Source organism: Salminus brasiliensis, chromosome 19 (genome assembly GCF_030463535.1).
Source record: "Salminus brasiliensis chromosome 19, fSalBra1.hap2, whole genome shotgun sequence".
NCBI classification, from domain to species: domain Eukaryota; kingdom Metazoa; phylum Chordata; class Actinopteri; order Characiformes; family Bryconidae; genus Salminus; species Salminus brasiliensis.
The window spans coordinates 5,318,555-5,440,468 of NC_132896.1; the positions used below are offsets into that span (position 1 = coordinate 5,318,555).

A 121,914-nucleotide genomic window follows, 5' to 3' on the forward strand; every position below is an offset into this window, starting at 1 on the left:
TAGTTGTTACTTTCACATCCAACACCTTACTAATCTTTTTGTAGCCCATTCCAGCTTTGTGAAGGTCAACAATTCTGACTCTGAGGTCCTGTGACAGCTCTTTGGTTTTACCCATGTTGGAGACTTGAAATCTGTGTGATCTGTCTGATTCTGTGGACAGGTGTTTTTCACACAAGTGATTAGTGAGAACAGGTGGCTTCAGGTCAGGTAACAAGTTGATTGGGAGTGTCTAACTGGTCTGTAAAAGCCAGAACTGCTAATGAATACTAAGGGATCAAATACTTATTTCACTCCATGAAATACAAATCAATTAATATATATTCCTTAGATTTATTTTCTGGATTTTCTTTTTAATATTCTGTCTCTCCATGTAAGAATACATCTACCATTAAAAGTATAGAATGATCATGTCTTTATTAGTGGGCCAACGAAGAAAATCAGCAAGGGATCAAATACTTCTTGGACTCACTGTATATATATATATATATATATATGTGTGTGTGTGTGTGTTTTCACGAGGTGTCAATTTTTTCACACAACTGTATATTGTAAAAGAATATTACATTTAGTAACTAGACAAAAGCAGAATCACAGATGACGAAGAAAGGCAGAGGCCTGTGTTCTCGCCCACTTCTGCAAAGGAACTACTGTCTCTGGACCACCTCCTTACTCATCACTTGGGCCAGGTGCTGGAGGGCTGGAAGAACTGGCCAAGAACAGCTTATTTAGCTCTGAGAGAAAGAAGCTGAGTCACTGTAACAGACAGGGCGAGGGACAGGGGGAGGGACAGGGCGAGAGAAAGTGCAGGACAGACAGTCAGAGAAAGAGAGAGCAAGAGAAAGACACATACTGAGGCTGTGAGATAGAGATGCTGCGAGTGAATGTGGTGCTGATGCTGCTGTGGTCAGCATGCTCACGCAGGCAGAATACAATCCTGCTCTCTTTGCACCAAATACCAATATCTATTCTTACCCATCTTACACAACCCCCTAAAAACTGCACTCCAGAGGACCGAGCCAGAATCCGAATCTTCTATTAATCCCTAAAACTGTAGCCGTATTCACTAGTTAACATCTAGCAAACGTGAGCTAGAGTAATTAGCATCAACCTAACATCAGCTAGAGTAGCTGACCTTCGATAACCGTCTGCTAAAGTCATTTACTTTTAACTAAAATCTCTGTAGAGTAGTTAAAGATCTAGCCAACATCAGCTAGAGTAGTTAACATCTAGCTAACGTCAACCAAAGTAGTTCAAATCTATCTATATCCTGCTAACATTAGTTATACAGTAGGTAATACATAGCCAACGACAGCCAGACTAGTTATCTAGCTAACATTGGCTAGAGCAGCTAACACATACCACAAATCAGCTAGAGTAGTCCATACCTAGCTAACGTCAGCTAGAGTAGTTGACAACCAACTAACGTCTCCTAAAGTCATTTACAGCTAGCTAAAATCAACTACAGAGTAGTTCAAAATCTAGCTAAAATCTAGCTGATGTGTTCAAACCTAGCTATACAGCAGTTCATTACTAGTTACCGTCAGCTAAAGTAGTTATCTAGCTAACGTCAGCTAGAGTAGCTAACATCTACCTATATATAATCAGCTAGAGTAGCTAACATCTACCTATATATAATCAGCTAGAGCAGCTAACATCTACCTATATATAATCAGCTAGAGCAGCTAACATCTACCTATATATAATCAGCTAGAGCAGCTAACATCTACCTATATATAATCAGCTAGAGCAGCTAACATCTACCTATATATAATCAGCTAGAGTAGCTAACATCTACCTATATATAATCAGCTAGAGCAGCTAACATCTACCTATATATAATCAGCTAGAGCAGCTAACATCTACCTATATATAATCAGCTAGAGCAGCTAACATCTACCTATATATAATCAGCTAGAGCAGCTAACATCTACCTATATATAATCAGCTAGAGCAGCTAACATCTACCTATATATAATCAGCTAGAGCAGCTAACATCTACCTATATATAATCAGCTAGAGTAGCTAACATCTACCTATATATAATCAGCTAGAGCAGCTAACATCTACCTATATATAATCAGCTAGAGCAGCTAACATCTACCTATATATAATCAGCTAGAGCAGCTAACATCTACCTATATATAATCAGCTAGAGTAGCTAACATCTACCTATATATAATCAGCTAGAGCAGCTAACATCTACCTATATATAATCAGCTAGAGCAGCTAACATCTACCTATATATAATCAGCTAGAGCAGCTAACATCTACCTATATATAATCAGCTAGAGCAGCTAACATCTACCTATATATAATCAGCTAGAGTAGCTAACATCAATCTAACATGAGCTATATAGTAGCTAATATCTAGGTAACGTCAGCTAGAACAGTTAGCATCTACCTAAAATTAGCTAGAGTGTCTAACCTCAGCTATATAATAGTTAATATCTAGGTAACATCAACTAGAGCAGCCAACATCTACCTGCAATCAGCTAGCATAGCCAACATCTAGCTATCACAAGCTATATAGTAGTTAATACCTAGCTAAGAGTGGTTAACATCTAGCTGACATCAACCAAAGTAGTTAAAACCTAGCTATACCTAGATACAGTTTCTAGATACCTAGATACAGTTAACATCTAGCTAACATCAGCTAGAGCAGTTATCCAGACATTAGCTAGAGCAGCTAACATCAATCTAACATAAGCTATATAGTAGTTAACATCTAGGTAACATCAGCTAGAGTCGTTGAAATCACGCCATCGTCAGCTAGAGTAAAGTCGATCATCAGTTAGAGCAATTAACATCTAACGAACATCCAAAGCAGAGCAGAACTTGAAGTTTGGCTTGCACATTTTCTTTATCTTCCCGGAATGAAATTTAACCCAGGTATTAAATTCAGTATTCAAATACTGGTACTACAAACGGTTAACCAAATATCCAGCACTCGTGCATGTCCATGGACAAAAGAAGTTAATTTTGGACAGCACACAGGTCCTAAACCATCAACTACATTTGGAGTATAACTATAAACAGGCCTTTTTACCTTTGACTGCTATGTTACTTAGCAACCTAGGTCTACTGTTAAGAAACTACTATGGGAAAATGCCTGCATATATGAGGAAACACTGTCGGCTGCATTTCTGTTGCTTAGTAACAAAGAGACACTTTCTTGCAATGCATTCTGGTCCACATTTATTTAATGTAGTGAACCATGCTGTTTACTAGAAATTACCAGTGTCCACAAATCAGAACTGCACATCAGAAATGCACATTACAACTCAGACGCTCAGAAAAATTCAGGAGAAAAAAAAAAAAAAAATGTAAATAGAGATCCAATAAGGTCACAGTCGTGGTCTATCTACCATGGGTCACAGCTTTCTACGCTACGCAGATTTACTTCTGGTAACTTCTATGAAAAGTACAGCATATGGATCCAACTTAAAGCAGCATCATGCAATATTTTTACTATAAAATAACAGATTCTAAATCAGTGTGAAACTCCTCTGACTGTAACAGGGAGAATAGCATCTCTGTCGTTGCTACTTCAGGCTAACAACACTGCTAACTGCACTACGTAACTTTGGTGAAGTGAGCGGGACAGTGCTTGCGAGAACTGTGTAATGCTGGGTAAGTTGAGCCCTATTCCTTTAAAGTCCTGTATTATTACTCAACAGCCTCAGTCCACATGCTTCTTTACATTTCTGTGATGGTTCTTTATCTCTCAGCTCGTCCAGAAGTGCATGTGAAGTGTATCCCTCTTTAAGAATGGCTCAAAGTGCGAATTACACTTCCTGGCTGTAGGGGGAGCACAGGAGCAAGAAATGCCAATTCTCCATAATGCTGCTTTAAGAAGAAAATGAGGCAAATGAAGTAGTGTAAAGTGCCTGAATGCTGCTCACAGCAGCACCTGAACGTCAGGCAGCCTCAGGGCAGCTATGAGGTCATGAAAGCACCAACCCAACGAGAAGATCAAAGAGAGTTAACCTGATGTCCGCTTCATTTAGCACTGTTAAATCACTTTAACCGCTGACAGAAGTCTGTGAGCTGTGGTCATTCAGTGGTTTCCCACTTAACAGGTGTTCCAGTCAGGATGAGAGGCTGCGCAGACTGCTGTTAGTGAGCGTGTGCGTGTGTGTGTGTGTGTGTGTTTGAGAGGCCCCTCAAGTTCATTCTCATTACGCTACTAACAAAATGATGGCTAGATCCGGCGGCTCAGCAGATGGCTCACGGTGACTCACACTGTCTCTGCTTAGGACACACACACACACACACACACACACACACACACACACACACACACACACAAAAAGTGCCTTTCAATTAACTTTACACCACAGCCCCTTACAGTACGCTCCTGCTATGCATGCAGAGGTGTTTCGGGAGAGCCTCTGGGAGTTTGTCCTGCATTGAGAGGCGCTGAATCAGACAGAAGGCAGACAGAGCAGCGCATGTCAGCTAGCCCCCAGTCTCGCCTGCTTTAGCGCCAACATTGCTGTAAATCACAGGAGAACACAGGAGGACACACAACAGCTCAAGACATTAAGAGACCAAAGAGTCGAGAGAGGAGAATTAATGTCAAAAACCTGAGAGAAGGCGTTACTGAGAGGGGAGGGATGGAGAGCTTCTGGCATCCAGTAATCCCACCACCTCCTCGCTAGGCCCTATTCCACCCACAATGCTCCAGACTGTCTACAACAACCCATCACAAACGATTCCATAACTGTTAATGGTGAGCCATTAACTCTTATTAGGAGCGTTGCAAATCATAATGTTCATAATTAGATTAGATACCATAAAATTTCCATTATAGCAAAAAGAGGGAGGCTCCATATAATGTATTTTTTTACTTTTTAAATGTACAAAAAAAATATATTTTTAACTAAATCTACATCATATTCAGTATATATACACACAATATAATACACTAGACCAATGTCTGTAATGCCAGAAATGAAGCCAAAACGGTCGGCCCTGTTGTCAAATTTGCAACCAGAGACCAGAGGTGGAGCCAAAACCACCTACTCATTTGATAGACCTTCTCCCAGAGTGCTGTTTCTTTCTCACACTGCTCATTGCTCAACATCAGACTTACCAGAAAAACTGCAAAGACTTTTGTACAGAGCGTCTGTTAATACGACCAACAGCACAACACCATGCTATCCATCCTGCATTTTTCCACAATCTGAAAACTGGATTCCAGATGGGTGCCAACTCTCTCTAGTAAAGTAGGAAAAAGTGCTGAGGGTATCCGTGTGCTGCTGAGTGGTGCGGGACAGAAATCCCCAGAGATAGAGTCGAAGATGTGCTCAGATAGCATTGAGTTCGCTCAGGGGAAGACGCTTACATAAGAGCGATAATCAGAACAGGACGTAATGAACCAGCCCTTTAACACAGACGGGGGGGGGGGGGGGGGGGGGTCAGCTCAGGTGTTGATTACAGGAACAGTGTCTGTGGTGCCCTGGTGTTTGAGATCGTCCACTAGCTTTCTGGACAACTCACGAACTGTTTTTGCACAGCATCTACAGTCTGCACTGCATTATCCCCTTGTCATCAATCTAAGCCCAAGCATCCTCCTAGTACACAGCCTGAGCACACACAGAGCATGCTTTGTGCTCTGGACGATGGGCTGTCCCCTGGGCTGTCCCCTGGGCTGTCCCCTGGGATCAACACAAGATGCGGCTGACATTTTGTTTCCATAAAGAACCCACTTAAGTGCTCATCAAACCATCGAGCGCAAAAGCACTGCTGTCAGTGTCCCACTGATAGAGGGGTACTCACTGGGGACTCAGAGTCACCACTCAAGTCCTTGACCATGTCTCACCCAGACAATTACACTTGACCTACAAGTGTAATGGTGCTACAGTGTAGAAAAAGCTCCTAAATGCTGTGTGGAGTTGGGCCTTACTACTGCAATCCTGGCTTAGGTCCCACCAGCACTGTGATAATAGTGCAACAGGGGATCAGCGTCAGTCCACAGGCTCACAAGGATCTTCCTTTTGTCATCTCGGCTTGTTTCAGAGCCCTGCACAATTCTGCTTTTACACAAAAACATACACTATATGTCCAAATGTTTGTGGACACCCCTTCTAATGAATGCATTCAGATACTTTGTGTGCATTTGCACATCTGTATCAGCAGTGGGTGCAACTCACACACAGCTTGTCCAGTCTGTGTAGAGAAGTACTGCTAACAGAATAGGACTTTCTGGAGCAAATGACATGAACCCATTAGCACCATGCTGCCTAATGCCAGGCATGGGATAGAGGGGTATAAAGCCCCCCAGCATTGAGCTGTGAAGCAGTGGAAGAACTGTGTTCTCTAGAATGATAAATGGTGGTCCAGCCAATAATTTTGGGATGAGGATGGGGAGGTGATCCTCCAATATCCTGATCTCACTAACACTCTCGTCAGAAAGCCTTCATCCCTGAATAGTAGAGACAGTTACTCCAGCTAAAGCAGGATACTTTTTTATTTTAATACCCTTGATTTGGGGGAAAAAGCATTCATGAGCGGATGTCCCAATACTTTTGTCCATGTAGTGTACGCAGGATTGTCCTGTGAATGTGAACAGTACCATATTCTTTTCTTACTGTGTGTGTGTGTGTGTACCTGTATCGTGGCCCTCAGAAGACTCCTCCAATAACACACTGTTCATGCAGTTAATCTCCCACTCCTGCACTTCAGTGCTCCACAGGGCTGGAATTAGGACAGAGTACTGGGAGCTGGAACACACACACACACACACACACACACACACACACACACACACACACACACACACACACACACACACACACACACACACACACACACACACACACACGGCACAGCGTAACTTTTGGGAAACAGAACTGCTGACATCTGAAAACATTCTGATAGCGGCTGAGTCAACCACGTCAAAACGTTTAAAGCGGCAGCATTAATCATGCCACCCATCAGCGGCACAAAAACCAAAACAAAGACTTCACCGCCCTCCCTCTGCTCCTAGAGGTGGAGGGCAACAGCTCCAAAAACGCCCCTTAAGAATGGGGGGGGAGCCTGCTGCCAGTGCTGAATGCCCTCAGTGAGCGTTATGTAAGAAGCAGGCAGAGTGAAAAAGAGGCAGAGGGTGCCCTGAAGTGGCCCTGTCACTGAAAAGTAGAAAACAAACGAGCTGTCAAGTCAGGACAGAGGCCAGCGGGTCAGCGCGTGAATGGGACAGGGCCTATTGAGAAAGAGGAGGGGAGGTGCAAGAGAGAGAGAGTGAGAGACAGAGGCAGACAGCAAGGACACCTCAGTGGCGGCAAGATCGCTCACACAGGCTGTTCTGACAGGTGATAGACAGCCACTTCGCTGCAGGCAGGACCAGGCCAGCTGGCTGTGACATTAGCTGGGCCTCCAGAGTGAAAGGACTGCATGATACTCAATTTGCACAATTTTCTCCAAATGAGTTGTTAGGTAATCTCCCTCATTGGAGGCCTCCCCCACACCCCAGTCTTTAGAGGAAATGTTTTATTCACTCAATATTTCTGCATATGTGAATACTGGATCGGTCAAGAAAATGAAAACGGACGGGATTATGCGGTTTCTGACACGGCATCATAAACATGGACTAAAATATTGTTTAGCTAAAACCAATAATAGCCACACTGAAGCCTGAATATGGTCAGTATGTTTGTCCATGTTTCATAAATAACACTGTGCTATACAGAGCCAGAAACTGCATAAGATAAGATAATCCTTTATTAGTCCCACAGTGGGGGAATTCTCAGTGTCACAGCAGAAAGGGATAGCAAGACACTCAGATGCAAAAATGTAGATAAATAAATATTTTACACTATAAGTAAGTCTTTTATAGGTTACAGTCAAGTGTGTGATAATTTAGGCATGCAACAGAATCTGGTAACAGAATCCTTTTACTCGAGTAACTGTAGGGAAACGTTCGTAAGGAGTTTAGTTTATTTCCTTTTTTAATTGTAAATCAGGTTTACATTCAGAATTTTTTTGACGGTGCCAAGCAATGAAAATATACAATATAAAAGTCATATGTTGTCACCATCACGTTAAAAACCTTGTATCTCCATAATCATCACTTTGCTTCTGACAGATTTTCCTCAACATTGTATCAAAATCACATGATGAAATGGCCAATAGAAATTCTCCAAAACAACTTGGAATAAAATCATTGACTTTCACTGAAAGTTTTTGTTCCGTCTCCTGTAAACTTGCGGTTTTGGAGGCGTCAAAGTTTTTGTGCGACAGTGATGATATACTGGGATATCTTAAGAAGCAAGTGAACAGTCTGTTCAAGCGTAAGAAGAGAGACACTCTGATAACAACCAAACTGTGAGGTTCTAGACAACTGGGTCAGAACCATCAGGCAGGTCTTGTTGGGTGTTCCTAGTATAAAGTGGTCAGTACCTATCAAAAGTGCTCCAATGAAGGACAGCAAGTGAAACGCCAACAGACTCATGGGCACCAAAGGCTCGCAGATGCTTATAGAGGCCGAACCTCACAACCTGCATGACTTCAAAGGATTTGCTGCCAACGTCTTGGTGCCAGATACCACAGGACACCTTCAGAGGTCTAATGGAGTCTGTGCCTCAAAGGGCTAGAACTGTTTTAATTGAACATGGGGGATCTAGACAATCTTAGAGTCTGAATGGCTTTAACGTTATGGCTGATTGGTGTATATTCGAGTTCAGTTATGCAAATGTGTCACAATCCTACATTTTTCATTAAGCCAGTGGTTCTATATAGAACCAATACAACGCATTAACCTATTTGAGGGCATTAATGGTTCTTTGCCTTGAAAAATATTTCTTCTAAGGTTGTGGATGGTTCTTTATATATTCAAAACAAATAAATAAAAAGTGAGTTCTATGTGGTAGCAAAACAAGTTGCAGTATTGTTATGAGTAAAAACAGTCTTTATCAATGATATCTAGAACCCTCTATGGAAATGTTGTATTAGGGTTGGTATTCATTAATTAAACAAAAAAAAAACAAACAAAAAAAACAAAAAACTAATTTAAACCACTGGTAAGTGGGAGTTTTTACAATGTCTAGGTTCCAGCTACATTAATCACATCTCCCCAAAAAAAGAAGAAAAAAAAATAGGTAGGACCACATGATGTTCTCAAAAGGTCCGACATCAGAACAGTTTCTGTTGTGGTTTCTTTCTTTTTCTATCCTTTCTTTCTTCGTCCCTCTCGTAGTTTTCCAGATAATGAAGAGATCTGGTCTCAGACGGCTCAATTCTCGGACTACCGAAAGCCTCTGAGACTGTGGAACAGAGGGGAGCACTTAGGCATGACCTGCCTGGCACGGAGGCTGTGCCAGCAGAGCAACGTGAAGCCTTTTTCTGATGTGTAGAGCCTTTGTGGAGGCTGGCATCTGCATGTCAATGCCACATACTCCCAAGTCGAAACCAGCAAATGACTTTATTTGCCCTTACAATCGGGTAAAGGGCTCAACAAAGCTCATAGCGTGCTACATGGACGCGGTCATGTTCTCCCAGCACAGTATCCGAACCAGCGCCACCAGATATCCATCTGATTAGAAGCTGAGGAGCTTTCACATGGGAAGCAGACCATATAAACAGTGTGGATGAATGACTGAAGTTTCTATATGGACCATGCCATAGTAAGCGGTACAATGGTGAAGAGCTTGGCACCGCTGCCATGGTAACCCCCCCCTCTGCAGGATGAATCAAAGTAGTCTGCTGAAAGGACTCGACAAATTCACAAAAACATGAGGGACTTTAAACATGTGGGTTTAGCACCCTCATGTCAGTCAGTGCAGTCAGAGTCTCCAGAGCTAGTTTGACCGTTTCTTCAGATCACTGCTCGATGAAATCATGGCCAGGTTGCCATAGCGAGAAATATAATCAACAAAAGACTTTCATGTTGACCCTGAAATGAACGCCTCCCTTTTGTGTTTGATGTTTGAGTTGAACAGATGCCAAGACAGAAATTTGATAAGCTTTCTTTTCCCCAGCCCCTTTAAAGAAACGTCCCTTTCTCACAAGCACTCCCTGCACTATTGGCCATAACTAGCCGTACTGGTTTCCTTTTTTTCCTTAAAGAGCAGATCGGATTTCACAATATGGCTGCATAATTTAATTGTTGAATTTAATCAAAATTGAACTCGAAAACAGCCCATTTATGTACCATTTAATGACCAGTGGAGACACATCCAGAGTTTTATATGTAATGCTTACGAAAAAATTGTACCAAATAAAAAAAAAAAAAAAAAAAGAATTGTCCCATAACACCCGGCATGTACCAAAATACATCATGCAGTTTAGTATATTCATAACCATTTTATGAAATACTTTACTTTTAGCTTTTAGAAGTTCCTCTACAAAAGGATCATTGTGCACCAAACCACTCTGACTGACTTTGGTGGCATCTTAACCATTAGTAGAATTACCCTTCAATACGAGATGTCTCTAATAAATATCGCTCAGTAACAAGGATCTAATCCTCAGTGTAAAATAAATAACTAAAAATAAAATAATGGTGATGGAAAAGAAACAGGTGATGCAATTTGCAGACGTCACATCACGTATGTTGCTAATGTAAAACAAACAAACAAAAAAAGTTACACTAAATTATTGTACATCAGAAATAATGTACAGCTATAAAGCAAGGGAGTGGTTAGCTATGGTTCAGACTAATGTTTCGTGGTGCTCCCATGTCTGTGTTACCTTCTGGCTCTTTCTCACTTTCTCTCATTAGGCTGTTAAATAAAAGCAAGCTCTGTCAGGGTCGTTAGCCACACTCATGATCATGTTCACGTTCTCTGTTCTCCAAAGTCCAATCAGAACAAACTCTTTTCTGAGTTATCCGTGTCTGACCAGCTGCACACTACATTCGACTACGCTGAAGTTTGAATGGATTTTCAACAAATTAACACCACCAAAATCATTACTTCCATTATCCTTACCATCACTACCATGATTATATTAATTATGTTATATTATGATTATATCAGCACACCTGAGCAGAAAAACAGTCTTGGTGGTACAGTGATGATTTATCAATAATTTATAAATAGTTCAGTAGTTATAAATAGTTGTAAGTCTTGGTTCCCCCCAAGGTTTCTTCTTGCCCCAGCTCGGAGGGAGTTTTTCCTTGCCACTGTGGCGTTTGGCTCCTCACTGGGTTTTTTTTATATGCTTTTTATGTTTTGTTGATCTTTGGTTTTATTTAAATACATTTGATTTGATTCAGACTGAGACACTCACACATCCACAGGCACACGCAGCAGCAAAGGAAGCACCATCGCCTCCTCCGTCATATTCATCAGACGAGGCTCCAGCAGCTGCAGGATGGTGAGCCCAGCACGAAACACTGCCAGCAGGCCTAGAGAGAGTTAGATTCACAAAACTGAAACTATAACTACAACTCTGACCATAAAAAAAGCTCCAACAACCAAAACAGCCTCTTTCTTTCATTTAGATAACCTCTCAATGTTCTGGCTACTACAAGGCTCACAGACCATGGGATGGAGGTTAAGGTTATAAGTATTACTGAAATATATCCCAGCCATCGCACAGTTCATTCAAGGTTTCCAATATGTCCCAGGTCTCATATTTGCTCTCTCACACTGCCTTTGCCCATAATTCAATATGACTATTTACAGTAAATGGCCAGTTACAGAACAACGACTATATCCATCACCCTTATTAAATTCTACTGACATCTGCTCTGTCTATGTTTTAAGATTCAAGCATATCTGCCAGACTGCATTTCAGCTGCTCAGGTCATAAAAATCAATGTGTGGGTCAGCATGACATTTGGCAAGCACAGCTAGAGGAGGTCACTGCTACTGAGCCAAGTTAAACTCAAGCTTTAATAATAATAATAATAATAATAATAAGATTGAACTGCAGAGCGAGTTTGTTATTCGACAGATACTTGCCTCTTAAGTGACAAGCAAATGAATCAGTTTAATTCCACTCAAAGGAACACTGATTTAAACACTGATTCAGTTAAATAAAGCAAGTTCAGTTGCTTGTTAGACCATGAAACAATGTTTTTAGGCTGAATTGGCAACCATTTGCTCTACAGTTTAACACTGGCTTAAATAGCTGCTTTACAAAAAAAAGACAATGGCAGTAAACCTGAGTTGGGATTAAGTTTGAATACCCTGAGCTACAGACAAGTCCTCAAACTGTTAGAACATGTAGTGAATGGGGCACAGGATAGTCCGTTCTGGCTCTGTGCTGGGCTGTAGCATGAAGCAGCATTCATACCATGGAGCAGGAAGAGATCCCAGATAGCCAGAACTGAGTCCCAGCAAGGCAGAGAGGTGAAGAGGGTCAGGAACCACTGCATGACGAAATGGAGAGACGATACACCAAGTTTCTCCTGCAGAGAGAGAAGGGGAAAGACAAGCGAGAATGTGAGAACGTGTCTGAACAGCACTGTGCCGAGGTCCAGCACAGTTATTCATTTTAGTGACCAATAAACAGAAATTGGGTTCATTTATATCGGTCTCCATTTGTTATAGTTTGCCTTACAAAAGTAATAAAGTAATGGTTTCATTAATCCTGATGCCTTAAGTCACTCCCAGATGGTCAGGTACATGGTTTATTAATTCAGCAATGGTATCAGATCGGTATCGGGTATTGGCCGATATGCAAGATTCATGTATCGGTATCTGTATCGGAACAGAAAAACATGGATTGGTGCATCCCTAATATTCATAATATTCTAATATGACCGTGTGCCCTTATTCAGATTCAGTAAAAGCAGGAGCTGAAACGAGATCAGAACTTGTACTGATATTTAATGCAACATAAAAGAAAGAGTTGAAGGAAATCTGACTTAAGGATTACAGGCTCAATCATTACATTTAAAGCTGCTCCAACAACAGCCACCAGAGCAAACCTGTGCACTACAGCAGACCTTTGCTTCTTAAGTGCAGGCTTAACCTTGCGAGGGTCAAACAGCCATGATGACACACATTCAGGCTATTCAGGGCCATTATATTCCTGTAATTACCAGGTGCTGGAAAAGCTGTGGTTTCCGGTGCTTCAGTAACTGCTGAAAAACCAGAGCCTGATGCTGGATCCTGGGGAGTAAATGCATGCAAGACACGTTAACATAAAAACAGCTGCGATTGAGGCACATTCATTTACTAATTAACAACATTTTACAGAGCATTGATGAGCCCAGAGCATAGGTTTAGTGACTTACTTCTTGAGTGATGAGTCAAATAGTTCGGTCAGGTATTTGGGTTTCTCAAGCAGAACCACTAAAGCCCAAAAAGCATCCTCCTCCCCCAGAAGCATGAGGAAAACTGCAGCAATGTACGACATTCCTGATGAGGGACAAATAGCCAGCATAAAAAAAAGCCAGTCTGCAGAGCTAAATAGGACAGAGCAGCACTACAAGGTGAGATTACTGGTAAATAAGAGAGGGACTCTTTAGGCACCTCACCATTAAAATTACTGCCTACCTGGAGACAACTGTTCACACCACACGTAGCTCTCTACTGCCATCTTGTGAGCAAATAAGTACAAATAACTACAGCAGCCAGATCTGAGATCACTCTTGTCTCCATAACAGCAGACGTCACTTTTAAAGATTGAAGAGACCCTTACGCACAGGTTAAGTTAATGGACCCTCCACCCACTACCTGCTCTGTTGGTGGTCAGTCCTGTGGTTGCCTGAGCATTGAAGAACAGGGTGAAAGGAGGCTAACAAAGTATGCAGAGAAACAGATGGACTACAGTCTGGAATTATAGACCCACAGAGTGCTCCTATATGGTAAGTGGAGCAGATATAATGGGCAAACTAGGGGTGGTCATAATATTCTGGTATAACTGCTAACATTTATTAAAATCAGTGAACGCAGTTAATAGACAAATATCATTGGAACCAGTCCGCAAGCCAGTTATATCAGGGCCAGCACGAAGTGTTTTAAGTGAGAAATTCTTCTCAGAGATGCTATAGTTTTTTTTTTTTTTTTTTATGTATTTTAATTTAATAATAATTCTTTAAAACAGTTCAGGTCAACCTCTAAAATGATCAAATTACAGCTGAAAGAGTTAAATTACCGAAATGAATAGAATTTAAAGGAAATGAATATGGAGACTGTTCTTAAAGTGCTGTCAGCTTCCACATAAGGAAAATTTTTAGTAAAGGTACTAGATTGAGCTCCATTAGATCAGCACAGCCTAAAGCTAGCTGACGTTTGGTATTGGGCCTGGTGACCTTAGGCTCACGTGCCAGTGATTTTTTATGGAGATTTTTTGGATAGTGAATCTGTTCGGAACAATGTGTTAAAATGTGCAGGCAATTTGTTCTCTAATATAAAATCTATACTAAACATAAATCCAGAGTCTTCAGTGGCTCTCTCACCTTGGCTGTAGCCGATTTGAGGGTTATATTTGGCGTATGCAGTGAGCACTCGGAAAAGCTTGGCCTGGCCCTCGATGGCTTCAGGGCTGTCTCCCATCAGTGACCGGTGTGTTGGAAAAGATCTCTCTACAAAGACACACAAGATTAGAGGTAGGGCTGGGTGACATGGTAAAAAAATACTAGATCATGATATTTAAAGACATTGTTTACCTTTTACGTTCCCATTAGCGCTAAAATGCTCATGTAAAATCCTTAATGCTTTTAATGGAGATTACAATATGGATTTAGATCATGTTAAAATCCTTTCAGATGTACACTTCAGATTTCCTCCTCATTTAACACACCTGATTTAACTCATCAGCTAATAACCTGTACGAGTTTACTTCAGATGGAAAGTGCTAATCTCGACAGAGATGTGCTGAGTCGAGCTGAACAAACGTAGCGACTTGATTTAGATTATGGAAATACAAATTCTGGATTCAGTTTTGGGCTCATCAGCAGGAAAACAGTGCCCCTCTGTGGAAATGTGGGGAATTTCACTCAAACTGGAAATTTTAAACCAAAACACCCCAATCTCTGCCAGACCACACCCTTCCTATTACAGTGATTACATTAGCAGCCTAAGCTAAGAGGAACCAGATGATCCTCAACTGCTGAGATGTGGACAGATGTAACAGAGTGGTCTGAACATGGTAACTGCAGTTCCTCAGTGTTTTCAGAGGGTTATACACTACACCATACATCCAAATGTTTGTGGACACCCCTTCTAATAAATGCGTTCAGCTGTAGAGAAGTACTACCAATGGAATAGGACTCCTTGGAGCCGATAAGCAAGAATCTATTGGCAGAGGGGTATAAAGAGGGGTATAAAGCCCCCCCCAACATTGAGCTGTGGAGCAGTGAAAGAGCTTCTGGAATGATGGATGGTGCTCCATCCAATACTACTGAGAGGGGCTGGGGAGTTAGGGATGAAGTATGGTGGAGATCATCATCATCATCATCATCATCAACAACAGCTTGACCTCATCAATTGCTGAATGCAATTAAATCCTAACAGCAATGTTCCTCCAAAATCTAGCAGAAAGCCTTCTTCACTTCTTCAGTTTCGTCAGCCACGTTAACTGTGGAGACTTACGCAGGTCCAGCGCGATCTGTCTGAACAGAGCCACGTCCACACTGGAGATGGCCGGAGCCTGTGAATCGGGTGTCTGGCCTGAACCCAGGTCATTCTCTTTGTCACTCAGTGTGGTGATGGCTGAGATGATGCTGTACTCGCTCACCCCAAGATCCACCAAACGCTTCCGGATCTCAGTCAAACACACCTAAGATGAGACACACACACACACACACACACACACACACACACACACACACATTAGTCTAAAGAATATATATAGTCTAAAGGAGAAATGGATTTAATATTTTTTTTAAGTGTTTTCTAAAAGTTTATGTAACGGAATCAGCAGATATGAACTATACTATGAACTATAGTTATACTTACACTATAATACCATTCAATAGCCCAGTGCTCTGCAGTTAGAACACAAGGCTATTAAAGACAGGGTTGTGAGTTCGATGCCTGGGCTTGGCAAGCCACCCCAGTTCCTTAAGCAAGGCCCTTCACCCTCTCTGCTCCCCTAGCGCCACAGCGATGGCTGCCCACTGCTCCGGGCATGTGTGCTTACTGTCAAGATCTGTGTTAGCTCTCTAGTGTGTTGTGTGTGTGTGTGTGTGTTTACTGCACAAATGGGTTATAGGCAGAGATATATCTTCAAAACTGTAACTTTTAGTTTACAAGTGCTTAAAAGATTTTATTCCAAGCCATTTTGGAGCATTTCTATTGGCCCATTCATCCTAAATTGACATTTATGTTATTTTGGATGAGGTAGGTGGGTTTAGGCCAACATTCTGGCAGTCCAGCTCTAAATTAAGCAGATAAATTGCTTAGTTTTGTTTTGAGGAACATTTATTTTAAAATTATTATTATTACTCTTAGTTACTGCAGTCGAGGCAGTGATAACTGTAGGAAACTCTACAACATGAAGGTCCACCATTATATAGATCACTAATAAACACATAAAAATCTTCAGCTTGCTTTCCGCAGTTGAGAGCATCGTACAGGACCTAAAATTACTAATCTACCATTGAGGCGTTGCTCTTCATGGAGCAGCAGTGTGATTAAATTATTACAGCATATCTGTGCCGTACGTTAGATATGCATAAGGCTGCTAAAGAAAAGGCAGGCGGCAAAACCATGTCAACCTAAAGAGGCTTCAACCTTGTTGACCGTTCAGTGATGTAACTACCTGATAACTGAAGTCACTGGCCACTCGTACATTGTCAACATCCAGCAGGCACTTCCACACCCGTCCCCTCAGTGCTGTAGGGATTCCGATGCGGATAAACCTCTCAATCTAAGCTCCAGAAGCAAGACACACAGCTCATAAACAAGTACACAAGAATTAATTTCTCATGACACAAGAGAAAACACATATCGGATGCAAATGAGGGGATGTTGTAGAGCAGGGGTGAGGAACTGAGGGCCCAGCCCAGGACACATACACCCAGGAGTTCCCCACCCTTGCTGTAGGGAGTGAGGTGAGTAAACAAGGCGTGTACCTGACTTCTGCAAATGAAACTGGATCCATTCCAGTAGCTCAATAATTCACACAGTTCTTTGACTTTCAGGGCGTTTGGCTGTGGAAAGCTGGTGAAAGGAGACATTTCAGTGGAATTATAATTTGTTTAAAAGTGGCAGGGCACAGTATAAAAGTCCCTGACATAGCAAATGAGTAAGGATGGCTGTGTTTTGCATGGCTGAATAATACAACAGCTTTGATATGTCAATAAAATGCAAGAAAAAGTATTTTAGGAAAAGGCATTAGAGACTATAATAGAGCTTGAATTGATATTTTTTATTATTTTACCATGCTGTCTACACTGGATTATACTGGGCTGGTACTGGTTTAGTGGTCATTCTGAATGACCAGCATATTACACAACGTTTTAACCCCTTTACCTGGGTTTATCTTTAGCTTGTAAGAGAAGATGTAAGATGTAAAACTAGATCCTGCTAGCTAATACTTAACTTCTACTTCCATATCATTTTGTATATATTCTGTGTTTTTAAATTCTTCTAATAAAATCTATGTATCTGATGTCTTTCTTCCTGCCTTGTTTTTGTCCCAGTTGAAAGTTACACCGTCTAAGGTTGTGACTAATAAGCTTTGATTTTATATAGATTATATATAAGGAGTGAATTGAACTTGGAAAGGATAAAATTTCAGGATATAAGCCCTGTAAATGAATGAGTATTAATTATACACAAATACACTTTATAGATATAGACAAAGACACAGTGGAAGGATCAGTGGTGCCGTACAACTACAAACATTTAGGAGAATAAAAATAAGAGAATAAAAAATGAACACTGTTAATACTGTTGTATTTGGGTCATTTATAGGGAGGTTTAAGTCTGATTTACATAAAAACAATGCAGATTTATACAGAAATGCTGTAGTACAAAGATGACAACACACATTAATGCATTTCACATGTATACCATATCTACAGTCGCATATCTAACCCGTGTGATCAGTGTTGATGTGATGTTAGGGATTAAAAGACAGTAAAATAGCCTGGAGTGCAGAGCTACGCCCACCTGTAATCATGGCATCTGTGGTGCAGCTTCTTCTCTCGTCTCTTGATGAACGCAAAGCCGAACTCGTCGAAGCCCACGCTGCTGCTGCTGCTGCTGCTCCTCCGCTTACTGGAGCCTTTCGCGCTGCTGCTGCTGCTCCTTCTCCTCAGCATCATTTAGATCTCCTGTGTTTTATTCAGACTCTCTCATATTTCATCCAGCTTGACTCTGAAGTTTGTATTCAGCTGCCTTCTTGAATTCGCCGCCGGATGATTTCCACTATGGCTGCGACCTTGGCGAGATTTCAAAGTAAAAGTCCCATATAAAAGTCATGGTCTTGGTTGTGATTATTATTATTATTATTATTATTATTATTATTATTATTTTGGGAAAAAAAATCAATTTTACTAGTCAACAAATTGGTAGTTTTGGTAGTGTACCAAAAAATCAATTTTACTAGTCAACAAATTGGTAGTTTTGGTAGTATACCAAAAAAATAAATTTTACTAGTCAACAAATTGGTAGTTTTGGTAGTGTACCAAAAAATCAATTTTACTAGTCAACAAATTGGTAGTTTTGGTAGTACCTTTAGTACTTCTTACTTTTTTAATTTATCCCCTACCCTATTTATTGTTTAGTGTCATTTTTCCTTTAGTTTAAGACTGTGTTCTGTGGTTTTTGTTACTTGTCATACGTGTTGCTCTCACCAAGACAAATTCCTTGTATGGGTAACATACTTGGTGAAATAAAGAGATTCTGATTCTGATATATACATTATTATGGTCACTGTCAAAAATGCCATATACACTCCAGTCTATATATGGAAACGCATCTGCAAAAACACAAAAGCAGATATGTTAATTCACCTACAACACACATTTGCACTATTGCACTTTATTCCACAATTCCTGTCACATCCTAAACCTTATCCTACACTGCACATTATAACTGTACCTTTCTTATTTATATTGTGTATATAGTGTAAATTATTTATCTACATTTTATTTGTAGCGGAGTGTCTTGCTATCTCTTTCTGCGGTGACACTGAGAAATTCCCCACTGTGGGACTAATAAAGGATTATCTTATCTTAAATTCTTAACTTCTACTTCCATATCATTTTGTATATATTCTGTTTTTAAATTCTTCTAATAAAATCTATGTATCTGATGTCTTTCTTCCTGCCTTGTTTTTGTCCCAGTTGAAAGTTACACCGTCTAAGGTTGTGACTAATAAGCTTTGATTAGATTTTATATAAGGAGTGAAGTGAACTTGGAAAGGATAAAATTTCAGGATATAAGCCCTGTAAGTGAATGGGTATTAATTTGAGTTTTAATTATTACACAAATACACTTTATAGATATAGACAAAGACACAGAAAAAGAGAGAGAAAGAGTGTATGGTGCTTCATTTGGAATCAGTGGTGCCGTACAACTACAAACATTTAGGAGAAGAGAGTAAAAAATGAACATTCGTCAGTCTGGCACAACATCACAGGTCCATCTGATTCTCCTGGGCAAACTTCAGAAATGTGGCGTCATCCGACTTCTTGGATTCCTGAGGAAGCAATAAAGGATGAATTACAGATTTTAGTGGCTTGAAACAGGATTGTTTGTAATATTTGAGTAAACTAATGAAATATCAAATCAGAATCAGTGGGATTCAGATTTTTTAATAAACCGCAATTTCTTACTAGCGCTCTTTCTCTCCTCCGATCCCTAATCTAACTAATCTTTTCCATCAGTTGCTGAACATTATTACACAGCATGCGCTAAGGAAACAAGTGAGGTGTGTTATCTGGAGGGAGTGTGTGTTGAGTAATAACATGGCAACTGATCTGCTTTGATGCAGTGTCATGTTATTGGTGTTTGTGTTACCTGGGGGAGTCACACATCAGGATGTGCAATGTTCTGTTTATCCTCTGCATCTGAGCCCACAGAGGGGCAGTGCTTAGACCCTAAAATAACGCATCAACCATATTAATTATGAAGGAGAAAATTTTTTATGTGTCATGTGTAAATAGATAAACATACACCACATACGCTGGGGTGGAAATCTCTAGGTTTTATGCATGATGACATCTCAACTTTCCCAATCTGATCCAATAAATTATGGTACCTTCTTTTACAGGTGTAGTAATTAATCGACCAAAATTTGACAAATAAACAAACCACAAGTTAAGAAAAAATGCAAAATATTTTTTTTGTAATCAGTAAATTAATTTAGTTAATTTTCAGTTAATTTTGTTACTCGACCCAACTAAATCTCCACCTTCTGATGATCTCAATGCACCATGGTCACATATATGCATATACACACCTATAAACCCACACTGACCTGCTTAGGGTTGTTTTCCTCCAGTCTATAGCACAGCCAGGCTCGGGCCTGCTCCAGAGCCTGCAGCCCCAGACAGAGTCTGTCCCTCTCCCTCTCCAGCTCCTGCAGTTTCTTCACCTGTCAGCAGAAGAAACGACAAGATTCACAGTCAGAAAGGAAAGACGGCATTCTTCCTTCAACTCTCTTCTGCTGTGTGATGTGCTAGTAGAGGTGAGTACAGTATCCTAAACCAATACTCAAGCAGACTTAATCTAGTGACCTAGTGACTTAACAAAAAGACATAAAAGATGTAACTAAGTTAAGGCTTAATTTAAAAAAAGACTAATTTCAGAACTCTACTTTTGTAAACTTTTTTTAATCATTAAAATTAAGATACTCAGGAAAGTAAAAATACATTAATATGTACACCTACTCCGTAAATGGAGCTAGTTACACCTGCTGACGATACCAGGATTATTTATTATGTGTGAGAACAATAATAATAAAAAATATATATATTTAATATATATAATATAAGGTCAAACAATAATGTTGATATAGTAGGATTTTGCCATTTTGCAGCTTCTAGCTGCAACTAATAAATACATACAGCACGAGCAAAAAAACAATAGATATTTTCTCAGTTCTAAATCCCCAGACAGATGCATTGGGGTATATTATTTAATAATATATATAAATTAAAATTCAGAATTCATTTTGTGTGGAACTGTGTGCTTTCTAGAGACTATTCTTACACTGACGCTTTAATAAAAGATTACGGAGAGCCTTTTCTATGCAGTTGTGAACTACATGGTTCACTCTAGAAGCCTGGTGGAAATTCTGCAGCAGACTGTGATAGTTGACATGAGGAGGGTGAAGGACCAGCAAAACCATCTTGAAAACATAAAAGCAAGATCAACAGCAAATGTCAACTGAATGTTGTCACTTACTGACATAAGGTCCAAAAACCTTCACAAGCACAAGTAATGCAAACTTATATTCCTCACTCATACTCAAAGTACCCATATAACCTAGCAGGATATCGCAAGCAAACTTATAATAACCACACAAGCTATCCACATAGGCCGAAAAACAGAGGACACCAAATACTGTAAATGTAGACAGAAAACAGAGCCAAATATGTGACTATGTCTATCTACATCATCATATTACAAAAGAAAGAGCTCAGCATAGGTCTTTAGATGTAAGATTAGAGAGAAAGGAACTTACCCAAAGGAAAAATCGCAAAGCATCCAGGCTGTTGATGCTGCTCTGGAGAGGGACGATGACCACTGTGTAGGATGCCATGAAAGGTGCCAGTGAGGGATAAAGATCTGGAGAAAGTTAAGTGAGGGAGATGAAGTTCATCATTCTCTGGTGAATCACCATCCAAACAGGGAGTGTGATATGAGAAAGGGTTGAGAGTGAAGCGAAGAAAGAGATTTCGAGAGAGAGTGTGAGAAGTCAGAACGCTGAGACAGTAACACTAATGAGGTTTAGGACAACCTAGCCAGCACAGGCTGTGAGGAGGTTCTTGCAATGTGGCTAAATATTTCAACACATTTTTAAACAGAAAACCTTTACAGAAACAAAGCATTTATTTTTTTTATTAAACAACACCATCAAACACTGGACATCATCACAGAATAGTTTCTGCGACAAAAATAATTACTGGCCAAAAGTACAGGCCAAAACATTTAGCATATTAAATATGATGCTTTAATATTAACAATGAAACACTGGCATAGAAACATGAACCTTTCTTAAATCAAGACAAAGCAACTGCTATTTGACATAGTATCCAAGAAGTAAAAAAAAAAAGAAGTCCAACTTTCCAGCCTTTCAAAGAGAACTGTTTCATATCAGAACACTTAAAATCCTTTTTTTCTTTTTTGCTCTCAAAAACACTCTAACAACAACAAACAAATCTTCTCCTTCTATTTGCCGTTTTCATCATTCAGGGGGTATGGAGTGAGGTCCAATGAAAGCAGTTGGCTGTACATGCACTCATTAAACTGCAAATAAAAACAGAAAGAAGCACACATATAAAAATCAAACAACTACCACATCTAAACAGGAGTGGCCTGTTCGATAATAGTGTTTTCTTTAAAATCAGATCACTGGTGTCTACTGGGTGAGCCGCAAGTTTGCATGTGTGTGTCTGCACCTCAGAGTAGACTCCTAACAGAGCATCTGAGCGTGAGTAGAACTCTTCCTTCAGTGAGATGACGATGATCTGGAAGTTCTCCCTGGATTGCTCTCTAATGAAGCTCGTTACCTGGACAAAAAAAAAAAAAACTAAACTCAGATATAGCAAACTGTAAGAGGAAATCACAGGTTCACAGGTGACAATTAACCATTACATGACTTGAGTGTCAACCAAGTGTTTTTTGCCACTGAAGAAGTTTTAAATACTTTAATCCCTTAATACAAATACTGGAGAAACGGCCCTGAAGTGAGTTAACACCTGAATCCAGCTGAATGCTTGTACGGTACACTGCTAACCTCTATGCAACCAAGTGAACTAACATAGTTCATGTATAATGGATTGGTTCTCTGTGTTAAGCAGGGATGTTCCAATTCGATCAAGTGACTCGGGATCAGGGGCTTTTTAGGTTTTAATCCACTTCCTATCCTTAGATTTGCTGTAGCAGAGGGCCACCTGACGTTCTTTAGGCGCCATAAATAAACATGACTCTCAGCTGCTGCAGATGAACTTCTTATTTTTGAACTACCCTAGACATTATTTCCTCCAAATTCTATACTATCTAACTATCTATCCCATATGTCTTTACTCTTGAATTGCACCTGGTTAGAAATGAAACTATGCTGGAAATGCTACCAGCAAGAGGACCAAGCTCCTTTCTTTGGTTCTAAACCAGCTCTGAATAGCGTATTCAGAACCGAGGAGGAACCTAATGCTAATGCACACACACAATAACTTGTTTGACTGCAGTTGTAAAGGAACTGGATACTGAATGGTCAGGTAGGTCAATCAGACTGGACTGTAGGATATTAAACACTACAGAGAAAAGTAAAGTAAATCAATTTAGAATTTAGTTAGATAATTAGATTTTAGAAATTGGTACTAAAAATAGTCATTTTACTGCTGTTTACTATTGTGTATAAGAACATCTCAAGTTTATTGAGGCGATTTATTTGGATGTCAATAAATAAACCTTAACATGTATTATCTAAAGATACCTTTACCATTAATTTTTTGAATGGTAAAATATGTAAGTAATGCCCTATAGAGCATATTTCCAGCACCCCCCCCTTGATTCACAATGTGTCTGGTCTTGCCTTGCCGATGTTCGTGTTGTCCAAGGCAGCGTCTACCTCATCCAGCACAAAGAATGGAGCCGGGCGAAAGCTGTGAATTAATGAGAGATGAGGATCATTTTTCCCTTAATACTTTGGTTAATAATGGACTACTTAAAGCGACACCTTCAGAAACATCTTTTTAAGAAAGCCAGTTCTCTCACAAATATCACATTTTACCTTCTGAAAATTAGTATCCAGAACAGTTTACATTCTGCCAGAGAGTAGGCGTGTGTTTGGTATGCAAGCACATGCAGAGTATTACCTATGTATGGCAAACACCAGAGCGAGGGCCGCAATAGACTTCTCTCCTCCTGACAGATTGTCCATGGCCATAAATCTCTTACCAGGTGCCACACAGTTATAGCTGATGCCATCCAGGTAGGGTTCATCTGGGTTTTCAGCACTGAGAATAGCCTAGAATAATGCATAAATGACAAGAAAGTCACAATAAAACAAAAAGGTTTTCATTGTGTTTGTAAAGTGTGAGAGAGAAACAGAAATCCTTACAGAACAAAACTGCATGTATATGGTACGGAGACGGTAAGGAGACAGAGAGAGATGCAGTGGGTCTCACCTGGGCACTATCATTTCTGCAGAGCTGTTTGTAGATCTGGTTGATGGCAACAGACACATGCTCAAAACACTGGCTGAAGAGATGAAAGCGCTTTGCTTTTACCTGCTCAAACTCCTGATGACATTTCTTAGCTACTCTTGTGCTGGCCTCAAATGCTGACAAACAAAGCAAGGACATGATTCAGTATAAGGGTGAAGGGTGAACACAGGATCTTTGACAGGATATGCAGATAAGGAAAGAATGGGCTTGTATATTTGGGGGAAAAAAAAACACTTACCATCCATAACTCCACGGAAGCTGTCCTTCACCACCCGCATCTTCTCCAGAGCCTTTAGGTTGGGTGGTTTGGAAACTTGGATAAGTCTCTCCAGAGATGACACCTTCTCTCTCATTATCTCCAACTGGATCTCCACCTCATCCTCATTAGTCAGACTCTGTGACATATACAAACACACACACACACACACACACATTTGTATAGAGAGTTAATGAATACTGGCACTACCTGACTACCCAACATTGGTCTCTTATCTATAAAACACCTTGCATTTTTGTGAAAATACTCACACAAATGTGTAAATATGAATATGTAAATACTCAGTATTTCTATTTTGTTTATATGTATTCTTTTTTGTACTACTGTGAGGGACGATGCACCCACATTTTTCACTCATCTTTACACCTGTGTAATGTGACGTGACAATAAAAGTGATAAATAAAAATGACTTTCATTTGATTTCTAACAACAGAATTACAAGATCCAAATTTTTTAAAGCATTTTTCCATTTATTCTTTAAAACAAACCACTCTGAATTAAAAAGTGAAAACTGAGAAGTGTTTTTTTTTTTTTTATAAAATACTATAGTAGTGTGTGCATGCAAAGTGTTACCATCAGCTTGTCTCCCAGCTGTCTATAGTCAAACACCATTTGTGCCTCACGCTCGTAGATATGCAGTGTGCAAGTACTCTGGGACTCCGAGTCCAACTATGTTAAAGAGCAGAAAGGTTTTACTGAGTGATATGCCACCAAAGAGGGTACAAGAACTGTGCGTTGCTATCGCATGCCTTTGTTGGTGTTGAAGTATATCATGAAGTATTGACTGAAGATGTAGTGTTCCATAATCTTTGAGAAAACACTTTATTCTAATGATTAATACCTTGATGATGTGAATATACTGTGCTGTAATGTCTTACAAGGATTAAATTCAGAGTCTTTCACTTGCGATTGCAATTGCACTTGTAACTGCATGTGTACTGTCTGTGTACCTGAATGTCACTGATCTCATCCAGCGTTCCTGAGAGCAGAGTGAGAGGTAGGCCTTCAATTTTGCAGGCCAGCAGGAGATTGTGCTTACACAGTCTCTGCTGCTCCAAAGCCGTCTCTGCAGAGATCAGCTCCTTCTGTTGCTTCACCAGATCACTGAGGGAGAGAGAGGAGAGATTTACTTTTGGTTAACTTTTTAACTACATTCAGTTGCAACAGTTGTTCAATTCCTGTGTCCAAATATTATTACATGGAGAGGAAAGACAGAGAGAAAGACGTAACGTAACACACAGAAGTTACCGTGTATATATCTTTATACAAGCATGCACAGATACCTAGACTTATCCTGAAGGCCCTTAACTTTCTTGTCCAGCTCAGATTTAGCGTCATTAACACAGGACTTCTGTTTAACCAGCAGGTTCTTCATCTCCAAGAGCCTGGACTGTGTTTCATCCACTATAGCCAGCAGCCTCTCCTCCTCCTAAGCAGCACATGAGCATTTAACAATGATCAAATTTACAAACCTTACAAACAGCATTGGTATAACCAAATAACCAAATCAAGAGACTAAATTGAAAAAAACTTAATTAATTATAATAAACTAATTCATAATTTATATCCAGTGTTCAAACTATATGTGAATGTTTAAACTGATGACCCTGAAAATGGTCAATTCAAAAAGTAAAAAGAAAAATTATAAATAACAGCTGGACTGTCTAAATGCATTTGCCTCTTTCATGGTGAGGATATCATTCTCCTCTTTCCTGATCGAATCCTCCATTTTGCTCATGTTTCCCCGCTGTTTGTCCAGTTGCTCCTGCTCGTATTCCAGCTGTGCGTTAAGTCGAGTGTGCTGGGACTCAAACTGTAGTCTACAGAAGGAAGCTAATATGCTTAATACAGGTAATACTATTAGTGAGTAAGAAAACAATATGGTAGCAAATATGCATTACACATCACAAAATGTAATTTTTCATTAAGACTCATACACCAGCAAAAGGGGTGGGGAACTCCAGGCCTGGAGATTCCTGCAAAGTTCTGTGCTCCTGCTCAAGTACACCAGCTACAACATTCCTGTTAATTGGCAGGTTTGATAAGTGTGTTAGAGAAAGGTGTGTCAGCACACTGTGAAGGATTCTGGCCCGCAGTTCCCCAACCCTGCCCTAATACATTGCTGAATCCTACACAACAGAATTATATCACCCAAAAGAGTCTGTTTGTATAAGTCACACCGTTTCTGCTCCACCTCCTCTTGCTGTCTCATGTAGTCCTGCTCATATTCTCGTATGTTGGCTACCCCAATCTCAGCACAGAAGTCTAAGAACACCATGTCCTCCATCTACAAAACAAAATAACCACAAATAACACTGTCCACAAATACCAGTGGTCACTGTCATGTATTGAGAAGATACTTTTTACAACAAGAATAGTTAACTCAATTAACTCAAAGAAATACAGATACTATCATTTACATTTATGGCATTTAGCTGACGCTTTTATCCAGAGCGACTTACAAGGTTACCTGTATTACAGAGTTGGGCCTAATATAGTGTTAGGAGTCTTGCCCAAGGACTCTTATTGGTGTAGCGCTGCATAGTCAGCTCACTGGCAGGTAGTGGTGTTATCTGTTGCGCCACACCAACCACACTATCAGAAAGTGTAAATGTAAACATAATCATAAAGTGAACGAATCACCTGATTGACTTTCTCCTGGATGGTGATCATCTCACTGTCGATTACTTGCACGTTCACAGCTTGCATCTGGATCTGAGACTCTAGATTTGAAAGTTCACTCTCCAGTCTGGAGATTTCCTGCAGGATTTGGAAAGCATGCAGACGTGCAAAAACACACTAATGGGTTTTTTATTCAAACATTAGAAAATGAGTATGCAAAATAACTGAATGTAAAAGTGTTTTTTTACGCCTGGGAAAAGATGTTTTTACGCCTGGGCGAGGCAAATAAGTTTATCAATAAAGAAGAAATGTAAAAAACGGTCAAGGCAGTGGTGATTTTGCGAATAAGTAATGACAGAGCAGTGTCTTTGGAGCTGAACAGTGAAATGGGTGAATGATTTTTGGTTTCTCTTTGTGACTTCTAACTTGTGAGACTCCACACAACACAAGCATCACACCATTTAAACCAGTTAAACTTAGAGAGACAAAAGAAACTGAGATATGAAAAATAAAAAAAGAAAATTAGATGAATACAGAAACAATCCTACAGCATGGCAGGCTGGGATGCTCCTCTTGCAGATGGCTTCCAACTCAGAGTTAGTGTATTTGAGGCGGGTCTGGATTCCCAGAGCCTGAGCTCTAATCTGCTTTAAGTCTGCCTCCTTACGTCTCAGTTTCATCAGTTCCTGTCACACACACACAAACACCAAAGGGTCTCATATTTGTTTAGAGTAAAGATGTTAAAGATAATTCCACTGAAGAAACATCAGTCCTTACCTCTTGGCTTACAAATTACACATTTTGACTCATCTGATCTACAAGTGGACAATAAACACTTAACACATACATTAAATGTCATTGCCTTGACTCTGAATCCCTGTTATGTCCATTAAGTTTCTGTTATTCTGAAAATAAAAGATCTTTCTCTGGGCATCAACCCACCCTCAGTTCTGCAGAGAGCTGCTCCTTCCGTTCTTTAAGGCCACTCATTTCCTTCTCCTCCCAGCGCCGAGCTTTGCTACGTAGGTGCAAAGAGCCACCAGAGATCACACCCGACTTAGAGAACATGGTACCATCCAAAGCCACAGTCTGTCAAATTACAAAGCAAAGTGAACATTGCATATATAATAGCTAGCCTGGTCTTTCATATAAGTGTCTGAAAAAAATCTCACCTTCAAGCGCTCTGGACCACCAAAAGCAATGTTGCGGGCATCTTTAAGGGTCTCACACACCAGTGCATTCCCACACACAAACTGCACCACTCTCTTTAGCTGAGGTGCATTCTGGGAACACTGCACCACATCCACCACCATCTTGGCTCCTCGCACCTCCCTTAGACGCTCATTTAGGGGGTTTACCTGACACAAGAAGAGAAGAATGCAGCATTCTGGACAATCTACGAATATACATTTTGCTTATAGCTGTAAAATCAAAATGTACCATTTATAAAATCAAGTCATGGAAAATATCTGGTTCTGTGAAAAACTGTATCACATCTCACTTCCAAACTTTAACTTTAAAACACTTTAAACCAAAATATGCCCTAAAAACATAACTGAAAAAGGATCTACTGAGGTGACAGTGTAACTAGTTGTTGTTTCATATATCTAGTGTGTTTCAGTGGCAATCTACAAAATCTCAGCAATATTTTGATCTACACTAAAGATATAATAAGCAATGTCTAACTTACATCAAGGTAGTCAATAGGAAGGAAAGTCTCTGGCTCAGCTCTTTCCTCTTTCACAAACTGAATGCAGTCACGAGCCACCTTTGCTGAGGACACCACTATGGCATTCATGTATCGGCCAAAGACTTTTGTAACAGCAAGCTGATATTTCTTATGGATGGGTTGGCATAAATCCACCAAGCGTCCGTACTACAAAAAAGAGAAACAGTCAGTTTAATATGTCTAATACTATTTACTGTAACTATGCCATATAAATGTTAACAGTCACTGTCAACAAAGTCAAGTAATGGACACTAACCTTTTCTGGGAACATATAACTGTCATGTGAGCTTTACAGAAAGCTCATGCCAATCTCAAAGTATCAACAATCCAAAAACACTCTAACTACGCACTGTTTCATCATGTTAGCAGTTTGCTGTGTGTTAATGAATGATACAATACCACAACATCAGGGTACAGTCTTCGCAGACTCTCAAGGACTTCATCTCTTTTCTGTTGTCGCCGGTTCTCTTGGCTGTCAATGCGAGCATTCTGCAGCTCTCCCAGTACCCCTGCCAGTTCCTCATTCACCTCCTGCATCCGCACACGACCATGCTCCAACTCCTCTGCCAGATGCTCCTCTTGCTCTCGTTGTTCCTCCAGAGCCTTGCTGTTGAAGGAAAACAATGAAACAGGTTAATGGGGTGCACTGCAACCTTCACAAGTAAAAATAAAAAGTAGGACAGTGATTCCCTGGCTCTAGACCAATTAATTTAGTTAATCAGCTGACTTCAGTTATCAAGCAGATGTGATAAACCCTTGAACTGTCCTCCACTCCATGCTGATGCTAGATAGTACCACCCAGAACTCCTGTTCTTCTACTATTATAAATACTAATATTAACTGGATGAAAAATACACAGAGCCCATATGATAAAAACATTAACAGATACCTAAATTAAGATGTATGAGCTGATAAATAAATCTCACTTAGATGTGACGACATAGTCCTCCAGTTTTCCTGCTCTCCTAGTTAAGTCATCCAGTTGAGTCTGACAATGCTTAATGTTTGCCTATATTTAAAAAAAAGTCTAGTTATCATGTTGCATTTCAAAGTACTTAGAAATAATCAGTAAATGGACTACATTAGAAACAGATATGCACCGATAAGCCAAACAGCAGGACGCCTACCTCAACCTCATTTTTACGTCTTTTGTCGAACTCCAACTTCTCTTGATCAGCCTTAACCTCCCAGCGTAGTTTCTCAGCCTTTTGGACTAACACAGCTCCCTTTTTCCTGGCTAGTTCTTTCAGTTCTTTATATCGTTCCAGCTAAGAAAGAAACATCAGCTCATTTCTAAATGTGTATAAATCTTTATACATTACTTTATTTATTACCGAGCAATGGAGCATGTGATGTGATATTCACCCTTTGGTTCTTTCTTCAATAAAAAAGTTAAATACTTTTTTAAGTCTGCTATTTTTAAATAAAAAAACAGGCAATTTTTAATGCTCAAATGTCATAAAAACATGAAAAACACTGTTTTTTAGAACAATGTACCTTCAGAACAATGTGTAAAAAATGCCCATGGTTCACTGGCTTAGAGCAACAACACATTCAGGGTCAAAACACAGCTCTAAAATTACAGTAACACTAATCTGCTTCTCCCTTCTTCTCATCGTCTTTCTTTTTTCCTTTCTCTCCAACCTGAGCATCTTCCAGCTGTACACCTGCTCCCCTCTGGGCTCCCTGCTCCTCCATTTCTCTCTCATAAGCCCTCCATGCCTTCTCCAGCTCAACCAGCTCCATCTCTAGTTCCTGTTGTTCCTGCTCCTTTTTGGCCTGCTGCTTTTGGCTCTTCTGCAAGGCAGTTCGCACCTCCTCAGCCTTGCGCTGGTGGTGAGCTGTGTTCACTCTGGCTTTAATGTACTGAGGCCTCTGCTGGCTGAGAAGGTGCTCCTGGGACCTGAAAAATAGTCAGGTGCAGTGTGATGCAAACACGATACATATAAAAAGATGTTGTGGCAGGAAGGACCTGTGTTCTCTTTAACTAGCAAAACAGTTTTATTTCATTAACATTAAAACATTAACATAAAACATTAACCTGATCTCCTTTTCTAGTTTCTGCAGCTCTCTGGTAAGGCGTCCATGCTCTTTTCTTCTAGTCTTCACAGCTAGCTCCCACACATCCACTGCACTCTTCATGACAGCAACAGTCTCCTGCTTCTCTCTCAGTGACTGTGACAGCACATCTATGCCCCTCTCATTGTAGTATAGCTGGAGGAGGCTGAGCTGGAGCTTGCTTTCATTGAGCTCGTCCACCAGTGCCTGAAATTTCTCCGCCTGAGAAGTGAAAAGCATTATTTAAAACATGCAGGGGAAACAAAATGAAAAGTTATATTGTATTTGTGACCCTAACGAGGGAAAACTTAACTTAATATTGCACCGTTAACTACATCTGTTTCTGTCTTAAAATACCTCAATCTTATCCTTGAAAACCTGCTTCTTCTCTGCAGTCGCTGCCCGTTTCCTATTAAAGTGGAACTGACTGTTCTCTTTTGCTTTCTTCAAGGCTGACAGCTTGGTATCATAATCTTTAGCCAACTCCACAGAGTTACTGATGCGCTCAAACATCTTTGTGCGTTCCTTAGCATTCATCATAGCGATTGACTCAACAGCACCCTGTCATACACAGGAATACTTAAATCCACAGCAAGTTTTCAAAACTTTTAAAAATCAAGTGCAAAAAGCCTAACAATTAACCTGCAAAACCTTCAGAAGATAGAATTACAGCTATATATTAAGATTAAGAGGTTAATAAGTACAATGCATGTGCCTCTCATTCACAGTATGAGTTTTAAAAAGACGTCAGAAAGACACTACACTCTTATACAGAAAACCTTTGGCAGCACCTGAAACACCAGACAGTTCTTGGCTTTGACCACGATGCCGAGCTTTTCCAGCTGTCCTGTGTACTTTGCCAGTGTGACCTGTCTGCCATTTACACGATACTCTGAGGATTCACCTAAAAATAATGAAGCCCATTGAGAAATTTGCTTTGAGAAGTTTCTTACTCACTTTTACACCAATGCGACTTCAAAATAACCGTGATCTGATTTGATGTGCATTTAAGGGTGTTAATATGATTACTACAATTGAAATGTGTATAAACCTAATAATACATGTATTACATAATGTACATTTTTACTTTATATTAACCTACACGTGCAGCACTAATGCATAGTCACTAGACACTAGACTAGACATGCATAGTCTGTATCTGTTTGGCTCTTTAGAGGACTATCCAACAGTGCCCTATATGGACAGAAGTATTGAGACGCCAGTTCATTCATTCATTTCTTCTTAAATCAAGGCATTCAACCTAGCTTCTAGATATAGACTAGATTCTTCTAGATTTTAGAGCACCCGTAAGGATTTGATTGCATTCAGCGGTCAGGATGTTGAATAATTTCCAACCTCATCCCCAGCTCATCCCAAAAGTACTGGATGGAGCACCACCAACCATCATTCCAGAGATCACAGCTCTTCCACTGCTCCACAGCAGCTCAATGCTGGGGGGCTTTATACCCTCTCCAGCCCACGCCTGGCATTAGACACGGTGCCAACAGGTCCACATGTTCATGTCCTAATCTTTTGGCAGTACGTCTCTACAGGGACTAGACCAGCTGTGCGTGTGTGTGCATCTGCACCTCTATACCAACCATGGGTGCAGCTTAAAGTAGATAGCTGAATGCATTCATTAGAAAGGGTGTCCACAAATATTTGGACACTTTGGACGTTACATTGCGTAGCTATCTATCTAGCTACATCCCACACACCTGATATGGTTCTGCTGAAGGTGATCTCCTCGTCGTCGTAGTCGTCGCAGAAGCGCATGGTGACCGAGGCCGTGGCTGAGACGGGTCTGCCGATGTGGGCTCCGTGGATCAGGTCTTTGGTGTGCTTCACCCGGAGACTGGAAACTCGTTCCCCCATCACAAAACCCAGGGCATCCATCACATTTGACTTACCTTTACGAATAGAAATGTGTTAGCTAAGCGTCTTCCGACACACCTGGTCCAAATTGAATCCTAAAATCTACTGAAAAAGCCGGGAGAAATACCTAGCATACCTAGCTTAGCTTAGCTTAGCTTAGCATAGCAAACCTACCTGAACCGTTAGTCCCGATAATGCAGTTAAACCGTTTAAAGGGACCAATTATCTGCTTTCCTCGCCAAGACTTGAAATTTTCTATGTCTAGCTGCTTTAGGTAACCCATATTTATTATGATAAATATCTTTTTGGACTGTGGAGGAATGAGCAGCCAGGTCGCAGCTAGCGAGCTTCAACCGCTCCCTCAGAGAGAAAAGGCGGGAAATTCAAAAATGCTCACGAGACCTTGAATTTCCCCCCAATAAACCAAAACATGCCTAAATTTATTATTAAAAAATCAATTTTACACCACAATTTTATAAGTTTATAAGTTTTATGAGTTTTACTTAAAACCTAATAACTTAAAAAATAACGAGACCTTAAAAATAAGCAGGATCTCAAACACACAAAAAGTTCATTCTCAGTATGTTTCCCTGTAAAAATGCTGTAAATTATTATTATTATATCTTTTAAATATTATTATATTATAAATTATATTATATATGAATCTAAAACATTTTGTGTCATTTATTCTACATTATCTAAGCACATATATGGCAAACATGTACAGTGTCAAAATATATAGTATATTTTTTATTAATATTCATAAGTGTACAGAACTATTTAGTAATACAATGTTGTTTTTTTAACTTTTTGACATAATTTTAATCTGGCAGTTGTTGATTACACAGTGTTGTAAGAGAAGGAAATTTTACAAGAAAAGTAATTGTAATTTCTTAAAAAAATATATATATATATTTTTTTTTAATTTTTATATTTTTTTATGTTTTTTCCTTCTCTTGTAAATTTGCTATTTTTGGTAATATGACAGCAAGAAATATATGTGTGTATTCCACTGATCAGCTACACTGAAATGTCTTGCGATTAAAAAAAAGTCCAAAAAAAAGACCACTATAATTAAACCATTGGTATATAGCATCTCTCATCAACATAATTAACGATGTGAAAATATAAACTATATATGAGTAAAAGTGAAAAGTGTCCACATGTACGCATACTCAAATAAATAAATGTAAAATGTAAGTCTAAGTTAAGTATTTATTTGGTTGGTAGTGGGTGAGGTGGTGTGTCCTGTAGTGATAAATCAGTGGCATTACTTCAGTTCATTTTTTAATAACAGTACATTCAACTGAACAGCACGATTGGTGGATTGGCAAAAATGAAAAAAAAGAAAAATCTGAAAGTCTACATGGAGGTGTACAATGTTTTTGTGTTGGAAATGTAATTGAGTAAAAGTACAGGTATTCAGTTTTACTAATACTTAAGAAAAGTATAGATCTTCCAAACTAATACTTCTTAAAATATTTAGGTACAGTAAAAAGTCTATCCCTGCTGTCCAATGAAAACCATGTATCTCCATTTTTGACCGTTTTTATTTTTCTCCTTCATTTGAACCCTGTAGCTGCTCTGAACACTGTGTAAATAATTCTGGGTGAATGGACCAATAGAAACTCTCTAAATTACTTGGAATAAATATTTATTTTACATTGAAAATTCTGAGTTTTTGATTGAACAGTGACGATATTTACTCTCTTGAGAACCAAAATTACAGTAAATGGCTTAGTTGGATCCCTCACGTATTTCACTTGCATAAACAAAATCACTTTTTAATTAAAAGGACAGGTAATTAGGTAATTAAGGAGTATACAGTATGGCTTTGAGAATACATTTATTACTTGTATTATTAAGATTATATAAAGCCAGTAAAAGATCAGAGGTTCTTGGCTTTGAGAGCTTTATTGTCTTCAACATAGCGTCAGTCATCGTCCTAATAAGAATTGTCACGGACGTATTCCATAATATATTTAAGACCCAGCCAGGTCTCAGATGCTGTTGGGATGATCTGGTTGGCAGGCAGGAGGAAACCATAGCGGCCGGTGTCACGCAGCTCAAAGGCATACGAGTACTTGATGCCAGTGTTGTAGGACCAGTCAATGCTTCCACCACTGGCTTGATCTGAGGGGATAGAAGAAACAGCATGTCAGTGATAAAGGGAGCAAAAGAAAGTATACAGATAATAGGAATAAAAGCCCTCTTGTTAAGGACACTTACAGATGATCTTACAAATGCTTCCCACTTTGTAGCTGGTTCCATACAGAGAGCTGAGGGCCTGCACAGCAGATCGACCCACAGTATCCTATAGCACCACAACAGAAACAGTTAAACTGAGTACAATCAGAACAATGCATTTGTCAGTTCTTGAAGGTGATGTGTTGGAAACCGAAAAATTGTGTGTAAGAATCTGAGACACTTTTACAAGATGACTGGAGCATCAGAGCATCTCCAAAACGTCAAGTCCAGCCAGTGAACCAACTGCATCTGGATCATGGGCACCATGGAGGCCATGCCTCACGACTTACAGGTCTTCAAGCATCTGCTGCTAACATTTTGGTGCCAGATACCACAGGACACCTTCAGGGGCCTTGTGGCATCCATGTCTTGATGGGTCAGAGCAGTTTTGGTGGCACAAGAGGGACCTACACAATATTATGTGGGTGGTTTTAATGTTATGGTTGATCAGTGTTGTTTATATTGGTAGATACTTTTAGACCAACTAAATAAGAGAAGGGCAGAGTCTTTAAAACATCAGTTCCTAAGCTGATAGGTGCTGGGTGTACTAATTAGTTCCTCTGTAGTTACTTACCTAGACATTACCTAGTCCTTAAGCAATGATATAGACACTTAGGGCAGTCATAACTACTACCTACTGTTATATGAGGTCAAAGAAGGACAAACAAGCTTACTAATTCCGCCTGGTCAGGGATGCTGGTGCAGCTGTATCCATAGGGGTACATGAGGAGCTGGGAGTAGGCATGAATGGAAATGAAGGCTTTGAAGTTGCCGTGGTTCTTGACGAGATTCACCACGTTCTTCACCTCGATCTCGGAGTGGGCAGAGGGGCCGTGGTAGGAGTCAGAGCAGGGGTTCTTACTGGCTCCAGGCCCTGGAGTATCATGTTAAATGATATTATTATTGAACATGATATTATTAATGAACAGCTTTATCCAGGACTTCATTAAAAGCAACTTACCACCAAAGCCAGCATCCCAGTTCCTGTTGGGATCAACGCCACGGCAGACAGAACCAGGGTTGGAAGAGCGAGTCTTGCGCCACATGCGATCCTAAGTGTTTATAAAATACTGTTAATTCATATACACTGTAGACTGATTACCCATCATTCAATACACCTATGGGGAAAGGAGGTACAAACTAATGTGGGGTACAATGAAATAAACAAATAAATAAATACATTATATACTTACAGAAGTGTGAGTATAGGCATATCCATCTGGATTGGTCACAACCATGAGGTAGACATCCATTTGGCCAAGGAGAGAGGTCACAGAAGGATCAACACCATAATCTGTAGCCATCTAAAGAAGGAAGAAGAAATGACTTATAAATAAATAAATAAAGTGAAACAATATATCATAAATAAATAATTCACTTTATAAATAAATAGAGTGAAACAATCTAGAAAAGGAAGATTGCATAAGGATACTTACCTTGTTAGCCATCCACACAGCAGAAGCAGTGGAGACCCATTCTCTGGAGTGTATTCCAGCATCGATCCAGATAGAAGGACGTTTGTTCCCACCAGTGCTGAACTGAATACACATACTCTATTACTGAAGAGCTTTACTAATTATCAATAATCTCACGTTATTTATTTATTATGATCAGTATAACACATGTACATTAGGTGATATATTAAAGTATCGCTATATTATGTTTTGCAATACTGTATCTATTCTCAAAAACACAGTATAGATTTTTTATGAATAGTTTATGTATAAAAGATTGGTGGCTGAAACAGTTCATTTTGTGGTTCAGATCCGACTGTTGTGGTTGAAAAGTAATAATTTTTTATAGTAAAATTATATATATATATTTACATATATACAATTAATTTAAAAAATGGCAATAAATAGTTTTGCCCACAGTATCACAATAGACCACAGTATATTAAATCATAACCTTTGTGTCGTGATACATATCGAATCACCAGGTTCTTACCAATACACAGCCCTAATGTACATAAGCAAAATGTAAATATATTGGAAGGCTATTCATGCATATCTTTATCCTTACCTTCAGCACATACATTGGACGGTTCTCATAAGAGGAACCGATCTGCACTTTGGAAACCAGATTGGGATGAGCAGCCACCAGAGTGTCCATCCAGCTGTAGATCTGTACATGGAATCAATGCGGTTCAGACAGTTTTCCTGGTTGTGTTTTTACTCACAGTTCAGAACCACTCATAGTAGACAATGGACCAAAGAGGATCTAAATGGACAGACATTACAGTGTGTTACTGTATGTGTTAATGGTTGGAGGTACCCACAGTGTCCAGGGTGTGGTAGGCTCCAAAGTTGAAACTCTTTGCATTGCGCTCTTGCATGGTATTAACCTCCATACCTTCCTGTTCCTCGTCCAGGAGTTCCTGATACACAGCACATTATTACATTCATTAATGCTGAAGAATCGCACACCTTTCTAAATAATTTGCTTTATTAGTGATCTTTATGAAGAAATAGGGGAATAAAATGTATCTGTGTGACTACAATTCTTCAAAAAGCTTGAGGAATCAGAACTGATATAAAAATGTTTAATAATTGCATTCAGCAACAAGAGCATTAGTATTCCCACCCCATCTCATCTCCAACTCCACAACTTATCCCAGAAGTATTGTCTGAAGCCCTACCATCATTCCAGAGAACACAGTTCCTCCACTTTGTACCCCTCTAGCCCACGCCTGGCTTTAGGCAGCATGGTGCCAGTAGGTTCATGGTGTTTATCTTTTCCAGAGAGTCCTATCCTGTTCTATTGGCAATACTTCTCTACAGAGACTAGACAAGCTGTGTGTGTGCATTTGGGTGCAACTTAAAATTGCTGAATGCATTCATTAGAGGGGGTGTCCACAAACATTTGGACATCTAGTGTATCATTGTGAGAAAACCCTCAGATTGCACAGTGTCAGGCCCTCTCTGACACTGTGTTTCACCCAGTCAGGAAAATGTATAATATAAAATATAATATTAAACAGAGATTTACACCATTATTAATGAATAACCTCATTCAAACACAATGTTTCAGTTCTGTTATCATAGACCCTGGAGTCCTGTTGAGAAATGTAACTCTGGCTGCACGCTTTCCTCACCTGCAAATCCTTGATCATAACACTGAATGGGATTTTGTGGAAGTGAAGAAAGCTCTTGACAGCATGCAGACTGGCAAATGGCACATGGATGTCCACAGGCAGGTTAGTGGAGACAGGATGAGTCCAGAAGTCCAGCTAAATGCAAACATTTTGATATCTGGTCAATACGAGGTCCTGATTCTACTGATCAGAATCTCTTGCAGCACTACAGTATCCAGCATATCTCAGAGTGAAGTAAAAAACAGCACAGCAGTTCCTTACCTTCCACCCCTCATCACCCTCCAGCTCCTTCAAGAGCTGGACATGTTCCTCAGATTCGGCATTGATTCTCAGAACCTGGTCTCTGTTGAGGAAGAATGTGGATTTTCAAATATTGCCCCCTGATAACACGCCCTGTATGGTTATCCCAATTGGGAACCAGGGAGTTTTGACAATTGGTTCCGTGTTTGCCCCACATATGGATGCCCAGGGTACACCCAGGGTCAGTGATGGGACCAGGAGGGGTTAAACATGGCTTGACCCTGTCTGGGTTTAAGGTGAGCTGTAACAATGGAGCTCATTTGGGAAGCCCAACTGGGTCCCAGTCACAACACATGTGCAAACCCACTCAGAGCCCACCGGCAACCCACCCTTTCCACAGGCAGGTGTAAGGTGGACTGCAGCAGCATTTCTGATCCTGTAAAAGTTGTAAATCTAAAGCTTTTTTGAGCTGGAGTTTTGAGAGAGTTAGAACAGTTATAACTTACCCTATGAAGAGTTTATGGCACTGAGCAGCCACCAGCAGGGCGAAGACAGCTAGGCAGAGCCTCATGGTCCTTCTCGCTGAATGATTCCACCTGCAACTCTGTTAAAGTCTCTGTGAGCTCTTATACCCTCCCCAACAAGTGTTCAGTTCTCACCACTATCTTACACTGCCGATACCAGTCAACATTTCTGCCTTTCTGACTTTTTTTTTCTCAGCAGCCGGCTATCTCAGACTGTTTCCCACAGGTGGTCAGCTCATTTGGATAACATGGTGGACGTTCTTAATAACAGAACATAGCTATACTGGACTGGTCAGTAATGTGGTAAGGGTGTCTTGTGCTTATATCCTCAGCACAGACATGAGTCTACAGTCTCATCAGATGTAGAGTACTGTACAATCCAAAACCTATGAGGTCACCCAATGTGAAACACCCCCAATGTACAAGCCCTGGGCTGTTTCCATGTTTCCAGTGTTTTCTGAATCACCCTTATAAATAGATGACCAGTCATTTCATCTACTAGACCATAGCTAACTCATCCATAGCACTGTTTACCTAATGTATTCCCATATTTGATGTTTACACAACCACACAAACTGATGTAGACTATATTGCTTTTCTAAATATCATCTGCATGTTGGTGTATATTGTGTAATTTTGGTCTGTAAGTAATATGTACACTGTCTGTATATTATTGTCAATGTATTGTCTGCTTATTGCTTGTATATTATATATATATATATATATATATATATATATTATCTGTACATTGTCTGTTGACCTCCACAAGTAATCTAAAACTAATTCTGAGTTTTTAAAATATCAAATATCAAAATATCAAGTGACCATAAAAAGGTATGTGGTAATACCTTTATGGTATGGTATAGATGGACTTTGGGGTATTGATGGCAGTGGGGTGCTATACCAGCCCACTACCACAGGCCACTAAAGTCTATCCATCTATCTAAGTTTTTAATCAACATTATGCAACGTCTGAATCATTCTGATCATCCACTGACCTGCAAAAGGGTAAACACTAAGTGCACTATGTAAGGCTGGTGAAGGGAGCAGGACAATTGCAGCAAGGGTTCGTGACAAATGTGTAACATAAGTCATATATGACTGCAGGGAGAGCCCTGTTCTCAGATGATGATGCTTTAAATGCAATTTTAGTGGTAACATTCTAATAATTAAAGCTTTTTAAAGAGCAATAGCTCTTTTAGGCCGCTGAGGGTAAGTGTGTAGGGCGTAGGGCGCAGTGCTCGGGATGAGACGCGCCCACACGGTGACGCACTTCCCTGTGTGAGAGCTGCAGCTTCACGGAAAAGCAGGAACAGAGAGCAGGTTTATCAGTTTAACGCTTTATTCTGCGGATTAACTTCAGCTAAACTACTGTAAAGTTGTGTGGCTGAAGATAGACAGTCATGGCGCTCAGCGATGCCGACGTTCAAAAGCAGGTAAAGTACTCAGACCGGCTGCAGTGGGAGCTGGAGTGGCTGGGGCTGCCTGTGTTGCCCCCCAGTAAACAGTCCAGTAATGATGGTGTCTGTATCTGCTGTCTGCTTGTGTATGTATTTCAGGACTGAATGTAATGTTATACAATATTATATTATTAGTTATTATAATTAATTAAGCCATGTAGCTAAAGAGACACTAACATAACCCAAAGTTGCCTTTATTTATTTATTTATTTATTAATATTTATTGCCTTTATTTTTTAATGGGACACACAGCCCCAGTCCCATCTCTGGATTTCTTTCATTGAGCAAAAGTTGATTTACCAAAACCATACATCCCAAATAAGATAACCTAATCTATTAACACTAAAAAGGAAAACTAAACAGTAAAAGTGTGCTATAAAAATTGTACTAATAACTACATTTATTAACTAGGCTCCTCGTCATAGTAATTTAGACAGTATTATGGGGTCAGAATGTGCTTTCTTATGAGAGAAGCACGTGAGACCCCGGCCAAGACGGCAGAGAGAAAACCCCGAATGGAGAAGTGAAAGAGAAAATTGCGTTGTTGCAGGTTTTCCTTCTTTTCTTCAGCTCCTATAAAGACGGGTGAGCTCCTGAAGAGTTATAAAGAAAGCTAATTCAGTCTAAATCACCAAACTGTTTAAATCTGAGAATCTAAATGTCATAAACACTGAGTTACTGTCTGCTAAAACATATACAGCCCCTCACATGCTGTGTGTGTGAAGATTTTTTTAGTCTCATTTCCTCTTTTCCTGATTATTTTTTCCATGTTTGCATAATGTCGAATGTCCTGACCTGCCTATTTAATAAAACCTGCTCTTAGCTGCACTTAATGCTGGCTGTTAATGTACCTGCACTGCAGCTCAAGGGTTGCTGTTAACTGCTTCAAACTAACAGCGACTATATTAATATATTATATATATATATATATATATATTAATATAGCAACTATATTAATTGGCTTCGTCCTGACAGCCAAGATGACCATGGGAGAATTTCCTACCCTGATATCTGAGATCATTTTTAGTGTTGAAATTGTATTGGTGAAGTATACTGAACTATAAATAAATACTATAATAAATACTATATTTTACACTGCAGTTATTCCATTCAGGGTACTTTGCATGAAGTTACATTTAAAAAAAACAAAACAACAACATCAAATTGTCAAAATAAGTATTTAGAGTATACCACAGCCATCCATGGTGGATGGGACGGCCCTCCCTTTCCCCAACCACTCGCTCACTAGTGCAGTGCTGCTCTGTGACAGAACTGGGGGCTTGCTGTTCTCCTCCCAGCGTGTTGAGCTGTCCAGTGATGTTGCATTAGCAGCAGTTTGAGTGTGAAGGGGGTTCACTCTCAGAGGCAGCACATTTCGTTAGCCTTCATCCTCCTAGCTAATGGGTTTTTATATTTCTTTATAACAGCACAAAATATCATTTAAATAAATATGAGACTGTCCCCAGTCATTACATTGAAATGTCAATGTAATGATCTTTGGGTTTTGAAGTATATTTGAGCAGTAGATCTCGAGAGGGAGCGTTATTGAGAATGAACGCCATTGCTGAAAATCATATAAGGAACTAAGAGGAAATGTGATTGCCAGGGATGCACCGATCCGATATTAGAATCGGGTATCGGCCCAGATATTAACAGAATTAGCTGGATCGTGTATCGGATAATTAGGCCGATCCTTTCACTTTAATTTGTTGTTTGGTGTGAGACTGCACTAAATGTGCAAATAAATAAATGACAAATGGTAATTTTGTACATTTATATCTGTGTTAATTTAGCAATAGTAATAAACAGCAATAGTATTGGACTGGTAAGGGGTATTGATCGATATGCAAAGTTTATGTATCGTATCGGTATTGGAAATGTGATTGCTAGAGATGCACGGTCTCATACTAGGATTGGGTATCGGCCCAGATATTAACAAAATTAGCTGGATCGGGTGTCAGATAATTAGGCCGATCCTTTGAACCGATCTTTTCACTTTAATTTGTTGGTGTGAGACTGAACTAAATGTGCATAAATGACAAATTTAGTACATTTATATCTGTGTGTTAATTTGTTTTATTATATAAAGTAATGATTAAATCAATCCTGATGCCTTAAGTCTCTCCCACATGGTGAGGTATACAGTTTATTAATTCAGCAATGGTATCGGACTGGTGTCGGGTATTGAACGATATGCAAAGTTTATGTATCGTATCGTATTGGAACTGATAAAGCCAGATCGGTGCATCCCTAGTAAACGCCCTGAGAAAAAGGACACAAGAGTGACCTAAACCGAAAATACTTAAGGATTAAGACAAGGATACACAATAACAACAAACACACAAGACAGTTTATTTATTTCTAACTACACAATAACACACTCCCTTTGTGTTCTCTCGCTATAATAAAATTCATACAGCAGTGGATCATTAAACCAGTAACTGTCCCCTTATTGCACATCTCAATGTACATTTCTTCTTTTTAGATCAAGCACATGATGGCCTTCATTGAGCAAGAGGCCAACGAGAAGGCTGAAGAAGTCGAAGCAAAGGTAAGGCCAGTCCTGTTGCACATCATGGTGTTACAGGGTTCACATGGGTCTTGTGTGCTGTGTGTTAAAAAGACATGCATTGAAGAGATGTGTTTTACGCTACAGGCCGAGGAGGAGTTCAACATTGAGAAGGGACGCCTCGTGCAGTCGCAGAGGCTTAAGATAATGGAGTACTACGAGAAGAAAGAGAAGCAGATCGACCAGCAAAAGAAAATGTGAGCCAGTTCCACGTCCCATCTGTGGACCAGCACTGTACGAGCGCTGCTGGGTCCCTTTCATCCATTAACGTTTCTGAATAAATCTCCTTCCCTCCGCAGTCGGATGTCCAATCTGATGAACCAGGCCAGGCTGAAGGTGCTCATGACTCGAGATGACATGGTCGCGGTATTTATTGCCTACTTGTTTGTTACACAGTCTTGCACACAGTCTCGTGCAATCGAGGGGCGGTTTCCTGAACAGGTGTTAAGCCTAGTCCTTTTAATGGAGGATTCATACAGAAATCAGTGTAATCTGAGACTAAGATTCATCTACGTCTGAGAAACTGGCCCTTTCACACCCAAAGCTCACTTTCTAGACTTGATTTCTTGTTCTTCTGTGAACTGTCTTGTCTTTTTGTAGGATCTTCTCAATGAGGCACGTAAGCGGTTGGCTGATATCGCTAAAGATCCAGCTAAATACTCAGCCCTGCTAGAAGGTTTAGTCTTGCAGGTAAGGCTGTTTTTTATTACCTCCAGACACCACACTGACCAGGACTGACCTTAGCTTGCAGTGTTTAGTAGAGATGTGAGTAGAGACCGGCTGTGTATTTTCAGCCCAAATATCAGTGATCAGTTCTAGGCTGCTAATTTAGCCGATCCTGAGAGCTGGTCAGATCATATTATCCAAATTGGGTCACAAAACACTGCAGTTCCTCAAACCACATACAAATTCTGCTTAAATTTGAGGCAAAAAATATCTTAGATTAAGATTAGATTAGATCAGATCTACATATTAAGGCTTTTTGTCATTCCGACTGTAGAAAATATATTTTGCTCAAAAAAAAAAAAAAAATCAGATTTGAGCTGCATGTCTGAACGAAGCTGTGAAAGTCTGTGAAAATGTTAGGTGTAAAATGTGCTCTGTGCTAAATGGTGGGAATATGCTTTTATTAGCAGCCACATTAGCTCTATTATTGAATTTTATATATATATTATATCATAATTTATATACGTAATTTCTATTAACTATTGTATTTTTTTCTTAATTAGCTTGGAAGGACCCACATTAAGGTCAACTGCCCAAAGCCTGCCTGTTTCTAACAACAGCTGAACATTTTCAAATAAATACTTTTAATAACCATTACCATCTTTCTTTATATCAGGGTTTCTATCAGCAGCTAGAACCCAAGGTAACCATCCGCTGCCGAAAGGAAGATGTGGCCATGGTGAAGGTTAGCCCTTGCCATCATTTACCATTTACCATTTATCCTTAACTGTAGTGGGAGGCTCATTCTGTAATACTGGATTAATGTGTTTATGGTCACATGTGGGTCAGATAAAGAAACACCTCTTTCTTATTTACCTTTAAGGCCGCTGTACAGAAGAACATCCCCATCTACAAAGAAACTGTAAAGCACAACATCGAAGTCTGCATTGACCAGGACAACTTCCTCTCGTCTGACATGTAAGATATTAACCATAAGAACTCATAATTAACATAAGGTTAATTATTTAGCTTAATACTTCTAATGCATAAATCTCTGTGAATTCTTTGGTAAGAAGAATTCTTTGGTGACTAGACACTAGACAATAGTATTTGGACACCTGTTAATTAATTGTTCCTTTCAAAATCAAGGCTATTAAGAAGGAGTTTATCCTGCTTTTGTTGGAGTAACTGTTTCTACTGACCAGGGAAGAAGGCTTTCTGCTAGTTTTTGGAGAAGCCTGGCTGTGAGGATTTGATTGTATTCAGTGAGAAGAGCTTTAGTGAGGTTGGGATGTTGGATGATCACCACCTCACCTCATCCCCATCCCCGACCATCCTACCAGAGAACACTGTTCCACCGTTCCACAGCTCAATGTTGGGAGGGGCAGCATATATTATCTGCTCCGCAGAGCCCTAACCTATTGGCAGTATTTCTCAACAAGGACTGTGTGTGTGTGCATTTGCACATCTGTGTCAGCAATGGGTGCAAGTTGAATTCATTGATATTCATTACAAACATTTGGACAGATGTATCTTGTGAAGTCCCACAATCAATGAAACTGATGTTAATTATGACTCATGTAATTATGAGAGTGAGGAACTGGAGGGTGGGCCTACATACAAGGACTAACGGGTCTAGCCCTACTCTATTAAGTGATTTTGTCATGGGGGGTACATTGTTTGGTGCAGCCGAAAATCACATCTCCCAGTCCTCCCATTTACTTAAACTGTGCTTTTTCAACCCTGACATGTTTGGACTTGGAAAAAGAGTGCAGGGATGTTGCATAGCTACATATTTAGGCCTTTCTGAAACTTCAGACACCAAACATTGTCTTAGATCACATTTTGGGTAAGCAGAGAAAATGTGTAAACATGTCTTTTGGCTGAACCGACACTTTCAGAGTTGTGTAATACATGAAAATACATGTTGGTTTGTGCAGCTCTGGAGGCGTGGAGGTCTATAATGCCAACGGCAAGATTAAGGTGTCCAACACTCTGGAGAGCAGACTGGACCTGTTAGCCCAGCAGGTAAGAAACAGGAATTCTTGGATAATAGTAAAATGCTGTTAAATCAAAAGAAATGGCTGGTTTAAAGGGCTAGCACTATTAAACAGTCCTACACTGAGTGCATATTCCTTTATTGTAGTATGAACCTTACACACAAGGCTGATGAGACGGCAAGCTTTTAGCCCAATCAGTGGTAACATGTGCTGCTGACCAGTTTGAAAGTCATTAATATATACATAAACACCTCATTGCCAGTCCATAAGTGGTGTTAAATTAGGTGTTTTAAATCATTAAAAGCTGGTGAATCTTAATGACTGCTCTCAGCAGAAAGGGTAAATATTAATATTCCCATAATATATATTTTTGGCCTGCAGTATCATTTTTAATCATGCCATAAAGCAGCATTATGAGAAATCTGGTGTATTGACTTTTACACCACTGTCGTAATTAGAAATTGCACTTTGAGCGCCCCCTTATGGACAGCTGTAAATGTGCCTTTCTGGACAAGCTGAGAGATCAAGAAGCAGCATCTAAAGGTAAAGAAGCATGTGGGCTGAGCTGGTAGAGTAATAACTACAGGATTTTACACTAATACACAACTCTGGCTACTCAGCGTTATGCAGTTCTGGAGAGTTTCATAGTGCAGTCGCAGCGTTCCAGTTAGTGGAGTATCATCATGGTTCTGAAGCTGCTATTTAAGGGTACAGTTACTGCCCAATGTTGCTTCAACTGTAGTACTAGGATGTACTAGGAGTTATCAGGTGGTGTTCTCTGTTCAGTAGGACAATACTAGGTAGCTCTGGATTCATCATATCTGTATCCTTTCCATTAATAGATGATGCCTGAAATCCGAGTGGCACTGTTCGGAGCGAACCAGAACCGCAAGTTCATGGACTGACAGACGACACCGCTACCAAAGAGGCAAAGGAGAGGGTGCAAACTGAACATGACTCTGGAGCTCAGAGCCAGTTTTGTGAGGGCTCACTTTCTCTGCAGATATCTCTCATTCAGTTCAGCAACAGGCTTTCTGACATACATTTTCCTTAATGTCTCACAAGATTGCCCTTAACGTATTGCCTTCCGCGGTGTCTGTCAACTTTGCTAACGGCTGCAGTGTTAGCTTTCTCAAGGAAGTCGGGATGTTTACTCTTTCTGGTATGTGTGGTTTTCTGTATAATCTGTGTGTCATTGGATTGATTGAATTGGTTGATTTTTGTTGTTTGTGTGTGTCGATGTGATTTTTAAAACAGTAATAAATCAAATCTATTTTATTTCTATTTGGAGACATTTCATTAAGGGTTGATAGTCGTGCTAAAATGTAGCCTTTTACAACGTAAACAACCAAAACAAAAACCAATGAGGACTTTATCTTCACTGTCCTTCAAACCAGGTTAAAAAGAACAGAATTAAACCACAAATACAACCATATGTGTATCAAATTAGTAAATGACAATTTATTGCATGAAATACTGGGAACATTGACGTTGCCCCTAATACTGTACTTCAGTTTGCAGACTGATAGTAGTGAATTTCCACAATGACATCATACTCTATATGAATTGCATATAACAAGATCAAACCTGATCTACAATACAGTCATTTTCAATGGAAAACCTTTATTCACACTGTTTTCATCCACTATAAATCTAGGTATGAAACCTAGCCCACAAGGGGGCGCTCGTTCCCTTCTAAAGGTGGTACTTCAAAATATTGGGACACCTGTTCATCCATTGTTTCTTCTGAAATCAAGGGTATTCAGAATAGATTGCCCTGCTTTTGTTGGAGAAACTGTCTCTACTGTCCAAGAAAGGCTTTTTTAGATTGTAGAGCATTGCTGTGAGGATTTGATTGCATTCAGCAACTTGCATTATTGAGGTCATCATGATCACCAACCAACCTCATCCCAAAAGTATCGGATGGAGCACCAACCATCATTCCAGAGAACACAGTTCTTCCACTGCTCCACAGCTCAATGCTAGGGGGCTTTATACCCCTCTATCTAGCCCAGGCCTAGCATTAGGCAGCATGGTGCCAGTAGGCTCATGTTGATCTGATCCAGAGAGTCCTATTCTATTGGCAGCACTTCTCTACAGGGACTATTAGAAGGGGTGTCCATAAACATTTGGACAGATAGTGTACTGTGTGTTTAACTGGAGTAACTATGATAATACTTTGAAAGAATCTACATACAAAAAAGAAATCAATAAGGATTATGATAAACTGTTACCATACTGAGCTTTCCCCATGTCTCCTTTTCCTTGAGGTGCATTTATACTGTGACTAGATGACGCAATCAAGAGTGTGGTCATTGTTTCAGAGGCACATACTCAAACACATTGCAATGGCTCGAGCTGCACCTCAGCTATCTACTTACGTAGCATAATAATAATAATTTTAATAATAATGTAAGCACCCCCAGCAAAAAATAAGCCACCTTATGTTAACTTCAGGCCCCTGTAGGTGGCGCTGCATGAGGACGAGCGGGCTATAAATACCTGTGGGGTGGGGTTCATAGATTGAGAAGAGGTGGTACTGTGCAGTGAGGGTCTCGTTGGATGTGTGGAAAATGGGTCACAAAGCAGATACAGATACAATGACTGGCTAAAAGGAGTGACTGCAGTTGGGCGTGGCTAAAGACCATAGGTGTGTGGAGCATGGTACGGTCATACGGGTCTACCAGCAGTGGCAGAAATCCCAGCCTACAGGAAGTTCTCCTCAGAATTATGGCTGAAAAAGACAAAACGGATCCGCCGGCATGTTTCACCACTCTGAAAGTGAGTGAAATTCGCTTCTCTTCCAGATAAGAGCTGCTTCTAGAAGTCGTCTGAAGGTTCTTCACCACCTATTTCTAAAAGGACTTTCTGCGTACCAGGGCAGTCTGCATACCATCAACAGACAGAGCCTTTGCTCACTGAGGAGCTTTGTCTGTAGTCTGGGATTTCTGCCACTGCTGGTAGACCCGTATGACCGTCTGCTTCCTTTTAGCCAATCATTAACATGAATTAATCACTAAAGCTCAATCATCCTCGTGCAGCGTCGTCTGCAGGGGCCTGAAGTTACTACCACCTTAAACAAGCAAGGTCACTAATTTTTGACCAGGGAGGTTATCAGAACCTCTACTGTTGAGACCGTGAAGTAAGAGAGTCTTGCCTTTGTGTCCGAAGCACATGCAGAACACTGTGTTCGATTTTTACAGTCAGAAAACAGTTGAGCGTTTTAAATACGGTCTCTGTAATGTTATCTTTCTGTAACAGCCACTGATCTTGTGCTGCTTTCAAAGTGACTCTTCTGCACCCTTTAAGGGTGCGGTTAAGATAAGGCTTTATAGCGTTATTTTTATTATGTGCACAAAAGATTGTTAATAAAAAAAACATTAAGCCCAATGAAACAATGATCCAGCTGTTGCGCATACACAGCGTATGTGTTCCTGTCCCGTATGAAGGCCTGGAGGACCCCTGGCTGGAATACGTAATACTTGATTTAACACATCTGCTACATTTCTTGTGTAAGTTCTTGGCAGGTTTATTCAGATATGGACAGCAATAAAGCCTGCTTCTGAAGAGCTCCTGCAGCGAATCTCCATCAAAAATCTAATTATCACAAGTTTCCTATTATCTCTAATGTAGTCAGTCAATGTCAAAGCTCTGAGCTTAGTTGTAGCAAGTTCTCCACCAATTAGCACTGTACTCTCAACAATAAAGGTGCTTCCAATGGTTCTTTAAGCAATGCTAGAAGGGTCACTTTTGGTTTGATGAAGAAACAGGTTTCTACTGGTGATGTTTAAAGTTCTTTACCAGTATAAAGGTTCTTCACTCTCACAAATCTCTATTACTAACATGGCAGTGGTTCCCAACCCTGGTCTTGGAGAACCCTGTAAATTAGCCGATTAGCTGTAAAAAGAAGGGCCTGTAAATTAGCCGATTAGCTGGATCAAGTGTGTTTGGAACAGAGCAAACACTAAAATGTGCAGGGCAGGAGGTCCTCCACGACTACGTTTAGGGACTTCATGCTTCATGGAATCAAAAGTGGTTCTTCTATGGCCCTGGTTCCCAATGTTGACTTCTGCTCCAGCTCAAGCTCAACCGGGCTTGATAAATAGGTAATTGGCTGGATCAGGTGTGTTTGAAGCAGGGCAAACACTAAAGTGTGCAGGGGAGGGGTTGAAGACCACTGCAGTGGTTCCCAAGCCTGGTCCCGGAGAACCCCCCAGCCCTGGACATTTCAGTGGTTTCCTACACTACATTTGGTCTTAGGAGGGCCTGTAAATTAGCTGATTAGCTGGATCAAGTGTGTTTGGAGCAGGGCAAACACTAAAATGTGCAGGGCAGGAGGTGGTCCAGGACTATGTTTAGGGACCACTGCTTTATGGAACCAAAAATGCTTCCTCTATGGTCCTGGTTCCCAATGTTGACTTCCGGCTTCAGCTCAAGAAGGGCTTGATAAATAGGTAATTGGCTGGATCAAGTGTGTTTGGAGCAGGGTAAACACTAAAGTGTACAGGGCAGGGGGTCCTCCGCTCAATGAAACATGTGAAGTACCTTTATTAATTTTTTTGTGTGTATAAACTGAATGCATGGTTACATGCAGGCCTAACCTAATGCATGTTTATCAGCACACCTCCTTGAGTAACCAACTGTTTTAGCTATCTGATATACTATCCATTCTGTAGATAACAGTAAATCATACCATGTCAATAAGCACCAAGGCAGGTCTATTAAAGATTAGCACACCTTGACACAGTTGCTCAATGTTAACCTGGTGTGGTTTAGGCTTCCATGGTTTGGATTTCCTCAAATCCTTGCCTTTAACTTCACACAAGCGATGTCTCATCAACTGGGGCTACATTTGGGGTAAAAGAGCTATCAGCCTTTAGGTTTATAGGTAGATGTGGCCTGTTTGGGCGCATGGGTCCTTTAGGCCTGAAATAAGGAGCCACTGTCATAAAGAACAATGCTAAGACAAGGCTTCAGCATCAGCCCAGCAGTCCCCCACTCAGGCTGAGGAGACCGTTGTGTTACAGCACACAGAGAGACTAGAATTAAAGCACACAGATTACACGGATTAACAGAACAAACCGTACACAGCCCTTCACACGGACTACCTCTCGCTTGGGTAAAGCACTGATTGCTCTTCTGCGGTCTTCGGATGTCTAGCGTGCCAGTCATTGAAGGGATACTAATAGTGTTTTTCAACCTTATTCTATCTGCTATATCTGCACCATATATGAGTAAAGTAAAGGTGCTACAGTAGGTTCTTTGAGTGCTGCCCTAGAGGAACCACTTCTGTAAGAGAGATTGATTGAAGAACCTTTTAAAGGTTGAAAGAAGTCAATGAAAAGGTCTATAAGATTCCTTATAGAACCAAAAGTGGTTCTTCTATGGCATTACATAGAACCCTGTGTAGCACCTTTATTATACTGTTGCCAGATTAATTGTAGGCAGTGTCCCAATTCAGGCCCTGTATATTTTGGAGACTGCATTTGAAGATCGATTGCATCGCAGCGCCACGACTAGGCTGTCCCATTTCGAAGGCTCCTTCACATAAGGTCCTTCTTATTCATGGTAACAAGGGATCCAGTGGAAGGATCCTCTGCTAACCAACATATCTTAAAATTCATTATTTGCCGGTGAGGACTTAAGAACATGGTGCCGTCAGCAAAGGAGTGAACGACGGCTGAGAGTCATGATACAAATGTTAAAAAGCCATTGTAACCTTTGTTTTAGGGAGCAAGAAGCAGGCGGTACAGTTTTCTCTTAAACAGCTAGCAACAGGAAATCTGCCGTGGAGCCTATGTGGCTTTCCAAGGCCATGTCTTTGTAGAGCGCCTGAATTGGGACACAGCTATAGTTTTATTGGCCCTTATTCCCGAATTTCTTCCTAAATGTTTTCTAGGATTTGTTTACTTTATGAGGGCAACAGGTTTCACTGTTATAACAGCAGAGCTGTGAAAAAGTCTGTGCTATCATAAATCTGACACACTTTTAGTGTGGACTTTTCTCAAGAACAAATGTAGGAAAATGTGTCTTTCTGAGATATTGATGAATGGAGCCCATTGTATTTTTCCCTGCACTTAGAAAGGAACAGGAAACCTGTTCATGTGAAAAACAGAGGTGTCAAATGTGCAGCTCTTCATTCTTTCAGACAAGAATAGTTCAGTTTAGCAAATGTGTGGTATTACGTTTTGCAGTTTTTACACCTGGTCGCCATGGATACCAGACAACCTTACAGGAAGCTAAGGTAGGCAGATCTTTTTTTTTATTGGTACTATGTCGCTTCACTGTTCAGACGTTAGATACAACTTGTAGAGAACAGCTGGGGTAAGATATTCTCTGTCTGATTCTAAAATTATAATGGTCATAGGTTTATAGCTGAGAACATTTAGGACATTAATGACAGAGAATGTAGGTGTTGGGAGGGACTCTTGCCCAAGGATTCTTATTGGTGTAGAGTGGTGGGTGTGTGTGTGTGGGGCCCAGCTGGGGAATTAAACCCTAGTCTGGCAAGGAGAAGGCAGTGTTGGTGCCCATTGCCCATTACACTACACCCACCAATACTGTGGCAAAGTAGTACTGTTTATTCACTGTCACTCAAAAAAAAAAGCAAAAACTTGTATTTCCAAAATAGCAGCTTTACAGGAGCAGTTTAAAACCTTCTTAACTTTCAATGACAGTCAATTAAAAAAAAAGGCATTTTGGAGCATTTCTATTGGTCCATTCATCATGAAATTCTGATACTATGTAAAAAAAACAACTGTCAGGTTCATTTTATGTCAGAAAGTGACAGAAATGGAGGCGCAAGGTCTTTGAGTGACAGCGATGCTTTGGAGGGATGTAGTTTAAATATTCATGCTTTCTTTCCTAACCACAGGAGAAAATACATGAACAATACTGTTGTTGGTAACTTACATATGACACAGATGCAGCAGACTGAGATTAGGTTGAAAAAAATAGAATTTTAGAATTGCCCGATCCAATCGATTCAAACTGCTTTGGAAAACTGAGGATTTATTGATTGGCCTGTAACCCCCATTTGCAGTCCTCTATCTCCACTGGTCTACTCTGAAGCATGTGTATATCAATGTATTCCCCTCAGATCGTGCCCGTTGTATCTTGTATACGCATAGACGATGACGTACTAACACTGAAGAAAGTTGATCAAGTAATCCAGATAACTTCTGAATACCGAGGACACTGAGCAGGACCCTGTTTTGCCTAGAGATCCCTGTTTGCAGCTTTTAGAGCGCTAAAGAGAAGCGATTAGTGTGCAACCACTGCTTGTGTTAGCATTAGCAACCATCCCTTTCTTTCCAACCCCACCTTCCCTGACTCCTTTGGTTAAGTAAGTGGACATCTCCCTCTTTCTAACCACTTGCTCCCACCCTCTTCATCTCCCCCCATGTAGAAACAGTACTGGGTGTTTGTTCTTCAAGATGAGTCTCCGCCTCTCCGCCTCTATCCTAGAATCCCCAGGACCTTTTCCCCGATACCCAGGAAGTACACACCCTGGGCGATCCCAAAGAGTGGGGCAATGACCAGCGCTCGACACGTTGCCCCTTTAAGAAAGGCCAGCGGTCCCTCTCTCCTGAGGATGCGCCTGTTGATGCCAGAACAACAACAACAAAAAACACATTCAGCATCTTCAGGAGCAGAGCAGTGTGTTTGTGCTAAAGGAATAGTCTGAGGAATGATCAATGTAGTATCAATATAGTTAAATAAATGTGACTAATTCTCTAAATAACAGTTATGCAGAGTCAGGAAACACACTGGGTAGTCTATTTGATTTACAGTCTGTAGCGGGTGTGTTATGATGTAGGCACACTGTTACTGCTCCAGTGCCAGACCAACGGACAGTGATTGGTGAACAGTCATAATCAGGGCATCTCTAACAGATAGCTAGGGGAGTTAACAGGTCGTTAAGCTTAATTGAATCTTGAGTAATTATTTATATAGCAATTAATCAATAACTAAACATACATCATTGTCAAGCAAAATAAGGTAAAATTCGAGTTGGTCAGATTGACATTTTTTCATAGTCAAATTTTGGATCATTTCTATTGGTCCGTTTATTCTGAATTTTGACACAATGTAAACAACAACTGCCAGATTCACAATATGGTAAAAAAAAAAGTGAAACACATGGCTAAACATTGCGCTACAAGAGCTATATATATATATTGATGAATATTTTATATATAGGGTATTGGTTGATTGTATGAATTGACAGTTCACCGTTCAGTGTGTTCGGTGTGTGCTCAGGACATTGTGTGGGTAGGTCTGGTATAGAAATAGTACTAGATATATAACTTCTTGTCTAATATCACATATTATATACTATAATGTTAAATATTCAGCCCTTCGAATGTCTAATTCACACTCTTACCGCGTGCAGTCGATGACGCCCCGGTATGAATCCTCTCCCTCACCCTTCTGCAAGGTCTGAAGTCGGGTCTTTATGACTGAAAGCAACACATAGTGTTCCAGGGTTAGGGTTTCACTCAGTGTGAAATTGCAGTTGTTTGCCACCAGTTTAGTTCATTAATGCAAGGAGTTGAATCCACATCACTGTCCAGTTGTTGCCTGTAGTACTTATTGCAGCATACACAAATAATAGTGGTTCCTAGAAGCTTCAAATATTTCAGCTCGAGGTGTCAACTTCATATCAGTTGTAGTATTATTAGTAGTAACAGTGTGAGAAATGAGAACAAATGGATGAACACCGCTGCTAGCTTGGGAAACAGAGTGGGGAATCCCATAGACACAGTATCATAACAACAGAAATCTGCTAGAGGCAGAGTGAAGGTTCAGGTCAGGGATGTGGCCACAGGGAGGTATATGATGTGTGACAGTGTATGCCCTTGTTTAGTCATAACAATAAAAAATATCTTCTTGTTTTATAAGAAAAATAAAAGATATGATGTTAGATCTTGTTAAAATAAAAGACAAATACAACAGCACATATATTTCCTCTTGTTTTAACAGTCCTCTAGTAGTGTTAGAAGTAGTGTGTGGGAAATACTCCTATTCTGTGAACTCCATTGAGAATGGAGACTGCAGCAGGGCTGTCTACCCTACTTGAATTTAGGCACCTGTTAGCAGTGGGTGTATCTGAAACCAAGCAACCTACTAATTTTAAGGGGTGTCCACATACTTTGGACCATACAGTGTGGGTTGGGAAGTGATGCAACAACTAGAAGATTAACATGAAAGAAGGCCGCATCAAGGTAACCTTAGATGCCCAGATTCCTCAACAATGCATCCTTTTCTTAAAAAAACAAAACATGTGGTATTCCAAACAATCAGCTACTGACTGCTTTGAATAAGGGACTAAACGTGTCCTTCAATTGTAACGGCAACATGGTGCACAGCACATATCGTCACTGTCATGACAAAGGCTTCAGCATCTCCAGCAAATTTACAGGAGGAACTTTCAATAGAAAATCATTGTAAAATGTTTTTATTCTAGTTTATTAAGTCATTTTGGGGCATTTCTAATGGTCAATGTATCAATTCTGCCACAATGTAGAGATTCAAATAACGCACAAAAGTGAAAAACAGCAAAAAAAATGGAGATACAAGGTTTTTGCGTGCCAGTGGCGAGATCATATTATATAATAGCAGTATAATCAGCTCCCTCTCTATCCTGTTTGGGAACACAAATGTAGTCACCAGCAAGCTAATGATCTTATTCCACACTTCCTAGTGAGCACACGGGTTCTAAAGAGGATTAGAGCCGATTGTTGCAGCTTGAACCTGTTGGCCTGTGAACTCGGAGGCGTTCTCTCTAGGATCTGCTTTAAAGGAGCCTGAGTGACTGAGAGAGCAAGTCAAAGGAAAAAAAACACACAACAAAGTGAGAAATAATGAGAGCAACGGCGAGAGACTCCACACCTCCCTCGCCTGGCACCTCACCGTCTAGTGGAGTGACCGCCACAGCCGCCACCGAGCCGGCGGCACAGCCAGCCATGAAAGACTGCATGAAGGGAGCACGGCCCTGGGGGTTACCATGGAGATCTCCTCTCCGGCCCACGGCGTTGAGTTTGGCGAACAGTGGGAAGTAGATCATGGAGAACGGGACGTCCCTGAACGAGAGAGAGGGGGTAGGGAGGCATAGTGAGTATAGTAAAGTTAGTCAGACATCGCTGCAGGACGTTTGATTGATCTGTGCTGACACTGTCTGATTACACACAGCCATTCAACACTAATGAGCTCTGGGAATTCGTTCTCTTTTGTTAGGAAGTGAAACTCTTTAGAAGACAATTTTCATATATTTCACATATTAGTGATGCCTAGCTCTCCCTAGAGAACCACTAAGCTGAAGCTAGTGTTAATTAGTGGCACTGAATGACAGATCAGGGCTGACAGCCAACAGGTTACAATAAGTCAGGGAAAGGTTACATCACTTATTTACCCTGTGTGTGTGGGTGTGTGTGTGTGTGTGTGTGTGTGTGTGTGTGTGGGTGTGTTTATTTGTGTGGAAGGTCGCTGTGGTCTATAATTGCCTGTGGCCTATATCTGTCATTTTAAAGTGTATAAAGATTGTATTTTGAACTTTCCATGTCTAATACATTGATAATCAAATGCTAAATGTATAATAAGATATATAAGCTCCCAGGACAAATAATTAGCACCTTGCATGTTTAAGGTGGCAGGAACTTCAAGCTCCTGCAGATGGTGCTGCACAATGATTATCAGGCTATAAATAACTGTGTGGGCTGTGTGACAGGATTCATAGATGGAGAAGAGGTGGTGCAGTGCAGTAAGCGTCTCGTTGGATGTGTGGAAAATGGGTCGCAAAGCAGATACAGTTAATGGTTGGCTAAAAGGAGTGACTGCATTTGGGCTGAGAATTTCCTGTAGGCTGGGATTTCTGCCACTGCTGGTAGACCCGTATGACCGTACCATGCTCCACACACCTGCAGATTCAGCTACTGCAGGTATTTGTAGCCTGATCATTTTCATGCAGCATAAATTAGTTTTTTTGTCCAGAGAGCTTATGATATAAAATGATCCATCGCAGATTTCAAATAGTAGGAAAAAGACAAAAAGACAAAAAGACAAAATTCAGAATGCTAAATTGAACTATAGAGAATTGCATAATTATTGAGAAAGTAACAATAAAATGATATGACATGATATGGACAAAAGTATTGGGACACCTACTCATTACACCGACAGGAGCTTTTATGACCTCCCATTCTAACCCCATAGGCATTAATATGGAGTCGGCCCCCCTGTGCTCTAAGCTCTACCAGCAGCAGCAGGTCTGGAGCTCTGCAGTTATTGAGTCAGTCGGGGGCTTTTCTGCACTCTGCTCTGAGCTCAGCACTCGGCCCTGACCCCACTCTGTAACTTTACGTGGTGGCTGAGCTGCTGCAGCTCTGTGAGCTGTTTCTCCTAAATGCTTCCACTGTTCAATAATAACACCACTCACAGCTGATGGTGGAAAATCTAGGAGGGAGGAAATTTCACCAGATGACTTTTGTTGTTGTTGTTGTTGTTGTTGTTGTTGCAGCAGTGTCTCTATTACATACAGAACCACCCTGGAGTTCAGTGAGCTCTTCAGAACCTCCCAGTCTTTCACTAATGTGTGGAAAGGCAGACTGCATGTCTAGGTGCTAGATTTGTGGCAATGGGAGTGAATGAAACACCTGAATTCAATGATTAAGAGGTGTGTCCAAATACTTTTGTCCATATAGTGAAGATCATTTCAATGCATAAAATCATCATTTAATAACATATGTTTGCTTAAATGCTGGAAATAATAGAAAAATACAACTTTGATGTCTGGTGTATATTGTATATGAAATAACCAAAATGTACAATGGATTAAAAACATTTCAGGCACAGTATAGTGTTTGTATCTAACCTGAGCAGGGTGGCCCCAGTGCCCTTGTAAAGACCCCTGAGGCCCTGTGTCCTCAGCAGGTTCAGAGTGATGCTGGTGGCTGAAGCGCGAGGGGCTGTAGTATGACTTGGCTGGGCTGTCTGTGGTGCCACCAGAGTGGGTGCTGGAGAAGCGGCCGGAGCCGAGGCTGAGACTGACCTCTGGGCAGCTGTGAGCCATAAACACACACACATGGGGATTTAAACTCTGGCATTATACAGGATAACATTTTGTGGTCCATCATCAGTGGTCCATTTCTGACCACAGAGCTCATTTTATTTGGATGTTTTCGAGTGGTGGACACGCTCTCAACATAGCAATGATACTGACTGAAGTCTAAAAACACCAGCAGCACAGTGGTCCCGTATGCACTCATTCCAGCAGTCGCTTGTCAGTGTAACTGCTGTGCTGAGAATGGTCCCCCACCCACAGAAACCCCCACCAACAGACCAGTAGTGAATAGTGTAGAGGGGGCTGATGCAAATGCACAGTTTGCAGTTGCACTCCTGTGTAGTGGACCTTTAGGTGTCTGGGGCTCATAAAGTGGCCAGTGGGGGCATAAAATAGGAGTTTCTAATAAACTGAGTGTGTAATTATACTGTGTTTCCCAGATGTGTAATAAAGTAGGACTTCATACTAATCTTAATAGCGTGTAGCCGTCCAACGAGCACCTGAATACTGCATCAGCTCATTAAGTGCTTGATAATTACAAAGACTGGACTTGCCCAAGGAGTTAAATAAGGCCTCAACTTACCCAACCTGCCAGCATCCTGCAGCTGTATTTTCAGCATCTCCATAGGGGTGGTGACCACCACCTGACAGGTTCCTGCCCCACATCCTGCGAGGATCTCCCCCCACAGGGGCAGCTTCCTTCAGACCAGACAAGACAAACTAAAAGTGAGCTGCCAACACTACAACACCCACTCCACATGCATTACACACTTACTGAATTGAATTAATAACCCACATAAAAATCATATTTAATATAAATACACACCAAATCTTCCTGAATATAGTGCCTGGGTGCCTTTATTGTCATTTTACACACACAGTACTACAGAATTCTCTACGCATATCCCAGCTTACAAAGCTTGGACTGGAGCACAGGGTAAGCCACACTATATAGCCTTCCAGAGTAGTGGCAGCCCCTCATTATTAGAATATATTATTAGACATTATAGATAGGGGGTTCTTCAGGTGCAAACACAGGACATGTGTTAATCAACCAGCATCAGTCAGCATTGAGACGGGACATACCCATCCCTGGAGAGCTGCTGTCTGAAGATGTCGTTGGCTGCAAGTTTGATGGCTTTTTCCGGAGTTACGAGGGTGAGGTTCACAGCGGCCCCTGGGACAGTTAGCAGTTGAGGATAAAACAAACAGTGTAGTCGTTTTAGTCTAGCAACTCAAATCTGACACATTGTCTATTTTATTTATTGCTTAATTTCATCACTTTTAACAGTTATAGCTTTTATATTAATGGGTTAAGACATTAATGTGACATGGGCACATTGGAGCATGTGATTGATATGTAAATGACACAGACAGCACATGTTTAATGACTTACCTCGATACATGCCAAAGTAGCCTTCTGCCCTAACCGTCTTAGTCAAACAGTCCAGCCTTCACCACAAAGAAAAACAGCGTTTAATAATTCATGTAATTGCTGGCAGCTCGTTAATAAAATGAATGTAATGCGACTGGGGCTTTAAGGGGTTAAACCACAGTCTACAAGCCTTTCGTCTGGCAATTGCACGCACTGTGAAAATGTAAAGACAGGCCAACCATGTGCTTTTTGAGTTAACTCACCTTAGTGTAGTCTAAAGTTCTCCTAACTTACATTGTTTTCACTCAGTTTGGCAAAGAATACATGTTGAGTTGAGCCTGAAAAACAACAGTACTTCAGCTGCAGCTAAAGCTGATTCAATATTGTGTAATATTGAGCTCCCATCCAAGGGTGCCATATGGTGGTGGATGATTCTAAAGACCTGTGACTGACAGGAGCCTGAAACAATGTATTAATTGAGTATTTTGACAAAATCCTTAGAATTGTGGGGCCCAGTATAATATCTGTCATGAGGCCCAAAATCCCTGGCACGTCCTCTCCCCTATCACATAGGAGAAGGCGTTCCTATTCTCAGACTCCTGACCATGGAGGTTGCTCCGTCCACTCTAGAGCTGTGAAGCCATGTACATTTCTGTGTCCAAGAAAGAACAGAAAGGTACATTTACTCAGAACCATGTTTTAATGTAATGTAATTTCACAGCTCTTGACCGGCCCTACGGTCTAACTGCAATAGGGGGTGTTCTAAACTGCAGATGGGAATAAGCAGGAAACAAACTGAGGAGGAGGAGCCACACACTAAACATCTAACACAATATCTGATCAATTTCAGCTGCAGCTCATTCACTAAGGGTTTTGAACTAAGAAAGTATTGCTGACCAAACTGAGATGTGAGTTAGGAGGATTGTTAACTCGAGTAAGTTTGAGTTAACTCAAAAAACGCTCTGTAATCAGTTCCTTTATCATTTTAATTTGTTTTACAGTGTGGTATATAGCTTAAAGATAATGTAAATGGTAATAAAATGAAGTATTCTGATAAGAGTGATAAGTATTCAGGATATATGGCTGAATTTTTCGAGACTACCCTCAGTGTTATATTATATTAAGTATTTTTGTACCATAGACAAGTATGGACACTTTTCTCAAATACGTAGTATATGTACACACATCTCCCAGGACAATCAACACAGGTTCAATACTTTATTCTTATACTTCTTCTTAAAGTGCTGCTAAACTCGTATGTAGTAATAAGAGATTGGAACGCCCCAAAAGACTCAATTTGAGTGAAACAACAGAACTAAAAGACTATAAATAGAGCTGTGACTCAAAGCTCCCTTTGAATCATCGCATCAAAAACATCCCCTTTAACTCGCTTTCACTGAGAACTCCAGCATGTTGCTGGAAAGAGTGCCTCAAACATGGCAGAAGGCCGCTTCCTCTCCACTCTCTAAGGTATTCACTGGGATTCTTATGTAAGTAAACAAAGAAGGCGGAGGGCGCCAAAGAACCACCACTTTGCTACGACTCGCTCGCTCCTTTAATGCCACCACACAGCGTGTCAGTGTTTAGGTGACTATGCAGTTTGTGCAGAAGGACCAAGTGAAAGCACAGAAAAGTGGCTGAGCGTGGTTAGCACTTGCCCCGAGCTGCAGATGTTGGAAGCATGAGATTCAGGTGGTTTTGCATCGTCTGTCTGAGTCATAGCAGTCACATGGTAATAAAACTCACCACAGCGGCTCACTGCCCAGGACATAAACAAGGCCTAATGTATCCCACATGGACCATTCCAGCCTCTGTTGTTGGGGAAACACCCTGTAGCCTGGCTGGAGTTGGTCTGTTTTCCAGAACTGAACTTTTGTTAGGGACTGATCTTTGCATTTGATGAGATTGGAACCCACCTCCATATAGTACAGAGTATCCAGTAGGGAAAAAACATCTGCATAGGACTTTTAACATCTGCAGTGACCGTTGTGAGTTGAAACACTAAGATAACCCTTTGGGGTCTGCATAAATAACGGTTAAAACAATATACACTATATTGACAAAAGTATTGGGACACCTGCTCATTCATTGTTTTTCTAAAATCAAGGATTTTAAAAGAGTGTATCCTGCTTTTGTTGGAGTCTATCTCCAACTGTCCAGGGAAGAAGGCTTTCCACTAGATTTTGGAGGAGCACTGCTGTTGGTTTTTGATTGCCTTCAGTGCCAAGAGCATTAGTGAGGCCAGGATGTTGGATGATTACCACCCCACCTCATTATCCCCAACTCCCCAAATCATCCTAAAAGTATTGGCTGGAGCATCAAACATTATTCTAGAGAACACAGCTCAGTGCTGGGGGGCTTTTTAGAGACTCTACAGGGACTGTAGGTGCAGGTGCTGTAGGTGAGTTTAACTTAAAGTAGCTAAAAGTAGCTAAAGGCCTTCAGGCAGTGTATTTGTAAGCAGGTAATCTAATAAATTCATATGAAGGTTAAAACCTTTGATAAATCAGAGGGATTTTCTTCTATATAATTTTATTATTCAGAATTTTTTATAAATTCTCTATAAATAAATATATTTCTATAAATATGTATATGAATATGCAAAGGTACAGTAAGAGTGAGGAATTCAATTGTGGGCTATATACAGACCCTCAAGGTTTAAAGGATAAGCCCTAGTACTTGTAGATGTAGTGTAGATAAAGCTCATGTTTCAAGTGGAACCAGCACCTGTAGCTTTCCATGGTTCTGTTGAGCAACTCGGATCAAGTGACAGCAGAGCGTAGACAAAGAGAAAAGACTCAAAGGCATACTCACATCCCACTATAGACTCGAGCACCCTGCTGATTCTGGAGGCGGGTCTTGGCCAGATCAATTGGGAACACGCAGGTGACGCCCACCAGCCCTGCCACGCCCCCATTAATCAGCTTAGCAGGGAGGCTGCAAACGGCAGGAAACACAAACACATGCAAACACACAGGCACACGCAAATCCATGCCCACAAATACAGACACACACACACACACTGATGACCAACATGCAGGCTCATGTCTAAGGACAATGGAGATCAAAGGCTGGGTTTCAGTCTTTGTTGATCTTTTGAGTTTAATTGACCTATTTGAGTTAAAAGAAGAGCTTTGGTCCCTTCAAGTTAAAAGACAAGACACTGATGTAACAAAGGAACAATAGATCTTTACCTCACTTTCTTCTCGGGCATCCTGCAGAGCGCCGCCTAGCCTTTGCTTCTCCAAGTTTGCTGTCTTACCCACGCTTTACACTGTAACTTGAACTGTAGCTGTGCACCCCAACCTGCCAGGGCCTGCCTGGCCCCCCTGCGTGAGGCAGCACTAATGGGCTGATTGCACACACACTCTTTCTTCTGGATCCCTTGATTCCAGGTTCTGTCCACAAGATCGTCAGAAAGTACCTCAGGAAATCCTGTTCATCTCTTCATTCCCTAAAGAAAGAACATCATCAGAAATAGAAAGCAGGTTCCAGAATTGCTTCTTGCATTCAGTTTCACTTAATTCAGTTTTTCAGACTTAGCTTAGATTGGCAAGGACTGTTCATACTAATAAACATGTCTCTAAATGTGCCAGAGAAACCCTCTGAAAGCAAGAGATGGAACCACTGAGAAAAAACTAAGAATCAAAAATAGCAACTCTCCAAGAGCATGAAGAAGAACCACTGAGGAGAACCAAGGCTCAAAATGGGAAACGCTCTATGAGCATGAAGAAGAACCACTGAGGAGAACCAAGGCTCGAAATGGGAAGCTCTCTATGAGCGTGAAGAAGAACCACTGAGGAGAACCAAGGCTCGAAATGGGAAACTCTCAATGAGCATGAAGAAGAACCACTGAGGAGAACCAAGACATGAAAGGTGAAACCCCCAAAGAGCATGAGAAAGAAACCCCTTTGGAAGAACCAAAATTGAAAAGATGAAACCATGTAAGAACATGTGGAAGAACCACTGAAGAGAACCAAGACTAAAAGAAGAAACCCCCTTTAGGGAATGATGCAGAACCACTATGGACCACCAAGACACACAAATATAAAATCCACTATAAAAGATCACTACTCAAATAGGAACCCACCCTCATCTAGGATAGTGCAGTTCGATTACAAGGAGTACAAGTTTACTTTAGGCTCTGGATCATGAAGATAAAGTGTTTGACTACAACACAGTATACGTCCAATGGTTTGTGGACGGCACTTCTTATTAATGGATTCACCTACTTTAAGGTGTTTTCATTTCTGACACAGGTGTTCACATGCAAGCACAGCTTGTATGATCTCCACAGGAGGATACCGTCATGAGAATGGGACAAAGGCCAGCGTCCAGTGTGGGACAGAGGGGTAAATATGCTCCCAGCAGTGATGGAGCTGTAAGAAAAGTTGGAGCAGCTTTTGTGATCCACAACAAGTCATTTTACATCTCGTGCTCTTGTGGATGAATGGAATCAAATCCTCACACAGACGTTCCAACATCTAATATAAGGCCTTGCCAGGAGTGTTAAGGCTGTTACTGCAGCAACTCTTATTAATACTCTTGATTTCTGAAGAAATGGTGAGTAGGTGGCCATATCCCATGGCACATCTTGGCCAGTGGTGTGAGTGTGAGGACCTTTTAAATTGGTCACAAACCTTTACATCAAAAGATGGTTCTTCAGATCACTAGGAAATGTTTAGTCATACTCACACTTCTCAATTACAGACATGGTTCTTTATGGATACTAAAAGTGGTATGGGAGTGTAACCACAACAAATACAGCACTGAGAAATACACTACGGAGGCTGTTTGCTGGTTTTAGTTTCAGTGTGTTAAAGTACTGAAGTCTGCGTATCCTCACTGTCGCACAACAACATTGTATCTCCAAAATGTCAACTAACCAGGAGGAGAGAGAAGCCTTCTTAACTTTCAATTGAAGTCAATGTGAAAATATTTGATTAAATATTTAGGTCATTTTGAAGCACGTCTGTTGGTCGATTCATCATGGAATTTTGACCTGATACAAAGAACCACTGCCGGATTCACACTGTGTCAATCCCAGATCATCAGCAGCCAGCCATCAGCAGTCGGAGCCGGAGAGAGCAAGGCCAGTTGTGCTCTCTCTGGCTCTGACTGCTGATGGCTGGCTGCTGATGATCTGGGATTGACACAATGTGAATTGTGTTGGGTAGATGGCTTGCTCTCCCTCTCCTCAAGGCACTTTAACGTGATGCTGGGCATCTGATGCCATAATGCATCAAAGCTGGGTACCCGGCACTTTCTCCGAATGTGTTGACTGCCCAGTGACATTGCATCAGTGGCGGCTGGAAAAGAGATGGTGGCTGGTTGCGCATTTGTGTTGAAGGAGGCAGCCTCACCTGTCAGGCCTCACCTTCCCAGTATTGGGAGCATGACTGAGGGTGCTAACCAGACGGTTGGCTAATTGGCTAAAATTGGGCAGGAATATCAGGTCAATACCCTGACTTCTATTTGACTGGTATACTTAGACGAAGTATATTCAGACCGTGAATATCAGATACGAGAACGGATGAGGGAGGAACACCCACATGAGCGTAAGACAGGATTACAATTTCAGGAAGCAGGAGGAGGAAGCTTGTAATTAGTCCCGAAGCTGATTACAAATGATGACAAATCAGTGGACTGAAGTGCCTCTGGGATGCCTGGTGCAGTCCTCCGACCTTTGATAACAGCAGTATGAGAACTTTCTGCGGAGTACATTTCCACAGCTGATCGCTGATCAGCGACAGAGAACATCCCCGCCTCAAAGTCTCTCTAATCTTTCAGCTAAAGGGGTTATGACCTCCTGAATTAGCCATGAGTGGGCAGCTTCAGACGAGGGGCTTACAGCTCCTGATTCCTGAGCTTCCACATGAACCATCAACAAAGGCCTCAGACAAATCACGGCAATTGGAAAACAGCACTCTGCGTGCCCTTCATATCTGGTGCTCAGTATAATTTCATGAAATCCTCTTAGTGAAATAACAGTTTTGGTTTAAGGCCTGCCATTACTGACCTTATGTTGTTTTCAGCTGGTCTCACATTTCTTCTTTTCTTTGGTTTTCTCTCTTCTTTCTAACCTCACTAATTAATCTCGCTCTTAATCTCCCCACCTACATTCCTGCTTTGGTCTATTTTTACCTCTAGAAAGCTACAATCCATCCATCCGTCCTCCCCTTTCTACCTTTCTACCTCAAAGCAAGTGCAAATCACAGTGTCATCTAATCTGCATACTCACTTCAGACAGGGGTACCACCCTTCTTCATCTTCATCTTCATCTCTGTCCGTCTCTTTCCTCTCTCTTTGCCACAATCACATCACATCATCATCCTCTCCCTCTCTCTCTCTCTCTCTCTCTCTCTCTCTCTCTCTCTCTCTCTCTCTCTCTCTCTCTCCACTCTCTCTCTCTCTCTTCCACTCTGTCTGTCTTTGTGGAGCCTGGGTGCATTCTGAGCATGCCTTTCACTGTGTAACTCTCCTTTCAGCTCCACTCCTTTCACACTCATTTGGAGCCAAATCACACACATTACCCCCCCTCTCTTCCTCCCCTCCTCTTTCCCTTAACCCAATCCACACTCAAACTTCCCACAACCAACCCCTCCACACTCCTACTCTCAAAGCATTCTGCCTCACCAATGCAACAAGTTTCAGCAAGTCTGTTTCAGAAGACCACTGCAGTGTCCTTACCTCTGTCCCTGCGTCCACCAGACTAGATCAAGCCGTCCACTTCCCTTCCCTCCGACAATGTGTGCAGCAACCGTAACCAACTGGAAGAGAGGCAGCTGAGAGGGCCGGCCGCCACGCAGGGGCTGTTACACAAACACAAGCATTGTATCCCGGCACCAAGTCCCTCCCTCTTCTGGTGACTCCCAGTGACACAGGCAGGAACACACAGCTTTACACTAACGCGACACGACACCACACACATACACAGAGCTCCTCACCCTGGACGCACAGCAGCAAGGTATCAGCAGAGAACCTGAATTGCAGAGTATCACTTAAGAACCTGCAATACAATTAGATACATTCATATATGCACACACACACACACACACACACACAAGACAACATTCATACATACGCTTAAGTACACACCATATACAGTATATGTCCAAATGTCTGTGGACACCTCTTCTAATCAATGCATTTAGCTACGGCTGACACATATGTGCAAATGCACACACACACACACACAGCTTGTCTAGTCCCTGTAGAGAAGCACTTGCAATAGAATAGGACTCTATGGAGCAGATTAATGAACATGAACCTATTGGCTCCATGCTGCCTAATGCTGGGCGTGGGCTAGAGGGGTATAACGCCCCCCAGCATTGAGGAGCTGTGGAGCAGTGGAGAAACTGTGTGTGTTCTCTGGAATGATGGATGGTGGAGCTCTATCCAGTACTTTTGGGATGAGTTGGGGAGTTGGGGATGATGAGGTGGGGTGGTGATCATCCAACATCCTGACCTCACAAACGCTATTGTCGCTGAATGCAATCAAATCCTCACAGCAATGCACCACAATTTGGTAGAAAGCCTTCTTCCAAGCCTTCTAATCTCTTTTTTTAAATACCTGATTTTGGAAGAAGCTATAAACGAGCAGCGTAAGCTGAATTGGGCTAGGTACATTGATATTAAAAATATCAGAAGCATATACAAATGTAAATATGTTCAGATAGAGATGAGGTGCAATTGTGCCCATGTATAGTAAATAATGCCCAGCTGCTGTTTGCGTACATTAGCATCTGTGCTACATTACAGCTTAAATTAGTCATTATGGTTAATATGACCAACTTAAACTAGAGACCTATTATTTAGCTATTACTAGAACTTCTTTAAGTAATTAACAGGCCTATAAAAATGTTCTAATATATATATATATATATATATATATATATATATATATATATATATATATATATATATATATATTAGAACATTTTATATATATATATATATTTAGAGAGTGAGAGAGAGATATGAGACTGTGATACTGAAGTGTTAAGTCCTTAATAACACTCAACTCTCTAAATGTAACTGATACAGACCATATTCATCATGTTCATTAAAGACCCAGTCCTCTACTACATCTCTCTAGGCTCTCTGATCCATGACTATTGATTAGCCCTATTGATTTATGCGCCTCATAGGACTCCACAACTAATTGATCATTTGTCTCACTCCAGCAAGCTGAGGCTGGCACCCTTCCAAGTAAAGGGTGTGAGAACCATGTGGCTCTACATGAAAAATGTCATTACCATTAAAGGCATAACAACTTCACAATAATTACATGATCAGCGCTCGTGTCACACGGGTGTACTCACATCACAGGGTGCCGTGTCAGAACCAGTACTCTGAAAGCATCTGCGTCCAAATGATCATTTCACGTGGAGTGGGGCTGATTTGCAAGAGCATGCTGAGCTGTTTGAAGAGATAAGAGGAATAAGGAAACGCTCACACTAACTGTCATCTGAGGTGGCGAGTCACCATAGTTACATTTCCAAGAACTGAGTGATCAAGTAAGATTTTGATGCGTTTGTGTTTTCCTGATTAGTTTTTAACTCTTTACGTGTATTTGTAAAGAAAGGAATATATATATATTTGATATATATAATATAATTTATTCACATTTCAGTTGATAATTTTCAGTCATTCATTGCCTTTTGTATTAAATGCATGTTGTTGATCTTCACCTCTGTACTGTGATCGGTCACCTCTGACCTCTCTCCAAAAAGGGTCTAACTACAATACGATATACACCTCATATGCAGGTCTGTAAGTTGCTCACTAATTGTTTGACCTGTGCAACCAAAGTAATAGTTCACTATTTTGACAAAAGTATTGGGACATCTGTACAATCATTGTTTCTTGCAAAGTCAAGGGTATTAAAGACTCTATCCTGCTTTTGTTGGAGTAACTGTCTCTACTGTCCAGGGAAAGAAGGCTTTCTACTAGATTTTGGTTAAGCATTGCTGTGAGGATCTGAGTGCATTCCATGACAAGAGCGTTAGTGAGGTCAGGATGTTGGATGATCACCACCTCACCTCACCTCTTCTCAGCTCCCCAGCTCATCCCAAAAGCACTGGATGGAGAAGCAACCATCATTCCAGAGAACACAGTTCTTCCACTGCTCCACAGCTCAATGCTGGGGGGCTTTACACCCCTCTAGCCCACACCTGGCATTAGGCAGCATGCTGAACACATTCATTAGAAGGGCTGTCCACAAATATTCTGACATATAGTGTTATATGGGCCCAGCTAATAATTTTTGGTTTGAATATTAAATCTGTCAGGTTGTCTGAACATATGTTTAAAAAAAATAATAAAACCTTTTAATTATCAGTGTAAATTATTAATATTGTATTATATGAAATTAATATTATATGCTTTGTTTAAATACATGCTCCAATGGTTTGGAAAACCTTTAAATGTGACATTCATTAAACATGATGTATCAGTGTGATATCAGGGCCATTACATATCAGTTAGATCAATGTTTTCATGAAAACATTTCCATAACGTTGGTGATGGTCTAATCAGGAACGTTGTGTGAGCGTTTTCAGAACGTTCCTCAAACATCATGTCTGTAACATTACAGATTTACCTTCCTAGGACATTTAATAAACGTCATTTTAATGTTCTCTGTGAGGTGGGTGACCTACCTCTGACTTACCAAGGGGACAGCACAGCTGACAGTGAATAGAGCACCACCAAACATCGAGCCTATGAGGGTAGCTGCGCATGCGTACAGCACTTGTACCAGGTAGCATATCTCCTACTTTACAGGAGAAGGGGAAATGGCCTTTTAATACACGACAATGCAAAAAAATATTTTATATGAAGTCATTCTGGACCATTTTATTGGTTAATTTATCAAAAATGCAATTTCACAACATAAGTAATTTATAACCACCTCATCTTTACCCCTTTACCTACAGTTTTAGGCTGCTGGACCATCTATATATATATATATATATATATATATATATATATATATATATATATATACACACACAGTATGGTAGCAGCTTTAATTAAAGCTAATATTATATGACTTTCATACAAACCCACTGTTTTAAATGATTACTGTCACCAGATTCACCAGCTGCACCAAACACTGGTTTGCCTGGGTCTGCCTGTTGGAGAGTGCCCCCTGCTGGCCATATCAAGCCCAACCCAATAGAACAATAACCACAACAACAAAAAACTAACAGCTTGTCCAGCACAGGTTGATGGTTTAGCTGGTCTACTAGTATGACCAACCAGACCAGGGTAGAAAAGCAGTATGTCCATGCGTGTTGTGCAGCATGACCAGCCTGACCACAATCAGCTTTACCAAACTGGTCAACTGGCCAGTGTGACCAGCTTAGCGATAAGCTTGATCATCAAAGACCAGCTTAGACTGGTCTTGAGCTGGATTTAGCAGCAGGGCACTGTGCTGGGTGATGTAGTATTTACACTCTATGGCTCTGGCGCTGTAACTCAGTTCACCTGGCTGGTTTATTGGTATTGGTTGCTTTGGGACTTGACTCCAGGACCAGAAATTTGTCAACCATCTAACTAATAACTAAACTTAGGGCACTGAATAAGTCAAGTTAGTTGGTGGTCACTAGCTTCTGCTCATTGTTATCCATGTCAACTGAAAAGATCTCAAAAGATCTCAATCTGTATGATAGTAATGAGAAATACCATAGATTTTATTTTTGACCAAACCACAACAAACCAAGGCTAAAATCCTGCGATCAAAACACATACCTATATTTTACGTCCTATTTTTAAGGTAAAAGGTTGAATTCCTTGTGATTTCTATGACGGGACCAAATAAACCCAGACAAAGGCTCTAGATGTTGTGTCAAGCAGACTACCGAACTTTTGAAGGGCAGTATGTTATTATACATAGTGATATTAAAAGGCTTGTTCTATTGGGAAAGACCACCTGGGATGCAGTAACTCCCCCACCCCCGCAGCTGTCTGGGTGCATTGTGAGATGCACCTTGTCCTAGCATTGACAGGAGAAAGAGGGACGTTACCACGGCGTCCTGTCTCCTAGCAACATTGCAGCAGAGACAAGGGCTGGACACCCTAGAGACCCAGAACTCAACAAGGAGATGGATTCACAGTCCTTAATCATGGTGGTGGTTTGAGGATAAGAAACAAAGGAATACCGCTTTGCTAAACATCTCTATCCGTTCATTAGTCATATCTGACCTGATCTGACCATACTCTAACATAAAAGCCCAGAAGACACATCACATCATGACGGTCGCAATTCAGATCGCGAACTAGATGTAGTCTATGAAACCTTGCTGTGAGGATTTGATTGCATTCAGCCACATTAAAGCACTGGTGAAGTCAGGATATGATGGCCCAAAGGTATTGGATGGAGCTCCATAACTCCTGAGCACCCTTCTAGCCAGTGCTGGCCTGCTGACTCTCAGTGCTTTTCTATGGAGATTATAAACACTGTGTGCAATCAAACGCCTGCTTTCACTAATCATTTAATTACAAAGGGTATCTGGATACTGTTGGACTTTTGCACTTCTGCCAGGTTAGGTTATCAGCAGTCTAGTCAAAAAAAGGTCACCTAGGTCAACTCCTCAGCTTCCTCCACTTGGCTTAGTTAGAATGCCTTGCATTATTGTGCACCTATTACCGAGAGGGGGCGCTATATCCTTACATTAACAACAACGCTCCCATAAATAGCCTCCAAAACTCCAGCATGAGCAAATTCTTCCTAATATTCTTATTTGTATGGCTAATTTCAGCTCAACCTATTACCCAAGCCCTGCTGTATACACATCTTATAGACGTTTGGAGGCATGAACTGCTTCATAAACATAAACATGTATTAATACCTTTCACAACATTATGGTGAAAGCATCCATAGTCCAGTCCGGTCGTGTTCAATCAGGGTGACTGGCTGGTTTATAATACTGATAATAAACTTGCATGGGGCATCTGACAGCTGTGAAGAGTGAAGTATCTCTATATGACTAGAATAACCCATATAGGACAACCTATATAACTAACTCTGCTAAAGCATGCACTATATTTGCAGTTTAACTAGTTAAAGAGCTAAGATTAAAAAAAAGGAGCTAAGAAGGGCCAAAAAGAGCTAAGACGTGCTGCTGTCCCCGCACAGTAAACACCCACACCGCAGGACCCGCTTTACTACATACATTCAAACGTGCGTGTCGTGCATTCCCTTTAAATAGGAACACACCATTCCCAGTATAGGTGGAGTCTGTGCCAACAAAGAACCACAGATTAGGTCCTACTCGTGTCTTACTGCCCTCTCTGTCGAAACCTGCCACACAACCCGATCTCAAATACCACCAGAAGAACCGTGCGGTAGATTCCGTACTTTAAAAAGCCTGCGTTTTAATCCCGTGCGGTTTGTTTTGGTCCGGGCGCACCCCTCTCTCTTGCGGACATGGTATCGCCGGCCCCATCTGTTCCCCTCTTGTGAGCTCGGAGCAGCTTGTAGAAGCGCAATGGCAACTAAAGCGAGCGGGCAGCGAGTTTTACTCTTCAGTTAGCTGGCTAAGTCAGAAGGCATATGTCTAAGAGCAACGTGGATATCCGTGTTAAAGCAGTATCTAATGTGAGGAAACGAAGCGAGCGTGAAAACGTCCCCCCTTTTTGGAAAAATGTCCCAGGGATGTACAGTTTCTGTGGAGGAGATCCAGTCTTGGTGGGAAGTCCCCGCCATAGCGCACTTCTGCTCGCTCTTCAGGACGGCGTTCAACTTACCAGACTTTGAAATCGAGGTAATAAACAACGTGGTTTACGTCTAATCAACTTCATCTCTCAGCTTTAGTTACCTGTTTCTACGCAAAGCTGGTTTTACCAGGTGAAGAGAACTTGCTGCCACATCTGATCCAACAACAACAACAACAACAGCGGCAGCGGCGGCAGCGGCGGCAGGGCTCAGCTAGCCCGGTTAGCGCAGCTCGCTAACTCAGCTACTATTTAGTTTATTATTGATTAATTTATTAATTTAGTCCCTCTTGTCTAACTAATGTAGGTCTTATTCAGCTTCTACCACCGTTCCTACACTGTTAAGAAACTTTCCATTTGAGCTGGAGGGGCTGCTGTGGCTTGTATCGCTAGCTAACAACAAACACAACTAACGATCAGCGGCGGAGCTGACCCAGCTCAACTGTCCACAAACAATCCGGATTAGGACTTAAACGAGTCCGGCATGGGTCCACTTTAACTTATAATGTCTATATTGTGTTTATATGTCTATAAAAGTAGCATATCAGAGTTTATTCCTATACGAACTTGTGGTCTTGTTCGAGTTCTTGTTGTTAAACCAATGAATACGTGGAGAACTACCGTTAATGTAGCAGGGTAGCTAGTTCAATCCGAATTAAACTACAGAATCCGAATTAAGAGTCAAAAATGGGGTCTCCTTCATTTTAATGACTATATTGAAGATACGAACTTGTGGTCTTGTTTGAGTTCTTGTTATTAAAGTGGAGAACTAGCTGCCGTTTATGTAGCTGAGTAGCTAAACAGCTCATATAATCCGAATTAAGAGTTAAACGAGTCAAAAGTGGGTCGTATTTAATTTTAATGACTATATCAAAATGATTTCAGATGGTTTCAGTGGTCTTGTTCGAGTTCTTGTTGTTAAACCAATGAATACATGGAGAACTACCGTTAATGTAGCAGGGTAGCTAGTTCAATCCGAATTAAACTACAGAATCTGAATTAAGAGTTAAAAATGGGGTCTCTTTCATTTTAATGACTATATCGAAGATATGAACTTGTGGTCTTTCTCGAGTTCTTATTAAACCAATTAGTTAATATGTGAAGAACTACCATTAATGTAGCTGGGTAGCTAGTTCAATTCGAATTAAACTACACAGAATCCGAATTAAGAGTCAAAAATAGGGTCTCCTTTATTTTAATGACTATATTGAAGATACGAACTTGTGGTCTTGTTCGAGTTCTTGTTATTAAAACAATGAATAAGTGGAGAACTACCGTTATTGTAGCAGGGTAGCTAGTTCAATCCGAATTAAACTACAGAATCCGAATTAAGAGTTAAAAATAAGAGTTAAAAATGGGGTCTCTTTCATTTTAATGACTATATCGAAAATACGAACTTGTGGTCCTTCTCGAGTTCTTATTAAACCAATTAGCTAATATGTGGAGGACTACCATTAATTTAGCATGATGGCTAGTTCAATCCGAATTAAACTACACAATCCAAATTAAACTACACAATCCGAATTAAGAGTTTAAAATAAGAGTAAAAAATTGGGGTCTCTTTCATGTTAATGACTATATCGAAGATACGAACTTGTGGTCTTGTTTGAGTTCTTGTTATTAAAGTGGAGAACTAGCTGCCGTTAATGTAGCTGAGTAGCTAAACAGCTCATATAATCCGAATTAAGAGTTAAACGAGTCAAAAGTGGGTCATATTTAATTTGAATGACTATATCAATATGATTTCAGATACGACCTTGTGGTCTTTCTCGAGTTCTTGTTGTTAAACCAATGAATAAGTGGAGAACTACCGTTAATGTAGCAGGGTAGCTAGTTCAATCTGAATTAAACTACAGAATCCGAATTAAGAGTCAAAAATGGGGTCTCTTTCATTTTCATGACTATATGTGTATCTTCGATATGTGGTCTTGTTCGAGTTCTTGTTATTAAACCAATTGGCTAATAAATGAAGAACTACCATTAATGTAGCTGGGTAGCTAGTTCAATCCGGATTAAACTACAGAATCTGAATTAAGAGTTAAGAGTCAAAAATGGGTCATTTTAAAATCTTTTTAGCTCTGATTTCAGTGATGCAGTCTTGTTCTAGCTAAGTGAATAAGTGGTAAACTGGCGTGAGAGTAAAGCTGAAACTGAACTGTTTACATTTAATCCGTTTTCAGCTCTTAATTGTTTGGATCCAGTTTGATAAAGATTTATCTGTATATGAGCTCCATGCCAGCTCTGCACATTGGACATGCTGGCAGTCTGATAAGCCACTTGCTCATGCTTTTTATAGTGATGTAAATATGAAATGACTTATATAAATGACTTATTTATTACTTTATAATTCGGGTGAATTAGCCAGTGTGAAACGGGTTTTCTACTCTGAAGATGTATTGAGTCTTGAACCACTTTGCTATCCCCCTTTGTGTGTGTGTGTGTGTGTGTGTGTGTGTGTGTGTGTGTGTGTGTGTGTGTGTGTGTGTGTGTGTGTGTGTGTGTGTGTGTGTGAAAAGATTTAAGCCAAGTTCACGACGGGTTTTATTGTTAGATGGCCAGCAGGCTGGCCGTCGGCTTGGGTATTGTTCACACTGTCGCCCTTGTCTTGCAATTGGTCTAGCCAGCAATAGACTGGTCTGCTCTGGGTGAGAGTTAAGTGACTGAATTGGCCCATAGCTCCTTGCTTTGTTGTCCTGATTGCTTATGTGGGAGTACAGTTTCCACTAGTGCCCCCCCCCCACCTTACTGTATGTCCAAAAGTTTGTAGACACCCACTTATTTCACATTTTCTGGGAAAGCTTTACATTAGATGTTGGACCATTGCTGTGAGGTTTTGATTGATTGTGGTGAACTACAAGAGCATAAGTGAGATCAGGTACTGATGTTGGATGATTGCCGCTCCGATTGGATGATGTTGGATAATTGCAAATGCCAAAAGTGGTGCTGAGGCGAAGCCCAGTGGGGAACAGTATTGCCCGGCCGAGGACTCGAACCCTAGTCTGCCAAAGTGAAGGGCAAACATAAACGTCCATGGTCTCCTAACACTGCGTTCTCCTACCTGTGTAACGTGATTGAACTATATGTAGCCTAGCTCTACTGTTCCACACCCGGATGCTATGGGGAGGCTTTCTGCCCATGGTATGGCGCTTATGTGGAACTGGAGCATCCCGTTCTTTTGGCAATGGATACCTTTGTCAGCCAATTTGTACACCTGTCAGTAGCTGAATTCACCAAAGACAATCCATATTTTTGGCCATTTTATGTACATGTAATTTTATATTAATATTTTTAGGACGATGGGTCTTTTTAGATGCAGCACAGGTTCAGGTTTCTTGAAGTTTTAGAGAGTACTGTAATAGGAAAATGTCCAACAGCAGGCATGAAACAAGGCTCGTGAAATTTCACCCCACCTCCCCATCTCGCACACGAACACACATTTCCCAGAGGTGCGAAACGCATTTGTCAGTGCATTGTTGTTGTGAACAGATAAAAAAAACACTGAAGCACAGCAGCGTTGCAGTTAAAGTGCATGAGAAGGTCTTTAGCAAAGTGGAGCTAAGGCACTTCAACATGTAGCAAGCCCCTGTAAAACCATCCTTGGTGATTAATTATATTGACACACCAGCATAATGGCATTGCAGCATGTCCGTGCCTTGGAACCAAGCACCTGGTTTGTTCATCTACCTCAATCATCAGCTTGTAGCCGCCGCCGTCGTTCAGGGACGGTGATCTCGATCTTCCCTTCACTTTCCTTTCGAGCCCCCCCCATGGAAAATGCCCCGATGATTGTCCTCTCGTGTTACCGCTGTAGCTCGTAAAGCGCTGGACCAGAGCGCATACTTTCACTCTGCGTTTTCATCCTGGTTGTAGAGGTGCAAGGTCGCTGCACTGCGGACAGCAGCTGTGGACGTTTCCCCACCACACGATCAGATCAGCCCCTGCTGTGAATCATCCATTGTCAGTGTCTTGATTAAGGCATCAAGTTCAGGTCATTTGTCATTGCTGAGGGTCCTGGATGTCACTGGACATAATGGTCCAGAGCTGTTTATCCATTGTGTCAGTCATTGCTAATAATCCCTAAGAGTTAATGAGATAAGCGAGTGTTGGAACAGGCTTGTTGGAGCTTCTGTTGGTGCTGTGGATGGTAAAGGGAAGCAGAGGTGCGTTTTAAACCAGTTATTACTTCAGATTTATTAGTTTTATTTACTTCAACATTGTTTAATCAAATGCTCATATTGAGTATTTAAAAGTCCCAATGTGGAAGTAAGGGAAATCTGAAATTGACTGGACATAAATTGTGTTAAATGTCGCTTATTGTTGAAAAGCCATGTTAACTTGTTTATAAAGAAAAATACAAAGTGCTTAAGTCCAAATGAATGGCTATTCAAGTCGCAGTATCTCAGTACTTTAGCACTAAGTAGATCAAATGGCATAATTAGTCCTGTGTTATTGAATGAGGTGCTGCAAATTGTCAATAGCATCAATGTCATGCAATAAACTGGTAGACGATGGTGAATGGACCAATAGAAATGCTCCAAAATGACCTGAAGAAATAGTCTTTTATATGTACTTCAATTAAAAGTTAAGATGATTTTCTTTCTTATTCTGTGAAGTTGACATTTTTGAGATACCAGGCTTTTGTATGACTGTGATCTATATCTCAATGTGTCTCTTACTTCAAGCTGAAATTCAAGCTGAAAGAAAGCCATCAAAGGCTTAGCGACAATTACGAATGCTTGGCTAACCATTAAGATAAACATACAAAAATAACAACAAAAAAAAAACCAATTGCTAATTACACTTATTTACCTCAGGCCTGATTGTTGGCTGAAGTGTCATAATCGTGATGCCTGTTTGTAATTGTGACAGTTGTCATGTGTAATTAACCTTCAAGGGTAGAGGTGGGTAATGGTATTTGTTGTTGTTGTTGTGAGGAATTACTTTTTATGTCACTAATAAATAAAAAAAGTTTATTAGTAGACAATAGTTTATTGTCAAAAACCCACTTCCAAATCAATTCAGCAAAAGACTTCAGGGAGGGAGACATCTGTAAGAGTAATTTTACTGTGTGATTTTAAGTATTATGTGTTCTGGCTTTGTTTGAATTGGTGACCTTTATTATGACGGTCTGTGGGTTTTATTTTGTAATTGACTTTTTATTTTGTGTTTTTTAGTAATTAAATCAACAAGCAGTATTATACTACCCCTTTTTAACCTCCACTCACCCACCCCCATCCTGACCCATCCCACCCAACAGCCTGTTTGTGCTGTAGCAGTCTAGAGGAGCTATTGCCTCTCATGCTCTGTTTTTTTCCTTTCACTCCATTCCTCAGTAAAAGTTAATGGTGGAGTCTTTTGTTCTGAGGTGCAGAGTGTAATTAGTGTCCTGTTAATTGGATGTAGTGCTCCTTAGTGTTTGAAATGTTAATTATAATCATTGCCGTCATAGCTTTCATATGGTACCACTTTTTTTATTTTTTTATTTTTTATTTTATATATATATGTCCGTATCTATATAATAACTTATTACACCCTAACTCGGGGGGTGACTGGGACAGGACACTTATTTCGTCTGGCCTGATGACGAAGCTAGCGTGCTTATGCACCAGCTTAGTCACCGCTTCAGTGCCCCACGCGTGTTTGTTTTTAGCCATAGGAGGCCTTCTAAACGGCTGGGCTGAAAAAAGCAGGTGGCCAAGCTCGCTAAATAGCACACAAATCCGGTGGTAAACGGATCCCACAGCTTTTGTCATGGGAAGAACCCAAGCCTGGAAAGTGGTTGACTGATCAAGTCTTGATCAGCGATCAAACGATGATCTTGAAAGAGCTCCTGGGTCAGATTTGGATGGGGGGAGAAAAAAGCTGAACCCCAACTTTGGCAAGAACTTGAATCCTGATGAAAGCCACAACTTCATATGATAAAACCAACAATGCCAGTCCAGATTCTTATCATATTTGATTATTTGTGTGCTATGTTTTTCCGCATCTCTGTAATGGTGTTTAGGAAAGCTGGGGATTTCAAATGATGAAGCTAAAGCAGGTGTTTGTGATGATCTTGGAATCATGTCTGTATTGTCTCCTCAGAGATATGGCTAGCAGATATCTACAACAATTAGCCGTAACCTCGAAACCACCAGCCTAATGTTGCGTAGGTCCCTCTTGAGCCACCAAAACAGCTCTGACCTGTCGAGGCATGGACTCTACGAGACCTCTGAGGGTGTCCTTTGGTATCTGGCACCAAGATGTTAGCAGCAGATCCTGTAAGTCCTGTAAGTTGTGAGATGGGGCCTCCGTGAGCATCAGTACTCTGGAGCACTTTAGGTAGGTACTGACCCCTGCATACTGAGAACACTCTTCAAGACCTGTCTGATGTTTTGGAGATGTTCTGACCCATTGTCATATCACCATCAGCATTAATGTACATGGTGTTGGTCCTCAGTTTCATGCCTCAGATCGAACATGGGGTCCATGCTGGCTCTGGGCTATTAATGATAGGCTTGTGGGTCCGATACCTGGCTTCGCCAAGCTGCAGCTGTTGGGGGGCCCTTGAGCGAGGCCTTAATCCAATGGCTGCCCACCACCCTGGGCATGTTTACTCACTGACTTTTGGGCCATGTTCTTCATATCCACCTAAAGTCTGCTCATCAGGTCCTGCAGCTTTGTTCTCCAGCATGCTGTCTCCAGAACAGGAGCTGTTCTGGTGCCGTTGGACTTCATGCTAAGGCCTCACTAGTGTGTGTGGCATTCCTCCAAGACTGGCCTTGGGGATCCTTAACCTGCATCATTTAGCTTCCCACAATTCTTGTGGGTAAATCTGAAGTCCGACTACGTGCTGCTCTGCAAGAACTGCTCCAAACAAGAAGAACTTGGGACCCGCTAGACAAAGTGGACCATGGTAGGAGGAGGTAAATCGATACCCGCTCCCGCTGTGACTGTCTCTCTTCAGAGCTCAGCCTTTGTGCTCTGCGAGGCCACACTAGCTGGATATTACAAACCCACTGATCCAGGTTGAAGGTGGCTGTGCTGGGCGGCTCCTTTTCTTCCAAGGCTCGGTTCCGGGGACTTGACAATAGAATTTTTTTGTCTTTGCTTGGCAGGCTCACAAAACGTCTCCTTGCACATTGTCTCCTGGTTACACTTCACTGTCGCACTCCGCATCCCCGCCTGGAAGAGAGAGCGGCTCGGCAGGAAGGGGCCCTGCTCACCCAGGCTATCTCCTCGCTCTTTGTCTGAGCTGAGCACGCTTGATTTCCTGGCACTGTGGCTGTGAAACGAGCCCTGAAATCCCCCTACCGCCAGGCGCTAAGAGACCCCCAAATCCTCCAGGGTGCCCCCACCCCTCACAAATACAGCCTGGGGGAGTTTAGGCTGTCTGCTGAGCACGAGGGACCATTTCGGTTTTGTTGCATTTGACCGTTTCCATATGTCTTCATTATCTGTATGATGCTGTGGGGAGAGATGGTGGTCTTCCTATGGGGTGCTTTAAGTTAAAGATCGGTCTGATTGAGAGGATTTGGACATGAGTGATACAGGGCGGCTTATTAAGATTAGTGGGAATGGGCGGGGCTAAACTGTTGCAGGCTGAATAGGTGGATGTATTGTATTGTTATAGAGTGAATGATGTGTTTTGAAACGAACAGCATTTGTCTACTACTCTTAAACTAAGGTGCTTCAAAGGGTTCTTCAAGTGATTCCTTAAAAAAAATGTAGAACCTTCAAAAGAAGGTTCTTCATGCTCCTAGGTCTCGCGTACAAAATAGTTCACATGGAAGCAAAGGTGGTTCAGCATCACTCAAATGTATCACTCAATTTTATTTAAAATCTCTAAAAGTTGTTTTTTTCTTTGCATTGTTTATTATTTTCAAAGGCATATTAATGTCATCTCTCTTTTTCTTGAGTAAACAAGTAAACAACTGCACTGTGTCAATGCGTAAATATAAATTTACATGTTCATTTTCAATTCAAATTTTTCCAAGCATGACAAATACTGTGGTAATGTCGCAGTGAAGCCTGTTCAAACCCGAGAAAATAAACACTCATGTTTCTGGTCAGGAGCTCTCACTCCTAACTGGCCTTAGAGTGGTGTGGAAGTTCTTGCTGTAAGTTTTACGCTTCTCAGTGTAGCAGCCTATAGGTCATCTGTTAAAAGTGCTATGGCTGAAGCTCCCTGTCTTCTTTGTTGTTTGTTTACAGACCACAGTTATTATAACGTACCGTTATTGGGTTTTAGACATTTATATATAATAACTGCCTAGTATTATGTAAGTTGCATTTGTGCCATCAAAAAAACAACAAACAAGACCCTGACCTGTTGATGCACGGATTCCACAAGACCACTGTAGAAAGTCCTGAGGTTCAAGTCCTGTAAGGTTAGAGATGAGGCCTTCATTGAGCTTTAGGTGCCCATGACCCTGTTGCCAGTTCAACGGTTTCTTGGAGCACTTTTGGTAGGTACTGACCACTGCATATTGGAGAGACCCCAAAAGACCTGCCAGTTGTCTAGCCATTGAATTCTTATGCTTGTCCATTTGCCCTGCTTTCAGCACACCAACCTCTAGAATGGGCTGTCCCCTTGCTGCCTAACATGCTTGACCATCCCTTTAAAGGTGCCATCAAGTTATTTAATTATCAGTGGTTTTAATGTCATGGCTAATTGTTGTTGGAACGGTCTCAAACAGCAGCATATGCAATTACAACAAGTTACCAGTCGTTAAAGCCCGTATTTACATCTCGCTTAGAAGACCCGAGGGTGAAAGAAGCTATAATCCAGAAGCTATTAATGGATACACCGTTAAAGTCATCTGTGTGCTACTCAATTAGTAAATAATCCTGATCAGGAGGCCTAAAGTAAACGCCTTGTACTTCAATTACTGATTGGCTGCTGTCTGGTCTGGTCAGGTGAAGGCTGTTCCCTGCGTGCCTTACCTTAAGCTGTAGCTCATTTGTTCCTGTCAGTAAGGAGTTACGTACCTGGATCAGTGGATAATTATGGTTGCTTAAATAGTCCTAATTAGCACTTGTCTATTAGTCATCACCCAGGCTATTGGGGAAGCACTAATTAAGGCCATTGGGTCATTCTGTGTGAAATCACTGGGGCTTATTGCCACCTGTCACAGAGCTCTGAGCTGCTGCCCAACAAGAGACAAATAGATACCAGTCTGATGACTGGAGGAGGTTCTGATGAGTAGTGTGGCTGATATAAGCTTATACAATGGCTTTTGTCGCCGCAGAGTTTGAGCCATCATGGTCACTGTTTTCCATGGAAGGAATAAAAAAATAATTGTGGCCAAAATTCTAACAGACTATAAATTTTAAATATAAGTTTTTGTATCTCCAGTATTAGGTAACCAGTTCTTCACTGACCGACTGATATAATATGATACGGTGGGTCACCTTTCCTGGAAGAAATAAATCGGCAGAGTGATGTGGTTTCTCTTAACTGCTAGCATTACAGCTTGAAGTGCAGAGCTGGTTCAGAGTACTTAAAATTCACCAAATTACCCCCCCCAAATTCACCCCCCCCCCTGCATTTTCAGTTCCTTTTCCACTTGTTTTTGTGTTTAATTAGTGACCTTAGTCTGTCTCAACTTCCTGTGATTGGTCTGGAAGTCTGAGTGTTTGCAGAGTATGAAAAGCAAACCCAGCCATGATTCAGTTTGACCCAGACTGAGCCCACCTTTTTTGTTTGGACCAAACTTTGGTCCTTTGGTCCAGTCCGTGGTCGGAGGCACCTGAGGCACCTTTGACACCTGCTATTTTGTAAATATGCTGCAGTTGAGGAGGAACTGGCTTGATGTCTTTATGGTTTTCAATCCTCTTAATTTCGTAGTAGTAGTAGTAGTAGTAGTGGTAGTGGTAGTGGTGGTGGTGTTTTACAGCTACTTCGTCTCATGCTAATGGTTAGGGTGATGTATAGTTTGCTTTAGTTCAGGCTACACAGAGAGTGCCTCATATGGGGCTCCCCTGTGGCACAACTGCCTGTTCATATTCAGGTAATGTCAAACGAAACTTGCTCCTAAATCAGCCTTTTACAGCATTTCATGAGCCTTCTTTTATTCATCACTTTTCAACTTGCTGAGATACCGTCTAGCTTTAATTATTTGGATCTCAGAACTCCTAGATGACCTCTGAACTTGGAATGAGCCACATGACCATATTCTATTAAAATTGTGATGAATTTTGTTATTCTGATACAAGCAAATGTATTGTGCATGTTTCCTTACAGAAAGTGTCATTAACGCAGTTTAATTAAATGAAGTGCTGCAGATTTCGAATGAAGTCACTGTACTCGGTATGGAAGAGTTTTTGAACAGCAGTTTTTAAGAATCTAATGAGTTTTAATGCATTTTGTCTACTTGTGTATTGTGAAATATTACCCACCTCTTCTCTGAACCCCATATTATCAGACGAATGGCAATATTTGGCCTCCTAGTAAGATCATTAGCTCTATTAATTTTGTTAAATTTTACTAAGTGCTGAAATGTATTCTCTGTAAATCTGGTCTTCTCAAATATAACTGAACGCCTCCCAGCATCTCTCCTCTGATGTGCTTTAGGTTTGCGGTGTGTTTTAAATAGGGGGTTCTTTGGGTTCTTCAGGTGCCTGGTTAAAGTGTTCATGTACATGATAAACCTCTTGTATGTCAATCAGTCAGCCTTTATTTTCAGGTATATTGAGGGTAGTCCTTGTTTCCAGTGTGGCAGGGTGTGGTTGTATATACCACAGAAAGGGTTCTACTATTGTTATGAGTCAGTGAACCTTTCTCACAATTACCAAGAACTATTTTTGCTTGGAGTATAACGAGCTTCTTGGTGGAGGATGCAGGTGATACCGGGGGAGCTGGATAGTAAACAAGTTCTCCTAACCAGCATCAGCACAGTTTGCTGATTTTCCCTGCGTGGACACACCAACTATACCTAGTCCTGGTTATCAACTTTTAAAAACGTATGTCTCTGTACTTTTTGAGATTCCTTTAGGATTGGTTCCTCCTGGCCCGGTTCCACAGCTTCCCCGTCTCTGATCAGCATCTCATCCTTTTGTCTCCTTGATCTCCTCGGCTGGCCTTGTCGCAAGTGGCCCTTATCCCCTGTTCTCTCTCCAGCACTGTGTGTGTGTGTGTGGTGGGGGGGGTTGTGTGTGCTTTCTGCCTGTGCTGAATAGACCCTCATTCATGATGCTCCACTCACACACTCAGCTGCTGCTGCTACCGCCGCCGCCGCCACTGCTGCTGCTTCAGCTCTCTCCCTGCTGGCATCACCATGACTAAATCACAGATGGTGGCTCGCTCTTTCTTTCAACCTCCAGGAGGTTGGAGGTGCTCCTGACTGGGTGCTTCAGTTCATCTTGGCCTGCTTTTCTTCCCGACTCTCTCAGTGGTCTGGTCCTTTAGTCTGTACAGACTGGTTGAATAATTGCTGAGGACAAGCTCAACTTGTTATTGTTGTTGAGTTGCAGCGTTTTTGTTTATTTAAAGAAAGATTGAGGGGATGGAGATTTAAAAAAAAAAAAAAAAAAAAAAAAAAAAAAAAAAAAAAAAAAAAAGGGATGCGTTGGCCTTAATTGAGGTGGCCTTGTTCGCTAGTGAAACGCAGTGAGCAATCCCGAACACACGCAGCTGGGCCCGGTTTTTCGTGACTATGCCAGGGCAGTTAAAGCGCTTTTTGGAGAGCACCCATGACCCTGACCCTCACTGCCGTTTACCTCATCAGTTTGAATTAAACCGTGAGACTGAACAGCTGTGGAAGCTTGTTGTTTAGCAGGTTAGTTAGGCTTTGTGTGATATATATACACTATTTTATCATCATGCCCTTTGAAAATGGTAGTATTTTGTGTGTCCAGTTGCCTCTTTGACTGTCTGTGTGATTTTAAGCTTCTGCTGATCCTCTTATTGCAGTGGTGCTCCTTTGGAAGAAACCTAGCAAATGTGAGCATTTCACTGGCACTCTTAACACACACACAAGCAAGCTAATCCCTTTCTCTTTCCACAACATCCAAAAGTTTGAAAGCTTTTTTTGGTGCTTTTTATGAGGGAACCCAAATCAACAGTTATTTGGTTGGCAGCAAGGTTGACCTCCACCACTTTTCACTTACTCTGAGCACCACAGTGCAACCCAAAACAAGACCACCAGCCATAGTAGGTCAGAGATGTTTAAATGTACAACGATGACTCAGTGAGGCTTTCTGTTGCCCTTTTATCTTCCTACCTTGAGAACACAAAGTATGTGAAGTTAGTTGGCTAATAACGAAGGTGATTTTATTATTATTATAAATTGTATTTAATTGTACCTCCGGTACAGTAATGCCGTCTGTACTTTTGCTATTGAACCTGTGCATCTATTGTGTGAAGACCTTTAAAACAGGGAACACTACAGTGTTTAGAAGAGGGGAACTCCAGTGTTTCAGAGCTACCGCTGTAGATTATTGATCGGTCGGTGGCTCTTGTGTTTTGTAGGTGGAAGTATGGTTAAGCTTTCGGATTTTCCCAGCGAGTTGTTATTCACTCTGGACCGCGGAAGTGCAGCACCCTGGCAATCTGTGCCGTGCATATAACTGAGACCCAAGATGGAGGCGTGAGAAATCCCACCAGCACCCTCTGCATTAAAAGTTAGCGTAGCGTATGGAAGCACTTTGGCTTCTGTATATAAACACAAAGCCTTGGCAAAAAGTATGTGCGATTAGTTATTATAGTAATTCGCTTCGGCCTTGGATGGACATCGCTTGCTCGATCGTCATCTTATCAGCTCTGTTTTCATTTCCACCCAACTCCGAAGGGACGAGGCGAAGTACAAACTATCGCAGCTTTTATTTTTAGCCAGGGATTTGCTGCCATATTCCAGTTTTGGGAACCAGGGATTCGCGCGATTTGGAGCTCAGATGCAAAGTTCGAGCTGGGCGATATGGAAAGATTTTATATCATTATATTTAAAGAGATTTTTTACAATACGTATCACAATTTCATCATGTAGATAAAATGGACAGCTTATTATTGTTATTATTATTTTTTTTAATTTATTTTTTTTTTTTTTTTTTGACTCCTGTCCAAATACTTTCCCATACTGAGTACCATGAATTTTACTCAAAATATGCTTCTGATCAAAATAAGCACTGACTATATCCATGGTACACTCATAAAAACATATTGTGAACCACGATAACAAAATTCATCACGATACCATAAAATATTGTCATATTGCCCAGCTCTATGTGGTGTCCCATAGATTTCAGAGAGATTTTACTGTCGCAGTGGTCCACACCCCCTGCAACCAGACCAAAAGCAAGCCAGCATCCCATGTGCTTCAAACAAGAGCAGTGAATGAGAGGAGAGCCACGCAGGTGTAGAAATGTCTGGGTAAATTTCCTGTGAAATGCTATGCCCACACAGTGAACCTAGTCTCTCGCTAAGCGGCCAGTTTGCCCACGGTGCCAAGTCATTTTTCTACTGCTGCCCCACAGCAAAACCTTCCAGTTGACTTGCCACATCGCTTCCATTTTGTATAATTATTAAAAGACGTTGGACGTAAATTCTGATCAGTGTATTGTGAGGTGCCTACACAGCAGAAACCCCAGGGTTGAATTTCCAGCTTGACTGACTCTAGACTGGTCTAGTATCGATTTCAGAGTTGCTCTAAACATTCCCAGCACTGATGGTGTTAAAAGATAACAGAAGCAGGTGTTGATGATCGGTTTGATTAATTTAGGCTCCTCCCACACTCCTCACACCTTTCCCATTCCTTCTGGCACCCCCCCCCCCCCTGCCTTTCTAACAGTCATTGTGTTGTCATTCCTCCTAGGCTACCTCCCCATGGTTATTCTATGTTTTAGTGTAATTGCCTGGCCTCAGTGCAAGTTACCACTTTCCCTGCAGGCTGCGTGCAAATGTCCACGTCTTCTATCGCAGGGTTTAACAGGCATCTTTGTGAAGATGCTGAATGCTAATGTGCTAATTAGTGAAGCGGTAGAGTGTTGATGGGCAGGCTCTGATTTAGTTAATTAAATGTACGGTCCGAAGTAAAAGCAACTACTCAAGTTGTGAAATGACTGAGAATCATATGCCCACTGTAAAAGTGTGTTAATTAACACCGACAGCGTTTTTTTTTTCAGAAAAAATAAAATAACACCATTCAGAAGCTCTGAGATGTAGACACCACCAACTCGGGTGGTGTTAAAAGAGAACCTCTGAACAGAGTAACAAGGTCAACACTACCAGATTTACTTTTCTAGCACTGACGAGTGTTCAATTAGCCAGTGATAATTATATAAACTCTTTAAAGGTGTTTAATCAGCTCCGTAAGTGTTAAAGTTAACACCGGCGCTTTTGCCGTGTAGAGATTCCCACTCCTCTGGGAAACCGTAGTGGGACAGTGGTGGCTCAGCGGTTAGAGCGCCGGGATATTGATGATAAGGTTGTGGGTTCGATTCCCGGGCTCGGCAAGCTGCCACTGTTGGGCCCTTGAGCAAGGCCCTTTACCGTCTCTGCTCCCCGGGCGCTGGAGTTGGCTGCCCACCGCTCTGGATGTCTGTGTACTCACTGCCCCTAACACATGTGAGTGTATGTTCACTACCAGATGTGTTAAATGCGGAGGACACATTTCACTGTACAGTGACAAATATGTACACCTTTACCTTTACCTTTAGATTGCATGGAGAGGAAAAAAAAACATGATTATATGGGATTAGACTTGAGCTTTAATTTGCCATACATGGTCTAGGACTAGAATAAGCTTCCCTGATGACTTCTCCTCAGGTTCTCCTCCGCTGTGGTGCTCAGTTCAAACAAATAAAACAAAACAAATAGAAGATGAACGAATAGAAGAATAAATTTGATAATTGCTGCATTAGGACGAAATAACCTTGGACAGCTGTTGTTGGAAAATGAGCCTAAAGCTAATGCTATACTGGCTCTTGTTGCGGAGCTTTGAGTAGAAGGTAACCCATCCTGGTTTAGTGAAGAATCACACGTCAGGGTGTATCAGGATCTCCTCTTCGGTTTTTAATTGCAAACATGAGCAAAACTCTGTGCCACACTGTCATCACCTGACCTTGTCCTGTGGTGGCGCTGCTCTGCTCTCCTCAGTTCTGGGCAGGTTTTCAGGCTGGATCTGTTACAAGATTGGATCAGGTTCGTTCTCTTTTCTGATATCTGATCCAGTGTATAGATCTAATGGTCTTCCTACAGAACTTCCAACCATAATCCACATCACCTGATCCAACTAATTACTGCCTTCAGAAGTCCCAGATTGGCTGAATAAGGTGGGTTTGATTTGGGTCGGAGAGGGTTGGAGGTCGCTGGAGTAATGCATTATGGCTAGAGGTCTTTCAGTGGTGGAAGCACTGGCATCACACCACACGTCTCTGTTGTAAAGCAGTGGGGATAAAAATCAAATGGGGAATGGGTCAGGAGGCCATGTTTTCAACAGCAAGTGCTGTGTCTGGAAAGGGATCAGTCTTGGTTGCTTTCATCCCGTATCTTTACCTATTAACCCGTGCCTGCCGTGGCCCGGAGGACGCCTGGAGAGCAGAAAGGACTCCCACACATCCTCAACAATGCCCTTTTGAGCAGCGAAGTTTGTTTTATCCTCTTGTTATTCATCAGCCGCCAGATTCCTCCTCTGCGCCCGGCGTTTAACACCACGCACCCCCACATGCGCTGCTGCGTTCATCTGCGTTTCTGCAAAAACAAGGCTCGAATTAAGCTCAAATTAATTTCTTCACGGCAAACCACAACCTGCCCACTCCCTCTTTCACACGTATATAATATTCCAGTCTTCTCTAACAACCATATCCAGCCACATTGTAATAATGTGCTCCCCTCCCCCAGGCATGATTGACAGTTTAGGGCAGCAGTACATGCATCAGATGGTTTCACATGGGGAGTGGAGTGGAGTGGGGTGGGGTGGGGTGGGGGGGGTTGTGTACGAGGCACGTACTCCTCAGGGTTTGTTTCAGCCGCCTCTATTGTTGCCTCTCCCTATGGCTCCCAGTGTCTGTCTCCTCCAGTGTGAGGCAACCTCCGAACATGCTAAGCTCTCTCAGGGGCTCCGCTGTCGAGTTCTGGGGCCGTCTGGAGTGAAATTTGAGAAGCAGGTGGAGCTCGCTGTCATTTGGGTTGTGGTGCTGAGGAGATGGTACCGTTTTTAGTTCTGGTATGAATGTGTAGGTATCTTAAATAGGGCCTTCACTGTTCTGCTGAGTTGTTTACAGAATAAAATAATCAAGTGATCTAAAGGTTAACAAGGCATCCCAATAAAAATGAACGGCATCAAACTTTGCCAAGCCTTAAAGGCGGCCTGATGCCACTTTTCAAGATTGCGATATCATCCGATACTGATATTGCAATTTTGAGTGTCGGTTGATGCAGATACCCATCCAATACGAACAGCGCTACACTTTAAATTGAGCTTTTTTAAAGACTTCTTTCTAAGGAATGAGCTTCTAAAAGGAGGCTATAGTGCTCAAACTGCTCGACACGTACCGTGTGATCGGACGATGTTCGAGCGTGGTCACGTGTCGAGCTGTTTGAGCACTATAGCCTCCTTTTAGAAGCTCATTCCTGGATTCAATTCTGGAAATTGGAGTGTACACTACAATTTCCAGAAAGGGAAGTCAGTTATTTTTTCCCCCCTATGATATCTCATCCAGCAATTTCTGCTGAGATCAGTCCCAAACCGATACCCATCTATGCTGATGTGCCATCTCCACCCTACCAAAGGTTTCAAAAAAAGGTTTCTAAATATGAAACTGTGACCAAAGAGCATCTGGCTCCATTATTGCAAGAGTCTCAAACCGACTCCATTTCTAGAGCACATTTAATCTGCTAGCTGGTTCTTTTGATTGTGTGTGACTTTACGTAAAACTAATCTCAGCTTGCCAACGAATCTCAGAAAATCTCGGAGTAGCGCTGGGTTTCATTCCAGTGACACAACGGCAGCGCCCCGCTAAGACGAAGAAATCAGCCGCTATCCATCCTCTTCTTCGAGGACTACGAAGCCAGGCTTGCCACAGTCCGCAGCATTGCAAGAGCCGGAATACGCTCTAGGCTAATGGCTGTTAATAACTCCAGCTGTTAATGTGGTCGTTTTAATGTGGCTAATGCTACGGTGGAATACAGCTACCCCCTGTTGAGCTGATCTGGGTGCTTTAAAGAAGGAAATGAACTAAAATGTGTTGAGCAGTAACTTTTATGGCTCTGTTGGGAGTATGGTCTTAGTGTAAAATGACCTGCCCCTCTCAGCTTGTCCAGAAATGTGTGTTCTGCTGCAAATTGCAAACTTCTCATTGGCCATCAATTCAGAGGGTGAATTTGAATTGGTTTTGTCATTTGTTTTTGTGTTTATACAGATGTAATTCATGCAAATCAAGCCCTGTTGGGTTTAATCGATTAGTCGTGACCGCTCTAGTCGAGGTGGAGGTGGGGTGTCCTCATGGGTTGCAGTTTTTATTCTCCTTCAGACAGCTGAGTGCTGTGAGGGTGGTGGTAAAGGGGGTGGGGGGGAGTAATCAACGGTAGTGTTACCCCACAGCCTCTTAAGAGCCTGGCTTGGGTGTTGGGTTGGGTGTTTTTGAGGGGGAGTAGAGGCAGCAGTGTGTGTGTGTGTGTGTGTGTGTGTGTGTGTGTGTGTGTGTGTGTGTGTCTGCCAGAGGCATGCGCGCGCGCACACACACACATATGCATGCACAAGGAGACGTGAGGGAGCCTGATTCCATGGAGGAGGAGGTGTTGAAAGTGTGTGTGTGTGTGTGTGTGTGTGTGTGTGTGTGTTGGGCAGGCCGGCTGTATTGATGTGCTTGGTGCCTGTGTGCTTTTGAGAGGCTAACAGACTAGTCTGGAACAAAGGCCCAGCTAGACACACTCCTCTGCTCTCGGGAGCAGTTGTTTGTGTAGAGCCACAGGCTGCCTGTCTGTGATGCCTCTGATAGTGTTGTGGGGCTCGTGTGTTCTTCTCCTCGTCAGTCTCTTTTGCTGTAAATAAACGTGTGCGCTGTCAGCCTTTACCTGAAATAGAGCTTCCTAAATTGTTCTTGGTTTGAATAAACAGAAGTAGGAAACGCGTCTAATTGGTTTACAGTGGGGACGCCCAGTGACTGTGGCGTCACATCAGACAGATGTTTGAATTTGATCAAACTACATCAGCTGCTTTTCAGCGCTGGTTTAAACAAGCCCACGTCCTTATGAGATTATACAAGACCTTGGACAGAATTCAAGGAATTCAACACCTTAAAGTACTAAAAAAAAGGAGACCCATTGTAAACAAGTCCATCTGTAATGTCCCTGCTGATGACACTTCTTATTGTGCTAACTGGCTAGTTGGTAAAATTGTGTACGAGCTAAAGACTACACTAAAATTCCAACAACAACAAAAACAGGAGCTAAAGCACAGTTAAAACCAACATCCATAGCCAGAAAAGGCAATAATTCACTTATACGTTCAATGTACACTATAAGGACTCCAGCACCTGGCCATGCAGTCTGCCTTCCCACACACTAGTGAAAGACTGGGAGGTTCTGAAGAGCTCACTGAGCTCCAGCGTGGTTCTGTATGTAATAGGAGACACCGCTGCACCAACAACAACAAGTCAGCTGGTGAAATTTAGACCTTCCCTCCTAGATCTTCCTCCATCAGCTGTGAGTGGTATTATTATTGAACAGTGGAAGAGTTTAGGAGGAACAGCTCACAGAGAGCAGCTCAGCCACCGAGTGTCTGTCAGACCATGTAAAGTTACAGAGCCGGGTCAGGGCAGAGTGCTGAGCTCAGAGCAGAGTGCAGAAAAGCCTCAAACTGACTCAATAACTGCAGCAGAGCTCCAGACCTGCTGCTGTTAGAGCTTAGAGCAAAGGGAGACCAGCTCCATATTAATGCCTATGGGGTTAGAATGGGAGGTCATAAAAGCTCCTGTAGGTGTCCCAATACTTTTGTCCATACAGTGCATGTTGTGGTCCAATTTCTCAAGAAACTGTACTGTAATTGATCATTAATTGGCACACTAAGGCTAATCGGGCCAGGGCCGAGAACGTTCCAGTTGAAAATGGTACTGATCGTTCTGCCCTCCAGCCCAACTGTTCGGGGTCACTTGTGTAATCGAGGTATGACCCCCATCTGAGGGGGAGTCGAAGTTGGTGAGGGAATGTTGAATGAGGCCCAGAGGAGTAGAAAGATTATTACGTTTATAACCCATTTCCTGTTTTCTAGAACACTCTTCCAGACAGATACGAGTTCTCTTGTGCACCTTTTTCTAAAATATATGTAACTTAACTTTTAACAGGGATGTTAACGGAAAAGATCAACCCAGAGTTCCCATTTTAAGGTGTCCTTTGTATAAAGGCATTACATTAATAATGAATAATGTTTTTTATTAATTTTTTTTTTTTTATTGTCCCTTGATTCCTTAAAGAATCATCCATTGAAAGGTTCATCATTATTAAACCAAAAGTGTGTTATTTATGGCATCACTCCAACCAATCTTTTTTGACACCTCTATTTACATACTACAGGTTAGTTCTACTCTACCAGTTGCTCTCCCCGAAGTCTTGCTTTTGTCTTAAAGGAAATTGAATCAGTCTCTCAATCAGTACTAACCACTTCTGTTGGTATTTCACAGAATCCTTGTCCTACTTAGAAAGGGGAGGTTTACCCAGAGCAACCAGCATCTCCTGTTTCCTTTTTCTACAAACCAGTTTCTTCATTCTGTTTTAAACAGACTTTCTACATTACAGACCTAACAGCCATAACATTTGACATCAGGGTATTAATAAAATTTGATATTAAAGTATACAAATTAATTAGGGATTCATATATTCATCATTGTACTGTTCCAAAGACATGAACCTTGAGTGACCTTTGGGGGTTCTTTAGTTTGAAGCTGTGAAGGAACCTCTGAAGGTGCTGTAAGAACCCTTCAAGAACCTGCTCTTAAGGACGAAAGCTTGGCATAGAGCTAATGTTTATTTCGGTAAAAAAAAAAAAATCAAGAGGTTTAGGCTCAGCTTAAGTACAAACAACCTTTTTTGCGTCCGTATTTGTGCACACACCCTTAAAGCTCGCGGATACGGACTGAACGGAGCAGTGCCTCTGGAAATCATGGTGGCATGGCAGCCAGTAGTTTAAGTGAGACCCTCACTTGGAGGGTCTTCATAATGAAACTGTGGAGGAATATCTGAACCTTCAATATGTGTGTGTGTATGTATTTGTGTGTGTTTTTTTTTTTTTTTTTTTTTAAAGAAGCAAGTGGCTTCTTGAAGGTTCCTTAAAGCCCCTTAAGAGGTTTCCCAGTAGTTTCATATTGAAGAACCTCTAAAGGGGCCTCAAAACTGAGGAGTACTGAAGAATCTTTAAAATGTTCATTAGCGATATTATTATTATTAGTAGTAGTATTATTTATTTATTTGTTCATTTATTTTTCTTCCATAGCATCTTCGGAAAACTGGTACTAAACCACTACAGTGACGAATGCCTAAGCTAATTACATGTTAAAATGCCTAACCCGTAATTTTCCATTCATACGACTCGTTATTGACGTTAATTATTTCACGTGTAACTAGCTTATTGTATTTAGGGATTGATACAGCATGCTCAGCTTTTGTACATTGCTGTTGTCATCAACAGGTGTGTTTTCAAGACCGTGGCAGTGGTTCGGAGTTGTCTGGCGGATTAACGTGCCAGGAAATGCACCATATAAGCTGCTTTAACAAGGTTTTTACGAATGTGGCGTTTTTAAAAAGTGTTTGAGGAAGTGGAGCCGCTCCGTAATGGCAAATGCTTCCAGATTCTCAAGCGTGGTTTAGGGTCACCTCAGATTGGGCAGGATTTGCTATTCCAGCACCGATTCACCATACGTATGTGTGTGTACACTGTGGTCTGTGGCCGAATTGCTTTTTCTAAGGATCTGCGAGAGGATACTGTAATGCAGAAAACTAGTTTAGAAAGGAAGTGGATTGTTGGCTGGGTTTTCCTGTGGAGTGGGATGAAGGGTCTCCATCTCCTGAAGTTAATGGTCCTCAATGAATTGCCTTAACCCCAGGAAGTGTGTAACCACCCATCCCTGGCCAGCTGTTCCACCTGGCCCTGACATTGAGATGAGGTTTCACATCCCCCTCCTTTTAGTTTTCCTGGATCCTTATTTTTAAAGAAGTGAAGCAGAAGAACCTTAGAGGTGTTCACGCTTTGTAGGAAACCAAACCCCAGAAATTGAGCAACCGTAGAGTCTTCTCGCGGCTCCACATGGATGGATAAAGAAATGAACTGGATGCCGCCTTAGATTCTCTTTTTAGTTTCGCCACTGTTGGTGTTTCTCCTCCAACATGGAAACGTTAAGTGGAAAGCTAATCTGGTGGTAGAAGTCAAATGCACCGAGGCCAGTGAGGGAAAGCGATGGACTGTGAAGATGTTTTGCCATGCTGTGTGGAGGCTGTGGAGGCTGTGGAGGTTGTTTGTGAGAAAGTGGGGGGAGGTTTTGCTGAGGGAGATGAGTCCTCACACAGGACACTTCCCCCACCCCCCTCCTCCATCCTCCTATTCCTCCCCTTAAGTAGCAACGGCTGTTAACTGCTCTCCCACCATCTGTGGTGAGCCTCTGGTGTGCATCAGGGACTGATAGTAGGAACGTCTTGATTTTGACTGGGCTTAGAGTCTGTTGATACAGGCTGAGTAGAGAAGCTTTATCAGCTTTTCTTTCTGAGACTGTTTAACTGCAATCAAGACCTACTGCCTCCTGATTAGCTGAAGAAACATCAGTCCCAGAGCATTCAATGTGGTGGTGTGTAGATATTGAAGAACTGAGTCAGCTTATTTAATTCCCAACTGCTGTAGCGTACAGTGAGGTTACATACCCCTATACATACTGCTAACTCTATCTAAGGGACAAAGTATAGTGCAGCTTTCACAATGTGAAATATCCAGCTTTCAGATTTATCAATATGCAAATTAAAAAAAGTGATTAAGTGAATTTTATCAATGCAGAATTAATTGCAATGCCTGTAAAGTGATCTGTAGGATATACTTGTGGACCTTTTTCATACATAAAGGGAGTATTAATGAGCCCTGTTGGCCCATGCCACTGTTAAAATGATAAGAGCCTCAAATAACGGCTGGAGGTTCTTCTACAGTTTGTGTAGGAACTTCTTAAGGTGCTTTAAGGAATATTTTAGAAGAGGTTTTTGGAAGAAGAAGGTTTCTTGAAGGTTCCTTAAAGCACCTTAAGAGGTTCCTCCACAGTTTCATATCGAAACACCTTCAAAAGTTTGTCAGGAATTTTAATTCAAATGAGATCCAGATTTTGTTATGAGGAGTCCCAAAAGTTCCTATGGGCACCTTTTGAGGGCATTTGAGTTCTTGGGGGAACCTAGATGTTCTGAAAAGTACTTGTTTATTTGTTTTGTTTTGTGAATCATGAAAATGTCTTAAATATCGTCATATAGTATTTTTACCATATCGCCCAGCCCTAGTGTAGGTTTCCCATATGTGTGAAATACTGCTCATCATGTCTCACACTCAAGGCTCGTTGATTCTTATGTAAGCCCCACTTCTCAGGGAGTCCCAGATACCACAGGACCCCTTCAGAGGTCTTCTAGAGTCCATGCCCCGACAGGTCGGAGCTGTTTTGGTCACACAAAAGGTGGGGTGCTCAATAATAGGCAGATTAATTAAACTAATGTTGATAAAGGTTGGTATTGTAGCACTGCCCGAGTGTGAATTCGGTTGAATTATGAGTCAAGTAGATCCCACTAAACTCGACAATTCCAGTAAAGAAGCCGTTGCTGGTAAGCTTGTGTAGGTTAGGTGAGTAATGCTGCAGGAAGTAATGGGTTGTGTCTCCCAGTGAAGCATGTTTCCTGTCAGAAGAGTGGTATCATGCCTGATATGACCTGAAACCACTGGTGTGGTCGGCTGGTATCTTGTCTTGGCCCTGAATGTGTCTCTTTGCTATTTGGCTCTGGATAAATCGGTATCAGTGAATCGTAACATGAGGGTCATAACATTTGAGAACAGGGAGGTTAAAAACTTCTGGCTGTAGACAAGTGTAGACGGATTGATGCATGGCGAGATTGCCATCAAACTCATTTAGAGTGTTTCTTGGCAGCAGCATTTCACTAACGACGGTCGTTAAAAGTGAGCTGGAGATTCACTAAGACCTCATAAGAAAACCGCTCAGACCATTCAGCTCCCAGTTCCTTTATGAACTGGTACACACTCTGCACTGTATCTGCGTTGGTGGTCTACTGGTGTATAATAACTAGTTTATAGTGGGTGAATGTGCTGAGTGTGATTTGGGTTTCTACAGTGCGTGTGTGTAGCATTAGCATTAGCCTCCTCTTGGTTCTGAATGGGTTCTTCAGTTCTGGTTTATGAACAGAGAAAGGAGAGCGGTTCTCCGGTTCTCCCGCTGGTAAAACAGAGCGCTACAAGTTTTATAGAGGTTCAGATTATTATTATTATTATCTTCATGTTTTCATGTTCTACTGAAAAATAGCTCCACACTGCAGTCTAGGGCTGGGCGATATGGTATGAAAAACACTATCACGATATTTAAAGACTTCTTTCGCGATACTTGATATTTATTACGATACATGTAATCACAAACAAACATCAGTAATGACAGATTCTTATAAACTACTATTCAGATCCTCTCCTGTACTGAATACAGTAATTTACTGTATGAAGTTACATCTGCTGAACTTCATCTAATGAACCCAGTCTAATTACACTGTTAGTAATGAAACCTGCAGCTGATCAGTGTTTATTAAGCACTAACAGTCTCCTCCTTATGCTTAGAAAAGCTTACATTTTGTTAGAGATAACAGTAACAAAATTTATCATGATACAATAAAATATTGTCACATTGCTCTGCTGCAGACTCTCATCTTCTTTATTTACCTTCTGAGAGCGTCCACACTGCTGCAGCCGGCTGGGAAATGATGTCTGTTGGAGGTGCCTTGGGGACACCAGATGATGCTGTGGTTTTTCTGGACTGGATTGGGATTAAAATGGCTAATACCCAATCCATTATAATAGAATTCTGGATCGGCCCTGATTGGATTGGGACATTCCTTAATCGCTTAATCCTCAACCAATAGCACTGCTGCTTTGGCGGCTCTTTGCCGGCTTTCCTCTGATTGGGTGGTCCTGCTCAGAAGATCCAAAATTAAGGAAGCTCTCGCTTTCATTTAGTGATCATTGGGTGATCAGAGTCATAATGGTAGGTAAATTAGCCAGCATGCTAATTGCTGAGTTAGTTACTAAAACTATCTCCCGCTGTCTCTGTATCTATCAGTATATCTATCGGTAAATCTGTCTGTCTGTATATCTATCTGTAGATTTATCGGTACATCTGTCTGTCTGTATATCTATCGGTATGTCTGTCTGTCTGTCTATATCTATAGGTATATCTATTGGTATGTCTGTCTGTCTGTCTATATAATATATATATATATGTCTGTATGTCTATCAATGTCTGTCTGTATATATATTTATATATCTATCGGTATGTCTGTCTGCCGGTGTATCTGTCGGTATATCTGTCTGTCTGTGTCTGTATATCTATTGGTATGTCTGTCTGTCTGTATGTCTATCTGTCTGTACATTTATATATCTATCGGTTTATCTTTCTGCCGGTGTATCTATCGGTATATGGTCTATCTGTATATCTATCGGTATATGGTCTGTCTGTATATCTATCGGTATATGGTCTGTCGGTGTATCTATCGGTATGTCTAATCTATCTCTATCTGTCTATCTAATATACTGTTACAGTTACATAATTATCTGGTACTTCATTGTTTTACTGTTTGTGGGAGCAGAGTTTGTGGCTTTGAAATATCACAGCAGTGTTTGAATAAATCTAAATATGCTTATTGTAACACCTGCCATGCCATCTTGGTCACACTGCCTAAAGCCTGTTATTATTTAGGCTGCTTTATGGCTGGTCCTATTGAAATTTTTAAAGCGTTAATTTTATACCGTGCATTTAGAAGAGCTTTCTGGAAGTTCAGTCCTCACGTTAAAGCCCTTTGACTGTATCCCTTCATTCTCTGCATCTTTAACCTCCACCTCAGGAGGAGCCCATCATACTGCTCAGAACCGTACAGTGGAAGATGTTTCTCCTCATGCTTTGCAGACAGTATGCTTCTATCAAGGTGGAGTGCTGGATTAGGCTAGCCTGGGTTTCCAGCAGTGTGACACAGGAGAGTTGGGCTGTGAGGAAGAAAAGGACGTGTACACTACATTAATTCCCCTCCTTTGCCATCTGAGCCGCTGAATGGCACTTCAAAGGTGTAGTGCGCCGGTGCTAATCCCCCCACAGCCGGACTCAGGTTTGAAGTGTGATCAAAGTGCAGCCTGCACTGATAGATGGGCGCTCTCCGGCCCACTGGCTGTCAGGGGACCAGGAAGTTGTGTGAGCGTGACACAGGATCTGAGGAGACTTGCAGAAAGGGCAAAGCGACCCATCAGTTGAGGCCTAGACTTGACCGCCCCGTCAAGACTGAGCTTTCTCCAGTGTGGTCTGTAATGGAAGACGCTGCTGCTGAGCTAATGCACACTTCTCCCCTTTTTATGGGGTAAATTAAAGCAACGGTTTGTAGCATTTTACCCTAAAACAGCAGCTTCAGAATCCTCTTGATGCTCCTCTGATTTTAATGGGCAGAATGGTTGGCGGAGCTGCTTGAGACCTCGAACTGTGCGAACTGTGTAGCGCTGTGTAACTGGAGTCCTATTTTAGTTAAATCCTGTAATATTGCTCTACCACTTCAGCCCACATGCTTCTTTACCTCACAGTGAATTTCACTCCCAACTGTAGGGGGAGCTCATGAGCTAAAACAAATTTTTACATAAAATCGAAATGGCCTATTAGCTGTCTGGCTTTTTGGCTATCGGTTAGGAACGTGCCGATCATGATTTTACTTTAATGGTTGAGGTCACCTTCTTTTTGACCCAGTTTGGCTGATGGACTGTTTGTTTAAGGCTGTTTTAATTGGCTGTTTAAACCAGCAGCTCACTTTGTGTGGCCTTCCAGTGCTTTCTCTTGGCAAAAGACACAATATAAATCATATTTTTTGCTCTATATTTGGCCAAACTAGAGTTTTATCATTTTTAATGGTAAAAACATTTGGCAAAATAAAGAAGTACATTTGAAATGGATGTTAGAGGTGGCCGCAATCTGGATAACGAGCGGTTCAGTTCTGGTTATGCACACCATGTCCACACTCTGTAGCTTCCAACTAAGGGGGCGATACTGTTTAAGCTCAACTAAACAAACCTCACACACTGCTGCCCTCCTTAGGGCATGTTTACACATACCGACATTACCTGCATTTTTGGTGAACGGATCACATTCGGATTTCACTTGTCTGTATGAAAAGCCAGGTGTAAACACCCCCAAGGCACATTGTGATCGGATTACCGTTAAATCTCTTAAACTGCGATCTGAGGTGGTCAGAGACTGATCTCCACATTTAAGACAAACATAAACAGGCTGTGTTTCTGTGATCGGATTTTTCCTCACACTTTCTCCAAGTTTAGAGAGAGGTCTCAAGCAGCTTCACCAAATTTCCATAGTGCAGTAGCAGCGTTCCAGCCCGAAGTGGGAATGACCGAGTCACCATTCCCTATTAGTCCCTTTGAATTAGACCCAACACTGCTCTGAGAAGTGTTGAAGTGGACATGAAGCTTGCAGACAGAAATCCTTTAAGGAAACATTTGTAAAAGGCTGAGATTGTAAGCTCTGATTGATGGAAAGAGGGCCTGAATTTGTCCAGGAGGCAGGAGGACTCTTTCTGCTGTCGGCAGCCCAATTCGCAGCCAGGCCGGCCGTCTCCCAAACTCAATTCCACACCAACTGCCTCACTCAATAAAGGCTTTGACAGTTCCATTCTACCTTCTGCTGAGCACCTGAGGGGGCTGATCAATAGCTTTTAGATTACTCATTAAAGTCCTCCCAGGAAGTGTAATGGACTCAGCGTTTTAACCGTTAGGCAGTCAACGCTTTCTTTGTCTGGGAATGAAGTGAGGAGTGAGTGGGGTATTTTTTTTCTTTTTTTTTTTTCCTCTTTCCCCCCTAAGCACTAACATGTGTCTCATCCTGTTGTTCAGGCTCTTTCTGTGTTTTTCATCCTGCTGATACCGGGCTCCTGGTTTCCGCGGCTCTCTGCTGCCGGGAGGTGTGCGGGGTGACCTCCGGCGACCCCTGCTCTTTTCCACCGTCTCTCTGGAGAGAGGCAGCAATCTGCAGCTCGAGTGAAGCTCACAATGAGTCCAGCTCTGCCTCCTCTCGCCCTTGAGTTAATTTAGGCGGTGTGTCACTCCGCGCTGAAGGGGGGGAAAGGGGGAGGATGTTTTCGGCCAGAGTTGAAAAGTGTTCTCCGTTGCCAGAGGCGCTGAGCAGATAGCAGGGTCCTTCAGCAAAAATCCTGCTGGTGCTCTGCGTTGCTATGGATCTTGAGATGGGGTAGCTAAATGAAATGGACAAATGGTGGTGGGATGGCTGCACATTTGCATATCTGCCCTCTCAGCTCCTCTCACCCTCTTTGCTCTCCGTCTCAGAGCACTGCATTGCTGGGTGAGGTGGTGCTGGGTCAGCAGAGGAAGGCTGTGGTTCGCCAGCCCTGGCCCTGGGGGGGGGGCTCCTGCTGGTGCCTAGCGCCTCGGCTCTGCTTGCTTTCAGCTGGAGTTTGCTCTGCTGCTTACTGCCGCTTCATAAACCCTGAATGGCCAGCGCACAATACCGGGACGGAGAGAGGTCAGGTTGAACTTGAACCTCAGCTGCACCTCCTCGCTTCCAGCAAGAGCCTCGCTGAGAGCCTTGAGGCATAACTTGAAAATGTGCTCTTGAAGGTGTTTCACTCCGTTCTGAACTTTTAGTTGAACAGGCTTTACTTTTTGGTGTGTGAGACAAAAACTTCTCCTTATTCCCTGTTTGTTACTTTGCTTTTATTGCGATTGTTTAATAAACAAGCTTTGTCCTGATTGGCTGCCCTTTTTCAATTGTGCCTCAGCTGAAACACTCCTGGGAAGTGCCGTATGGATGGGTGGGGCAAACCTGTAGTAGGTTGTTTTTGTTTTGATGGCCAGTTTATGTAAATGGACTGTGTTGGGGTGGGAAATGTTTGTAGACACCCCTTTTAAATGAACGCATCAGCTACTTTTAAGCTGCACCCATTGCTGAAACAGATGTGCAAATGCATGTGCACACACCCACTGCTTGTCTAGTCCCTGTAGAGAAAAACTGCCAATAGAATAGGACTCTGGATATCTGGATCAGATAATAATGAAGCTATTGGCACCATGCTGCCTAATGCCAGGCGTGGGCTAGAGGGGTATAAAGCCCCCCAGCATTAAGCTGTGGAGCAGTGGAAGAGCTGTGATTTCTGGAATGGTGGAGCTCAATCCAGTACTTTAGCAGAGAATTAAGGTGGTGATAATCCAACTAACACTTGCTCCAAAGTCTAGTAGAAAGTACTAGTAGCCTTCCCAGGCCAGTGGAGCTAGTTACTCCTAACAAAAGCTGGAAAAACTTATTTGAATACCCTTGATTTTAGAAAAAGCAGTTAATGAGCAGGTGTCCCAATACTTTTGTCCATGTAGTGTATGTTTTGAAACCTTTTCAGTATGTGTATATTCACATTTTGTCACATAGAAGGCTCTAGGTTCTCCCCCTAGCCAAGTCCCATTGGCTTTTGTAACAGGAGTCCAGACACTTTGCTAAGCTGTTCAGCAATAGTGTCTTAAACAAAAAAGGGTCGTTAAATCTGATACTTTCTTGTAAATTAGTGAAAGTAGGCGCTTGTAAAACGTGACCACCGAATGACCTCTCCTGCCTTCTGCTTTCTGTGTTAGGAACTGGAAGAAGCGCTGCTGAAACAGGACCGAGACTTCCTCTCTGAACTGCTCTGCTGTCTTCTCCAGGGATGCTACCAGCGGCACGACATCACGTAAGTTGTTTTTCTCACTCTGGAGCCACACCTGACTGCACTAACTGTATTCTGTGTTTGCACATCTGCGTAAATGGGGGATGACTCGAGCTTGCTCGAGCTGTTTCACAACGTTCACTACCACTCTTGAAGAATGTGTCATAGCTTGCACAGCAGGTTGGCCTAACCCACTATCTACGCATGACTCAGTGGCTGCACGTCCAGGCAGTGCTATGAATCCGTGTGACCGTTCTTGCTGCTGGTCATGACTGTAAGCCCGAGGCAGCAGTAGGTCCAGGGGCATGCCCCCACTTTACAGAATGGGAGTGTATGCGTAACTGAGTCAGACTTGTGATAAATGGCTGGGCCCTCGAGGGAGCCTCCTCCATTTGAGTGCTTCTCCAGCTTACAGCAGCATCAGTGGCCCTTGGCATTCCTGTGACTGTACTGCAGGTAAGATCGGAGCTAGGGCTGCACAATAGATCACTTCAGCATTGCAATGGCGATGTGTATATGTGCAGTAGTCACACATAAGACAAGGCAAGATGACCTATCTAGCAGAGGCAGATTATTATTTTACTCCAGTCTTGGATACAGAGTGCATTATTAATATCGATCAGTGGTGCCTGGTTAAGTCTGAGGAAATGTCCTGTGTATTTTTATATATAGATATCTTATTTGTAATATATATATATATATAATTACAAATAAAATATCTATATATAAAAATACACAGGACATTTCCTCAGACTTAACCAGGCACCACTGATTTTTCCAGTGTTGTTGGGAGTTATCAAATCAGATCTTTTCAAAGGAGTTGGTGATTGGGGAAAGGGATATCTGCAGAGATGAATACCTGCAGCTATGAGGGATGTTTGCAGAAGGTAACAAGGTGCTATAATCCCCTGAATTTTAGGTTTGTTGTTGAGTTTTTGGTATCCTAATGCAGAAACTGCTTGTGGAGTACCACAGGGTTCTGTTTTAGGGCCTATGAAAGTGAGCACTGTGGTTATGAAAGTGAGGAACTGAATGTTTATGGAGACCCCCTTCTAATGAATGCTTTCAGCTACTTTCGCACATTTTGTCTTGTCCAACATACTGACCGTCCACCATCGCGACCTCATTAACATTCTTGTCGCTGAGTGCAATCAAATCCTCGTAGCAGTGCTTCTTCAAAATCTAGGAGAAAGTCTTCTTCTCTGGAAGGTAGAGACAGTTGCTCTAACAAAAGCAGCATAAACCTTTTTTTTTGAGCATGTGTCCCAATACTTTTGTCCATATAGGTTACGTTACACAGGTAGGTAAATGTAGAGTTAGGAGTCTTGCTCAGACACTGTGTACTGCAAATCATCCTGTATGCTGGAGCTGTATTATACCATCTCCTGTCCAGTGTGTGTTTTTAAGCCTTTAGCCTTTCTGTGCTACTTATTGGGCAAAGGTGGAAAAGAAACCCTGACTGACTCTGGTAATAAGACGCAGGTTCTACACTGCCCTCTGCTGGGCTATAGAGTTATTTTAATGACCAGATGAATTGTAACATAGGACAGAGTTTATTTTGCACATCAAAACTTCTAAATTACTTAATTTTTGTCTTTCATAACCAGTCAGGATCCAGTCAAATTCAGAACAAGTGCGCTATGGAAAGAAAACGCGCTGTCAGGAAACCCCAGGTTATCGCAGATTGCTAGCCAGGCCCGCATGTTTGGTTGAAGTGTTCCTTGAACGGGACAGTGGGTTTTATTGGATCGGACAGCCGCAGGCATCCTGGGGCTGCTGCTGGGCCCTGGCCTTTCAGAGAGCTGCCCTTTTCATCCACGCGCGCTGAATGCCCCAGTGGAGCAGGGGAGGGAGGGGCTGAGCGAGCGAGCAGGAGAGCGAGGGAGAGCGCGAGAGAAAGAGTGATGGGTTAGTGGGGGGCCTGCAGCTGTGTGAGCGAGTGCATTCTGCTTTCTCCAGATAAGCCCATTCTTTCCCTCCTCGCTCCTCTCTTGTGCGTGTTGCAGCGGGGCTCACTCCTGGCCTGGCCTCTTGTTTCTGTGCATCCTTGCAGGAACTGGAGCTCCTCTAGCTTTTGGATTAATCCAGTTGGTGTGACCCAGAACTAATGTTTGTTTGCTCAGTCAAAACTAATGTCATAATAGAGGCAAGACATGCCTCCTGTTGTCTCTCTCTTAGAACCTCAGCCACATGCATTTATTTCTGTCCGTTTGTCAAAATGTGGTCGTGTAGGAGATCAGTTAACCTGGTCTTTCTCTTTTTACTGTTTTAATGATTAAAAAAAAAAATAGATCAGTCAGTAAACTCAAAAGATCAGAAAGCATCTTTGTTTACAGCAGCTGTTTTGGTTGACAATGGTTTATTATTTTTGTAATTTATTATTATACTACTTTTAATCACAATTTTATTTCTGAATTTAGCTTCACTTTAGCTTAATCTTACTTTTCTCTTTTTTTTTATTAATTTATTTTTGTGCCGTTATTTTATGTTTTTCTTTCCGTTTTATTCAGGTTGACTTGTTTTTGCCTTTTTACCTTTTTGTCTCCTAACTCTACTCTATTAATCTATATTTTATATCAGTAATCTAAAAAGACCAGGAAATATCTGTTTACAGCAGCTATTTTGGTTGATCTTGCTTATGATTTTAATTATTTTACTGTTAGTTTAATTACATTGACTGACTATTATTTAAGTTTATTACATAATTTATCTTCATTTTAAGATTTTTAAATAGTTTTTTTAATTACTGGCTTGGTTACTTTCAAGTTAATTTTATTTATTTTATTGTTTGCGTATGCTTTCATTTTGTTTAATAATGTATTTAATTTAATTTATTAATAAGTTAAATACTGTACTTTAAGTACTTATTTTTCTCCAGTCCCCTGTTCATGAAAATGAGGGTTGCCCTCAGTCCTTTTACGTTACGGTTGGTTGATATTAAGGTGTATGTTAAATGGGTTAGTTATCCAGTCTGTGTGAAGTGTACTTTTATTTTATTTATTTATTTTTTCATTTATTTAATTGTTTTTAAAAAAATCACCTCCAAAATAAGAGATTCTGGCTCCAATTCTGCAGCTAAACTAAATCCAGCCTGTATAAAAGTAACCCCGAAATACGTTCTTTCTCCATCAGGCCTCAAGCTATCCGCAGCTACCTGGAGGACATCATCAACTACCGCTGGGAGCTTGAAGAAGGCAAGCCCAACCCTCTGAAAGAGAGCTCCTTCGAGGAGCTTCCTGTCCGCACGCAGGTGGAACTCCTCCACAGGCTCTGTGATTACCGCCTGGACGCTGCTGACGTCTTCGACCTGCTTAAGGTAGGAGGGTGCTGATTAGAGGTGTGCTTAGGTAAGCACTCAGCAAAATATGAACAAAGGCATTTATCACTTAATGGTGTTCTCTACAGGGCGAACAGTGATGAGAGCTCCTGGCTGTTCCTTACGTTTTAGGAATGCAGTGATTTTTCATAAGACCGGTTTCATTTATTTATTTATTTATTCATTTATTTATTTTGGCGTTTGTCACCTATAAGGTTTTGAAGGCGGAAATTGATTTACCCAAGAGCAGAGCTGTAGTTTTAGAGCCAGCCCATAAGAGATGATTGATTGATTGATTGATTGATTGATTTTTAACTGCTATTTAAACTCACTGATCTTCCTCTCAGGGTCTGGATGCAGACAGCTTGCGTGTCGAGCCTCTGGGTCAAGATGGATCAGGTGCCTTTTACTGGTACTTCTATGGGACCCGAATGTACAAGGAGGAGCCTGTCAAGCGGAAGTCCTCTGAACGCTGGTATGGAGGAGTGGACGTTAGGGGCAGGCAAAATCACATATAGTTACTGTGATAAATGACCTCTCAATATGTAGAGCATTAATGTCTTCAGTACTTCTAGACAACCTCAGTGCACAAACCAAGCATAATAACAGTAAAGGACAGTGTATGAATTGCTGGCTAATCAGTTGTGCTCAGTTTTTAAGAGTTTCTATTAAATATTCCAGCACTTTTTTCAGCTGCAGTTGTTAATTAGTATCTAACAGTTGTTCGATCACTTTTTGTTCCAGTGAAACCCCAGAAATAAAAGTGCCAGAGAAGAAGAGGAGAGGAAGGCCGCCAAAGAAGAAGGCTGGAGAGATGTCCCCAATGTAAGGAGTTCATAATGTATTATTATTGCTTGACTTAAATGTCCTTTATTTTATGTTGCTTTCATGCAAAAAACATGTATTTCCAAAATGGCAGCTTTACAGGAGGATAGATTGTCACTTTGGGGCATTTCTATTGGTCCATTCGTTGTCTACAAAAGTCTACAAAACAATATAAAGAGCAACTGCCAGAATCGCATGATGTCAAAAATGAAGGACTATGAGCATTAACAACAATACTTAGCTGATTAATTAGCTATTTCTGAGTTGAAGGTAGTGTGTGAGGGCAGGAAAAACACTAGAAGGTTCAGGGTAGGGGGTCCTTCGGGACTAGGGGTGGCTCGGTCGGTCAGTCGTCTTCTAAGGGACAGTCACCAGCATAAGGCTGTAATGGTATTGTGCCCATTTAATCATTCTCATATTATTGTTATACTCATAGTATCATCATTCTTGTAGTGATGGATTTTTAATTTGGGATGATCAAATTAAATTTGTTCATTAATTTGATCAGATGTGGTGTGGGTGTGGGTTTTTTTTATTTTTTTTATTTTTATTATTATTATTTTTTTTGTTTGGTCATGATTTGGGATCAAATAATTATGTTCTAGGCTGACTTGGTGTTAGTATATTATATGGAAGCCAAACTGTAGTTATGTTAAATTCCTATTTGGTGTTTTCCAGGGAGATGGAAACACTGGAGGAAAGTGAAGTTGAGGAGCGGCCGCTGGTTAGAGGTGAGTGATTTTGACCCACAGTTGCTTTTTCCTGTCCTTTACTGCTCTTCAGACCTTTTTCTTTCTGATTAACTATTTACAGCAGTCATGATGCACTTCATCACTGAGCATTGATCACTTCAAATATGAACTAAAACCTCACTGTGTGTGATCTGACAGAGCGAGAGCGTGGGGCCTGGTCTCTGGTTTGTGACAATGAGGAGCAGTGGACGCGGCTGGCCGACAGCATTAAGGACAAAAGCTCTCCACAGGATCGCCACCTGTACCGCATCATCACTCAGAACTTCCTGCCTGAGATCAGCAGTATGATCGAACACAGGGTCAGTCTTTCCTCATCTTTACATTTTGCCATTTACATTTGTCTTGCAGTATAGCAGTAGTGCCCTGCTTCTGTAAAAACTGAGATTGAACCGACTCAGGATTGTCAGTTGGAGTTGGACGTTCAACACGAAGATTTAACTATTCGCTCATCTTTCTTTTTTTCTCCCCTATATGGGAGCATATTTTTGAGCATTTGTTGACAAGCATCTGAAAGTAAAGAAGCATGTGGACTGAGCTGGTAGAGTAATACTACAGGATTTTGCACTAATACGCCAAATATGTTTATTATGCAGCATTAGGCAGTTCTGGTGAGGGATCTCGTGCAACTATGCCAAATTTCCATAGTGCAGTAGAAGTGTTGAGGCCCATAGAGATGCCATTCTCCCTGTTACAGTACATGGAGCATCAACACGATTCTGTAGCTGATATGTTAAAGTGTCATGTCTACATAATGTTGCCTTGAAGCTTATCAGGTGCATATCAGGTGTTGATATTGGCGATCAATACTGATTTTTTATTTATTTATTTTTAAAGAAAAAATGGTGTGTAATGCAAACCACTATGAAAAAATGGCAGGCATCTTGTATTTTGACTTTTTTTCACTTGATGTGAATTAATTACATTAACTTTGACTCCCATTGAAAGTTAAGGGATTTTCCATCTCCTGCAAAGTTGATGTTTGAAGGTGCATAATGTCTGCGTGACTGTGAGCTTTACATTTAGCTCTTTAATGTGCTGGAAAGATTCACAAGATCGCCCAGTGCCTTTTTTTTTTTTGACTGCTCTTGTCATTTGCATGTGCATGGTGTAACTGGTCTGCACTTGCCCAGCTTGGCTTTTCAAGGATGGCTGCAGGGTCTGTTGGTCTCCTCTGCATGGCTGGGGTAAAGCAGCTGCTCAGGGGTGTTCAGGCAGTGTGTAACATGCCCAAAATCGAGCTACAATAGGTGCTTTTCTGGACTTGAGCTTTAAAAAAGAGAATCGACATGTTTTTCTGTCCAGTTTATTTCCTGTATTTAACAAAAAGAAAATGCTAGAATGCTGTAGCTGCCCCACTGTGTAGCAAAGAGCCTTCCTGTGAAAGTGTTTGTCTTGTATTGGAGTGACCGTCCCGTGTCCCCTATATCTTTCTTTATGCTGTGAGTATGAAGCATGTGTAGAGTGGTAAGATGTGCAATTACCTCAGATGGACAGAGTAGCCCCTCCCCCCTGTTTTCAGTGTTTTTTATGACCCTGACACTTGACTGACACGCATGCAAAGCCCTGTCAGAACTGTTCATCCCGCCCGTGACACGAGGCAGGCTATCACCTTGAGGCAGGCCGGAGCGGAGCCTAGCGATTGATGGCCTACAGCATGACCGGTTTGGTGACCTCTTAAGTGGAGGCACCAGTGGTGGTCTATCTCACACTACTGAATTAAGTGCTATGGAGTAATGCAGCAAGTGTTCTTCCAGAGGTGACAGCAGTGATGATGAGGATGGTGGTGATCAAGGTTGTGAGAATGCAGGATAAGCTACAATCTCAACCATGTCACTGTGGGCAGCTGTTCCTCACTGAGGCTGCTCTCTAGTCTCACCGTCCATCAGTAAAATACATGTATTATATTAGTATTATATGATACATGTATTATAAGATTAGTATTATATTTAATATCCACCAGAAGCTTGCGTGAGTGGTGGAAAAACAAAAGATGGCTGTCTAAAAAAAACTGCTGATCAGATCTGTTGAAGTAAACTCTTGAAGTGGGCCTAATATTCTGATGAGCCTGCTTGATAGACCTCTGTCGGACTCTCAGACTGTTAATGGAAGCAGAGCAGGGAGAAATGACTAAAACGAACCCTGCAAGTTTGTAAATGCATACATTAGAAGGGGTGTCCACAAACATTTGGACATAGAAGGGGCATGCACAAACAAATTAGTCACTATATGTCCAAATGTTTGTGGACACCCCTTCTAATGTATGCATATACACTCTTATAGATTGAGATTGTAGCTCAGTATGAACATGACCCTATTGGCACCATGCTGCCTTATGCCAGGTGTGGACTAGAGGGGTATTAAGCCCCCCAGCATTGAGCAGTGGAACTGTGTGTTCTCTGGAATGACGAATGGTGCTCCATCTACTACTTTTGGGAGGCGTTGGGGGTGATGAGGTGGGCTGGTGATCATCCAATATCTTGACCTCACTAAAGCTCTAGTCACTGAATGCAATCAAGCCCTACAGAACCTATTAGAAATACTTCTCTGGACAGTAGGACCGTTCTTCTGCCTGTGCTGTTAATCTGTCTAGGCCTGTCTGCTTTACACTTGATCTGCACCTGCCGATGGTCCTAAGGCTAGTTAAGGAAAAGGGCTGGACCTCAGCGTTTAAATGACCTGTAGAAGGTTTCATTTTGGAAATTGTTTTATTTTGGGGTCTTATTTTTGACCACTTGTGGGGGGGCTGGAGTAACTGGTGAGTCAGTTAGAGCATGACTTGACCCTGATGACCCCTTGAACGCCCCTGCACGCCTAAAGTGCTCCCTAGAGGGCATGTTGGAGTGTGTGTGTGTGTCTTTGTGTGTGTGAGATGGAAAAGCTAACTTGAATGTTTCTCCTTAGGAACGAGAGCTGCAGCAGAAGCTGTTGAACCCTCCAGTACGAAACTCTCAACGGCTTTCAGAGAACTTTGTCTGTAAAGACGAGGACGTAAGTGTTCTATTTATTCTGTTAATATTTGATCTATCAATGACTAAATTGATTTTCAGCTTTTTGTTTATTTATTATTTTAGATAATTTTTCCTTCTGGAGTGTTCATGTTATTTCTGTAGTGTAAAAGGAACAAAATCATGGTAAACTTTTAAAGAAGACTGTAGGCTTCATGTAGGTTAAAGAAGGCCACCCTTCAATAGTGTTAAGACTGTAGGTGTCATGTAATCATTAAATTCAGGTGTTTGTATTTAGCCCCTTTGCCACAGGTGTATAATATCAAACCTCTAGTCATGCAGTCTGCCTATCCACACATCAGTGAAGGAGTGGGAGGTTCTGAAGAGCTCACTGAACTCCAGCGTGGTTCTGTGTGTAAGAGGAGACACCGTTGCACCAACAACAACAAGTCAGCTGGTGAAATTTAGACCTTCCCTCCTAGATCTTCCTCCATCAGCTGTGAGGGGTATTATTATTGAACAGTGGAAGCATTTAGGAGGAACAGCTCACAGAGAGCAGCTCAGCCACCGAGTGTCTGTCAGACCATGTAAAGTTACTGCACTCTGCTGAGCTTAGAGCAGAGTGCAGAAAAGTCTCCAACGCTCTGCTGCTGACTCAACTGCAGAGCTCCATACCTTGGGCCAACTCCATATTAATGCCTATGGGTTTAGAATGGGAGTTCATAAAAGCTCCTGTAGGCGTCCCAATACTTTTGTCAGTATAGTGTATTTCTACAAATGGACATTTGGGCTTCATTGGAACAATATTGAGAGATGGAGTCAATATAACTAAACGTGTGTGTGTGTGTGTGTGTGTGTCTTCTAGAAGCTGAAGATAGTCTCTGAGGTGGACATCAAACAGAAGGAGGAGGATCTGGAGAGGCAGACTCTTCTTGCAGAGCAGCGGCGAGAAGATGAGCGACTCCTTCAAGAGGAGCGAGAGAGAGAGGAGCTGGAGAGGGCCAAAGCCGCAGAAGGTGCGTAGCATCCCTACTCTACTCTTTCCACCATCGACTTACACACAACCCCTGTGCTCAAAGTTCTTTCAGAAGCCTGATCAAATGCGCGCACACACACACACACACACACACACACACACACACACACACACACACACACACACACGCGTGCACAGCTGCATTGAAGTGCCTGCTTTTAACCCACGGCTGGTTTAACCGCACAAAGACCCGAGTTAGGGAGGAAACTCCCAAACCTCATTCATCACCCAAAGCTCCCTTTGCTCCGCTCTGATATCGTCTGTCAGAGGGTTAATTAACTCCTGATCGTGGCTGCACCGGCGGGCCGCTCTACTCGTTAATGTATAATGGATGAAGACCAGAGCCCGCAGAGCCCTCCAATGGATCCTTCCCCGAACCTCTTTAATCCTCACAGCAGGGACTCCCTGCTGCTGCCTTTCATATCAGCAGAGAAAGCAACTCATCCCTTTATCTACACCGAGCCTTTTGATCAAGTTTGCCTTCTAAAGCTGCTCAATGAATTACTTATTTGACTTCTCGCTTGTTAGCCTACTTCTTAATCACTTAGAAAGAGAAAACCAAGTGAGTAACAGGTGCCGAGACTCACTTGAAGTACAAAATGGTCTTTCAGTGCTTGCTTGTTGGGGTTTGTATGGATGACGCACACTCTTTAGAAAAAAAAAAAGAGGTCTCTGTAGTACTGAAAAGGCTTGATTTGTAACAGTAGTGGTCAAATTGATTAGTATGAAAACCTTATTTGACCTTCATGTGACCAATATTGAGAGATTGAGGTAATACAGCTAAACACATACAACTGAAGACATGTCTTTAAGCATCATCTGTAAAATATTATTAATAAGAATGCAATTTTCTCATGAGAAAGTTAGACCCCCCACCCCCATTTATTACTACTTCAAGTATGTAGAATTAGAACCAGGTGCAGAACATTGTCTGCAGATGATCAGAACATGGTTCTACATGGTTCATGGTCAGAGAGGATTCTAGTGAAGCCTGGGTGAATTGTGAAGATCACCATGGCCAGAATCAAAGAGCTCTCTAAGGCCTTCAGAAAGAAGGTTGTAGATGCAGATAAGTCGGTGAAGTTCTCAGAACTATTAGAAATCAGCTCTTCCACCGTCCGCTGATTCATTTACAAGTAAAGAACATTAAAAAACGACAGCCAACGTGTCCGGGTCAGGCTGTCCTAGCAAATTCAACCCAAGAGTAGACCACAAGATCCATGAAGAAGTCTCAAACAGTCCCAAAATGCCACCACGGACCTACAGGTAGCTCGGCCTCAGTTGAGGTCAGCCTTTTTTTAAGGGTGTGCGTATGATTGAATGCATGTTTGCATGTTTGGTTATACCGGTTATACTTACTTTGCATGTTTTTGTGTGTGTGTGTTGTTTCCAGAGCGAGCACGGAGGAGGAAGCAACGCGAGGAGAGGGCCTGGCTGCTGTCTGAGGGGAAGGACCTGCCACCAGAGCTTCTCAACCTGGAACCGCACTCGCCTGTTAAACGCACGCGCCGCACCAAGGAGTTGTAAGAGTTATCTACAGTATCCATCAGCTCTCAACACCGGCTTCAGTCCAGGTTTAGAATATTGTGTGTGTAGTTGGACTGGCGTTTGCACCAGCATTAGCAAACACCAGTTATTATAAATATTTAATAGCTGCAGTTATTTGGAAGTTCAGATTTTCTTAGTAAGTGCTTAATTTGACTAAATTAAATGGACAGCGCACAGCACTTAAACTGCCCGTATCCTACATTAGGTCCGCTTATTACGTTTGTTTGTGTGGATTTATGTTGCGAGGTTATTTTACACATCCATTTTAGGACCTTTCTGTATCCTATATGTACAATTGTGTTAATATGTACAATTAACACAATCAGTTTCTGTTCGGATGTAGATTGATAGTAAGATTAATGAGCTCTGTTCTGATTGGCTGAAAAGCACCACAATATGACTGGATGAACGAACTGCTGCATGAGTGGGCATGGCTAAACTCAATAGTGATAATATGATGATATGCAAATAAGGTGTTGGAGAAAGATGGAATTGAATTTTGAAACTTTGAAGCATGTACAGAAGCATTTACTTACAGATGCTTCCAGACTCCCCTATTTCCAAAATGTGAACAATCATAATTATTGGCATTATTATTAATAACAATAAATGTGAATTAATACACTGATTTTTGATTAGGCTTTAATACCATTGTATGAAAACTGTGGTAAAATAAATATATAGCATGTGTATGTGTCACAACATTCATAATTCAGTCCAATGTGGTACCTTGGATTAAGCCTAGTCCTGGACAACATTTAGCTTTCAATGAAGACTAGGCCTAATCCTTGTCTTGAAAGCCGGCCCTTAATTGAAAAATAATCCAAGGAGTATGTGTTTCCTCCCTGCTCTTCACTTTAGAACAAAGAGGACACGATTCATGTAGTTCATTCTTAGTGCTTCGTTCCCCCCTTTTATTCTGTATTCCGCGTCGTTCTCCTGTTCTCAGTTCCAGTTCTCTTTTTCTGTTTCAGCTATGAAATTGATGACGACTACGCCGCTCTGTACAAAGGTGTGTAGTTATGGTCTAGTCCTCATTAGTGGTGGAGTGCAGCATATGTTTCTCGTTGACTGCTGCAGCAGTTTTTGTGTTCTGATGTGTCTCCCTCTCCCTCCTCTTTTCCTTCTGCAGTGCTGGAGGCTCTGAAGTCTCACAAAGATGCTTGGCCCTTTATGGAACCTGTGGATGAGTCCTACGCCCCTAACTATCATGAGATCATTCAGGTTAGCGTCTCACTTCACACCTTCTCACTCCCACCTTGGAGTATTGAAAGTTAATCTGACCTCTTTTTTGCCAATAGAATGAGATTCTTAAACAGAACCTATTGGCACCACACCTAATGCCAGGCGTGGGCTAGAGGAGTATAAAGGAGTTGTAAGAGTTATCTACAGTATCCATCAGCTCTTAACACTGGCTTCAGTCCAGGTTTAGACTATTGTTAGCATCAGCATGAGCAAACACCGTTTTTTATAAATATTTAATAGCTGCAGTTACTTGGAAGTTCATTTTGACTAAATTTGTATAGTTTGACAAATTGGGACCACACCTAATGCCAGGCGTGGACTAGAGGAGTATAACCACCCCCCAAGCTGTGAAGCAGTGGAACCATGTTCTCTGGAATGATGGATGGTGCTCTACCCAATACTTGAGATGAGTTGGGATATTGGGGATAATAATGCTCTTGTTGCTGAATGCAATTAAAGTGTTTCTGTTAAAAAAATAATTGTGTGCAATATATTACTGTCCCAATAGGTTTGTTCATATAAAAAAAGGTAAATATAGTGTAGGTGTGTGTAGGTATTTGTGGGCTGATGTTGACTGGATTTTCAGACTTGGTCTGGAATTAACATGTCATCCTTTTGTTCTTTCAGACTCCGATGGATCTTTCCACCATTGAGAGAAAGCTTAATGAAGGAGATTATGTTGCCAAGGATGAATTTGTATCCGATGTGAAGCTCATGTTCGAGAACTGCATGGAGTACAATGGGGAGGAGAGTGGTAAATACTTTAAGCTTATCTAATAGCACTGTTTTAACCCCAAAAACAAACTGTGAAGTGGTATGCAAAAGAACCCACTTAAAAACAAAGCAGGCTGTTTTCAGCAATCTTGATAAGCCTTACTGCTGAAAGCTTGTAGTTTGACAGGGAGGTGTGTGTGTGTGTGTGTGTGTGTGTGTGTGTGTGTGTGTGTGTGTGTGTGTGTGTGTGTGTGTGTGTGTGTGAGCACTGACAGTGATTAATGGAGAGCGATTGAGTTGTCCTCCAGTGTGCCGGGACCTTCAGTGCCGCACAGACATTCCATCCCTGCACCCCCGTCTCTCTCTGGAGCCATCCATCTGTCAGAACCTTCTCCCCCACCAGGATGGGCAGCAGGGTCAGAGGTCAACCGCAGCTCAGTGACCTGGTCAGCGGACCAGCTCTAAGAGTAGAGCAAAGACCTCTGTGTATGCGCACGCATGTGTGTTTTGTCTCACACTGATGGGCTAAATGGATAAGCCCTGTCTGTGTGTTTGTGTTTCCTCAGAGTACACAATAATGGCTGAGTCACTGGAGCGCTGTTTTAGCAGAGCCCTGCTGAAACACTTCCCCTCCGAGGACGGAGACACAGATGAGGAATTCCACATCACCAAGGAGGAGCGCGAACGTAAGGAGAAGAAGAAGGGCAAGACTAATCGCCAGTCAGGACCTGAAAGCCTCATCCGGGCAACAGAACAGGCGCAGAAACGCAAAGCCCCCAGCAGCGGCAAAGGTGGTAAGATGCCCCAGGAGATCGGCCCGGAGTCTGCACAGCCCCCTGCCTACCACTACTCCAATGGGCCTTCATACCCTCAAAACATCCACCCAGGACAGCCCCACCCTGGAAATGATCCACGGACCGCCATGTACCATCCTGGCCAACAGGTAAGGCCATGCTTCCTGTCTGATCTTACAGCATACAACAGTCTAATCACTTAATGACCTGAACGTAATGACCTCTAGGGGTGGGCGATATAATCTCCATACGCAATATGTATCTTCATTTGTAATTTGTCTGAAGTGTGAAAAGTTTAGAACCAACAGAAAAGACCCAGCGGTTCTGGTTTTAAAAACAAATACTGTTGAAGATGCTACCTAACAGGGGAAAAATACTTGGAGCAGTTGCTGAAGCTTATACACACAATTCAAGGCTTTTTATCAGTATTAACAGTTTCTACCTTAAATTATTTCATGTACAGCTGCAGCGACCCCCAGGTCCTCCATCAGGTATGTATGGTCAACGTATGATGATGGACCCCCGATATCCATACCCAGGGCCGAGACCTCTCATGACTGGGGGACCTGGAGAGCATGGGCCACAGCACATGCCTCATTACAACATGCAGGTATGACCGCAAACATTATCACATGTTGATCACAAGTTTGTAGTCTTTTCATAGTAATCAGTCTGACATTTTCTCTTTCTACATTTAATAATATTTATGCCTAATTTTCCCCCCCTTTTGAAGGGTCCACCTGTCAATGGTCCGCACTTTGGTCCCAGGTACCCAATGGGACCTGAAGGTCGACCAGTTCAACCTCAACATCAGCAGCACGCTTACATTGGACCCACGCACGGCCCATCGCTTGGCCCAAGACCAGTGGCTATGCAGCCTGGAGGTCTCTGTACTCCTCCGTCTGAGGGGAACATGTACCCATCCATCCAGCACCCTGATGGACAGCCCATGCACCCCACGGGGAACAGCTATCCTAGACCGGGCGTCCCCACGCACAACTCTTACTCCCCCTATGGCCCTCCGCCACGTCCGTATGGTGCTTGGCCCAACCCTCAAGGACGGCACCCACCTGGGGGACCCATGATGCAGGAGCAAACTATGAGCAATCAGCACCCCTATGGTCATGGCATGATGCGTCCGCCACACGCTGCTGGATATCCTCCTGCTAATGGCCCATACAGGATGCCTGCAGTCAGTTCCCCAGGACCCATGGGACACAGACCTCCCAATACTCCACAAGAGTCCAGGCCACATATGGGCTCCATGATGGACAGCCCAGAGATGATTGCCCTGCAGCAACTCTCTGCCTCATCCTCCCGCCGCAGCATTAGCTATCAGCCTCCCCCAGTGAATGCATCCACTCCTGAAAACCAGCAATCAAGGCCTGTGGATAGCCAGAGCACTGACGGAGCAGCCAAAGGTAACAAACACTTCTCTAAACCAAAATAATGAAATATTTGAAATTATTTTCCAGTGGCTTGCATTTCATTATTTGATCTTTTTCTAATCGTTTCCAACCATCATTAAACTCTCTTCACGTTTTCAGCTCCAGAAACTGAATTAAATGATAAACGGGCAGAAGTTCCACCTCACCCTGGTCAAAGTGAAGGTCCTGAAAAGTCCAGTGGTGACCAGCAGCCCCCTAGTGCCCCAGAATGGGGTCGATCGCCACAAAATAAGACCTCATCGGTGGAATCTCCAGCATTGTTGTCCTCGCCCCAAAAGAACAGACTTGAACCGGCAGCAGAGAACCAGGGACAAGTCAGTCCTCCGTTTCCCCACAACAGTCCTAAGCTTCCCTCTCAAAACAACGCCCAGTCAGAATCCCAGTCTCAGAAACCTCAGGATTCTTCTCCTGTGAAGAATCCTCAGAAAAATCCTGATGAAATACCCCTCCAGTCCTCTCACCAAATGCCCCCAGCTGCTCCTCCACCATTCTCCCAAAACGGATCTTCACAATTACCGCAAAATATTCTTCACCGAATGTTGCAGAGTCCTCTTCAGCAAGTTCCTCAGGGTATGTCCTCTCAGTACCCTCCTAATGGCCCCCCACACATTACCCCTAACCCCTCTCACCAGCACATGCCCCAGGATGGGTCTGTTCGAGGCCCACAGTCAGGGCCTGTTCATGGCATGCCACAGACTGTTCCTCAGGTATCCCAGCCTGGTGCTCAGCAGCCTGCCTCCCTCAAGCCATTGCCCCCCAGCCACCCTGTGACCCAGCCACATGCCCAGCCCTCCCCCGCCGAACGTGGGGACCAGAGACCAAGTGAACCAACCAGAGAGCCTGGGGGAAGCTCTGGAAGTTGCAATCCAGATGCCAAGACTGCTCATGCAAATTCAAATGGCCAATACAAACCACAACCTTTTAGCCCGGATTCACAGACTCAGCACAGCAGGCCAGAGCTGCCTCCACCTCACAGCCAAACACCAGCCAGCCGCACTCTCGGTCCGGCAAGCAATGTTCCAGCTCAGTACAATTCCAGTGGTAGCATGAGCAGTCCAGTACCACCACATTATGGCCAGTTTGTAGGCAGAGCAGTGCCCCCTTCTGGTCGTTTTCCATACCCAAGCCAGGTACCGCCACCTCAGTCTATGAATTCTCACCTCAGTCCTGCACATTACCCTCCATATCATCAGCAAGGTGCTGCCTATCAGTACCACTTGGGTCCACAGCACTCTCAGGGCCATCCTAGCATGCACCCTCAGTACCAGCAGCAACAGCAGTACTATCCTCAGCACCAGCAAAACAGCCGTCATGGTTTCCCAGCAGGAGAGTGGCCTAGGCCCCAGTACCCTATGATGCCCAACTCCTACCCACCTGGCTCCGGTCCAGCTGTCAACGGCCGTCAGAGAGAAAACACCATGTCCCCTCTTGGTTCTGAAGGCTCTGGTGGAAGCCTGATGTCCCCCAGTCCTCTTTCTGATGCACTCCATAGCGGTGCACCTGAGAGCCAGAATGGCAGCAGCCCAGCCAAACGTGCCCAGACAGAAGAAGGCTCTGACCGCCCCGAAAGCCCTAAAGAAATCCTGGATCTGGATAGCCACAATGCCTCTGCCCGCCGTCGCACCTTTGCACAGCCCCAGCACAACTACCCCTACGATCCCCGAGCCATGCATTCCAGCATGCAGCAGGGTGGCGCTCCTCCACCCCATGGAATGTCCGGTGGGCTTTACCCCTCCAGGCCCCAGCGCCCCAGTGGACATTTTCCTCCTCAGCATCCCCACCCACACCTGATGGAGGCCTTGCAGAGGCCCCAGCACCTGCCCTTCTCCCCAGGCCAAAGCCGTATGGCCATGTACAGGCATCCACAAACTGCTGGTCACTTTCAAGGCATGATGGTGGCACAGAGAGACATGGCTGCTGAACACTTACTTCATCCTGGGTAAGGAAAATCAGGCATTGGTGGTAGTTCGGGGGAAAAGGGGTGCTAGCTGTCTATCTCTAAAATTATATATCTCATATGGAGCACATAATTGTTTTAGTAATTAACAGTATCCGTGTATCTAGATTAAAGATGTTTGTGTTGCCTAAACCTCATTGTTTTTAGATGTCGCTAAATTTGTGTACATTATTTTAACCAGCAACTTCTGTCTCTTGTGTGGCAGGCAGAACATGATGAACGCAGCAGCTCCCAGTGGTCCTGGCAGCAAGCAGGGAGTATGAAAGGTGGGGTCATTTGGCCACCTTTGACAAACTTGCTCCTGTCCATGGTTTACAGTATGTTGGCTTTTGTGCAGGGTTTCCAGAGTCAGTGCTGCGTGTAAATGGAAAGTGAACTCCACCGCATGATGTTTAAATATGCTTAGTTTCAAATTTGCTTCCTCTTACTGGAAACCTGCTGTCCTGTCTAATAATACTCTCCCTTCAGTTTCTGCTGCACGACAGACCTCAAACTCTCTCCCTGATTTGAATGTTATGATGCATGATTTTTTTTTCTCTGAATGTTTATGAAAATGAATGTGCTCTTTTTTGTGTGTGTGTGTGTGTGTGTGTAGGTAATGGATGAATCAGATGCGGAAAACTGAGCAGAGGTTATCCTGATCATCTCAGCTGGAAGCCCATTTTCCTGGACTTGGAAATTTGACTGTGAAAAGACACGTTGCTTTCCAGAGTGAATGTCATTTTGTCATGTTTTTGTGTGTTGTGGAACTGCACTCATGTGCTGCTTCCACTGGATTGGAACACCATTCCTACAGTGGAGAAGCTTGACCGCCTCTATGGGCCTCAATGCTGCCGAGAAAGGAGCTTGAAACCTTCCACTGACGTTGAATCTTTTTACTGAACCTGGGTTAGAGGTTTGAAAGAGCCCAGAAAACTGCACTTTGATAGTGAGAACCGTTCCTCTGACCTCCTTCCCTGTAGGAACTACATCTCCCAGGCTTCATTGCGTGCGCAGCTAAAAGGAAAAGGATTGGCGATGGGAAGTTGCCGGCGAGAGGTTTGAGAAGTTGGTGTTGGTCTCAACGTGGTGTTCTTTTCCAAAGTTAAACTCAGGTGTTGAACAGAAGGTACTTGTAGATTTTCGAAAGTCCTAGAATCCTCTCCGGTCCTTGGGGACACACTGGACACTCTGTTGCCTTTCACATTCTCTTTGAATGTTCTTTATTGTGTGTGAAAGTTGTTTTAGATGTACTAACATTACAGCATATGGGGCACTGAGTGGATCACCTGTCTGTTAGGAGATGACCCCAGCTGGGCCAGTGGCCATCTCAATCTCCACCGCAGTTCTTCCACTTAGTTGCGGTGTGTTTATGCATCCTTCAACGCTGCCTTTGCCCGAAGAATGTGTTTGACTTCATGGATTCCCAGAGAACTCAGCTGCTCCTGTTGTTTATGCACTAGAGATAGTCTTTAATACTGGAATTAGTGGCCTTGGACAAGTAGATGTGCGCTACTATGTATGTGTGTGGGTGGGTGGGTGTGTGTGTGTGTGTGTATGACTGTATATCAAGACTCTTATCTGAGATTAGCCCTCTAAGCTGTTTTGCATGTTTTGCGAATCACTTAATAATAGATCTGCTCTGCTAGGTTCTATACACAGGTTCAGCTAGGTTCTGTACACAGCATAAAAATGATGGGCCTTGTGAGGAGGAGAAGGAGGAGAAGGAGGAGAAGGAGGAGAAGGAGGAGGAGGAGGAGGAGGGATGGGCCGTGTAAGGACTTTAGTTTGTTTGTTTTTTTTTTTTATCTTGTATATAATTTGGGCATCTTTCCTTACTGGGGAGGGGGAGTCTGGATTTTTTGCTACTCATCAGTAAGCTGTGAAAGTAGCTGGACATGAATAGGGAACATTTAGGAGTCATATAGGAGATGTTTTTCTATTTTGGTGCTTCCTCTTTCGCAATTCAGCGTGATGAACTTCATGTCCTCAGGGTGTCATGCTTTTAATACGGGTATTAATGAACTATTCAAAGAGGAAAGCGACGTGTGGTGATGACTGGAACTGTGATGATTTAATTGACCTCGAATGATTCAGTTTGTTTTTATTTCCAACCTTTTGATGTGTGGAACAAACATCTCCAGAAGTTGTCGAACTGATTTGATCAAACCTGTTGGTTTTTTGTTTTGTTTTTTAATTGTCTGACATTTTAATGTATTTTTATTTGGTTGGAGGAGGATTTCTTCTCCAAGCAGATCTGAGAGAATGAGCATTGCTTGTGGTCACAGCTGCCCTAAATGGCACAGCATTCAGATTTCCTGCTGTTTACATGCGGATTGACATGCCTACTTGCATTTGTGATGGATTTGCCCGCTTGTTTTTTTTGTTAACTGGGCATTAAAATGTGGCAGCCGGTCTTTGTGCCAATGACTGGCTGCAAGTGTCTCTATCTACCTCAAGAAGAAAGAGTCTGGCATGCTTGGTGTTCCCACACAAAAATGATTCTCTCTGATTCTCACTGTTAAAATGATACACTGAAACACAGTCCTGTGCAAAAGTCTTGGGCATGTTGGAAAGTATGTGAAGCCAATTATCTCAGCTGCTGGAGTTTTTATATTCAGAAAGACACAAACCTTAGTACGAATATACAATACAGCACACAGTGTATATCCAACTCTCATCCAGTGCGTAGTGGATCTAATCAGTCCTTCGCTGAAGTAAATGGGGTGAGTTTGTAAGTATGAAGGAGTGGCAACAGCTGTGGGCTGAGTGGGGCGGCACCCTGCGCTATTGTCAGAGTCATCATTCTTTGCTTGGTAGCTGAGATGCATACAGTGGTTGGAGTAGCTCAATCAAACCTGTGTTCCTCCAACTGAGTTCTGTTGCTCCCCGGATCTCCATAATCTTTACAGGGGAATGCTAAAACTTTGACTATCAACGAAAGTCAGCGTACTGACCAGTAGCATGTTCTGCACTGACTTTATTTGGGTTTATTGTGATGTTCTATTGAGTTTTACTGGAAAAACACTCCACATTCATGACCAAGACTTGTGCACAGTACCCTTTTAAACTGCTCAACATGATTGTGCAAAAATACTGCATCAGCCTTAACTTCCACAGTTACACAAAGTCGAACGGTCGGCATCAGGGGACACTCGTGCCAAGCGTAGCTATGCCAATTTTCGCCCTGTTGTCTGCATGGCGGCGATTATCAGCAAGGATTTTGAGAGTTAACGGAGATGTGAATGGAAATCGCAGACTGCCATCACTAAGGAGCTCTTTTCTGACGTGAAGACTGGTCCGAGGTCGGTCCATAGTCATCAAGGGCTGAATGTCCTGTTTGTGTGCTGTAAATTATTAGGAGCTGTCCTGGCCTTTTATTGACCTGACCTGTGCTGACCTTCAAGCTCTGTTGGCATCACACTCGCGCACACACTCACACACACACACACATGCACTGTGTCTGTCTGCGCAATTTTATTCGTATGTTTTTAGTAGACACGTGAAGTGTTGCAGATGTTTATTACAGAAAAAAAGGAAAAGAAAAGGAGTGGCAACAGCTGTGGGCCGAGTTAGGCGCCACCCTGCGCTCTCGTGCGACCCTTTCTTTGCTTGTTAGGGAGTTGTCATTTTAGCAGTAGATGCCGAGTTATACTCTCCGCTTATGCTGTTCTTGTATGCTAGGACGAGCTAGTTGTTATATGAGGGGCTATGAGGTCGTGTTTGCTGTGTACAGATGTTCCGTACTCGTGTGTCGTGTGTCCGCTGCATTAGAGACCGATCCACATCTACTGATTCTGTCATCCTCCACTGTCTCTGCTGTTCGTCTCTCTGTCTACACTAGTAAAATGACTAGAGTTGGTTAACTATGAATCATATTTATTTACTGTTTTACATTTTGTACATTATTTTGGGCTTTGTGTTTCCTTTTTTTTTAATATAAATGTTTCTTTCTTTGCATTTTGTAAACAATACCTCAGTAGCACAACGGCATCAAAAGGACGCTTGTAGGTTTCATTTTAACGTGAAGTTTACAAGTTCTTATCTGACTGACATAGATTATTTTGGAAATGAACCCAAGTGTTTTCTATACTGTGCATTTCTTAGAATAAATAACTTTTCATTATCATTTTTGTGTGTTCTCATGATTTTCTCAAATGTGTGTGTGTGTGTGTGTGTGCGTCTTTATTTCCTAAAGGGCCTAAAGCCTTCCTAAAGCCTTACTTTGCTCTGGTTCCTAAAATGTCTACCCTTAAACATTCAAAAACATAAAGTGAGAAGCCTCTTTGAGCGCCTGTTTTGGCTCTGCTCAGTGTTGAATTCTTAGGATTCACTCCTGTGTTCTTGGAATCTGTGATTTAGCAGAGTTTTGAATGCAATCACAACCTCGGTCAGGGCTAACCAGGCTAAAACACAGCCTCCGCCCAACGGGGTTAGTTACTGTTCGGAGCCTGAAGGGAGGTCCATATGGCCTAATATATATTCCAATAATATTAAAGTTTCCATTTATTATGGACATTTTGAGCAGGTTGTGTCTTCTAGTGTAGCGAGTACTAACTCTCCTCTTCCCACAGCAGATTAGGGCTTGATTTTCTGGAAGGGCAAGCACAGCAAAACTACACCAATAACACCATAATGTAAATATCATCCGCAAAGTCATGGTCATACCTGCTTTGTGACCCATTTTCCACACATCC

General features: G+C 42.0%; 5 protein-coding genes across 7 annotated transcripts; 2 read left to right on the top strand and 3 right to left on the bottom strand.

Annotated features, from left to right (window-relative positions):
- Positions 1–21,945: 21,945 nt before the first annotated feature.
- smc1b (structural maintenance of chromosomes 1B) lies at positions 21,946–33,091 on the bottom strand. The gene is made up of 25 exons (XM_072663245.1): positions 32,983–33,091; positions 32,652–32,843; positions 31,725–31,837; positions 31,291–31,494; positions 30,917–31,155; positions 30,520–30,778; positions 30,003–30,143; positions 29,802–29,884; positions 29,275–29,482; positions 28,837–29,022; positions 28,319–28,504; positions 28,089–28,235; positions 27,695–27,832; positions 27,168–27,284; positions 26,705–26,811; positions 26,203–26,344; positions 25,808–25,953; positions 25,475–25,628; positions 25,098–25,193; positions 24,486–24,642; positions 24,209–24,363; positions 23,897–24,048; positions 23,614–23,683; positions 22,478–22,588; positions 21,946–22,325 (listed from the first exon to the last, which is right to left on the bottom strand). The coding sequence occupies exons 1-25, from the start codon at positions 33,089–33,091 to the stop codon at positions 22,248–22,250; spliced, it is 3,690 nt and encodes a 1,229-aa protein (XP_072519346.1). The 3' UTR covers positions 21,946–22,247.
- A 1,546-nt stretch (positions 33,092–34,637) lies between these two features.
- On the bottom strand, positions 34,638–39,000 carry cpa4 (carboxypeptidase A4). Its single transcript, XM_072663059.1, has 11 exons — positions 38,896–39,000; positions 38,411–38,492; positions 38,150–38,284; positions 37,334–37,432; positions 37,078–37,179; positions 36,492–36,593; positions 36,249–36,359; positions 36,017–36,107; positions 35,730–35,929; positions 35,038–35,122; positions 34,638–34,941 (listed from the first exon to the last, which is right to left on the bottom strand). Exons 1-11 carry the CDS (start codon positions 38,958–38,960, stop codon positions 34,754–34,756), a joined length of 1,260 nt encoding a protein of 419 aa, XP_072519160.1. The 5' UTR covers positions 38,961–39,000; the 3' UTR covers positions 34,638–34,753.
- A 1,188-nt stretch (positions 39,001–40,188) lies between these two features.
- On the top strand, positions 40,189–46,892 carry atp6v1e1a (ATPase H+ transporting V1 subunit E1a). Its single transcript, XM_072662847.1, has 9 exons — positions 40,189–40,349; positions 42,859–42,924; positions 43,030–43,139; positions 43,242–43,308; positions 43,543–43,632; positions 44,285–44,353; positions 44,492–44,586; positions 45,549–45,636; positions 46,451–46,892. The coding sequence occupies exons 1-9, from the start codon at positions 40,317–40,319 to the stop codon at positions 46,511–46,513; spliced, it is 681 nt and encodes a 226-aa protein (XP_072518948.1). The 5' UTR covers positions 40,189–40,316; the 3' UTR covers positions 46,514–46,892.
- Positions 46,893–47,043: 151 nt separating this feature from the next.
- slc25a18 (solute carrier family 25 member 18) lies at positions 47,044–65,813 on the bottom strand. Of its 3 annotated transcripts, none has more exons than XM_072662849.1 (10): positions 65,735–65,813; positions 62,239–62,498; positions 61,859–61,981; positions 59,066–59,121; positions 58,756–58,846; positions 58,253–58,368; positions 57,481–57,667; positions 55,524–55,693; positions 53,995–54,070; positions 47,044–53,208 (listed from the first exon to the last, which is right to left on the bottom strand). In XM_072662849.1, the coding sequence occupies exons 2-10, from the start codon at positions 62,256–62,258 to the stop codon at positions 53,067–53,069; spliced, it is 981 nt and encodes a 326-aa protein (XP_072518950.1). In that variant the 5' UTR covers positions 62,259–62,498; positions 65,735–65,813; the 3' UTR covers positions 47,044–53,066. The 3 variants fall into 3 exon arrangements, with proteins under 3 accessions (XP_072518950.1, XP_072518951.1, XP_072518949.1); XM_072662850.1 differs by lacking the exon at positions 65,735–65,813 and adding an exon at positions 65,286–65,369; XM_072662848.1 differs by lacking the exons at positions 62,239–62,498; positions 65,735–65,813 and having other exon boundaries at positions 61,859–62,199.
- Positions 65,814–71,544: 5,731 nt separating this feature from the next.
- Positions 71,545–121,346, top strand: cecr2 (CECR2 histone acetyl-lysine reader). The gene is made up of 19 exons (XM_072663285.1): positions 71,545–71,814; positions 100,588–100,682; positions 103,791–103,974; positions 104,322–104,449; positions 104,719–104,799; positions 105,478–105,530; positions 105,690–105,850; positions 108,453–108,539; positions 109,362–109,512; positions 110,926–111,055; positions 112,055–112,092; positions 112,213–112,304; positions 112,953–113,079; positions 113,606–113,982; positions 114,297–114,443; positions 114,567–115,254; positions 115,381–117,220; positions 117,444–117,504; positions 117,834–121,346. The coding sequence occupies exons 1-18, from the start codon at positions 71,695–71,697 to the stop codon at positions 117,499–117,501; spliced, it is 4,557 nt and encodes a 1,518-aa protein (XP_072519386.1). The 5' UTR covers positions 71,545–71,694; the 3' UTR covers positions 117,502–117,504; positions 117,834–121,346.
- The last annotated feature ends 568 nt before the right edge of the window (positions 121,347–121,914 follow it).

What these genes read in the sequence shown, in the direction of transcription:
- cecr2 (XM_072663285.1), top strand. Translation starts at nt 71,695, where the DNA reads ATGTCCCAGGGATGTACAGTTTCTGTGGAGGAGATCCAGTCTTGGTGG. An exon ending in ACGTCTTCGACCTGCTTAAG is followed by an intron (nt 103,975 to 104,321) that starts GTAGGAGGGTGC and finishes TCTTCCTCTCAG; the next exon opens with GGTCTGGATGCAGACAGCTT. An exon ending in GAACACTTACTTCATCCTGG is followed by an intron (nt 117,221 to 117,443) that starts GTAAGGAAAATC and finishes CTTGTGTGGCAG; the next exon opens with GCAGAACATGATGAACGCAG.
- slc25a18 (XM_072662848.1), bottom strand. Translation starts at nt 62,037, where the DNA reads ATGGATTTGCGTGTGCCTGTGTGTTTGCATGTGTTTGTGTTTCCTGCC. An exon ending in GCAGGATGCTGGCAGGTTGG is followed by an intron (nt 57,668 to 58,252) that starts GTAAGTTGAGGC and finishes TATGGCTCACAG; the next exon opens with CTGCCCAGAGGTCAGTCTCA. An exon ending in GGCGTCATCGACTGCACGCG is followed by an intron (nt 53,209 to 53,994) that starts GTAAGAGTGTGA and finishes TGGCATCAACAG; the next exon opens with GCGCATCCTCAGGAGAGAGG.
- atp6v1e1a (XM_072662847.1), top strand. Translation starts at nt 40,317, where the DNA reads ATGGCGCTCAGCGATGCCGACGTTCAAAAGCAG. An exon ending in CTGAAGAAGTCGAAGCAAAG is followed by an intron (nt 42,925 to 43,029) that starts GTAAGGCCAGTC and finishes TTTACGCTACAG; the next exon opens with GCCGAGGAGGAGTTCAACAT. An exon ending in TGGACCTGTTAGCCCAGCAG is followed by an intron (nt 45,637 to 46,450) that starts GTAAGAAACAGG and finishes TTCCATTAATAG; the next exon opens with ATGATGCCTGAAATCCGAGT.
- smc1b (XM_072663245.1), bottom strand. Translation starts at nt 33,091, where the DNA reads ATGGGTTACCTAAAGCAGCTAGACATAGAAAATTTCAAGTCTTGGCGA. An exon ending in TATCGGGACTAACGGTTCAG is followed by an intron (nt 32,844 to 32,982) that starts GTAGGTTTGCTA and finishes CTATTCGTAAAG; the next exon opens with GTAAGTCAAATGTGATGGAT. An exon ending in GCAGAAATGATAGTGCCCAG is followed by an intron (nt 24,049 to 24,208) that starts GTGAGACCCACT and finishes GCATTATTCTAG; the next exon opens with GCTATTCTCAGTGCTGAAAA.
- cpa4 (XM_072663059.1), bottom strand. Translation starts at nt 38,960, where the DNA reads ATGAGGCTCTGCCTAGCTGTCTTCGCCCTGCTGGTGGCTGCTCAGTGC. An exon ending in CTGTGTGGATGGCTAACAAG is followed by an intron (nt 36,360 to 36,491) that starts GTAAGTATCCTT and finishes TTCCTTCTTTAG; the next exon opens with ATGGCTACAGATTATGGTGT. An exon ending in AAGCATTTGTAAGATCATCT is followed by an intron (nt 34,942 to 35,037) that starts GTAAGTGTCCTT and finishes CTATCCCCTCAG; the next exon opens with ATCAAGCCAGTGGTGGAAGC.